This window comes from Nicotiana tabacum, chromosome 11 (assembly GCF_000715075.1).
Source record: "Nicotiana tabacum cultivar K326 chromosome 11, ASM71507v2, whole genome shotgun sequence".
NCBI classification, from domain to species: Eukaryota; Viridiplantae; Streptophyta; class Magnoliopsida; order Solanales; family Solanaceae; genus Nicotiana; species Nicotiana tabacum.
This window is the reverse complement of record NC_134090.1, coordinates 87,196,148-87,340,326: the sequence shown is the minus strand read 5'-3', so window position 1 is coordinate 87,340,326 and position 144,179 is coordinate 87,196,148. Positions and strand designations below refer to the sequence as shown.

The window sequence follows — 144,179 nt, the reverse complement described above, 5'->3', positions numbered from 1 at the left end:
ATGTTGGATGCTTTGTCGAATTAAGTGATAGAAGCTGGTGGATAAGAAATTCGCGGGTGCATGTCATGTGACCCGATTATAGCAACTGCGAATAATAAACCCCTTTTGAATAATTTGAGGCGTGCCATGCCAAATAAAATCCCAAAACCCATGGCCCTCACAAAACTTGCTAGCTTTTATAGAAAATTTAAGGTGTGCCATTCTTAAAATTTTCCGTGGCCCTCAGAAAGCTTGTTTTAAATTTGAAAATGTGTAGTTGCTTTAGGCACGCTATTTAAATTGCTTTCCTTATTTTTCAAATTCGGAAGTGCATTTCATGTGACCCGATTCCAATTCTTAAAATGTTGAATAAAATATGTTTAGGATTGCGGGTACATTTCATGTGGCGCGATCCAAAGACGTGTTTTAAACGACGTTTAATCTTCTTTAAAAATTGAATAAAAGCGGTTAAAAGTTAAAATTTGCACATAGGTTCATAATTGTTTAAAATCAAATAATTAAGCCGGATATAACAGTTGCGACCGTGCTAGAACCACGGAACTCGGAAATGCCTATCACCTTCTCCCGGGTTAACAGAATTCCTTACCCGGATTTCTGGTTCGCAGACTGTAATACAGAGTCAATCTTTTCCTCGATTCGTGATTCTAAACCGGTGACTTGGGACACCATAAATTATCCCAAGTGGTGACTCTGAATTTTTAATAAAATAATCCCGTTTCGATTGTCACTTTAAATTGAAAAAAAACTCCTTTATACCCTTTACAGGGGTGTAGGTAAAAAGGAGGTGTGACACTTCCAGCTGCTCCAAAAGCTTGGTTATCCATTCCTAGGCTCTTTTTTGCTAGTTGATTGATCATAGGCTAAAAACTCGTATTTTAGTCGTTGTAACAACACTTTAATTATTGCATTTTACAATGGTTTGAGCTTAAATAATAATTAATTGTACTAAATCCATGCTTTATGCCTTGCAGGAAGCGATTCTGACTTAAGAATTAGATTTGGGATGAATTTGATTAATTTGGGGCTTTGAAGTCTGAGTAAAAGCTAAATAAATCAAATCGGGATCGTGTTCGGGGGTCTCAAGCAAGCCCAGATAGAAAAATAAAAGAAAAAAATGAAGCAGCGCAGAAAATTGCATTGCTGTGCCGCGGGCACAACAGTGCAAATTCCAGCAAAAATTATTTTGCTCCGTTAAATTGTATTCTGCCTCTGACCAATCAATGTATGCGCCACACGAGGCATCACGCGGGGCGCTGCGGGTGTGTAAAAATCGCAAAACTATTCTATTTCGGTCTTAAAAGGGCATAATTGTCAAAATTCATTCTTACACGATTAAAAAGGGGTAAAGCAGCCATTATTGGGAGACCATACCCGATTTTAGGGAGAAAAAGAAGAGGAGATTCATCTTCAAGTATCCAAAAAAATCAAGAGGAACAACACTTTGGAGCAAGGATTAAAAGAGTTTTTCTAAACTTTCTTCTAGTATCTATTTATTTGAAGTTTAAGAGTTATATTGTTGATGTTTGTATGAATATGAGTGGCTAAAAACCCAAATATTCTGGGGTCATGGGTGTTAGATGATTATGTTGTTTGAAGCTTAAATTGATGGTCTTGAATTTATCGTTATGAGTTGTTTATTTGATTATGCTATTAATTATTTTACTGCGTAGCTAACAGTGAAATACTATTTATGAATCTTGAGTTAAACTTGAAAAAGGAAATTTTTGATTGCATATAGAATCAAATAGAACAAGATCTTGATCCTGGGCATCGGTAAAAGATTTGCGATTAAGATAGAAATATACTTAATTGCCTTGTTTGATTGAAAAATAGGAATTGTAAATGCATTTTAGTTAATATTAATGCCATAGAAATATAGGTATTAATTTAACTTAAATAGGTGCATAAGAATTCGACAGATTCTTATGGATATTATTAATCCTATAATCAATAATACAGATAATTCAATAAATCATTCTTAAGCTAAAAGCATAGCATGATCTCTAGCAAGCTCATGACCCTGGAATATCTCTTTTATTAATTATCAAAAGAAAATTGCATAAGTGGCGTAGTAAACTTTGCGTTGTATTATTGTTTGATTACTATTTAAATTGTAAATTGGTTATTTATGTATTTTGTGATGAATTAGCTTGAATTGATAATTGCTTGAGTTTACATCAGTCGATAAGTTGATCATAACTCCTCATGGGAATGATACTTTATTTATTACTATATTACTTGACGATCGCATACACTTGCGTGAGTGTTTTGGTCGCAACAAGTTTTTGGCGCTGCTGCTGGGGACTTAGAAATTAACTATTTTCTAGATCAGACTTCTATTCTTATCTTTACAAGTTTTTTTTCTTCTTTTTTTTTTGTAAATATTTTATTTTTATAACTATTTAATTTTTCTCTTAGTATGTTTCTAGTTCTCTCAGGATGACATATGGGGATAAAGTATACGGAGGTAAGGTTAATGATGAAGACGCTTTGTTGACGAAAGATTTTATGGACCGTATTTTTGGGCTAGTCATGGCCTCACCTCTTGGAGATCTGAATTTGAATATGGGAGTAAGGGTTGGTATTGGGACGGATATTCTCGATTAGGGGAATCTGCGGAACGACGTTGTTTACTAACAACGTTGATTAAAGATTGGTCTAAGTAGAGAGATGAGCTTGCACAAAAATTTGATAATTTTAGCTTGGTTGTGCATAACTTGGATTCAGATTTGAGTGCAAAGGTTGATGCGTGTAACACCCAACAATTTAATGATGAGTTGTAGGAAGCTGGAAAAACTCTTCTAGACCAAATTGAGGAGCAAAAACAAAAATACCAATCATTAGACCATATTTTTCTTGAGGATGGTAATGTTGAGAAGAGTGCTCTAGAGTCATGTGAGGGAGTAGATAACATTACTTTAGGATAATTGAGTGTCTGTATAAATGGGGATGTAAATAGTAGTAAAATTCATGAGTTAGGGTGCATTTGACCTCATTTCAATCATTTTTCCACATTGTGTTTAGATAGTAAGATAGTAATCGAGCCATCTGAGCCTATGGGGGAGTCAAAGAGTAAGGGTTAAAGTGCCTATATTCTTGAATTTGTTGTGCCAAAAAGCAAAAATTACATTTCTCATCTAAAGACCGAGAAGTACCGAGTGAAAAATTTATTACTTGGCCTGGTTATCTTTGTAGACCCACCAAATGAGCATAGCCACAGACTAGATACCCTGTTAGGGGTACAATTCATAAGTTCAAGGTGGAAGCAAAAAGTGGTTCACGCCGTGCCGCGACGTTAGATCAGGCGCTTGTTGGGAGGCAACCCAATGACTAACAGCACTAACATTTAATTGTAGTTTAGAAATATTAGATTTTAGAAGTTATGATGTCTTTAGTCAGGTACAAGAATGAATGATGTTGTAGTTGTGATGTCAGGTATATTTGTGTTGTTGATATGGTGAATTTCCTCATTTCAAGTTGAAATTTAAGGAATGTAAGACATGCTTACAATGTGTTTGTTAAAATGTCTAAGTGACATGAAATTGAGTAATGTTGCAAATTGAGAAACAAATTGCATTGTGAGATGTTATTTTTAATAACAACTATGATATTAGGCTACACCATAATTTTTCGCTTGCTAGATGTAAAATGATATGTAGTATTCATATTAATGTGCCTATGTAGTATATTTTGTATAATAATTTTGGATTTTGTAAAATAGACTAATTTCTTTTTATGCTTTTTTAAATATTTTCAGCCTAGTTTTTGAATTTTTATTCTATATACAATTGTAGTAATTATCTCCAATATTGTGTAGCTTGATAAGCATTATGTCATTCCATTTGAAGAACAGGGTAGTCTGAATCCCTGTTATACATTCTAAGTGTTAACATGATAATAACATAAATGTGGGGTATTGACTCCGCTTGCTTTTCAATTATTTTGTGTGTTTTAGCTAATATTAATCATGTTGTGTAGGTATAATGTCTCGGCGCCCAAGTAAAAGATCAAACACTGGCCCATCTGAGGTTGCATCTAGTAGCTGGCGGGGATGAGGATGTGAACTATGTTCCCTTAGATGACGAGGAATATCTGCGCATATTTGAAGATGAAGATGCTTAGGCCAATGGCCTTAGGGAATCTCTTTTCTGATCTATTTTGATTTTTTGCATTAGGGACAATGCAAGTTTTTAAGTGTAGGGAGAATTGCCCCTATTGTAATGTACTTACTTTTATATTTTTCGTATTTTTGGTTGTTTGATTTTATTTAGATTGTTAAATTTTTTTAGTTTGGTAGATTATTGTGACGACCCGGCTGGTCGTCTCATCAATTTACGCACCGATCCCCATTAACTATTTTTTCCAAGTTTATTTCTGCTATTTTGATTTGCCAGGATGTTTGGTTTTGAGTTTCAGAGAATTTTGGGACACTTAGTCCCTAAATGAGAGCTTAATTGTTGGAAAGTTGGCCGTAGTCGGAACAGTGTGAAGACTGCCTCGGAATGGAAATCTGATGGTTCTGTTAGCTCCGTTGGGAGATTTCGGGCATAGGGGCGTGTTCAGATTGTGTTTTGGAGGTCCGTAGCTAATTTAGGCTTGAAATGCCGAAAGTTGAATTTTTGAAGTTTCCGTCTCGATAGTGAGATTTTGATCCTAGGGTCGAAATGAAAATCCGGAAGTTAGAGTAGCTCAGTAGTGTCTAATGTGACGTGTGTGCAAAAGATTAGGTTATTCGGACGAGGTTTGATAGACTTTTTGATTGAAAGCGTATTTTTAGAGTTTTTGAAATTCTTAGGCTTGAATCCGATGAAAAAAATAGGTGTTTTGATGTTGTTTTGAGCATTCCGAAGGTTGGAACAAGTTTGAATGATGTTTTAGGATTAGTTGGCAGGGTTGGTTGAGGCCTCGGGGGCCTCGGGTGAGTTTCGGATGCTCAACGAGTTATTTTGGAACTTAGAGGAATTGCAGAAAATTGTAGCAGCCCAGTTCTGATTTCCTTCTTCGCATTCGCGAGTGGGGTCACTCGTTCGCGAAGAGGAGCTGGGGCTGGAGGAGGTTTAATGCTTCGCGTTCGCGAAGCTGAGAGGTCTTATACCTACGGGTTCACGATGGTATTCCCGCGTTCACGCAAGATGAGGAGATTGTGCACCGCGTTCGCGACTAGGGCATCGCGTTCGCGATGAAGGAAAGCTAGACCAAGCAAAGTTGCTTCGCGAAGAAGGAAATACCTGGTCAGAATATAGAATTTCAAAATCGAGGGTTTAGCCATTTTTATCAAAACTTAAGCTTGGGAGCTCGGATTTGAGCGAGATTTTGAGGAATTTTCAAAGATATCGATTAGATAACGATTCTTAACTCCTTTTTGCTTGTAACCCATTAATCCAAATATGAATTCATCATTTAATTTCAGATTGGAGATGAAAATTGGGGAAAAGTTGGAAGGCAGTTCTTAGACCTAGAATTTGACTTTTGATTGGGAATTTGACCTTAGATTTGGATAATTTTGGTATGCATGAACTCGGGAGAGTGTGAGGATTCTGAAAATATAAATTTTACCCGATTCCAAAACGTGGGCCCGAGGGGCGTTTGGTCATTTTACCTAATTTCGCGTATTAGCTTAGAATTTCTTTGAAGAATCAGTTACTTGAAGTGTTATTTACATTATGCAATTGAATTGAATAGATTTGGGCCATTTGGAGTCGAGTACTCATGGAAAAAGCGTGGTTTCGGGTTGATTTTGAGTCAGTTCGAGGCAAGTGGCATGTCTAACCTTGTGTGGAGGACCTTTCCCCTTAGGATTTGGTAATTGAAATGCCTTGTACGTGAGGTGACGAGTGTGTACTTGTGATAATTGTTGGAAATCCGGTTTTCATTAAGTAATTACTAGTATGCTTCCTTTCCTGTTTTTATTACTTGCACTATTAAGTCTGTTGTTAGCTTAGGAAAGCATGTCTAAGTGATTTAATTGCTTTATTTTCTCAAACTGCCTTACCTGAATTCTGTGCAGCATGCTAGGCTAGAATTACTTGTTGCTTTAATATAAAATTTGTCATTTCTGAATATTTTCCTGTTGCTGTTGTGTATTTACATTGGGACTATGGATGTGGGATTCCGGTAGATCCCCCTTGTCTGTTTATTTGGGACTACGGATGTGGGATTTCGGTAGATCCCCCTTGTCTGTTTATTTGGGAACGGATGTAGGATTCAGGTACATCCCCCTACACAGTTATATGGAACTATGGGACTGCACCCGGTAGATTCCCCCAGTACTGGGTATTTATATTTGGGACTACAGATTAGGATTCTGGTAGATCCCCGTGCACTGATAGTTGGACTACAGGACGGGATCCCGGGAGATCCACTAGATAGATGTAATTGGGACTACATGACGATATCCTGGAAGATACCCCGGTTGTTATCTTTGTGTTGAGTTGTATTTTCTTTCCGTGATTATTTTGCCTCTGTTCTAGTTGTTGTTTCTCTTTCTATTCTATGTTATTTCTTACTGTTGCACTTAATTATACTGCCTTGTTCTACATTGTTATACTTTGTATTGTATTTCACCTCAATAGAGCCCTGACCTTTCTCGTCACTACCCGACCGAAGTTAGGCTTGGCACTTACTGAGTATCGTTGTAGTGTACTCATGCCCCTTCTGCGCATGTTTTTCATGTGCAGATCCAGGTACTTTCACTCTGTCTTATCTTCCTTGAGGCGAGGTGCTTCTGTAGAGACTTCGAGGTATATCTACCGAGTCCGCAGACCGAAGGGTCCCTTTCTATCTTTCTGTAATAGTATAGCCCTTCAATTTCCCCTTTTGGTTAGACATTTCTGGAGTTAGAGCTTCTTATGTATCTTTTAACTTGTGATTCATGGGTTTCCGGGTCTTGGAAGTATGTATTGGTTTGAGAGTTAAATATTGTGTATGTCGAGCGACACTTTTAAACATTGTTTTATCACTCTTCATTATGTTTTAATTTGATTTTATTCCGCACTTTGGTTTATCTTCCTCAATTTAGGCTTACCTAGTCGTAGAGGACTAGGTGCCGTCACGATGGTTCACGAACGACGAACCGGGGTCTTGACAATTATAGTGTTTGTAGATAGTAAGTGGTACTAATTTCGATTTTTTTTCCGACGATGGATTTTCTTGAGGGAAATGAAGTCGAAATATATATATATATATATTTCCTTTTATTTCTGTTTAGTGTATGCTAGTTTTGGTTTAATTTAAAAATTTCCCCTTGGTTTTTCTTTATGTCGTGGTTCTTTTCCAAGGTGTATTTGAACCAGGTATAGTGTAATTTTTTTTAATTCAATTGAATAAAAAGTTCCTAACTTACAGAGTTAATCTCCTCAAATGCACATGTTTTAGAAGTGGTATGTACCTTATTTGTGATGCTCAACCTCAGTTCTTGATTCTAAAGTAAGTGCCTTAAATTGTGTATTTATAACTATGCTTAACTGCTTTGACTAGAGAGTCGAGAAAGATCCAAACTTGAGTGAGTGGTATGCCAATGTGTGAGAGAGGTTGCTAAAATATTCTAAACATAATATTTGATATCTCGAACTTGCCCTCAAGTGTTTTGCAATGCGAAATAGTAGCATTATTCAGTTTAGGAGATGATATAGGCATTTCTTTGTTGAACCAGTTTTATAATTGTTTCCACCTAGTTGTATATATCTAGTCAAACCTTTTGAGTCGTTAATCCTATTTCTTTGGCATTCACATTACAAACCTTACCAATTTATGTAAATATATCAGTTGTTTGAACCTCTATCTCTCATGAGCACTTAGTGTTGTTTTAATGTTGTTAAAGTTGAGAAGAGATTTGTTGGTTTGTGTAAACATACATACATACATACATACATACATACATACATACATACATACATACATACATATAGGAGATGAATTTTCATTAGTAACATTCCCTAACTTATGGTGCTTAAAGAGAATGGGGTTTGTTGTTATTATGTAAAACCTCAAAAAGGTTGGAGATGGTTTAACATAACAGTGATGCTGAAATTGTGAAATAAAATGGTGTATGTATGGAAGTGCTCAAAGAGCTGTAACTACTACATTCTATATTTATCACACCCTTCCTGCAGCTTGCATTACAACCAATTAAAGTCCTATTTGATCCTTGATTGAATAAGCTCAATTAGTAGAGTATTATACTATGGGCAAGCATATGGTATGTTATTTTGTTGCACATGAATTTCAATTATGAGAGTGAGTTAATTCTTCCTATTTTGAGTTCCTAAATATTCTTGAATATTACTTTGAGAGGAACTAGTCTATATTAGTTGTGGGAGGGCACATGATTTGTAAAAGCAAGGAAAAGTGTGTTAGAGTAAGTAAGCAAGTTATGAAAATGTTTGCCACTTGTGAGTCATGTCTTGAGGTTGAAATATGATAAATTGGTACTTAAGTGTCGGCATGTGTTGTTAGAGAAATTGTTTGATAAAAAGGTCGTCCTTATGTGAAGTGTATAATTGCTCGAGGACGAGCAATGGTTTAAGTGTGGGGTGTTGATCATAGGTTAAAAACTCGTGTTTTAGTCATTGTAACAACACTTTAATTATTGCATTTTACAAAGGTTTGAGCTTAAATAATAATGAATTATACTAAATTCATGTTTTATGCCTTGCAAGAAGCAATTCTGATTTAAGAATTAGATTTGGGATGAATTTGATCAATTTGGGGCTTTGAAGTCTGAGTAAAAGCTAAATAAATCAAGTTAGGATCGTGTTCGGGGGTCGCATAGCAAGCTCGGATAGAAAAACAAAAGAAAAAAATGAAGCAGCGCAGAAAATTACACTACCGTGCCACGGGGTGCGCCGCGTGGGGCACCGCGGCAGTGCAAATTCCAGCAAAAATTGTTCTGCTCCGTTAAATTGTATTTTGCCTCTGACCAATCCATGTACGCGCCGCACAGGAAGTCGCGTGGGGCGCCACGAGTGTGTAAAAATCGCAGAACTATTCTATTTCAGTCTTAAAAGGGCATATGTCACGACCCCAAATACCGGTCGTGATGGCGCCTATCACATTACTAGGCAAGCCAGACCAATTATAAACCACGACCCATTTTTCATTTTAAATAAATCATTTGCTAACACGGATTAATTACCAATTATCATAATAAGTGTGTAAAACAGCAAGTTAGATATGCGAAAGTCAACAAGGCATAAAAACTACACAGCACACACTGATCTGGTGTCACAAGTCTAGAGCCTCTAATACAAGTCTGAACAACCTACTACATAGATAGTCTAGGAATGCGGAAAAGTACTAATATAGAAGGGAGAAATCAGGGCTGCGGACATCATGCAGCTACCTCGAAATCCCCGGCAATTGCTGAACGACTGAAAAGCTCTCACTCGGCCTCTGGGGCACCTGGATTTGCACGCAAGGTGCAGGGAGTAATGTGAGTACTCCGACCCAGTGAGTAATAAAGATAAATAATGACTGAAACTAAGAAACCACGTGTACACATGGTATTCTATAATGAAGAAATTAAATAGGTAATTTGTAAGCAATAAACCAATGAAAAGTAAAATAAAGTACTTCTACAACAAGTAAACAGGTAATTGACAGACAGTTATGATAAAGTAAACACATAGAAGTTCGCCCCTCGGGCACAGTATCAACAATTTCTACCCCTCGGGCTCAATCTCACATCACAATGGGTATCCGCACTCACTGGGGTGTGTAGACTCCGGGATGGCCCCTTACGGCCCAAGCGCAATATCAAGTCATCTCATGGCATCAAATCTAGGCCCTCGGCCTCATATCAATCAAGCCACCTTGTGGCGTATATATGTATCTCAGGCTCTTAGCCTCATATCAGTATCAGTGTTCCTTATAATATAGGCCCTCGGCCTTACTCAGTCCAAAAAAATCATCACAAGCCCCTTGGGCTATAGTAAAACAGTGTTTTCAGCCCAAACATCATTTAAAATATCATTTAAGTCTTGAAAACTGAGAAAGAATGGTTGAATAGTAAAAACATTGGGAAAATATCATGACTGAGTTCAAGTAACAAGTCAAAACAGTGAGGAAATATCACTAAATAGCCCCGAAGGATTCAAATAGTTGGCACTAGGCCCAATTATGACATTCAGCCCAAATAATGATGACAACACATAGTTTACAATCAAATACGCGGTAAAATCATCAATCGGGACGGACCAAGTCACAATCTCCAATAGTATACGACCCCACGCTCATCATCAAGCGCGTGTCTCACCTCAATATAGCACTACGAAGTGCAAATCCGGGGTTTCAAACCCTCAGGACATCATTTACAATCATTACTCACCTTGAACCGGCTAACTCTCTAACTCGCGACGCATTTGCCCCTCGAATCGGCCTCCACGCGCGTCGAATCTAACCAAAATCAGAATGAATACGTCATAATATTCTAAGGGAATGAAGCCTTAGCGAAAATAATCGAAAAATACCAAAAATCCCGAAATTAGCAAAAACCCGAGCCCCGGGCCCACTTCTCGAAACTCAGAATTTTTCACATCATTAGATTCCTCGTCTCCTCACGAGGTCATACAAATCAAAAACATAAGAATCGGAGCTCAAATGACCCCTCAAATCCTCAATTTAAGCCCTCTTAAACTCAAGCCTTAAACCTCCATTTTTAGTCCTTCAATTCCTTAAATTTCAGTCCCAATCCATGAAATATTAACATAGAAGTATGTTTTAGGTCCAAAATCCTTATCTCAACGAAGTTCTCTTGAAATCTTCCTTCAAAATCGCCCAAAAGCTCTCAATCCGAAGTTAAAATGGTTAAACCCTTCCAAAATCGCGAAGAAAAAATATATATACATTCTGCCCAGGGGTTTTCGCGTCTGCGACCCTTCTACCGCTTCTGGTGTACCACATTTGCGGTCACAAGTCTGCTTCTACTGAATTCACTTAACCAGCCCAAATCCGCTCCTGCGATCGCCCTTTCGCATCTGCGATTCCACAGATGCGGCCCAAAACTCTGCTTCTGTGGTTCCTGACCCTCATCCCAAATCTCGCATCTGCGGCCTTCTCCCTCGCATGTGCGGCACCGCACCTGCGGTCCCCAAGCCACAAGTGCGAAAACACCAGAAGCAACAATTTTTCTGAAATCTCTTAAGTCCCAATTCTTCCCGTTAACCATCCGAAATCACCCCGAGGCCTCCGGGACCTCAACCAAAAGCACAAACATGACAATACCTTATTCAAACTTGTTCCAATCATCAAAACACCTCAAACAACATCAAATTACCCAAAACTCATCGAATTCAAGCCTAAGTTCCTAAAATCTCCGAAACACGCTTTTGATCAAAAACCCAACCAAACCACGTCCGAATGACCTGAAATTTTGCACACACATCCCAAATGACACAACGAAGTTACTGAAACTCTCGGAATTCCATTCCGAACCTTATACCAAAATCTCACCTATCAACCGGAAATCCCCATAATATCAACTTCGCCATTCAAGCCTAATTCTACTCCGAACCTCCAAAACCAATTCCGATCACGCTCCTAAGCCATAAATCACCTCTCTGAGCTAACCGAACCATCGGAACTCACATCCGAGCTCTCTAATACATAAGTCAACATACGGTTGACTTTTCCAACTTAAACCTTCTTAAAAGAGACTAAGTGTCTCATTTCTTATCAAATCCTCTCTGAACTCAAACTTATCAATCCGATCACATAAAACACGGATAAAGAAGCATAAAGAAGCAAAAATGGGGGAAACAAAGCGGTAACTCATGAGACGACTGGCCGGGTCGTCATATCCTCCCCAACTTAAACAAACGTTCGTCCTCGAACGAGTCAAGAAACATACCTGAAGCCTCAAATAGGTGAGGATATCTGCTCCGCATCTCCCGCTCAGTCTCCCAGGTAGCCTCCTCCACGGGCCAACCTCTCCACTGCACTTTCACTGAAGCTATATCCTTTGACCTCTACTTCTGAACCTGACGACCCAAAATAGCTACCGGCTACACATCAAAGGTCAAATCATCATCCAACTGAACCGTGCTGAAGTCCGAAACATGAGACGGATCTCCAATATACTTTCAGAGCATAAAAACAAGAAATACCGAATGCACACTCGACAAGCTAGGTGGAAAAGCAAGCTCATAAGCCACCTCCTAAATCCTCTGAAGCACCTCAAAAGGCCCAATGAACCGAGGACTAAATTTCCCTTTCCTCCCAAATCTCATAACACCCTTGATGGGTGAGACCTTCAACAGAACCTTCTCGCCAACCATGTAGGACACATCTCGAACCTTCCTATCAGCATAACTCTTTTGCCTTGACTTTGCAGTACGAAGCCTCTCCTGAATCACCTTCACCTTCTCCAAATCATCCTGTACCAAATCAATCCCCAATAGTCTAGCCTCGTCGGGCTCGAACCAACCAACTAGAGATCTACACCGCCTCACGTACAAAGCCTCATATGGAGCCATCTGAATACTCAACTGGTAGCTACTGTTATAAGCAAACTCTGCAAGCGGTAGAAACTCATCCCATGATCCTCCAAAATCGATGACACAAGCACGCAACATTTCCTCCAATATATGAATAGTACGCTCGGATTGCCCGTCCATCTGAGGATGAAAAGTTGTGCTCAACTCTACCTGAGTACCCAACTCTCTTTACACGACCCTCTAAAACTGCGAAGTAAACTGAGTACCTCTATCTGAAATGATGGAGACTAGGACACCATGCAAACGAATAATCTCTCGGATATAGATCCCTACCAACCGCTCTGAAGAATAGGTAGTACACATAGGAATGAAGTGCGCGGACTTGGTCAGCCGATCCACAATCACCCAAACAGCATCGAACTTCTTCAAAGTCCGTGGAAGTCCAACAACAGAGTCTATAGTGATCCTATCACACTTCCACTCAGGAATATCCATCTGATGAAGCAAGCCACCCAGTCTCTGATGCTCATATTTCACCTACTAAAAATTGAGACACCGAGCTACAAATTCCACAATATCTTTCTTCATTATTCTCCACCAATAGTGTTGCCTCAAATCCTGATACATCTTCGCGGCACCCGGATGAATGGAATACCGCGAGCTATGGGCCTCCTCCAGGATCAACTCCCGAAGCCCATCCACATATGGAACGCAAATCCGACCCTGCACCCTCAATACCCCATCATCACCAATGGTCACATCCCTGACATCATCATGTTGAACCCTGTCCTTAAGGACAAGCAAATGCGGATCATCATACTGGTGCTCTCTGATGCGATCATATAGGGAAGATCGAGAAACTACACAAGACAAAACCCGACTGGGCTCCGAAATATCTAATCTCACAAACCGATTGGCCAAGGTCTGAACATCAACTGCAAGAGGTCTCTCCCCAATTAGAATATATGCCAAACTCCCCATACTCAGTGCCCTCCGGCTCAAAGCATCGGCCACCACATTGGTCTTTCCCGGATGGTACAATATAGTGATATAGTAATCCTTAAGCAACTCCAACCATCTCCGCAGCCTCAAATTAAGATCATTTTGCTTGAATAAATGTTGAAGACTGCGATGATCAGTGAACATCTCACAAGATACACCATACAGGTAATGCCTCCAAATCTTTAATCCGTGAACTATGGTAGCCAACTCCAAATCATGAGCGGGGTAGTTCTTCTCATGGGGCTTCAACTGACGAAAAGCATAAGCAATAACTCTACCCTCCTACATCAATACACAACCAATCCCAACTCTTGAAGCATCACAATACACGGCATATGAACCTGAAGCTGATGGAAAAATCAATACTGGAGTTGTGGTCAAAGTTTTCTTGAGCTTCTGAAAGCTCTCCTCACACTCGTCCAACCATACAAATGGACCACCCTTCTAAGTCAACTTGGTCAAGGCGATGCGATAGATTAGAATCCCTGAACAAACCGGCGATAATAGCCTGCCAAACCAAGAAAGCTAAGAATCTCAGTGGCTGAGGACGGTCTAGGCCAACTCTGAACCACCTCTATCTTCTTCGGATCAACCTGAATACCCTCGCTGGACACCACGTGCCCTAAGAAAGCCACTGAACTGAGCCAAAACTCACACTCGGAGAATTTTGCATAAAGCTTTTCCTCCCTCAATCTCTGCAACACAACCCTCAAATGCTCTACGTGCTCCTCCTGACTACACGAATACACCAAAATATCATCAATAAAGACTATGACAAATGAATCGAGATAAGGCCGGAACACGTTGTTCATCAAATGCATGAATGCTGCTGGGGCATTGGTTAGCCCGAAATACATCACCAAGGAACTCATAATGACCATATCTGGTCCTGTAAGAAGCCTTAAGAATATCTGAATCCCTGATCTTCAACTGATGATAACCCGAACAGAGATCAATCTTGGAGAAAACTCTCGCTCCCTGAAGCTGGTCAAATAAATTATCAATGTGAGGCAAAGGATACTTGTTCTTAATTGTTACTTTGTTCAATTGCCTATAATCAATGCACATTCTCATTGTGCCATCCTTCTTCTTTACAAACAGAACTAGCGCACCCCAAGGTGACACACTAGGCCGAATGAACCCCTTATCTAGGAGTTCCTGAAGCTGATACTTCAATTCCTTCAACTCCGCTGGTGCCATACGATACGGCGGAATAGAAATGGGGTGCGTGCCCGGCACCAAGTCAATACCAAAACCAACATCACTGTCCGGCGGCATGCATGGCAGGTCTGCAATAAACACATCGAGAAAATCCCTCACAATTGGGATAGAATCAATACTGGGAGTCTCAGCTCCGACATCCCTCACAAACACTAGATATGAAAGGCAGCCCTTCCCAACCATACGCTAGGCCTTCAAGAAAGAGATCACTCTACTAGGAACATAATCAGTCACACCACACCACTCGATCTGCGGCACACCCGACATAGCCAAAGCGACTATCTTAGGATGACAGTCCAGAATAGCACGACACGGAGATAACCAATACATGCCCAAAATGACATCAAAATCCACTATGCTCAATAGCAATAGATCTACTTGGGTCTCCAGACCCCCAATAGTCACCACACATAACCGGTATACACGGTCTACAACAATAGTATTGCCCACCGGGGTAGATACATGAACAGGTAAAGCAAGAAACTACAGGGGCATATCCAAATAATGAGCAAAATACAAGGACATATAAGAAAAGGTGGAACTGGGATCAAATAATATAGAGGCATCTCTGTGGCAGACTGAAAAAATACCTGTAATGACAACATCTGAAGAAATAGCTTCTGGCATGCCTGGGATAGTATAAAAATGAGCCTGAACACCGCCTGATCGACCTCCCCCTCTGGAGCGACCCCTGGCTGCCTGACCTCCACCCCTAGCTGGCTGGGCGGATGATGAAGAAACTGGCGCTGAAGCCGAAGACTGACCCCTCTGCTACGACGAACTAGCAACCTGATGAGGACACTGCCTCCATATGTGGCCCATCTCGCCACACTCATAACAACTCCCAGGTACTGGAGAAGGGTACTGAAGGGAACCCCTCGCACCGGAGTGACTATCAGATACACTCGGTATAGAAGAACCCTGAGCTGATGGGGCACGAGAGGAACTCTGAGTTGGGAGGGCGCTGAGTGATGACTGGCCCTGCTGCGATCCATGATGACCATGACCTGAAGATGCTCCACGATAACCTGGGCGGGCGGGTTGAACAGGTCTGAATGAATGGCCTCTACCATGCTGAAACTGGCCTCTCGAAGGAGCACCACTATAACTGCCCAATCCTCGAGGCTTCTTGGCCTCCCTCTCCTCTCGCTCCTGACGGCAAACAATCTCAATCTCCCGGGCGATATCAACAACCTCCTCGAAGGTAGCACCCATCACTCTCTCTCTCTCTCTCTGGTCATACGAATACGGAGTTGATAACTAAGACCATCAACAAACCTCCTGATCCTCTCTCGATCTGTCGGAACCATCCAGATGGCATGACGAGCCAACTCAGAAAACCTTGACTCATATTGTGACACAGTCATATCCCCCTGTCGCAACCACTCAAACTGTCTACGCAGCTTCTCTCTGTAGGACTGCAGTACATACTTCTCCAGGAAGAGAATGGAGAACTGCTACCATGTAAGGGGCATTGTACCAACAGCCTATGCCTCTCATACACCTCCCACCAAGTGAAGGCAGCCCCAGAAAAGTGAAAGGTTCTAAATGCCACACCACTAGTCTCAAGAATCCCTGTTGTACGAAGCATCCGCTGGCACTTATCCAAGAAATCCTTGGCATCCTCGCCCTCTGCTCCGCTGAATGTCGGAGGCTAGAGTCTACCAAACCTCTCAAGTCGATGTTGTTCATTATCCGACATAGTTGGCACAACAAACTCCTGAGCTGGTGAAATCGGCTGGGCTGGAGGTACCCCCGACGTCTGAAGTCCCTATACTACCTGCTCAGGTGTGCGAGCGGCAGGAGTCTGATTGCCTTCCCCCGGCCTGTGAAGTAGCTACTGCTGTAGTGGCTAAAACTGCCTAAGTCAGGCCAGTGCAAACTGATAAGATCTGTGCCAAGGCCTTCTGAAGACCCGGAATCACGATGGGCACAGCTGGTGCCTGAAATGATGTTGCTGGAGCATCCATAGCTGGAGCATGATCCTAATCCAGGGCAGTAGGTGGGTCTACAAGTGCTGCCCTTGTTGCTCTGCCTCTGCCACAGCCACGACCATGTCCACGGCCTCTGGTGGCCTCCGCTGGTGGCACTGGTGGTCGTCCACCCCATCCGGTAGCTCGTGTACTCACCATCTATGAGAGAATAGAATAATGAAAGTTCAGTACTCGGATCAACAAGTTTGCACAATAATAATTTCAAGAATATAAAGTTTTTCCTAAAGGTTCTACAACCTCTCGAGGATAAATACAGATGTCTCTGTACCGATCCGCGAGACTCTACTAAACCAGCTTATGACTCGCGAGACCTATGTAACCTAGGCTCTGATACCAACTTGTCACGACCCCAAATATCGATCGTGATGGCACCTATCACATTACTAGGCAAGCCGGACCAATTATAAACCACGACCCATTTTTCATTTTAAATAAATCATTTGCTAACACGGTTTAATTACCAATTATCATAATAAGTGTGTAAAACAGCAAGTTAGATATGCGAAAGTCAACAAGACATAAAAACTACATAGCCCACACTAATCTGGTGTCACAAGTATAGAGCCTCTAATACAAGTCTGAACAGCCTACTACATAGATAGTCTAGGAATGCGGAAAAGTATTAAGATAGAAGGGAGAAATCAGGGCTGCGGACGACATGCAGCTACCTCGAAATCCCCGACAATTGTTGAATGACTAAAAAGCTCTCACTCGGCCTCTGGGCACCTAGATCTGCACGTAAGGTGCAGGGAGTATTGTGAGTACTCCGACCCATAGGGTATTCTATGACTGAAAGTAAGAAAACACGTGTACACAGGGTATTCTATAATAAAGCAATTAAATAGGTAATTTGTAAGCAGTAAACCAATGAAAAGTAAAATAAAGTACTTCTACAACAAATAAACTGGTAATTGACAGACATTTATGGTAAAGTAAACACATAGAAGTTCTCCCCTCGAGCACCGTATCAACAAATCCGCCCTCGTGCATCCCGATCCGTATATTTCGTCGACAACGCTCACTGGGGGTGTGCAGACTCTGGGAGGGGCCCCTTACGGCCCAAGCGCAATATCAAGCCATCTCGTGGCATCAAATCTAGGCCCTCGGACTCATATCAATCAAGCCACCTCGTGGCGTATATATGTATCTCAGGCTCTCGGCCTCATATCAGTATTAGTGTTCCTCACAATATAGGCCCTCGGCCTTACTCAGTCCAAAAAAATCTTCACAAGCCCATCAAGCTATAGTAAAACAGTGTTTTCAGCCCAAATATCATTTAAAATATCATTTAAGTTTTGAAAACTGAGAAAGAATGGTTGAATAGTAAAAACAGTGGGAAAATATCATGACTGAGTTCAAGTAACAAGTAAAAACAGTGAGGAAATATCACTAAATAGTCCCGAAGGGTTCAAATAGTTGGTACTAGGCCCAATTATGGCATTCAGCCCAAATAATGATGACAACACATAGTTTACAATCAAATACGCGGTAAAATCATCAATCGGGATGGACCAAGTCACAATCTCCAATAGTATACAACCTCACGCTCATCATCAAGCGCGTGTCTCACCTCAATATAGCATTACGATGTGCAAATCCGGGGTTTCAAACCCTCAGGACATCATTTACAATCATTACTCACCTCGAACCAGCTAACTCTCTAGCTCGCTATGCCTTTGCCCCCCGAATCGGCCTCCACGCGCGTCGAATCTAACCAAAATCAGAACGAATCTAACCAAAATCTAACTCAAGCCCTAAACCTCCATTTTTAGTCCTTTAATTACTTAAATTTCAGTCCCAATCCATGCAATATTACCATAGAAGTGTGTTTTAGGTCCAAAATCCTTATCTCAACGAAGTTCTCTTGAAATCTCCTTTCAAAATCGCCCAAAAGCTCTCAATCCGAAGTTAAAATGGTTAAACCCTGCAAAAATCGTGAAGAAAGAATATATATATATATACATTCTGCCTAGGGGTTTTTGCATCTGCGGCCCCTCCACCGCTTCTGCGGTACCGCATTTGCGGTCACAAGTCCGCTTCTCCGGAACTCATTTAACCAGCCCAAATCCGCTCCTGCGATTATCGCAGATGCGGCCCAAAACTCCGCTTCTGCGGTTCCTGACCCTCAGCCCAAATCTTGCATCTGTGGCCTTCTCCCTCGCATGTGCGCACCTGCAGTCCCCAAGCCGCAGGTGCGAAAACACCAGAAGTAGCAATTTTTCTGAAATCTCTTAAGTCCCAATTCATCCCGTTAACCATCCGAAATCACACCGAGGCCCCCGGGACCTCAACCAAAAGCACAAACATGACCCAATACCTTATTCAAACTTGTTCCAATCATCAAAACACCTCAAACAACATCAAATTACCCAAAACTCATCGAATTCAAGCCTAAGTTTCTAAAATCTTCCGAAACACGCTTTTGATCAGAAACCCAACCAAATCACGTCTGAATGACCTACAATTTTTCACATACATCCCAAATGACACAACGAAGCTACTGAAATTCTTGGAATTCCATTCCGACCCTTATATCAAAATCTCACCTATCAACCGAAAATCGCCAAAATATCAACTTCGCCAATTAAAGCCTAATTCTACTCCGAACCTCCAAAAACAATTCCGATCACGCTCCTAAGTCATAAATCACCTCCGAAGCTAACAAAACCATCGAAACTCACATCTGAGCTCTCTAATACATAAGTCAACATCCGATTGATTTTTCCAACTTAAACCTTCTTAAAAGAGACTAAGTGTCTCATTTCTTACCAAATCCTCTCCGAAATCAAACTGATCAATCCGATCATATAAAAGACAGATAACGAAGCATAAAGAAGTAGAAATGGGGAAAATGGAGCGGTAACTCATGAGACGACTGACCGGGTCGTCACAGCATAATTGTCAAAACCCATTCTTACACGATTAAAAAGGGGTAAAGTAACCATTATTGGGAGACCAGACCTGATTTTAGGGAGAAAAAGAAGAGGAGATTCATCTTCAAGTATCAAAAAGAATCAAGAGGAACAACACTTTGGAGCAAGGATTAAAAGAGTTTTTCTAAACTTTCTTCTAGTATCTATTTATTTGATGTTTAAGAGTAATATTGTTGATGTTTATATGAATATGAGTGGCTAAAAACCCAAATATTTTGGGGTCATGGGTGTTAGATGATTATGTTGTTTGAAGCTTAAATTGATGATCTTGAATTTATCGTTATGGGTAATTTATTTGATTCTGCTATTAATTATTTTACTGCGTAGCTAACAGTGAAATACTATTTATGAATCTTGAGTTAAACTTGAAAAAGAAAATGCTTGATTGCATATAGAATCAAATAGAACAAGATCTTGATCCTGGGCATCGGGTGAAAGATTCGCGATTAAGATAGAAATATACTTAATTGCCTTGTTTGGTTGAAAAATAGGAATTGTAAATGCATTTTAGTTAATATTAATGCCAAAGAAATATAGGTATTAATTTAACTTAAATAGGTGCATAAGAATTCGACGGATTCTTATGGATATTATTAATCCTATAATCAATAATCCAGATAATTCAATAAATCATTCTTAAGCTAAAAGCGTAACATGATCTCTAGCAAGCCCATGACCCTGAAATATCTCTTTTATTAATTTTCAAAAGAAAATTGCATCAGTGGCGTAGCAAACTTTGCGTTGTATTATTGTTTGATACTATATAAAATGTAAATTGGTTATTTATGTATTTTGTGATGAATTAGCTTGAATTGATAATTGTTTGAGTTTACATCAGTTGATAAGTTGATCATAACTCTTCGTGGGAACGATACTTTACTTATTAATATATTACTTGACGATCGTATACACTTGCGTGAGTGTTTTGGTCGCAACATTGATGAGAAATCCTATTCCCCTGCCTGAAAGTGTGCTGGAGGGTAACCCTCTGCTGGTGTATTAACGACCTGCAATCATTAACAATTTTGTTAAATAATTTGTTACCCACCTGTATTGCCTGAATTACCTCTGAGCAGTCCGTCTCTATTTCAAATGGGAAGAGTTTTCACTCCTTTGTTGTCCTTAGACCTTCTTGTAGAGCTTTCAATTCTGCTGCTAGTGAGCCATTTGCATGAGTTATTTTTGTAAAACCAACCACCCAACTACCATGTGTATTTCTGAAAACACCACCTAAACCACAATTTTTGTTATAGCTGTGGAAACTGGCATCAACATTAAGTTTGAACCAACCCTTGGAGGTTTGTGCCAATTAATTTTTATTAGTAATTTGGGAGAGTGTATAGAGATTTTTTCCGTAAGTAATTTAAATTCTATGGCCCTCTGCATGATTTGAGAACCACTAATCAGGTTGGTAGTGTTGTTGTGGTTATTATTGTTTCTATTAACCCAAATATGTCAAATGATAAAGGGAAAATAGGTATTCATTTAGAAAAGCATGATTAAGAGGATAGTTAAGGTCCTTTATTTAGGTAAGCCAGTGTTTACCATTTTGGTTAATGTGGTGGTGCCATTGAAGGTCGGCCCAAAATTTGTTGACGGCTTTGCATTCTAGGAAGATATGCTTGATAGATTCTCCAATAGGGCTTTTACAGATGGGACAGTTAGGGACAATGTTTAGTCCAATATGTGAAAGGTATTTTCTGCAAGGGATTCGATCATGAAGGCATTGCCATAGGAAATATTTTATTTTATTGGGACAGTCTAATTTCCAAATCCAGTCAAAATCTAAGTTGATGTTATTAGGTGATTCCAGAAGCGTATAACATGATTTGGTAGTAAATACCCCTTTAGTGGTGAGAGACCAAATAGGTAAATCAATTGAGGGGCCCCTGAGACGAATTTTTATTTTAGTGATATTTGCTAGAAGTCCCGGAGGAAGAGGAAGGGATAGTCTGTCCAAAATTCAATTGTAACCATCAAAGATATCTAATATTTTTGTTAATGTATCCCTAGCGGATGGGGGACTATTACATATTTTCTTAAATTATCAAAATTTGGGATCCAATTTGTCTCCCAGATGTTAAGATTCGATTGAAAGTGGGGGGACCAAATGATGCCCTTGGAGGAAATTTCCCAACCTTTCCAAATACTTTTCCAAACGAAGGAAGATCTATTCATTGAGGAACTACTACAATAGTAAGAGATGATAAGCTTGGCCCATGGAATTAATGCATTTGTAAGAAGTCTCCAACTTAGGCTAGCTAGAGTGCATAGATTTTGATTAGGAGCATTGTGGATGCCTAAACCACCATTTGATTTAGGTTGTCATATGGTAGACCAGTTGACTAGGTGAATTTTCCTTTTTTCTATTGAGCTACCCCATACGAAGTCCCTTTGGACTTTATCAATCTCTTTTAGGGTTTTTCTAGGAAGAAGGGTGTATTGCATGTAGTGGTTTGGGATGGAATTTAGGCACGATGTTGCAAGGGTTGTTCTTCCTGCCAAATTAAAGAATTTCATTTTCCATGAGGCAAGTTTAGTTCTCATCTTATCGATTAGGAATTGATAGTCCCTAGGTTTTGGGCTATGGTTTAAGATAGGGAAACTTAGGTAGGTGCCAGAACTATTACTTTTCTTAATTTTATCTCTTATAAGAGTATGGTTACAATTTTTAGAGAATAGTAATTTTGATTTTGTAATGTTGATGCATTGACCTGATAGAGAATAAAATTGGTCAAGACCATTTTTAATGTCTTGAAATGATTTATCATTTGCTCTAGCCATTAAAGTAAGGTCGTCTGTAAATAATAAATGAGAGATTTTTGGACATTTATATCCTAAGGATATAGGATCCCAATTCTTAATGTCCACTTGATGTTCTATATATCTTGTGAGTATTTCTAGGCAGAGGATAAAGATATATGGGGAGATGGGGTCTCCTTGTCTAATTCCTCTACTTGGCTGAAAAATATTTGTAACGGATCCATTGACTAAGATTGCTATATTACTAGTTGAGATGCAACTCAGTAATAATTTGGAAAATTTTGGTGGGAATTTAAACTATTCAAGGGTGTGGCGAACGAATGACCATTCTTAATGATTAAAAGCCTTTTCTAAGTCAATTTTAAGAATCATATAGACCTGCTTACCTTTCAATTTATTAAATTTAGAAATTAGCTCCTGAATGATGATAGCATTGTCAGATGCTCTTCTATTTTTTATGAAACTAGCCTGATATGGACTGATCAATTGATCTAGGAAAGGTTTAAGATGGTTGGCTAGAATCTTAGTGATTAGTTTGTAAATGGTATTGCATAAGCCAATAGGTCTGAAATTTTTAACGTTGTTGGCATTGTGGATTTTGGGAATGAGGCAAAGAAAAGTTTTGTTAATTTCCGGAGGGATTTCCTGATTGTTAAAAATGTCGTGACAAAGATTGAAAACTAATTGACTTATGTGATACCAATATTTTTGAAAAAAGAAAGGGTGCAAACCATCTGGACCAGGAGATTTAAATGGTTTGAACGAGAAGATAGCTCTTTTAATTTCATTGTCTAGAAGGGGGTATCTAGATTATCTAGGTTAATCTTGTTATAACTAAATTGGGGATTTAGGGGGTTAGCCCAGCTAGAATGTGTGTGAGAAGAAGTAAATGTAGAGGTAAAATAATTTTGAACATGATACATAATTTGTCTATGATCATTTATCGAATTACCAGCATCATCTTTGAAGAAATTAATTTTGTTTCTTCTTTTCCTATTGGTGGCTAAGATATGGAAGAATTTTGTATTTGTGTCTCCATCATTAAGCCACAGGATCCTAGACCTAAGTTTCCAATAATCTTCTTATATTTTTAGAATATCATTGAACTCATTTTTAAGGTCTAATTCTAAGTTTCGAAGAAAAGTGCTGGTAGTATAGCTATTGAAAGTTTGGATACCTTAGAGTCTAGCTAATAATTTTCTCTTCCTTCCCATAATGTTACCAAAGGTGCTGTCTTTCCAAGATTTTAACTTATCCACAAAATTAAGGCTAGCTTTGAAGTAATCACTATCATTCCAATTATTTTTTACAATTGTCTGGAACTCCGGGTGTTTACACCAAAAGGTTTCTAGTCTAAATGAAACTTTATGGAGAGACCTATTTCTTGGGATCAACTCTATAAGAATAGGGTTGTGGTCAGAGTGGATTATGGAGCTTTTAGGAAAGAGTTCAATCCATTCCTCATTTCCGAAAACTTTATCTAGTCTTTCTAATATAAGATCTTTCTTATTATGTCTGTTGTTTGTCCAAGTATATTTACTACCTTTGAAGCCTAGATCAAGCAAGTTACACTTATTGATTTTTGACCAAATTAATCTAGCTCTACTATCCTTAATAGGTTTGCCTCCAAATTTCTCACTAGTGGCTAAAATATCATTAAAGTCACCACCTACTAACCAAGGCCCTTTATAATAATTGCTAATATTTTCTAGAAGATCCTACATAATATTTTTATTAAGTACCAGCATATATAGAAGTAAAACACCAAGGTTTACGTATGAGAATTACATCTATTGTTGCATGAATCACTTGATTCCTACGAACTGCATTTTAAACGTTGATTACATCATCATTCCACTTCATTACCATGCCTTCTGACTGACCCTCTGATGGAATTTCAATTATTTCAGTGAATCCAAAATCATTAACCATGGCTGCATGGTTGCCCATCCTTGTTTCCAACAGTGTCACCATGCAAGGCCTATGTGTATCAATCATTTCCCTAAAGCTTCTCCGGAAATTTTCATTATGCCCTCCCTTTATATTCCATATTATGAAATTTGTAGGATGGTTCATTGATATATTAGATTTAGGGTTTAACATCTCTCCATTCTCCCTTAACCCTCCCAGTAGGACAGGATTTCTTCTCATCGAAGGTACTAGAATCATCGCCTTGTTGCCCACTGTTGGGTCATGTGGAGGGTGGATATCCATAGAGCACTTGTATTGGGCTAACGGGCAGCTGAGCACATGCCTCTTCTCTTGCCTCTCCGTGAAGAGAAATTTTTTTATTTCGTCTAGGTTTGAGAGTTCTAGGGTTGGCCCTAAGTGTAGGTTTAGCGGGACATTGTCCTCCTCCATTTCTGCCTCTACTGGATAGGGTAGGGGGTACTAGAGGGGGTGGAGGGGGGCTGGTATCTCTTGGTTCCCCTGGTTGATGTCCCAGGGGAGAAAGATGGGATTGAGATGAGTATACATCTCCCTGGGAAAGAAGGGAAGGTCCAACGGGGCATTTTGAGGATTTATGAGGTTGAACTGGGGTGGCATTCTCCATTGCTCCCTCATTACTTGAGCCATTTGAGGGTTCATTGATGGAGCCATTGGATGGATAATGTTGTTGAGCCAAACTTGATTGAGGTAGTTGTTCATGGCTAATCTCATTCACTTCATAATGAGTTGTGCTAGATATTGGGTATTGTGGAGGATCACAATAGCCTCTTGGCCGTTGATTGGAATTGTGAAGGATATTGCATGGCCCATGAGGCCTAGCTCCATCCAACTGGTAGGTTGGTAGTCTTGGGGTTGGGGTGGTTGTGCATAAATTATCTGGGGTTGTTCTTGAGGGTGAAGGGGGGAATATTTTCCATGTTGAGGGGTCTGTGTTGTGTAGGATTTGAATTAGATGATTCCTTCTTCGTAAGGATGAAGGAACTCTTGACATTTTTGGTGGGGTAAGAAGTATGTTTACCGTGAAAATGATAACAACAATTAAATTTATAAATGGGATTCTAAAAATACGTGATCTATTCCTAATCTAGTTGTTAGAGCAGTTGATGCTAAGAATGTGATGTATAATGATGAAAAGCGAGCTAAAACGAGACAGTAATCAAATCGAGGGGGCCTAATGCAAAGCTGGTCGACAGGGACCTCTGGGCCAAGGTTCGAGCCGAACTCGAGCTATGGGGGCAGTCGGGAATGGGATAACAGGCAGAGATATTATTGAGCGAGGCTCTATGTTACCAATATTGAGCAATGTAGTGTAGAACAAATAAGAGAATGATAAATGCTAAAGCGGCCTGGGGCCGGTGAGAATGAACAAGTTCAGAAGAGAAGAGAGAGAGAGAGAGAGAGAGAGAGAGATATTATTGCACTTGTGGAGAAATGGAGCAACATCAGCACTGTACAAAATGGTATGGGTTCCCCTTATATAGGCGAGGGGAATTTCTTAAAATACAAAATGCGTTAACCGTGAAGGTACAGAGACAGGATGGCTAGATGTGACATCTTGTAAATAGGCCTCAGATAGGCCGGCCTTGTCAGGTCAAGTCGCGTCACTTGGGAACTTCCCCCTCACTCGCTGCAGCCCGCTGCATTAGTCAGAATGCAATACCCTTTGAATCTGCTCTAGTCGAACCCCGAGGATGAGTCTCGACCTTGGCCTCGCGCTTCAAGGGGCATGACCGCAAGACGACTCTATGACGGGAAATTCGGGCCCTGTGATTCACCGTATACAAAGTATTAAATAAACTGGTAGTAGGCATGGGGTTTTGGGTAGAAGAAAGGGGTAGTCGATTGGTGGAAGAACCAATGATTGTTTCTTCCAAGTTTGTGTGTTTTGGGTGCTCTATGTCTTGATTTATAGGACACTTAATAGCTTCTTTTAGGTTTTCTAAGGGTGTGGCCATTTGGCTACCCTTTACTACATCCGATGTCATTTGGCCAACATGCATGGTGGAAGTAATCTTGCCATATCTTAAGGAAGGATCTTGTTGAGATCCTTCGGATAACACAATATTTTGGGTAGATTTTTGTTTAAGGGGTGAGTTTAGGGTAGTAGGGGTTGGATTATTAGAATGGTTAGAAATGTCCGTTATAGAGCCATTTTGCATGGCATTGTTAGTATCTATTTGGTTGGCATCATTTGGTGCACATCTGATTCACTCATACAAGTGTCAGTGCCTTCAAATGCCAAGTCATCATTTAATTGAGTAAATTTATTTTTACTAAGAAAATTTGTATTAGTCGTGGTAGTTTTTGGCAAAATCATTTGCTTATTGTCTATGTAGTGGTTTTTGTTTAGAGTATTGTTTTGTTCCTTAGCAATGATAGGCTAGATAGTAACTTTTGAGGGTTGATTAGAGGTGGGATGATCTTTAATTTTATATTGAAGCAATTGAGTGTCCAAGTATTTACCTATATTAGCATTGAAAAGTTTAACCAAAATACCTGGACCATGGCTGCTTTTAACCTGGTTGATGGTAGGTTGAGGAGGAAATCTTCTACCTTGATTTTTCTTTTTGTTGAATGAAACAACGATCCATTCCGCTTCATTATCTCCATTTGTAGCCGTAGGTTGATGAATTTGTCCTGCATGGAGAGGATCATTGCTTTGTTTCTTGATAAAACTGCACTGCCTTATTGTGTGACCAAAACGACCATAATTTTTGCAAAGAAAATCTTTCCCTTCGTAGTGAATACATTGCTTATGTTGTCCAACAAAAAGGTAGGGTTGGACTGGAATTTCCAGAGGAATTTCGACACAAATTCTTGCATATCGACCTCTGAGGGTCGTTGATGCACATATGTCAATTTTTAATAGGCGTCCTATTGCATTACCAATTTTTTCTAGGATTTTACCATCATAAAACTCTGTTGGCAATTGGGGAAGCCTAATCCATACAGCAGAGGTAGTTAATTTTTTATTTTTGGCCACAAAATTTGGTTTCCATCTAGAAATGGACAGGAAATGGTCATTTATAAACTATGGAAAGTGGATAGATTTATCCATGTTTTCCTTCTTCTTGAATTTGATAATATAATAGTTTTCTCCAAGATCAATAAGAGAGAATTCCTCCACTGGATTCCATAGATCTTGAATTTTCTTTTTTAAATAATGATGTAGCATACGTTTTCCTACTAATTTGATTATGATAGAGTATTTCCACGGTTCATAGATACGTTGTCTATCCTCCGTTGAAAGGAAAATTTTTATGACACCTTCCTTTTACCTTCTGGATCATGCACAATCTCTTTATCTTCCGTTGAGTTTGTGGTGTAGAGTATTTCCTCTTGTTCAATTGTAGGAGCAAAATCCATTGGGTTTGATTCCATCAATTTGTCCTTGAAGGATGTTGAATTTTCCAAATCATCAAGTGGTGGGTTGTGATGGATTATGTTGGGTGGTTTTAGGGGGATAGTGTTTTGGCTTGCAAAAGGTTGGGAGTTCATCCTAGAGAGAAACTAAGAGAGACACTACTACAAAAAAGACCTTTAACGGCAATACAAAACGGCTATTGCCGCTATATCTTTTACCATCCATTAGTGTTTTGCCGCTGATGCGGGGGTCGGCAAAGCCTTTAGCGGCATTTGTCGCAAAAGCTGGTAAAAGGTATGGTTTATTGCTGCTAAAAATTATTATCTTTAGTGGAAATTGTTTGCGGCAATTATAATGGCTACTAAATCCAATAAAAAACAACCAACTATACTTCTTTAGTAGCTATTTTTATAGCCGCTACATTTAAAATAATTGCCGCTAAACGTTCGTATCTTTAACGGCAATTGTTTGTGGCAATTATAATGGCTATTAAATCAAATCCAAACGGCTAATTATACTTCTTTACCATCCATTTTTATAGCCACTAAATTCAAAATAATTGCCGCTAAAAGTTCACGGCAATTGTTTATGGCAATTATAATGGCTACTAAATCCAATCCAAACGTCTAATTATACTTATTTACCCCCCATTTTTATAGCCACTAAATTCAAAATAATTGTCGCTAAAAAGTCCACATCTTTAACGGCAATTAGTTTGCCCTTTTAGCGTCCATTTTAATAGCTAATATGTTTGACTAAATTGCCGCTAAAAATTAATATCTTTAAAAGTCACTAGCGATAATATCAATAATTTGGTGACAATTAATAATAGTTACTAAATTTGTATAAAATATGACCCAAATAATAAAATATATTAATATTAATTCAAAAAAATGTAATATATCTCATTAAATCTTAACAATCAAAAGGAAGTACTAATCAAAAATATTAATATCACAGTAACTTAAAACATAAAAATATATTGTTTGGACTAAATTGCTAATGTCATCATAGTAATAATCCAGAATGATGGACTTCAAATGATTTTCGCAACTTTTCATCATTTTGAAATCTTCCAACCGCTAAATTGTCGAACATTAGACTGTATGACCTGAAATTATAAAATAATTGTGTGAAAGGACCTATTTAAAATTGCCCAATCATTACTAACAGGCATCATTTATTTCGACTGCCATTTAACAAACACTCATGTTTGCAAAGGACTCACACCTTCAGACCACATAACAGCATATCCTTTGGTCCATCTTTGAGGATTGGACATATACAGAAACAGGAATAAGCTACAACCATGAGTGTTGTACAGAAATAGGAATTCTTGATCTGAGAAACAGGAATAAACTGAGTAACTCTAAACATAGCCATAAAGATGAAGTGCTGAAACAGAAGACTAGTGTTATAGCTAACAGCGCATTTTCTTTTGCAGGAACAATTGAATTTTATTCTTTCTCATAGATTTCTAGTGCTGCAAGAAGGCTACAAACTCGACAAGTCACAAACTCCTACAAACAAACTGCTGATATAGTTTCCCATTGTAAATAAAAGAGAGATACAAGTTTCACAACCAAACAAAATGTTCCAGATTTTACGAATCAAAATTTGCTTTTAGGAATATTTCCAAATGTAAAATTTTAACCAAACAATTGGTTTCTTACTATAATGTGGCAACTGTCACTTGAGCTGAAAATACCATCACACACTATGATCAAAACTGAAACAGAAGTGATTAGCAAGCATTCAAATTACGACCTAAATTAATGAAGGCGTCGCGTACCACTGATATCTTACCTAACCAAGTAAGGAAAATAGCCGTTGTCCCCTCCTAATACCCCTACTTTCCACCGCAACAAACAAAGTGTAAGTTTTGCTATCAAGCCAGGATAATCTGAAGTAGTAAGATCTTTTGAGGTTTCCCTGTTTTCTTCATTGTTGATAGAACTCTTGTGTGTTCTGAGCTACTATTTCAGAGAACACTACCACTTTTGGTAAGAGTTTTAATTAGTTTTAAAAAGATAGAACATCATTTAGGCGCTGAAGGAAGTATTAAAGTGGTACCTACTGAACTTTTTTGTCACTAAGCTTAATTAGGCTATATACGCAAGTTTTAGTACTGAAGTGATTAGTACATAGAATAAAATTAAAAATAAAAAGGTAGGAAAACTACTCACTGAACGAGGCAGTACATTTTATTTGTTAAAAGTGAATAGTTACTTTAAACAGACTACATATCTTGTTAATTGATGAATTCAGTTTACTATTACTCTAGTTTAATTGCTATTAAGGTGTGTTGGAAGCACTTGTGCCAGTATATGTCTGGTGTGATGTTAAGTACTTTTCATGAAATATATTTTCCATATACTTGGTGGAGCATAAAAGCTGGTTGCATATGATAGTCGGAGAAGTGGATGGTGCAGCAATTGGAAAATACCTTTCTACTGACTGCAATTAGCACATTAACATTAGCAACGTGAGATTTTGCGATTTTAAGGGAATACGGTGCAAACTTTTTCCAAGAATATCATACGGATTTTTCCCTACTCCATGTATATTAAGGTTATCTCTTCTTTCTTTTGGCATAATCTATACGACACGAATGAAATGAGCAAATACACAAATTCCATAAATAAATCTATTCATAGAAGTATTAGAGATGTTTATTTTCTTGAATGCCCATATGTCTTATTATTCTATCATATGTTCATGGGTCTCAAAAATAAGTAAGTTGGTAAAGTTTATTTCATGATATTAACCAGATGTATAATGGTCTTATGAAGTACTAAGAGATTTTATTGACATATTTTCATGTGCATTTCATCCATCTACATATGCACATTGACCCATGACCAGATGGCATTATATACGCGTATATATATATATATATATATATATATATATATATATATATATATATATATATATATATATATATATATATATATATATATATATATGTATATGGGATATGGGAAAGGTTATGGTGTTATATACGCACCACCACCTGATCAGCTGGTATATGTTGATGATTTGCCCACAGTGACCGAGATGATATGATGGGATGCCCTCAGAGGCGTGATGATGTATCATGATATATATATATATATATATATATATATATATATATATATATATATATATATATATATATATATATATATATATATATATATATATATATATATATATATATATATATATATATATATATATATATATATATATATATATATATATATATATAACCACCTGATCAGCTGGTATACGTTGATAATTTTGCCCATAGTGGCTGAGATGATATGATGGGATGCCCTTAGAGGCTTGACGATATTATGTACGTACAGACCTATGCATTACATGACATATACACGCATACGCATGACCTTATAAATATTTCATGATTTACAGAGCTATCCAGATTTACAGGTTGGGTTCTTTACTCCATGTTTCTTCCATGTTCTTTATATACTGATTAACATGCCTTACATACTCAGTACATTATTCGTACTGATGTCCTTTTGTTGGGGACACTGCATTCATGCCTACAGGTATAGACAATCAGTTCGACGAGCCCTCATAGTAGACGAGGTCAGTATTCAGCGAAAGATCGCTAAGACTCCACCTCATTCAGAGTGCAGCCGTGTATATAAGTCATCGTGTTAGAGTTTTGCTACATACTTATGGGTAGGCCGGTACCCTGTCCCATTTTATATCAAATAATCTTAGAGGCTTTGTAGACACATGTTTATTATATACAGTATGTCAGAGGCATTGACGGCCCATATGTATTCATGTTTTATGAACGATGGTTCATTGATATAATATTTGTCCACTTACAATTGTACATTACGAGTTGTGGCTATGTTGGCCCATGATAGTTATAAAAGGAATGAATGAGTTACAGAGTGGTTCGCTTGGGTCAGTGACACCGGGTGCCAACCACGCCTCCCAAGGTTGGGGCGTGACAAAGTGGTATCAGAGCGGGTCGTGTCCTAGAAAGTCTACAAAGTCGTGCCTACTAGAGTCTCACTTATAGGTGTGTTGCGCGTCACATTTATAATTCAGAGGCTATAGGGCATTTAGGAAATGTTAACCTTCATTTTTTTCCAGATCGTGTCATAGAGCTGAGTCGTACGAAGTCAGTATGAAGCTTTCGCTAGATTTTGTATTCATTAGAGGTGCTATCACAACAAAGCTTTAAGGCGTAGATGTAATTTCTACCTTTGTGGAATGGAGGTTATGAACGCGACAGAAAATACAATGCGATACAGAAAGGTAAGTAAGTTAAAAATGAAGAATAATTTATAAAAGGTTGTGAATAGTCGAGACTTCATATATAGTTTGGATTTTAAGTTTACTTTACAAAGGAGATCCTAGTGAAAATTTCGCAAATCTATAAGAGTTAACATTCGAGGACGAATGTTCTAAAGGGGGAAGGATGTTACACCCCATAAGTTTAAAATCCTTGATACCATTATATATATGTTTGATGTGGTATTTTGAGTAGAGCATTTTCGTAAAATTTTTGAAAATATAATTTTAAATAGTTATTAATATTACTACTTCCTAAAATGCTTTAAATTGTACACATAATATGATATAGTTTATGAGATTTTCTTTATCGTAAAGATATGAATTATTTTCTTTCACAAAAAAAGAAGGATATCTTCTTTTTTTACCATTTTAAGAATTAAGTGTACGAAAATTTGTACTTGTTATATGAGATTAGGAAAATTATAAGTTGAGAAAATATATGTATTTTAATATGGATATTTTAATGAAATAATAGTGTATGTATTGATTTTATATTGTATCACATGACTATGATAGTAAAGTATATTATAGTAAGGTGTATAAAGTGTATTAAAAATAAGTATAATTTTGAGTAATTTGAGATAATTTTTAATTATATGGGTAATTAGTTAATTATCGGGTAACAGGTCATTAACTAGTTAATTAATAAGTTAGGGGATAAGATTAAACATCCCACCCCACGTGGCAGCCCCCTTACAAATTTAGATGACTCATTAGTCATTTCTTATAGGTGGCATATTAAAGAACAGTTCTATCTTCCTCCCTTTTTCTCCTTTCTTACTTACTATTTTCTTCATTCTTGATAGAAACTCTTGTGTGTTCTTAGCTACTATTTCAGAGAACACTCCCACTTTTGGTAACAGTTTTAATTAGTTTTAAAAAAATAGAACATAATTTAGGCGCTGAAGGAAGTATTAAAGTGGTACCTAGCTAGTGAACTCTTTTGTCACTAAGCTTAATTAGGTTATATACGCAAGTTTTAGTACTGAAGTGATTAGTACATAGAATAAAATTAAAAATAAAAAGGTAGGAAAACTACTCACTGAAAGAGGCAGTTCATTTAATTTGTTAAAAGTGAATAGTTACTTTAAACAGACTACGTATCTTGTTAATTGATGAATTCAGTTTACTATTACTCTAGTCTAATTGCTATTAAGGTGTATTGGAAGCACTTGTTCCAGTATATGTCTGGTGTGATGTTAAATACTTTTCATGAAATATATTTTCCATATACTTGGTGGAGCATAAAAGCTGGTTGCATATGATAGTAGGAGAAGGGGATGGTGCGGCATAGGGAAAATACCTTTCTACTGACTGCAATTAGCACATTAACATTAGCAACGTGAGATTTTGCGATTTTAAGGGTATACGGTGCAAAAATTTTCCAAGAATATCATACGGATTTTTCCTACTCCAGGTATATTAAGGTTATCCTTTCTTTCTTTTGGCATGATCTATACGACACGAATTATATGAGCAAATGCACAAATTTCATAAATAAATTTATTCATAGAAGTATTAGAGATGTCTATTTTCTTGAATTCCCATATGTCTTATTATTCTATCGTATGTTCATGGGTCTCAAAAATACGTAAGTTGGTAAAGTTTATTTCATAATATTAACCAGAGGCATAATGGTCTTATGACGTACTACGAGATTTTATAAACATATTTTCATGTGCATTTCATGCATCTACATATGCATATTGACCCATGACCAGATGGCGTTATATACACGTATATATATATATATATATATATATATATATATATATATATATATGGGATATGGGAAAGGTTATGGCGTTATATACGCACCACCACCTGATCAGCTGGTATATGTTGATGATTTTCCCACAGTGACCGAGATGATATGATGGGATTCCCTCAGAGGTGTGATAATGTTATGACACATGTACCTATGCACGACATGACATTCATATATATATATGTATATGGGATACGGTAAAAGGTTACGGCGTTATATACGCATCACCACCTGATCAGCTGGTATACGTTGATGATTTTGCCCACGGTGACTGAGATGATATGATGGGATGCCCTCAGAGGCTTGACGATATTATGTACGTATAGACCTATGCATTACATGACATATACACGTATACGCATGACCTTATAAATATTTCATGATTTACAAAGCTATCCAGATTTACAGGTTAAGTTCTTTACTCCATGTTTTTTCCATGTCCTTTATATATTGATTAACACGCCTTACAGACTCAATACATTATTCGCACTAACGTCCTTTTGTTGGGGATGTTGCATTCACGCCTGCAGGTATAGACAATCAGTTCGACGAGCCCTCATAGTAGACGAGGTCAGTATTCAACGAAGGATCGGTAAGACTCCACCTCATTCGGAGTGTAGCCGAGTATATAAGTCATCATGTTAGAGTTTTGCTACATACTTATGGGTAGGCCGGTACCCTGTCCTATTTTATGTCAAATAATCTTAGAGGCTTTGTAGACACAGATTTATTATGTACATGTATGTCAGAGGCCTTGACGGCCCATATGTATTCATGTTTTATGAACGATGGTTCATTGATATAATATTTGCCCACTTACAATTGTACATTACGAGTTGTGTCCATGTTGGCCCATGATAGTTATAAAGGAATGAATGAGTTACAGAATGGTTCGCTCGGGTCAGTGACACCGGGTGCCAGCTACGCCTCCCAAGGTTGGGGCGTGACACTTGTCCCCGTGTGTTTGGGACATTTTTTGGCTCTGGGCCATTTTGTGAACTTGATGTTGCCTCATCGAGGGCTTACGAGTTTGAAGCTCCAACCCGTAGGTCATATGGTTTCGAGTTGTTGATGCTAGTCCCGAGTGTTCGGGACATATTTTGGCTATGGGGCCATTTTTGCAAAAAATACCGAGCTTCCTTGAAACGCGAAATGCTTTGATGAAGGGGAAAGTGTTATTTGATTACTTGGTACAAGTATACACATTTTCGCTATTAAGGGTTCGGTTATTCTATACGGACACAGTTCGTTCGACCATTTGGCCCGGTACATTATTTTCCTATCGAGACCTCATTTAGCGCATCTTGGCTTTTTCGAGTAGGTGACCTTTCGGGGGGATGCCCCCCAATATTCAAGGTTGATTGCAAAAGAAACCTTGAATACTTGTTGAGTCTTCCTTATGTAGCATATAGATTTTGCCTCGTTAAAAACCTTGCCGGTAAAACCCTTCTTAGAATAAAAACCTGATCGAAGGAAAAGAGTACAACGCATGCTTTTGAAATTTAAGGCCTTTGAGCTTTTAGCAGTAATAGCGTTTGAGCATTGATACATTCCAATTGCTTGGAAGTTGTTCGCCTTCCATGGTGCCGATTTTGTAGGACCCTTTGCCAACTATCCCGAGGACGCGGTACGGTCCTTCCCAGTTCTGACCTAGCTTTACTTCATTAGTATTTCGAGTGTTCAAGGTAACCTTCCTTAGGACAAAGTCCCCGATTCCAAAATGTCGGAGATTTGTTCTCTTGTTGTAGTATCTTTCGATCCTCTGTTTTTGTGCGGCTATTCGGACCAGCGAGGCTTCTTGATTTTCATCCAATAGTTCGAGAGCAATAGCCATGGCCTCATTATTCGAGCTCTCGGTGATGTGTCGGACTATGGAGGTGGGTTCTCTGACCTCGACCGGTATCAAAGCCTCGGCGTCGTATACCAGAGAGAAAGGCATTTCCCCCGTGCTTGATTTTGGAGTTGTTCGATATGCCCAGAGCACTTCGTGAAATATTTCTCTCCATCTTCCCTTTACGCCTTCCAGTCTCTTCTTTAAGTTTTGAATAATGGTTTTGTTTGTGGACTCGGCTTGGCCGTTTGTACACGGGTGATAGGGTGTTGACAGGATCCTTTTAATCTTGTGATCCTCGAGAAACTGAGTCAATTTGCTTCCGATGAATTGCTTCCCGTTATCATATGTTATCTCAGAAGGAATTCCGAATCGGCATATGATGTGGTCCCAGATGAAATTAATGACTTCTTTTACCCTTATTTTTTTGAAGGCCTATGCTTCAACCCATTTCGAGAAGTAGTCAATAATAAATAAAATAAATCTAGTTTTACCTGGCGCCGTTGGTAGAGGTCTGACGATGTCCATCCCCTATTTCATGAATGACCATGGTGACAAAACTGAATGTAGTTGTTCACTAGATTGGTGGATCATTGGGGCGAATCTTTGGAATTTGTCACATTTGCGGACAAACTCTTTGGCATCCTTTTCTATGTTGTCCCAATAGTAGCCTGCCCTGATTATTTTTCGAATTAAGGTATCGGCATCGGAATGATTTCCGCAGGTGCCCTCGTGGATCTCTTAGAGCACATACTCAGTATCTCCCGGCCCCAGGCATACTGCTAGAGGGCCATCAAAGGTTCTTCTGTAAAGAGTTCTGCTTTTGTCGAGCGAGAATCGGGCTGCTTTGGTACGTAAGCCCTCCACTCTTTTGGGTTCGTGGGTAGCTTTCCGCTCTCCAAATAGTCGATATATTTATTTCTCCAATCCCATGTTAGGCTAGTGGAGTTGAACTCGGCGTGGCCTTCCTCGATCCTTGACTTGGACAGTTGAACAACAGATCCAGGGAGTATGCCATCTTCCTAGACGGACGATCCCAGGTTTGCGAGTGCATCGTCTTCGCTATTCTCCTCTCGGGGTATGTGGACCAGGGTCCATTCTTTGAAGCAGTGCAATGTGATTAGAATTTAGTCTAAGTATCTTTGCATCCTATCTTCCCGAACCTCGAAGCTCTCATTTACCTGATTTACCATCAGGAGGGAATCGCATTTCGCTTCGATGACCTCAGCTCTGAGGCCTTTGGCCAATTCGAAACCTGCAATCATAGCCTCATACTTAGATTTATTGTTAGTTAACCTTATGGTTTTTAAAGATTGTCTAATCACGCCGCCCGTAGGTGGCTTTAGGACTATGCCGAGCCCGGACCCTCTTACGCTCGAAGCACTGTCAGTGAACAAGGTCCATATCCCCGAGGATGTGCCTATTTTGTAGCAAAAGTTCCTTCTCGACCTCAAGTACGAGAGAGGGAGTGAAGTCGGCTACGAAGTCTGCCAAAATTTGAGACTTTATAGCCGTTTGAGGCTGATACTTGATATCGTATCCCTCGAGTTCGATAGCCCATTTGACCAACCTGCCCGATAATTCGGGTTTATGCAATATGCTTCGAAGGGGGTACGTTGTTAAAAGGCAAATATGATGACATTGAAAGTAAGGTTTCAATTTTTGAGATGCACTTATTAATGCAAGAGCTAGTTTTTCCAGATGCGGATACCTGGTTTCGGCGTCACCCAGGGTCCGACTTATATAATAAACAGGGAATCGCGTACCTTGTTCTTCTCAGACCAGCACGACACTTACCGCTATCTCGGATACGGCCAGGTACAAATACAATGTCTCGTCCTCTTTTGGGGTGTGGAGCAGATGTGGGCTCGTCAGGTATCGCTTCAACTCCTCCAAGGCGCGTTGGCACTCCGGAGTCCATTCGAAGCTATTTTCCTTTTTAAGAAAGGAGAAGAAATGATGACTTCTGTCCGATGATCTTAATATAAATCGGCCCAGGGTTGCTATCCGCCCGGTCAGCCATTGTAGACCTTTACGTTATTTACCACCGTGATTTCTTCGATGGCTTTGATTTTATCGGGGTTGATATCGATTCCTCTGTTCGATACCATGAAACCCAAGAATTTGCTCGATCCTACCCCGAAGGCGCACTTCTCGTGATTGATTTTCATGTTGTAACTTCTGAGGATGTCGAATGTTTCCTGCAAATGAGTCAAATGGTCCCCTGCGTACAGGGACTTAACTAGCATATCGCCAATATAAACTTCCATGGATTTTCTTATTTGATGTTCGAACATTTTATTAACTAGGCGCTGATATGTGGCCCCTACGTTTTTTAGCGCGAAGGGCATTACACTGTAGCAGTACGTACCGTACTTTGTGATAAACGAAGTCTTTTCTCTATCCTCGGGGTTCATCTGAATTTGATTATACCCCGAATAGGTGTCGAGGAAAGTAAGGGTTTCATGGCCGGCCATGGCATCGATCAATCGGTCGATGTTGGGCAGTGGGAATGAGTCCTTTGGGCTGCCCTATTTAGATCTTTATAATCTACGCATATTCTTAGTTTATTCCCCTTTTTAGCAACTACCACCACATTGGCCAGCCATTCGGGATATTTAACTTCCCTAATAGACCCTATTTTGAGGAGCTTTGTTACCTCGTCTTTGATGAATGCATGCTTTATCTCGGATTGGGGTCTCCTTTTTTGCTTCACCAGTTTGTATCTAGGGTCAACGCTTAGTCAATGGTGCCTATCTCCGGTGGGATCCCTGTCATGTCTAAATGAGACCAAGCAAAGCAATCGATGTTGTTAATAAGGAATTGGATTAGTTTTTTTCCTGAGTTCGGGGGTTAATCCCGTCCCTAGGTACACCTTCCGATCTGGGAGATGCTCGACCAATACGGCTTGCTCCAATTCTTCAATAGTCAAATTTGTTGCATCTGATTCTTCGGGGGCAATGAAAGTTCTGGGAGCGAGGAAGTCTTCTTTATCATCCTTGGGGGTTGGTCAGTTTTCCAGCTCTTCCGAGGTGGCGTGCACAGAATTCGGTACCTCTTCATGGACCACAAACATTTCCTTCGCCGCGTGTTGCTCTCCATACACTGTTTTATTCCATCCTTTGTCGGAAACTTCATCATCTGATGCAGGGTCAATGTTACCGCCTTCATATTATGTATCCACGGACTACCGAGCAATGCATTGTACCTTGTATCACCTTTAACAGAGTATCTTGAACTGTATCAGATATGTTAATATGGAGGGTGATCTCTCCTTCTGTTTCCTCGCTGGCAATATTGAAGCCGTTGAGGATTCGGGATGTAGGTATGACCTGATCGAGCAATCCGAGTTGTTCTACCACCGTCGATCTAATTACATTGGCCGAGCTACCTGGATTCACGAGTACACATTTAATTTGGATGTTATTTAAGAGAAACGAGATTACTAGCGCATAGTTGTGTGGATGAGACAGAGTTTCAAAATCTTTTTCGCTGAATGCGAGGATGTCCTCAGATGCCCAGCCCCAGGCTTGCCCTTGCGTTGTCGTAGAAACCTTTATCCGCTTGATCCCGGACCCCTGGGGAATGTCGGTCCCTCCGATAATCATATGAACTATGTGCCGAGATTTTCCTACTTCGCTTCCCCTGTTCATTTCTCTTTCTCCCCGGGCGATGTTCTTCCGAATGTCCAGTTGATTTTCTCGGCGTATACTCCTGTCAACGTGAGAAATTACGCCGATTCATTGAGAGTTGTGTGATACCACATCCACGGGAATTGGTCCTGGTGCATTCTCATGGTTTCGGGGTGATACACCAACACCTGGAACATCCACACCATTCTCTCCATGGTCTTCACGGTTGTTGTTTTCACGTGCATTTACTGAGTTAGATATTTTGACCTGAAATCAAAGATCTTAGACAAGAAAAAGCATGAAAGATAACTTGAGTTATGTAGTAAAACCAGCAACAAAATAATCACTATTATTTTTATCCCCACGGTGGGTGTCAAACTGTTTACCTTGAAAATGGTAATTACAATTAAATTTGATTGTGCGGTTCTAAAAATACGTGATCTATTTTTATGCTAGTTATTTAGGCAATAAATGTTAAGTAAGAGACTAGGAAACAAGATAAGAGCTTGTAGATAGTATAATGACCAAACTAGAGGGCTGAAAATCGGGGCCTCGAGCTGGCGTATACGGGCCTCGAGGTCGAATTGGATGCTCGGCTAGGAGCAATCGAGAGGGGATTAACAGTTATGATGGCTTTGATGGAAGCCTTTTATAATCAATAATGGGTAATAAATGAAGAACAATAAACAGAACACAATGAATATAAACAATAAATGCAAGTAATGAGATCAAGGGAATATATTAGAAAGCAGAGAGAATGTTCTTATGTATTCAATATTGAGCATCAGATCCTCCCAAAATGACAAGGGTCCTCTTTTATATATAAGGGGAAAACCCAACATAGTACAAACACATGTGTAATTATTACATAATGTAGCTGGTACAACCACTCAATCAACCTGGTGTAGACTGTCACTGTTTGCACAGGCGTTTGTCAGAAGATACAGCTCCTAGGGAACTTCCCGCTTATCGGCAATAAACGCTGGTCCATTGTGCCCCGATATCGGACGCGAAGACTCCCCGAAGGCATCGAACCCCGGGCTATCTTCCGGGGCTGTCACGACCCAAAATCCACTAAGGGTCGTGATGGGGCCAGACACTGCTGTCAAGCAAGTCAATCATAAATACTTAATTTAGGACTTGTTTTAATAATGTTGAAAACTATGATTTTTTCCTTCAATTGTACTAGTAAAGGATAACCGTTTCGAATTAAATAAAAATGTTTGAAATTAATACAAATACCCCATAATCATCCCAGAATCCGGTGTCACAAGTGCATGAGCATTTACTAGGGAATGACATAAAAATACAGTAACTGTCTGGAATAGAAGTGGACAGAAATGAAATAATACAATACAATATTCTGAAGGAGACTCTGCTGGCTGCGGGGCGTCTCGATAAATGCAGCTCACCTAAATCTCCGTATCAACCATGCCACTAAGCCACACATGGACCTGTGCAACAAAAATGCACAGCAAGTGTAGTATGGGTACGAAAACAACGTGTACCCAGTGTGTATCCCGTCTAATCTCGAAGAAGTAGAGACGAGAAGTCGACTTCGACACTTACTAGTGGTCCAATAGTAATATATTATAAAGCGAATAATCGGATTTATTAAAAATGGTAGCAAATTCAAGTAAGTCAAGAAACAAGTAAACATTTCTTTCTATATTAAGAAGTTTCCAAATTGATAATCTATTACTTATTAATTTATCTCAAGCCAGGGAGAGCAAATATCAACATCTATAAATCTCAAGGCAAGCAATACAAGCATGCGCAAATCATGTCGAGGTCGTACAGCCCGATCCAACAATATTTAAATTGTGCACTACCAGAGGGTCGAATGGCGCGAACTATAGATGCATCTATTTAATCTACCGAGGCGTTCGGCCCGTTCCACAGTATATAAACACATTCAAACAGTCAATCAAGAACTCATCAAGGAGCAAATTATCCAAGAAAAGGATATTTCTCTATTAAAGAAATCAAAAAACGATGACTAGCCTTTTAAAAATCATTTACATGTTCGATATGTTTTAAGCATTTTTAAATTAACAACAAGATTCCAAATATTGCACGTAAAGCATGCTTTTAGGGTCCTAAACTACCCGAACTTAAGCATAATAGTAGCTACGCACAGACTCTCATCACCTCGTGCGTATGTAGCCCCCACAAATAGAAGCACATATCTAATTAATTCACCTATGGGGAGAATTCCCTCTTACAAGGTTAAAAAGGAGGCTCACCTCGCTCCGAAGTCTATGTTCCGATTTAAAAACGCGCTCAAACCTCCAATTCGGAGCCGAACGATCCAAAACTATTCAAATGGGGTAAGAACTAGTCAATACATACTCAAAAGTTTATAATTTGATTATTAAACCAATTTTCCAACCCTAAATGCAAGGATTCCTAAAATTCACCCTCGGGCCTACGTGCCCGGATTCCGATAATTCTTGAAGAAAGTTGTTACCCATTCTTATTTTTATCAAAACCCTAGGATTTTCATCTAAACCCTTGATTTTCCCAAATTTTCACATGTTAATCTACCCATAATCTATGTATTTAACTCATGTTTGTGTAGAAATTACTTACCTCAAAGTGCTAGGTGAGAGCCCTCTTCCAAAAGCTCCAAAATCGCCCAAGAGATGAAAGGAAATGAGCTTAAAGGACTAAGTCTCGAAATTAATAGCTGTGCACATGCCTCAGATGTCGCATTTGCGACACCTGGTTCGCAAATGCGACGGTCGCAATTGCGACAAAACAATCGCAAATGCGAACATGGGCCTCCCCTGCCAAGGTCGCAAATGCGACCAACGAGTCGCAAATACGGACTCTGCTAAGGTCGCAAATGCGACCAAAACATTGCAAATGCGAACTCTGCCTCAGGCCAGGCTCCATCGCAAATGCGAACTATTTCTCGCATTTGCGAGACCTGCAACTGCTGCTAAGAACACCAAAAAATCTAGTGTGTTTCCAACCTCTCTCGCACGTCCGAAACTCACCCGAGGCCCTCGGGACCTTAACCAATTATACCAACATGTCCCAAAACATGATACGAACTCGCTCGAGGCCTCAAATCACATCAAACAACGTCGAAATCATGAATCTCACTCCAATTCAAGCTTAATAAACTTTAAAATTTCAAACTTCTACTTTCGTTGCTTAAACCTATCAAATTACGTCCGATTGACCTCAAATTTTGCACTCAAGTCATATTTGATATTACGGACCTACTCCAACTTCCGGAATCGAAGTATGACCCCGATATCGAAAAGTCCACTTCCGGTCAAACTTCTCAAAAACCATCAAATTTCTATCTTTAGCCAAATGACTCCAAAATGACCCACGGACCTCCGAATTCACTTCCGATCGCGCTCCCAACACCAGAATCACCATACGGAGCTATTCCCAAACTCGAAATCCCAAATGGATATCGATAACACTGAAATGCACTTCAACCCAAACTTCTGAAATTCTTCAAAAATGCTAACTTCCACAATAGGTGCCGAAATATACCCGGATCTTCCAAAACCCGATCCGGACATATGCCCAAGTCTAAAATCATCATACGAACCTACTGGAACCTTCGAATCTCGATTCCGAGGTCGTTTACTCAAAACTCCAATCTTAGTTAATTCTTTCAACTTAAAGCTTCCGAAATAAAATTCTCTTTCCAAATCAATTCCGAACTTCCCGAAATTCGATTCTGACCCCGCATACAAGTCATAATACCTAAAGTGAAGCTGCTCATGGCCTTAAACCGCAGAACGACGCGCTAGAGCTCAATGACTTGTCGATTGTAAAATTGGTCTTCCCGATTTTAGCCGTATACAAAAATACTGTATATAAGATGTATGCTTGACGAATTCTATAAAATAAAAAATTGTATGCAAGTCGTATATAAATTCTATGTGTTTGACCAGATATGTACATATTTTGTAAAAAAAAAAAAAAAAACTAGCTACATTTTGTAAATAGAAAAACCTAGCTGAAACGGGTAAATATTATCCTAATTGTGTATCTATAATAAATATTCACCGAAAGAAATGGAAAGAAGGAAAGAAAAGAAAATGAGGCCTAGGTGTGCTATTTCATTTTGTGAATGCCCTATTCAGTATATTTCTCCAAGAAAAAAGAAGAGCACATGATTTTCTTTCCGTGGTCATTATCCCCAAAATTAAGGTGTTACAATTAGAACTGCTAACAGTTTATTCAAATCAGCTACATAATTAGTGTAACATTGAAAGTTTTAGGACCTCTTGTGTGTTTTATGAGTCCTATTATAAATTAGGATTTCTTCAAAAGTTTATTATCTATGACAATATATCGTCCAATAGTTTATGTCTTTTCAATCTAGAGGGGATTTACATATATAATATATCTAGTTTTACGGTGACTATTGAAGTTATACTTATATTGCATAAAAATTTACAAGTTTACCTGCTTTAGGCTCAATTTCAGTTAGCGAATTTGAAGTTGAAATTCGCGTTTGAAGTTGCAAACTTAAGATGCACTTCAGATTGTTTTAGTCTAAATCATGCACTTAAGACTTTTTTTAGTCTGAAGTGCAAAAATTACGCCTAAGATGCACTTAAGACTTAATTGGCCAGTGCAACTAATTTTTTTATGCACTTGACTTTAGTCTAAACTCTGAAGTGCGAATTGCCCATAAATAAAAATTTCTTCGTTCCAGCACCCAAATCTATTTCAAATGAGCTCAAATTTGAAACATAACAACAAATCTAACAAACTCATTTTGCAACTAAGAGGAAGAAGAAGAAACCTCAAGCAGTAGCAAAGAGAGGAGCATCACATCAGCTCACTACTGTAAAATACCATAAATCGTCTTAAAATCTTCTCATAAACATCATGTAAATCCATTGTCACCTTTGCTTTCACAGCAACTAAGAAAAAGAAGAAAAAGAAGAAAAAGAAGGGAGGAGAAAATAGTCTGAAGTTACCTGTACTTTGAGTAATAATTAATTTTTTTTAAAAATTAATACAAGTTAAATGAGGGTGATCAAATAGCGCGCCCCGTGAAATTTTTACCAATCTCATTCCTCAACCATCTACAACCAAATGCCTTTTAGAATCCGAATGGGCTTTTCTTTTCCTTTCTTTTTTGTGATATGAAAAAGGAAATATGAACTCTTAGTAGCCACGCACTGTGTTTTTCAGTTTCCAAATAATAAGTTTGAAGGGTTGGGAGAAAATAAAAAGTTTAGAATTAATACTGCATGAACGAGAATAAGCTTTATGAATATGCAATTAAATCAGGCTTCTTTACAACCATTATTCATGGAAATATAGATACATTAAGCAAGAAGCAGCAAAGGGAAAAAACGCAAAAAAGATCTTTCACTCGTATACCTTATTTTTTTGTATTTGCATGCTTTTAATGCTTCTATCGAATTTGAGCAAATTATTCCAGCAGCTACGACCAACAAATGTCAGGAAGACCAATAAACAAATCAGTCTCCACCTCTGTATTCTGGACACTATGGCTACAGCTTGCCGTTTCTTTCTGTTGGGATATTCGTGTTAGGGGAGGTGGTGGTGCTTCTGGTTTCCGCCTTAGCCCACACTATCAACATGATGATAAGAATTGTCAACAAAACCAGTTCATACATAAACTTTATGAGTAATATTTTGGACACTGATGTTATTTAGAACTTTTACAAGATTAGATTAAGTTGATTTTGACAAGAAAATGGACCTTGGACTTAATAACTCCAAACTCTAGTTTATGAGGTTAGAATTACCTAAGACCATATAAGAAGTCCAATTTTCCTTCTCATAGCCAATATGGGACTCAATGGCCCTGTACGCTTAGGACTGAACATCTAGAGTGTGAACAAAATAAGATGGGGGTCAAACATCGAGTAAACAACAAAGTGAGAATTCTGATACCATGATAAGAAAATGAACTTTGGACCTAACTCTACCCTGAAAGTTAGCTCACGAGATGAGGATTGCCCAAAACCATATAAGAAGTCCAAATTTCCTTCCCACATCCGAATGGAACTCAACGGACTTACAACAACAGGTAATTTCTCATATCAAGATTGATATGGTAACCTAGAAAGCAGAGTAATTAACGACCTCTTCTAACTGGTATGGTATATAATTTTTTTTACTGTTAATGCATATAACTTAAACTCATATTTTAGACAGGCTTCAAACTTTAATTATTGGGTCTAAGATTGCTTTAGCATTAACATTAGTCGTATATAATTGCAGAGTTTACTCTCACATGTGGTTCTTGGAATTGAACATGCAGTTTCATAAACTGTAGAGCTTCATTGATCTAAACCCCTTTAAGTTAATTTAGTTTAGAAGAATAAACCAAAAAAAATGATACAAACATGGCCCCGACCACTTTGACAAGATATATTATTATTATTCGGCAGAGCAGATATATGGGAAACTTAATTAATTCACCTCTTCAGATAACCTTTCATTTTCTTCAAGCAATTGTTTTTCCTGCACAAGAGGAAACAAAAGGCTGCTAGTAGAGGGAACATTTAAATAAGTAGTACTAATTAATAAACACCCTGAAATGCGTTGAAGTTGTTTCATCATACCTTGGCTTTTAACCGTTCTATTTCGTCCTTCAATAATTGAGTCTAGAAAATGACCAATAAACAACTGGTTAATCAATGAAGGCAAATCACTTATACATTTTAGGAGTCACCAATTACCAAAGAGGAAGAAAAGGGAATCAACTCCTCTTTGCAGGACACATATTGGTTACACTATCCGCGTATATAATTTAAATTGGTATATTAATACCTTTCTTGCCCTGATATTCTTCAGGCTTTTTTCCAGCTGGCTGTCGATCTCTTGAAGTTCATTCATTGAACATGATCCAATACCTTGACCCATTAGCTTCCTAAGCATTTCAAATTCAAGATTGCACTGAATATGCTGAGAAATATAAAAGAGAGAGTATCACAATGAAGAATGCAGGGGGAAATGTAACTGCTAGCACAATACCTCTTAGAAACTTCAAGGATCTCGATCTTCTTTGCTATGTTTGCTGTTTCTTCCTTCAAGTGCTGCAAATCAAAATCAATTACTATGTAATAGCATGAGGAGAAAACATGGGGAAAATTTCCACGAGGTGAAAAAAAAAAGAATTGCTTATCTGATCCATCTTTACATCACAACTAACAACTTTATGTTCTTTGGGGTGATCATTTCATTTACTGATTGAATATAAACATATATATTACAAAATTATAAACACGTAATAATGGGGGATTGAATTGATCCATGTTTGAGTAATAAATGATGAAGTAAATGTATATTCATCTTTTGGGGGCAAAGTAGGGCATGTTATGTTGGAATAGTAGTGGAATAACAAAAATAATACTGCAATATTATATTATTGAAATCAAAATAGCAAAAATATATTTGGAGAATAGGGGCATGAGGCCTGACCTTCTCAGAATCTCAAAAATAATTGGCATTTCAAACTCGAGAACAAAAGAGACTATAGTGTAGTTTGTATAGGTGCTTTACAATGTACTTCTTATAGATATCCCTATCAGGAAGGTCTATCTACTGAGATCCTACTACAAAATCATCCTAGGGAGTTAGAAACTAATTTATTCTTGCTATTTATCTATGCAGTTTTTCTATCCACTCCAATTCTTTCCTATTTTGCTGCATGTGCATTCTCATCTCAACTCTGCAGAATCCCTCCTCCTTGATTTTCTGCCATACTTTCTCAGCCCATGGTACCTTGTTTTGCCATAGAGCTACATTCCTTGCCTTCCGTTTGCCATATATAACTGCTGCCATTATTGTTATCACAAAAGCTGTACATAGTTTCTCTTTAATTACTCTGCTCAGTCTTTTCCAGATCCCCTGTAGATCAAGCTATCTGAGTCGAATACCCAGCTAGTTAAGCATTGCTTCAATACATTTTCTGGAGGATTGACAGTTAAAGAATAGTGGTTGCAAGGATTTATCATCTGCACCACCAAGTAAGCATGTTCTATCTTGTCTTATACCATATTTGTTTAGTCTATCCAAAGTTGTATAAAGTTGTTGCAAGGATTCATCATCTGCACCACCAAGTAAGCATGTTCTATCTAGCCAGCATATAAAGTTGTGTTTTGGTAGGTTATTCTTGTTCCATACCCATCTTTCATAAGGCCATTGTTCTACCTTCCCTCGACTCTATTTATATCCTTTCTTTACTGTATATTTGTTTCTTTCCTGTAGCCACCCTTTCTGTATAAAACCAGGAGAATAATTATTCTTGATTGTACATATTTTCTTCAAGTGCCAAGCGCAGTCCTGAGGAGGTTGATATTGCCACCATTTTGCATCTTTTAAGTATATATGGTTTACCCATTGAACCCATAATGTATCACTCTTTTTGGCTATATTCCACAGATACTTGGCTAGAGCTGCATCATTCCAGGTTATGCATTCTGAGATGACAAGTCCTCCCTCTCTTTTTGGTCTACATACTATGTCCCATGCCACTAGTGGGGCCCTACTACTTATTGCTTTCGCATCCCACAGATAGTTCCTGCATATGCTAATAATGCTCCATTGTCTTCTTTGGTAGCATGAAGATAGACGCACAATAGGTGTGAAGGTGCATTAGTACTGCATTTATAAGCTGCACTTTCCTTGCATAGTATTGGTTCCTCAACCGCTACCCTTTGATTTTAATCAGCAACTTGTTCATTAACATTTCACAATCCACATCATTCAACTTCTTTGATGATACAGGCACCCCAGGTATATGAATGGTAATGCACCTCTTTGATAACCTGTTAACTCACATAAATTTGCTATCTCTAGCACATTCATGTTTGCACAATATACATTGGACTTGCTTACATTTACTGTTAGACCTGATGCCTTTGAAAAATTCTCAAACCCTCTAAGCATTAATAGCACAGCATGAAATTCTCCTTTACAAAATATTAAAACATCATCACCAAAGCATAAGTGGTTTAACTTCATCCCTTTACTTCTTGTATGATATGCAAACCCCTCATGTTTTGCTAAATAGGCTATAATTCTGGTGAAGTATTCCATGCACACCATAAGTAGGAGTTGTAAAATTGGGTCACTTTGCCTAAGTCCTCTCCTCCCATTAATATTGTCATATGTTCCTCCATTCAACGCAATATTATACGGGAGTGTGGATGCATGCCATTATCACATTATGAATTTCCTAGGAAAATTCATTGCATAGAGCATTTCTTCAACAAATTCCTATTCCACTGAGTCATAGGCTTTCTTTAAGTCGATCTTGATCAAACAAATTTTGATGAAGTTCTTTCTTACCTTACCAAGTCTTGGCACACCAATATATTCTGCTTAATTGTTCTTCCAGCCATAAACGCACTTTGATTGGGTGAAATAATGCTGGGCAGAACCGTCTTCAGTCTATTGCACAACATTTTGGAGATAGTTTAGATTGTATTGCAGCATGCAATGGGTCTATAGTCTCCAATTGTTGTCGCAATACTTCCTTTTGGTATGAGTGTGATCAGTGTACTATTTTAGGCGAAGAGCATTCTTCCTTCTTGAAAGAACTCCAACACTTCACATGTTACATCCTTCCCAACTATGTCCCAACTATCTTTAAAAAATTGACTCGCATAACCATCTGGTCCTGGTGCTTTATCTCTTGGAATATCCCATAAAGCTTTCTTGACCTCGTCACTTGAGAATTATGTTTCTAACATGTTTCTTTGATAAGCTGTTATCACCTTTCCTGCTTTAATTATGTTACTGGCCACATGCACCCTTTTGTATTGTGCAGTCCCCAGCAATGCTTTGTAGAATTCCTAAAATGCTTCTGCTACTTCCTTTGTTGAGGTCACTGTTGTTCCATGTATATTCTTCGCTGTAAAAACTATATTTATTGTTCTTCTTGCCTTTATCATGTTGTGGAAGAATTTGGTATTCTGGTCTCCATATTTTAACCATTGCACTTTACTTGTTTGCTTTAGGAATTCATCTCTAGCCTTCTTCCAATAGATACATTGTTTTGTCGGCATGACCTCCTAATTTATCAGCTTCTCATTTCTAGGATCCTGCTGCCTGACAGACCCATGGATTCTGCATTGCTTTATCTGCTTGCTTTTCTGCTTCTGTATCTTTGTTTAACTTCATGAATATTCTCTTTAGTCTGTTTATCTTCCCTACCAGCTTGTACATTTTTGTCCCATATATGTGTTTAGACCAGCTTTCACTCACCCTTGTCTTGAAGTCCTCAACTAGACTCCACATGTTATAGTATTGGAGGTTTGGAGACAGACTCTTGAGTCTAAGGGTTTCAAATTGAGCAGGTCTAAGGCAGAGTACCTAGAGTGCAAGTTTAGCGTTGAGTCGAGGGAAGTAGGCGGGGACGTGAGGCTTGGGTCACAGGTCATCCCCAAGAGAGATAGCTTCAAGTACCTTGGGTCGATCATTCAGGGAGACGGAGAGATCGACGAGGACGTCACTCACCGCATAGGGGCGGGCTGGATGAAATGGAGGCTTGCATCTGGAGTCTTGTGTGACAAGAAAGTGCCACCGATACTCAAAGGTAAGTTTTATAGAGTTGTGGTTAGACCGGCCATGTTGTATGGGGCAGAGTGTTGGCCGGTTAAGAACTCTCATATCCAGAGGATGAAAGTAGCAGAGATGCGGATGCTGAGGTGGATGTATGGGCACACTAGGATACACAAGATTAGGAATGAAGATATTAGGAAGAAGGTGGGTGTCGCCCCTATGGATGACAAGATACGGGAAGCGAGGCTCAGATGGTTTGGGCACGTGCAGAGGAGAAGCCTTGATGCACCAGTGAGGAGGTGTGAGCGGTTGGCCGTGGTGGGTACGAGAAGAGGTAGAGCGAGACCTAAGAAGTATTGGGGAGAAGTGATCAGGCAGGACATGGTACGACTGCAGATTTCCGAGGACATGGCCCTTGATAGGAAGGCCTGGAGATCAAGCATTAGGGTTGTACGATAGGGGTTGTAGAGCTTTCCTTACTTCATACCGGGGGTGAGGCGGGGTTGGATTAGGGTTGACCTTAGATGACTTGCAGTTTATGTTGAACCCACACTATTCTTGCTGTTTATCTTAGCCCCAGGCCTTAGACCCTGGTTACTGTTAGTGCATGTCATTCATCTTTTGGTTTTTATGCTTCTGTTACTATTATGGTTTCTACTGGAGTTACTAATGAATTCTCTTTTCTTGTTTGTTATTTCCGTCTTTCTGAGCCGAGGGTCTATCGGAAACAACCTCTCTGCCCTATCGAGACAAGGGTAAGGTCTGCGTACATATTACCTCCCCAGACCCCACTATGTAGGATTTTACTGGGTAGTTATTGTTGTTGTAATGATCAAACAGTCCCTCTTGCATATATGCACGTCAGAAGCAGGATGGCTACAAAATCAATCTTTTTTATCAATACCTTGTCGATTCTACTTATTACTCTATCGAGACCCTGTTGCTTGTTATTCCATTTTTATCAGAAGACTTCATATCAAATAAGTCACAGTAGTCTAGGGGTGTCAATGGATATTTGAAAACCGACTAAACCGACCGAACTGCACCAAACCGAACCGATTTTTAGGTTTCTTTCAAAAAACCCGTAGATTTTTATATAAATCTATAACTGTACCGATAATTAGGGTAGGTTTTTTATTTTATAAAAATAAACCGAAAAAATACCGAACCGTACAAAATAAATTTTATATGTGAAAAATATATTTATATAGTAAGTTTAAATATAATAAAGCATTAAATTTTTCTTTGGGTCTTGGAATTATGAAAACTATTACAAGCCAACAAGTAATTAAACTCAAAATACCTATTCCTAAAACCTATTATGCTACTTCTACTTAAACTAAGTTATTTCAAGTATTTGTATTAGCAAGACACAAAGTATTCTAGCAATTATGATTAGTATTGAATATGTTTCCTTTCATATAATTTAGATTTATCTTTTTGAATATTTAATCTTCTATTGACTTTATTCTTGGGTCCCAACTTGGTTAATATCTTTCCACTCGTGTGATTGATATTTTCTTTGCTTTTACTTGGATGCTTTTATGTTGCTGTAGAATAGTTGATGGATCTATACTCTAGTTATCTTTCATGTTTTTTTAATTCATCACCCTTTAAACGGTAAAAATATCTATAGACTTTTGCTAGGTCATATAAAAGAACATATGCTACTGCATTCTACGTCTACTAGTGAATTTTACATGACATTAAAAGAAATACCAAAAAATAATCGAACCGTACTGATACCGAAGAGAAACCGACGTGATTGGGATGGTTTCGAAAAGTTTAATTTTGGTTATACATAATAGAATAACCGAAAAAAGGGTATGGTATAAATTTTATAAAATAGTTGACCGAACCGAACCATTGATACCCCTACAGTAGGCCACAAGGTTTCTAAAGTCTCTGATTTCGGCAATTCTTCCTACTTTGTCCTCTTGATGTAGTAGAGAGTTGAAATTTCCCATCACAACCCAAGCACCTTGCATTTGTCCAGCTAACAGTTCAATGTCTCTCCACAATGTCTTTCTCAATGCGTGATCATTATATCCACACACCATTGCGATGTTGAATTTCTTCCTTGTTCTTAAATGAATAATCTCACTATGAATTAGTTGCTCAGTTACCATTCGCTACAAATAATTAAGGTTTCCACAATAGCCACACCCTTCGTGCTGGATGGGATGAATGATTGATAACATAAGTGTGAGGTCCATACTTCACCTACTACATTGAATAAAAGAAAAAGAAAAAGGAGTGATTGACGGGGAGAAAAACAAAACAGTGGGTGCCAATGGTTTGCAATTGCTAATTGCAATGAACTAATTTATCTAATTGGTTTCTTGGGCAGCAATGATAGCTATAAATAGCAGCCTCATTCTCTCAATTCAAACATACCAAATCGAAAGAAGCAACAGAGATTTAGAGAGAGTAATCCACAGATTGTAGTATGTGAGATAAATAGTGAGTGGGAGTAATATTGTAGTGAGGTGTTTAAAATAAAGAGTGTTACTTCTTTCGAAGTTGTAGTAGTCTCATGACACTACCAAGTTGTAATATTATAGTGGTATTATATTGTTCCGCTCAGGTATTGTAATTTACCCCGTTAAAATATTTGGTGTTGTTGTTACTCTCTTATGTCATTGTTATTTACCGTGAATATTATTCCTGGGCGGGATATATATTATTTTTTATCCCAACAACGTGGTATCAGAGCCATGACGAATAATAGTCCGCTGTCTTTTTAGTACCCCCGTCTGACAAAAGATAATTATGAGAAATGGTGTCTACGTATGAAAGCCAATCTTGGCTCCCAGGATGTGTGGGAAAGGGTAGATAGAGGGTATGCAAAACCCGATAATGAGGAAGCTCTGCCTCAAAATGAAAAAGAGGTCTTGGCAAAGACAAAGAAGAAGGATCAACAAGCCTTCATGCTCATCCACTAACGTTTGGATGATGCCATGTTTGAGAAGGTGGCAAATGCTACCACCTCAAAGGAAGCTTAGGAGATTTTACAAAATTCTCTTCAAGGAGTTGACAAGGTGAGGAAGGTAAAACTTCAAACTCTAAGGGCTGATTTTGAAGTTTTAAAAATGAAAGAATCTGAATGCGTTTCGGATTATTGTTCAAAAGTGAAGGCTGTTATAAATCAATTGAGACGATACGGGGAGGACATAGAAGATGTCCGTGTGGTAGAACAGATCCTTCGCACTTTAACACCTAAATTTGATTTTGTGGTGTGTGCTATTGAAGAGTCTAAAGATTTAGACTCAATGATGGTGGAGCAATTGGAGGGTTCTTTACAAGCCCGCGAAGAAAAAATCAAAAGGAGACAAGAAGTGCCACTAGAGAAACTTCTTAAAACTCAGGCATCCTTCAAGGATTATGGAGGTGAAAAGAGCTATCGAGGGAATGTACGGGGACGAGGCCGTGGCGGTCATGGACGAGGAAGAAGTAACAGTAACAACTTCAACAATGAAGCTAAAATCCACCAAATATTCAGAGGTCGTGGTCGTGGACAAAGAGGAGGAAGAGGGCGTGGCTACTACCAAGAAAATAATGGACAAAGGTATAACAAATCAAAAATTAAGTGTTATAATTGTCATAAATTTGGTCATTACTCTTGGGAATGTCGTAGCAATGTTAAGAAAAAAGCTAACCTTGTTGACGACAAGAAAGAAGAAGTTGAGTCAACGTTGTTGATAGCACTCAAGGAAGAAGACAGGGATGATTGCAGCTCGTTGTATTTGGACATTGGAGCAAGCAATCATATGTGTGGATGCAAAGAAAAGTTTGTGGAGATCAATAAAACGGTGAGAGGTAATGTTTCTTTTGGAGATACCTCAAATATTCAAATCGAAGGGATAGGTACAATTCTGATCTCCTGTAAAGATGGTAGTCACAAGCTAATTCAAGATGTTTATTATGTACCAAAATTAAAAAGTAATATTTTGAGTTTGGGCCAACTTCTTGAAAAGGAATATGATATCCACATGAAAAATATGCATCTTTGGCTTAGAGATTCAAGTGGAATTCTAATTGCTAAAGTGCATATGACAAAGAATAGATTATTTTCTCTGAATCTTAAAATAATTGATGCAAAGTGTTTGAAGGCTAATGTGCAAGATGAATCATGGTGTTGGCACATGCGATTTGGGCACTTGAATTTTGAAGCACTCAAATCAATGGGAGAAAAGAACATGGTGCATGGGATACTATCAATCAACCATCCCAATCAATTGTGTGAATCTTGTCGTCTTGGAAAACATGCGAGGAGTTTTCCAAAGGAGGCTATGTCAAGATCAACCAAGCCGCTCCAGCTTGTTCACACTGTTGTGTGTGGACCAATCAATCTACCTTCTTTTGGTAAAAGTAAATACTTTCTGCTTTTTATTGATGAATTTAGTAGAAAGACTTAGGTTTATTTCTTGCACCAAAAATCTGAAGCTTTTGCTGCTTTTAAAAATTTTCAAAGTACTTGTGGAGAAAGAAAGTGGCTATGAAATTAAAGCTCTGAGATCCGATAGAGGAGGCGAATGCACTTCAAACGAATTTAATGACTTCTGTCAATCTCATGAAATTCGTCGCCCTCTAACGGTACCTTATTCACCCCAACAAAATGGTGTTGTAGAGAGAAAGAATCGAACGATTCTTAACATGGCTAGACGTATGTTGAAAGCGAAAAGTATGCCCAAGGAATTTTGAGCTGAAGCTGTTTATTGTGCAGTGTATTTGAACAACAGGTCTCCAACAAAGAAATGTTAGAGATCAAACCCCTCAAGAAGCATGGAGTGGAAGAAAACCAAGTGTCAGCTTGAGAATCTTTGGGAGTATAGCCTATGCTCATGCGCCACATCAAGGGAGAGAAAAGCTTGACGATCGAAGTGTCAAGCATGTATTTGTTGGCTATGATACGAGTTCAAAAGGCTACAAATTATACAACCCAAGCAATGTCAAGGTGGTGGTAAGTCGCGATATTGAATTTGATGAAGAATTGGCATGGGATTGGGAAGCTCAAGAAAAAACTTCATATGATTTTCTTCCATAGTTTGGTGATGAAGAAGAACCAGAGACCGTGGAACCTGTGCAGGATATAACACCACCTCCTTCTCCAACCAATGTTGCATCTCCCTCTTCTTAAGAAAGTTCAAATGAACAGCCGCGACAAGGAGTATTCAAGAGCTCTATGAGGACACAGAAGAAGTTACTAATTTTGATTTTTTATGTTGTCTCTTTGCTGACAGTGAACCAATGAACTTTGATGAAGCTGTTACAAACAAAAAGTGGAGACAAGCCATGAATGAAGAGATTGAGTCAATAGAGAAGAACAACACTTTGAAGTTAACAACTCTTCCTAAGGGTCATCGAGCAATTGGAATGAAATGGGTATACACGACAAAGAAGAATGCTGATGGAGATGTGGAGAGATACAAGGCACGACTTGTGGCTAAAGGCTACAAGCAAAGGCAAGGCATTGACTATGAAGAAGTCTATGCACTTATTGCCCGCATGGAGATGATTCGTTGGTGATCTCTTTAGCGGTGTAAATGAAGTGGAAGATCTATCAACTAGATGTCAAGTCAGCCTTCTTGAATGGCTATCTTGAAGAAGAATTCTATGTTGAACAACCATTGGGTTTCGTGGTCAAAAACATGAAGATAAAGTGTTGAAGTTGAACAAAGCTTTATATGGATTGAAGCAAGCCCCGCGAGCATGGAATAGTTGCATCGACAAGTATTTTCAAGACAATGTGTTTACTCTTTGTCTCCATAAATATGCTCTTTACCTTAAAGTTCATAATAATGAAGATATCTTGCTTGTTTGTCTTTATGTTGATGATATTATTTTCATGGGTAATAACCCAAGTTTGTGTGAAGCTTTTAGGAAAGATATGTCTCGTGAGTTCGAGATGACGAACGTAGGGCTCATGTCATACTACTTGGGCCTAGAAGTGAAGCAGATGGAGGATGGAATTTTTATCTCTCAGAAAAGCTATACAAAAGATATATTGAAGAAGTTCAACATGCTAGATTGCAACCCCATGAACACGCTGATGGAGAGTGGGACAAAAATGTCCAAGTTTGATGAAGGAGAAAAAATGGACCCCATATTTTTCAAAAGTCTTGTGGGAAGTTTGAGGTACTTGACTTGTACCAGACCAGATATACTCTTTGCAGTTGGAGTAGTAAGCCGCTTCATCGAAGCTCTTACCTCCACTCATTTGAAAGTCACTAGAAGAATTCTTCGTTACCTAAAAGGTACGATTGACTTTGGGTTATTTTATTCTTCTTTTAATGATTTCAACCTTGTGGGATATTGTGATAGTGATTATGCGGGAGATATTGATTATAGAAAAAGTACAACTGGTTTTGTATTTTTCTTGGGTGATTCTGTTATTTCTTGGAGTTCAAAGAAACAGTCCATAGTTACTCTCTCGACTTGTGAAGCGGAATATATAGCAGCAACATCATGTACCTGTCATGCTATTTGTCTAAGAAGATTATTGAAGGAGCTCAATTTGCCATAAATTGAGGCTACAGAGATTTGTATTGATAATAAATCTGCACAGGCACTTACCAAGAATCTGGTGTATCACGATCGAAGCAAGCATATAGATACAAGGTATCATTTCATCAGAGAGTGCATTGCCAAGAAGGAAGTCGAGCTCAAATATGTGAAGTCTGATGATCAAGTTGCAGACATTTTTACAAAGCCTCTCAAGTTTGAAGATTTTCAGAGATTGAGAACAAGACTTGGACTGAAGAAGAAAAATCAAAATTAAGGGAGAGAGTTGTGGGGTCCATACCTCACCTACTATATTGAATAAAAGAAAAATAAAGAGGAGTGATTGACGGGGAGAAAAATAAAACTGTGGGCGCCAGTGGTTTGCAATTGCAAATTGCAATGAACCAATTTATCTGATTGGTTTCTTGGGCAGCAATGATGGCTATAAATAGCAGCCTCATTCTCTCAATTCAGACACACCAAATCGAGAGAAGCAACAAAGAGTTAGAGAGAGTAATCCACAGATTATAGTCTGTAAGATAAATAGTGAGTGTGAATAATATTGTAGTGAGGTGTTTAAAATAAAGAGTGTTACTTCTTTCGAAGTTGTAGTAGTCTCTTGACACTACCAAGTTGTAATATTATAGTGGTATTATATTGCTCCGCTCGGGTATTGTAATTTACCCCGTTAAAATATTTGGTGTCGTTGTTACTCTTTTGTGTCATTGTTATTTACCGTAAATATTATTCCTAGGCGGGATATATATTATTTTTTATCCCAACAATAAGGACACCTTGCGCAAAGAATAAGAGAGGCCTTAATTGCCTTAGCCCTCTTAATTATTTTCCAGGAGCCCAAATAATCAAACCTTCTGTTTGTGCATGAACATGTTCATTTCATGTTGTTTGGCTATTTTATTTAGGCCCCTAGAATTCCAGAAACCAAAGCTATCCATAAGGAGGGAGGGGATCGATCCCCCATCCATCCCTTCTGTGCTTCCTCAACTGTTTATTCCTTCCTGGTTACAATAAGTCATGCCCTTTCCTGCTTCCTTTGCACTTATCCCATTGTCCCCTCCTGCTAAAGCTGCATATGTATTTGACCTGTTGAGGATGTACTATCATGTTGTCTCTACCAGTGGTCTGACCTTGTTGAGTATGTACATTCATATTGTCTCCTGCTATGGTCAAGGTCTAAGTATCCTTAGGTTTTTCCTGTTGTGCATCACCTTGTTTTGGCCTTGATGTGCCCTTGCCACTTGCCGCTCCTCCATTCTTATTGGCTGGTTCACCGGTTCCTTCCCCTCTCTTTTCCTCATTTCATCATCAGTTTTATGTGTCGTCTCTTCTCTTACCTGCTTCCTGCACTCCTTCAATTCATGCCCAAAGCTCCCAAACTTAGAGCAAAATACTGGCTTCCATTCATATGAGACTTGTTGTTCAATGATCTTTCTTCACCCATACTCAAACAGGATTTTATTAGGATATTCCTGCTGTAGTGATACTTATATTAGCACTCTAGCATATTGCAGCCTCTCTTTCTCAGTCGTAGCTCTATCGGCTTTTAATGGTTTCCTTATCATTTCTGCTATTTTTGTTAATAATGTTTGTCCCGATACTTAATATCCAATCCAATTAATTGAACCCACATAAGTCTTTCATCAGTCACCTGTTTGTTGAACTCGATGTCTGGTCTCCATGGTTTCACCACAATTGGCTTCTTATCAAAAATCTTAATGCCTTCTTCTACATATTTTGTTCTGTTCTCAATCGTGTGGAATCTCACCATGAAAACTCTTCGATTGAAAAAAGGGCAGTCCGTTGCACTAAGCTCCTGCTATGTGCGGGGTCCGGGGAAGGGTCGGACCACAAGGGTCTATCATACGCACTCTTACCCAGTATTTCTGTAAGAGTCTATTTCCAGAATCCTCCCATATACTTTTGAAGTAACCTTCCATAACCGATTATGGGGGGTTTGACCCCATGCCATAACATATTACGGCTGATTTCCAATAGTCAATTTCATCATTAATGCCATCCATTGTAATTTGATGTTGTTTCCCGTATTCTGCTCCATTGCTAAGTTAAAACCCTATTTGATGGGGGTTTTGCCCTACCACCTCGGTCCATGACCCCTTCAGACCTGAGTTCTCCTTAGGGTTACAATTACCCATTGTTTTGTTCCCTTACGTCTGCTTCTTCGACCATGTCGGCCCCAGATTTCCTCCCTTTACCGCTGCTTCCAGACGTATTAGCTGCCTCAGATGGGTTTGATTCCATCACCGGCCGTTGGCTAAGATCCAACGGGAAAATCCCTTGCATTACATTAATATTCCTAAATTTATTCACATCACTTGAATTTGGTCCTTGCTTCTGCCCAATTTCGATGTTACTACTATTGAATTTGACAAAATGTTTGTCCCACATCGGTGGGAAAACAAAAGTTGGGGGGAAATTTCCCCTATAAAAGAAGGCTTAATGTTTAGGTTTTAAACACACCTCTCATTTGTCTTCTCATCTGTTTAAGGCATTTTTATCTTCTCTCTTTAGTATTATTTCACTTGTATTTTTGGAGTGGAATAAAATATTGGTTGTGTCCGAGGAGTAGGCAAAATTAGCCGAACCTCGTAAATTCTGGTGTTCCCTTTATTGTTGCTTTATTGTCTTATTTATTATTTGGTGGTTGTCATAATTTTTGGTATAGTAGTTGTGACTTATTCACACTATATACATTTGGCTTCCGCAACAATTGGTATCAGAGCCAAGGTACTGTCTAAGTATGCTCTGTGGTTGCAGCATAGTCTGATCTTCCACATCAGAAAAGATTTATCTTGGTAACTGAGTCAAGGTTCTGTCTGAGTATGCTCTGTGGTTGCAGCTTAGTCTGATCTTCTACATCAGAAAGGAAATAATCTTGATTTGTGTCGTCAGCTATTAAATAATATTTGTGTCAAATATGGGAGACAATAAAAAAGAAGAATCTACATCAAGTGTCAACAACACGTCATCATTGGCATCTTCTCTTATGACAAGAATTGTCTCAAATGCGAAATTTGCGGTAGAAATATTTGACGGGTTCGAACATTTTGGGATGTGGCAAGGCGAGGTTCTAGATGTCCTTTTTCAACAAGGGCTAGATCTGGCCATTGAAGAAAAGAAACCAGATGTTATTGGAGAAGAAGATTGGAGAATTATCAACCGTGTTGCTTGCGATACCATTCGATCCTACCTTGCTAGAGAGCAGAAATATTCATACACAAAGGAAACTTCTGCAAGTAAATTATGGAAAGCACTGGAGGATAAATTTTTGAAGAAAAACAGTCAAAATAAATTGTACATGAAGAAGAGACTGTTTCACTTCACCTATGTTCCTGGTACCACGATGAATGAACATATCACCAGTTTCAATAAGTTGGTCACAGATTTGCAAAATATGGATACAACTTATGATGATGGTGACTTGGCCTTGATGTTGTTGGCGTCACTTCCTGATGAGTACGAGCACCTTGAAACTACTCTACTCCATGGAAATGATGAAGTTTCTCTCAGAGAAGTTTGTTCAGCTTTGTACAGCTATGAACAAAGAAAGCGAAAAAAACAGAAGGGCGGAGAAGGAGAAGCACTATTTGTGAGGGTTCGTCCTCAAAATCAAACGAGGACAAAGAAGGGAAGATCCAAGTCAAGATCCAGACCCAGCAAAGATGAATGTGCCTTTTGTCGAGAAAAGGGCACTGGAAGAAAGACTGTCCGAAGTTGAAGAATAAGGCCAAACATAACAATGGAAAGGCCATTATGGATTCAAATATAGCTGATTGTGATGATTCAGACTTCTCATTAGTTACAACAGAGTCATCAACATCATCAGACATATGGTTGATGGACTCGGCTTGTAGCTATCATATGTGTCCCAACAGGGACTGGTTCGTGGATTTTCAAGAAGGAGAATATGGAATTATTCACACAGCGGATAACAGCCTTCTTACCTCATATGGGATTGGTTCAATACGATTAAGGAACCACGATGGAATGATCAGAACATTAACAGATGTTCGATATGTACCAGATTTGAAGAAGAATATCATCTCTGTGGGAGCCCTTGAATCAAAAGGGTTCAAAATCATTGCAGAAAATGGAGTGATGAGAGTATGCTCCGGTGCACTAGTGGTAATGAAGGCTAATAGGAAGAATAATAATATGTACCGCTATCGTGTCAGTACAGTTATTGGGACAGCGACAGTGACATCCAGTGACAACAAAGAGGCAGAAGCAACCAAGCTATGGCACATGCGCTTGGGACATGCTGGAGGAAAATCCTTGAAAACTCTATCAGATCAAGGATTGTTAAAAGGAGTCAAAGCTTGCAACTTGGAGTTTTGTGAGCATTGTGTTAAAGGGAAACAAACAAGGGTTAAATTTGGTATAGCGGTCCATAATACTAAAGGCATTTTGGATTATGTACACTCTGATGTTTGGGGTCCTTCCAAAACACCTTCATTGGATGGGAAGCACTATTTTGTAACCTTTGTTGATGATTTTTCCCGAAGAGTATGGGTGTATACAATGAAGAGCAAAGATGAAGTGTTGGGAATTTTTCTCAAATGGAAGACGATGGTGGAGAATCAAACAGGCAAGAGGATCAAGTGTATTCGCACAGACAATAGAGGTGAATACAAAAATGATCATTTCAATAAGGTCTGTGAAAATGATGGCATCGTCCGACACTTCACTGTTAGACATACACCACAACAGAATGGAGTGGCAGAACGAATGAACCGGACCTTGCTGGAGAAGGTACGGTGTATGTTGTCCAATGCTGGCTTGGGCAAAGAATTTTGGGCTGAGGCAGTTACATATGCATGCCACCTCATTAATCGCTTACCATCTGCTGCTATTGATGGCAAGACACCATTTGAAAAATGGTATGGAAAGTCTGCTGTAGATTATGACTCTTTGCACGTGTTTGGCTCAACTGCATATTATCATGTGACAGAGTCAAAATTGGATCCAAGGGCAAAGAAGGCTATTTTTATGGGAATTACTTCTGGAGTCAAAGGATATCGCTTATGGTGTCCTATGACAAAGAAAGTAATATTCAGCAGGGATGTTACCTTTGATGAATCTGTTATGGTAAATAAGGTAACAGAAGATACCAAACAAAATGAAGGTGCTTCTAAGCAGGTGGAGTTTGAGGGAAAATTTATTTTTCCTACACAAGAAGCAGAGGAGGAAACAAATGAAGATTATCCTCTAGAAGGAGAGCCAGTAGAGGAGATTCCAACTCAGGAACCTCAACAACAACTTGAATCAATAGCAACCAGCAGGCCAAAAATAACAATAACGAAACCTGTTCGTCTCATAAAGACGGTTGCTTGTGCAACCTCAATTGTAGCTGATGATGTTCCTACTACTTATAAAGACGTTGTCCAAAGTTCAGAAGAAGATAAGTAGAGGATTGCCATGAATGATGAAATACAGTCCCTTCATCATAATCATACATGGAGATTGGCCAATTTCCCGAAGGGAAAGAAAGCAATTGGGTGCAAATGGGTATTTGCAAAGAAAGAAGGATTTCTTAACCAATTAGATGTTCGCTACAAAGCAAGATTGGTGGCCAAAGGATATGCTCAAAAGGAGGGAATTGATTACAATGAAGTGTTTTCTCCAGTTGTAAAACATTCCTCCATTAGAATTATGTTGGCTTTAGTAGCACAATTGGATTTGGAACTATTTCAGATGGATGTAAAAACTGCGTTTTTACATGGAAACTTGGAGGAGGAAATCTACATGACTCAGCCAGAAGGATTCAAAGTTGCTGGAAAAGAAAATATGGTGTGCAAACTTGAAAAATCGTTGTACGGATTGAAACAATCTTCTAGACAATGGTACAAGCGATTTGATGAGTTTATGTTGCGGCAAGGGTACAAGAGAAGCAAATACGATCATTGTGTGTATTTGCACAAGCTTAAAGATGGTTCCTTTGTATATCTTCTCCTATATGTTGATGATATGTTGATAGCTTCCAAAAATTTGGAAGAAATTGATAAGTTGAAGATTCAACTGAAGAAGGAGTTCGAGATGAAGGATTTGGGTGAGGCAAAGAAAATTCTTGGCATGGAGATAATTAGAGATAGACGTTCAAAGAAACTCTGTTTATCTCAAAAGGAATATTTGAAGAGAGTACTTCAACGTTTTGGCATAGATGACAAGACTAAGCCAGTTAGTACTCCACTTGCTTCCCATTTTAAGCTAAGTACTACTATGTCGCCAATGGATGAAGTTGAACGAAAGTATATGTCAAAGGTACCATACGCAAATGCTGTTGGTAGCTTGATGTATGCAATGGTTTGCACAAGGCCTGACATTTCACAAGCTGTTGGAGTTATTAGCAGATATATGCACAATCCAGGGAAGGAGCATTGGCAAGTTGTGAAGTGGATTCTACGGTATATTCATAATACTGTAGATGTCGGGTTAGTTTTTGAGCAGGAAGACAATCAGTCTGTAGTTGGATATTGTGACTCAGATTTTGCGGGTGATCTGGACAAACGAAGATCAACTACTGGTTATGTGTTTACTTTTGCAAAGGCACCAGTTAGTTGGAAGTCTACTTTGCAGTCAACAGTTGCTTTGTCTACAACAGAGGCAGAGTATATGGCTATTACAGAGGCTGTGAAGGAGGCAATTTGGCTTCAAGGATTGCTAAAGGAGCTTGGTGTTGAACAAAAAGGTATCACAATTTTTTGTGATAGTCAAAGTGCTATTCAATTAGCGAAGAACCAAGTTTATCATGCAAGGACGAAGCACATTGATGTTCGATATCTTTTGTACGAGAAATCATAGAAGAAGGTGGAGTCACAATGAAGAAAATTCATACTACGGAGAATCCTGCTGATATGCTGACAAAGGTGGTGACTGCGATCAAGTTTCAACATTGTTTGGATTTGATCAACATTGTTGAACACTGAAGATTGAAGATGAAGACACAACCAAAATTTGTTACTGAGAGAAAATTGAAGATGTGGAATTTTGCCAAGGTGGAGATTTGTTGAATTTGACAAAATGTTTGTCCCACATCGGTGGGAAAACAAAAGTTGGGGGAAAATTTCCCCTATAAAAGAAGGCTTAATGTTTAGGTTTTAAACACACCTCTCATTTGCCTTCTCATCTGTTTAAGGCATTTGTATCTTCTCTCTTTAGTATTATTTCACTTGTATTTTTGGAGTGGAATAAAATATTGGTTGTGTCCGAGGAGTAAGCTAAATTAGCCGAACCTCGTAAATTCTGGTGTTCCCTTTATTGTTGCTTTATTGTCTTATTTATTATTTGGTGGTTGTCATAATTTTTGGTATAGTAGTTGTGACTTATTCACACTATATACATTTGGCTTCCGCAACAACTACTTACTTTACTGCTCCCTCCACCTCCGAACTTCGCCTTCCTAGTCATGTTCTACTGAAGCTGAGAGGATGGTTCTCTAGAGAGAGAAACGTTACTTGTTACAATGTATTGTTTAAGTGCTAGTTCTAAACTCCCAAAGGCAAAAATCGTAAATGTATTTCCATTTTGAATAATGACTTAAACACAAAACAATAGAAGTCCACAATCAAACATCCTCATTAATACTTTTGAAAATGAAGTGATGAGCATGATTGACTAGAGTAGGAGGAGAAGGAGAACAAGATGAAAGTGAAAGAGGATTCATGGGTGAGGGAGTTGGATTATGAGTATTGGAAGAAGTTGACATTGCTAGGTTAGGCTCTGCTACAGTGTATTACTGAAGTGCTAGTTAGCGCTAGTTCTAAACTGACAAAGCGAAAGATCGTACAATATATAATTTCATTTTGAACAATGACTTAAACACAAGACAATGGACGTCCATAATCAAACATCCTCATTCACACTTTTGAAATGGTATAGCAAGTACCCTGGAAGCAATTAATCATGTTAACCAGATTATTCATAAGAAATCTGACCTCCATGTGGTGCTCCATTTCAATGCTGTTATTGCTTATTAGCGGTTCTTTTGTATTTTCACGATATCTTTCAATGGTCTTCTGCATGCTGCTGAATTATTCCAAGAAGTTGAAGTAAATATTAAGACTTTATAGAGGTAAACACATTGCAAACAATGAAAGATATATTGAACTAGGTACCATGTTTAATTGCATCAGAAGATAAATGAACAAATTGTTGAAATCGAAATAACAGACGTCACCAAAATCTAAATGATAAAAAATATACAAAAAGAGGCACAATACTGTGATATGGTTTGATCAATTGGCTTATGTATGAGAAAAATACTACTTTAAACAAAAATTATCAAGAGAATAATCTCCAACTAAGCAAAATTATTTTAATAACTACATTGTGGACGCTATTCTATTGTTGGATTTTCAATTTATAGAAGTGCAAACCATTTCCTCCAAAAAAATAATTTGTCAAATATGGTAGTATTTTCCTTTTAGGAAAAGTGAAACTCAATTATGATACTCTTTTTCTTTCCTTCGAGAGAAAAGGTAAAATCGAATATGATAAGAAAATAATGACAAACCTAACAAAAATCTCCGTGGCTATATCCTTTACAATTAAACCTCTCTTAGATTCTTCTGTTGAGTTTTCGACGTGTGAGTTTGTATTTCTCCCTTGGATTGAATCTTGTAGATGAATGCTAATTTAATTGCTTTCAAGTTCCTTTACTTGTCATTAGCTGGTTGCATCAACCATTTGAACGATTATCCTTTCGTTTCTTCTCAATCTTGGGTTAAGGTTTGACCAGAACATCATGTTGGACTTTAAGCCATTGGGATTTAAAGTAGAAGAAGTGTGAATTGGAAATTGAGGGAAATAAAATGGAGGGAAAATGAAAAATTTGAAGAAGTGAACTTTTGTCTTGCACTTTGTCCCTCATTGGTGAGGGACAACCACATTTGTGTGCTTATATATAGAATCACTTCTTAAAGCTCTTAAAAGGAGTTGAAGAGAATGAACCCTCGCGCCGTCGTCGTCGTCGCTCGCTCGGCTCGACTTTGAATTTGGAAAATGATCGATAAGATTATTTTTTGGACAAGTCACTGCTGAAAATACGCCAGAATCTTGCTGAAGATTCAGAGAGCCTATCTGACCGCGGTTCTGCTGCGGTCGCGGTGGAACCGCGGCAGGCAGATTCAGAGAGCCCGGCAGAACCGTGGCAGACAACGTATTCTTCTGAAAAGGCACTTTTTCCAGACACCTCTTCTGATAATTGCCTATAAATTCTGAGGCAAGGCTCCATTTTCTACATACGAAAAATACTCCAGAACTTCTTTCTTTCTGAATACACTGCATCCTAATTCGCAGTTTCTCTCTCTCAAATTCGTAAGTGTGATTTTGCTCCGTTCTTTGAGTTCGTTGGGATCCTGCAGTTTGTATTGCCACTGTTGCAGGAAGGTTTATTCCGTTTTATTCTGGGACGATTTAATTCATTACCTTGACAACGTGTGAGGGGGTTAAAATACCTTAAGGACACACAAGAAAATTGTGGACTCGGAATATTTCTAATTCTTTATTGTGTTCTAGATTTCTTTATTCTTCTAACAGTTTTGTTTTCTGATTTTTGTTTTAACACAGTAACGCTCACAAGCTTAAGGAATTTTAAATTACTAACGTTTCTGTGTTGATTATTAAACTGTTTTCTATATACTTTGTTGGAGACTAAAGCCTTGTTGCTTTCTACTCCTATAATTGTTTCTGTCCGGTTTAAAGTACATAAAAACTTTGCCAGAATAATAAACGTACGGATTTGAAGTATATAAAAACTTCACCATTGTTACGTGTTGTATGTTTGGTTTGGTATTCAGTTTGAAGATATCAAAATTTCACTGATTTAACAAGTTCTGTATTGTTTTCAACTTTATAGAAATATGACGAATGAAACCAAACTAATGGAAGTGTTGCGGGAACGGGTGCTACTGTTACGAGTGTTGCTGCCTCGTCAAGCCGTTCTACTCCTGTTCATGCTATGGAACCGGCAGAAAAACCCGGAAAGTTTTCCGGTATTGACTTCAAACGCTAGCAAATGAAGATGCTCTTCTATCTTACTACGTTGAGTTTGCAACATTTCATCAAGGAGGATCCTCCGGTCATGGCTGAAAATACTCCGGATGATGAACGACTTGTTGTAACTGAAGCATGGAAACATTCTGATTTCTTGTGCAAAAACTACATATTGAGTTGTTTGGAAGATGGATTGTACAATGTCTATAGTGTCATGTAAACTTCAAAAGCATTATGTAATGCGTTTGAGAAGAAGTACAAGACTGAGGATGCCGGAGTTAAGAAGTTCGTGGCTGCAAGGTTTTTGGATTTCAAGATGATTGACACTAGGTCAGTCATAACTCAAGTCCATGAATTACAAGTCATTGTCTATGACCTCCTTGCTGAAGGTATGACCCGAATCAATAATTTTATTAATAAGATTTATCTTATTATTAATTATGAATTTGTTATTGAAGGTATGGTCATAAATGAGGCCTTTCAAGTCGCTGCTTTCATTAAGAAGTTACCTCCGTTGTGGAAGGATTTTAAGAACTATCTTAAACACAAGCGGAAGGAGATGACATTAGAAGATTTGATTGTTCGTTTGAGGATAGAAAAAGACAACAAAAATACTGAAAAGAAGTCACGTGGAAACTCGACAATAATGGGGGCAAACGTTGTTGAGGAGGTGCCACAAAATAAGAAGAGGAAGAAGGCTTCTGGACCAAAGAATTATCCAAGCAAGAAAAAGTTCAAGGGTAATTGCCACAACTGTGGAAAATCTGGGCATAAGGCCGTGGATTGTCGTGCGCCAAAGAATGTTAAGAAGAAAAAGAATCAAACTAACATGGTTAAAGATGAAATGGAGGACTTATGTGCCATGTTGTCTGAATGCAACTTGGTAGGAAATCCAAAAGAATGGTGGATAGATTCTGGAGCCACCCGCCATGTTTGTGCTAACAAGGAGTTATTTTCTTCTTATGCCCCCGCAGGACCCGACGAGACAATCTTCATGGGAAATTCATCTACGGCCAAAATTGAAGGAGTTGGCAAGGGTGACGTCGGGAAAAATAGTGACTCTAAACCAAGTCCTCCATGTTCCAGAAATTCGCAAGAATCTTGTGTCTACCTCACTTCTTGTCAAGAATGGATTCAAATGTATTTTTGTTTCTAATACTGTTGTACTTAGTAAGAACGATGTATATGTAGGAAAAAGTTACCTAAATAAGGGCCTTTTTAAGCTAAATGTAATAGTAGTTCCTATCAATAAAGTGAATGTTTCTTCTTACTTACTTGAGTCAAACACTTTATGGCATTCTCGTTTAGGTCACGTAAACTTCAAAACATTGCGGAAGATGATAAATCTAGAAGTATTGCCAAAATTTGATTGCGTTAATTCCAAATGCCAAATATGTGTGGAATCAAAGTATGCTAAGCATCCTTATAAGTCCGTTGAAAGGAATTCAAGTCCTTTAGACTTAATTCACACAGATATTTGCGACATGAAGTCAACACCATCTCGCGATGGGAAAAAGTATTTTATTACTTTTATTGACGATAGCACGAGATACTGCTATGTTTATTTACTTAATAGTAAAGATGAGGCAATTGATGCTTTCAAGCAATACAAGAGTGAAGTTGAAACGCAACTAAACAAAAAGATCAAAATGATAAGAAGTAATAGGGGTGGCGAATATGAATCTCCTTTTGAAGAAATTTGTTTGGAAAATGGCATTATTCACCAAACAACTGCCCCTTACTCCCCACAATCTAATGGAATTGCGGAGAGGAAGAATCGAACGTTGAATGAGATGATGAATGCATTACTAATAAGTTTTGGCTTACCACAAAACTTGTGGGGGGAAGCTATACTTACAGCTAACCGGATAATCAACCGTGTACCTCATAGTAAAACACAGTCCATTCCTTATGAAAAGTGGAAAGGAAGGAAGCCTAGCTTGAAATACTTCAAAGTGTGAGGGTGTTTAGCTAAGGTACAAGTTCCTAAACCTAAAAGGGTTAAGATAGATCCAAAAACGGTTGATTGTGTGTTTATTGGATATGTAACCAATAGCAAGGCATATCGTTTCTGGTTCATAAATCAGAAAATCCTGAGATTCACATTAATACGATAATAGAATCAGATAATGCTGAATTCTTTGAAACTATTTATCCATATAAAAAGGAAAGTGAAGTGACCTGCCAAAAGTCAAAACGACCTCGGGAGGAAATAACAGATGGTATGCCTAATGAATAAAATCCAAGAAGAAGTAAACGTCAAAGGATATCTACTTCATTCGGTCCAGATTTTCTGACTTTTCTGTTAGAAAATGAGCCTCGTACCTTCAAGGAAGCAATGTATTCCTCAGAAGCACAATATTGGAAAGAAGTTGTCAATAGTGAAATAGAATCCATATTGAGCAACCATACCTGAGAATTGGTTGATCTTCCTCCAGGTAACAAAACATTGGGTTCTAAATGGATTTTCAAGAAGAAAATGAAGGACGATGGTACTATTGACAAATACAAGGCAAGACTTGTTGTCAAAGGATTTAGACAATGAGAAGGTCTTGACTATTTTGACACATACTCGCCGGTAACAAGAATTAAATCCATTCGGATGCTAATAGCGTTAGCCGCCTAGTATGGTCTTCAAATCCATCAAATGGATGTAAAAACAGCATTCTTAAATGGTGATCTTGAGGAAGAAATTTACATGAACCAACCTGAAGGGTTTGTGGTTCCGGAAAAAGAAAAGAAGGTGTGTAGACTTGTCAAGTCCCTTTATAGACTATAACAAGCACCCAAGCAATGGCATGCGAAATTTGACCAAACAATGTTGTCAAATGGTTTTAAGATTAATGAATGTGATAAATGTGTTTACATTAAGAACGTTCCAAATCATATAGTCATTGTTTGCTTATATATTGATGATATGCTAATAATGAGCAAAGACATTGCCGACATTCAAGCTACTAAACGTATGCTTGCTAGTAAGTTTGATATGAAAGACTTAGGAGTTGCCGATGTAATTCTAGGAATTAAAATCCAGAGGACTCCTCAAGGTCTAGCTTTGTCTCAGTCACATTACGTGAAAATGGTACTGGAAAAATTCAAACACTTGGAATTTAGAAGTGCAAGAACTCCAATTGACTTAAACCATCATCTTATAAAGAATAAAGGTGAAAGTACGTCTCAATTGGAGTATGCTCGTGTGTTGGGAAGCTTAATGTACATCATGAACTGTACACGACCTGATATAGCTTGTGCAATAAGTAAACTTAGTCGATTCACAAGTAATCCCAACAAACATCATTGGGTGGCAATGAAACGAGTTCTGGGATACTTGGAGTATACCCAAGACTACGCTTTGCACTATAATAAATATCCTGCGGTTATCGATGGATATAGTGATGCAAATTAGATAACCGGCTCAACAGAAACAAAGTCCACAAGTAGATATATTTTTACTGTTGGTGGAGGAGCAGTATCTTAGAAATCTTCCAAACAGACATGTATCGCTCGTTCTACAATGGAATCAGAGTTTATAGCTTTGGATAAAGCCGGTGAAGAAGCTGAATGGCTTCGAAATTTCTTAGAAGACATTCCGTTCTGGCCAAAGCCTTTGGCTCCTATTTGCATACATTGTGATAATGAGGCTGCCATAGGACGGGCAGGGAGTGTTATGTACAACGGAAAGTCTCGTCATATACGACGAAGACATAACACTGTTAGACAACTACTTTCTAGTGAAATTATCACTATTGATTATGTAAGATCAAAGGAGAATGTGGCAGATCCGCTTACAAAAGGCTTAACTAGAAAGGGAGTTGAGAAATCATCTAAGGGAATGGGACTATGGCCGAGGACAAGTCAACATGGCGGTAACTCTACCTAGAATTTTGGATGTTCCGAGATCTAGGTTCAAGGAGCTCAAACAAAGTTGTGATTGACCGGTTCAACATTGTCAAAATAAAATCTTTGGTCCATTCTCGTGATGAAGACAATGTTCAGTAACAAGGATAGAACTTTACACGTTCTTTAATGATTACCAAAGTTTGATGAGGTATCTATCAAATAGTGTCAATCTAAAGGATTACACGTTTAGGAATCACCTACGTAAGTGTGAAGTGTAAGCCGCTTCAAGGAGAATTCTGTAAGGCCAATTCTCTATGCACTTATGAGACCAGGCGGTGTTCATGGCTAAAACGAACACAACAATGAGAACCAAAAGACGATTAAGGGTTGGTTGTGTTGCATATAGTTGTCTAGGTATACACTAAAGTTTGACGGTTCAAAGATATCAAATCTACCGATTGACCGAGTATATCCGACATATGTTCACTACAGAAAGTTCAAAGGGAAACCTACTTATCCAGATGCAATTAATCCTTACTTGCAAAATCACATAGCTTTCATCTATGATCTTTCTTGATACAGCCATTCCCATTCATGTGGGGGATTGTTGGACTTTAAGCCATTGGGCTTTAAAGTAGAAGAAGTGTGAATTGGAAATGGAGGGAAATAAAATGGAGTGAAAATGAAAAATTTGAAAAAGTGAACTTTTGTCTTGCACTTTGTCCCTCATTGGCGAGGGACAGCCACATTTGTGTGCTTATATATAGAATCACTTCTTAAAGCTCTTAAAAGGAGTTGAAGAGAATGAACCCTCGCGCTGTCGTCGTCGTCGCTCGCTCGGCTCGGCTTTGGCTTTGGCTTTGGATTTGGATTTGGATTTGTCAAATGATCGATAAGATTATTTTTTTAGAAAGTCACTGCTGAAAATATGCCAGAATCTTGCTGAAGATTCAGAGAGCCTATCTGACCGCGGTTCTGCCGCGGTCGCGGTGGAACCGCGGCAGGCAGATTTAGAGAGCCAGAACCGCGGCAGGCAGCGTATTCTTCTGAAAAGGCACTTTTTCCAGACACCTCTTCTGATAATTGCCTATAAATTCTGAGGCAAGGCTCCATTTTCTACATACGAAAAATACTCCAGAACTTCTTTCTTTCTGAATACACTGCATCCTAATTCGCAGTTTCTCTCTCTCAAATTCGTAAGTGTGATTTTGCTCCATTCTTTGAGTTCGTTGGGATCCTGCAGTTTGTATTGCCACTGTTGCAGGAAGGTTTATTCCGTTTTATCCTGGGAGGATTTAATTCATTACCTTGGCAACGTGTGAGAGGGTTAAAATTTCTTAAGGACACAAGAAAATTGAGGACTCGGAATATTTCTGATTCTTTATTGTTTTCTAGATTTCTTTATTCTTCTAACAGTTTTATTTTCTGATTTTTGTTTTAACACAGTAACGCTCACACATCATCTCCAGATGTTGCTGTTGTATACCACCTAAAGAAGAGAATATGCATCATACTTTTATGAATAGTAATATGGCAATTAAGACCTGAAAATATTTTGGGGCCCCTTTGGGGGTCAGTTGGAAAGATACTCATATTATTTTGATGTTGAACAAATGGTGGAGTTTTAAAGCCCAAAAATAGGATCCATCACGTCATTTTGAGAATAACTCCCGTGGTTATTTGTTGGGAGTTATGAAGGCTTAGTGCTCCTCTAAATATGGTATTAAGAGAATTTCTGGAAGTAGAATATTATTCCAGATTCAATATCATCTGAGATGGGTCATTGATAAGAATTGCAATGGGGTTAGCTGGAATATGCCTTGGAATGCTATTTGTGAGAAGCTGATGGTGATGACTCATTCAGTGAGATGCTTAATGGTGAAGTGGGAAAGACCAGCTACTCAAGAACTAAAACTAAACACTGATGGAAGCAGGCTTGCTAATGGTTCTACTGGTGCTAGAGGTATTATTCGAGATCACCAAGATAATTTAGTGATGGCGGTTGCAAAATCATTGGAGATGGGAAGTAATAATTGTGCTGAAGCTTCAGCAACCTTAATCGTGGTTAATGGTGCCACACACATGGCCTTGCTAATCTCATCCTGGAATGCAACTCCATGATAGTCATTGAAATGTTGAGAGGAACATTTAAGGTGCCTTGGCAGTTGCAGCCCATTATAGAAGAGATTAAACAGATAATATACTTGCAAAACATCAAAGTGCAACATTATTTTAGGGAAGGAAACCAAGTAGCACATGCCTTAGCTAAGTGGAGTAATAGAGGACAACATACTATTTTCTTCGGTCCATCTAAACTGCCTAAAGAAGCCTTTGGCCCATACATATTGGACAAGTTGAAGCTTTGAAGAACTCTTATAATGGGAGATGTTGGATGACATGTATATTTTGTCCCGATATATTTTTGCTAAAACCTTTTCCTATTTTCTCTTTCCTTTTAGGTTGTTGTAATTTGTAAACTCTTTTTTTTCTTTTTTGGTGTTCAATACAAGGGGGACGCCACCTAAGGCGTAATTATATTTAAAAAGAAAATGTTGGGTTAAGGTTATTGTGTGCTGAATATAAGGGATCAAGTTTTCCGTTACTTGATTTTCCTTTTTCACTCATCTAATTGGTATTATTATCCCATCTATCCTTAACATTGCTTTCATCATTTTCATAGGTGTTCTTGAGGGCCGAAGGATTTCTCATCGGAGCCCCGCTATTATTTGGTATATAAACATTGAATGATTGGATATATTCTTATAATTGGAACTATCAAAAACTACAAAAAGTTCAAAATTCAAAAACTCCAAAAACATATCCATCATTGTTAAAGTAGCTTCAGACCAAGTTTGCATCCAAAATTGAAATATATTGCTACTTTGTGATTGAAATTGAGTGAGTATTGTTTCATTGACCTTGTATTGTTCTCCCCTAACGATTTGGAAGATTGACTAAAATTGAGAATCACCATTATTGAACCCACTTGAAGAACTCTCGAACATGTGCGGAAAGAAATCTGGTATTCCAAAAGTGGTTTGAATCCGTTCTACTGATTAGGGATCGTTGTGAGTAGTTGAAATAGGTAAAATATCAAATTTAAGTTATTTGGAGTTAAACTGAATCGTTATACCTAAAAGGCACGTAGCTAAAACTTTCTGCTAAAGCCAAAACCGCCCCCACGGTTCGAAAGTGGTCTTAACGCTTTGAAACCATGCACCCTCCACCTATTTTCAGAAAGCAATTTTCTTGGTGGTTCTTGAACAGCCTAAGGAACATCCCTTTGAGGGGAAAAAGGCAAGAGTGGCAAGATTACTACAGTGTGGCTTAAAAGCTTCTAACCTTGAGAGTAAACACGAGGGTTAAGTGAATCATCTCTTGAGTGATATGCAAATGGGGGTGACTTGTGAGGACTAATTTACATTAACCAATTTACTTTACTTTCAAGCATGTGTTTTGCAGGTTCAATGAGATATAAGGTAGGTGTTGGTGGTTGTGATAACCCAAGAGGTAAATCTATGACTAAGAGTGAAAGATGGAGTTCATCTTGTGACTATTTCTAGTAGAAACTCTTATGGGTAGTACTATGATGAATATGAAAGGAGACCTAAAAGAAGTGGAAGAATGAAAATAAGAGGAGCATTTGTAAATTTGAAGTGAGCGATGAGAGTCATTGTGGTTGTATACTTGAAATAGAGAAAGATTTTTGTTCAAACTTCATTAATCAAGAAGATGCCCGAAGAGTGGAGGTGGAGCATGATGGTTTCTGTATACAAGAACAAGGGTGATATCCAAAATTGCAATAACTATCGGGGTATCAAGCTGCTTAGCCATACTATGAAAGTCTAGGAGAGAATGGTTGAGCTAAGGATGAGGAGGAGGATGTCTATTTCCGAGAACCAGTTTAGGTTTATGCCGGGGCATTCGGCTACAGAAGTCATTCACCTTATTAGGAGATTGATGGAGCAGTATTGGGAGAGAAAGAAGGACTTGCATATGGTGTTCATCGACTTAAAAAAGACATTCGATAAAGTTCCGAGGGGGGTTTTATGGAGATGTTTGGAGGCTAGAGGTGTACTTTTGCCTATGTTAGATTGATTAAGTACATGTATGATGGAGTAAAGACCCGAGTGAGGACGGTGGGTGGGGACTCGGACCATTTTCCGGTTATGATAGGGTTGCATCAGGGGTCAGTACTTAGCCCTTTTTTGCTCTAGCAATGGACGTACTGACGCGCCACATCCAAGGGGAGGTGCCGCGGTGAATTCTATTTGCAAATGATATTGTATTGATTGACGAGACTTGAGACGGTGTGAACACGCAATTAGAGGTATGGAGGCAGACCCTGGAATCTAAAGGTTTCAAGTTGAGTAGGACCAAGACAGAATACTTGAAGTGTAAGTTCAATGGCGAGACTCAAGGAGGGGAAGGAGATGTGAGGCTGGATTCACAGGTTATCCCTAGGAGAGAAAGTTTTAAGCATCTTGGTCGATTACTTAGGAGATGGAGAGATTAATGATGATGTCAAACATCGTATTGGGGAAGGATGAATGAAATGGAGACTCGCTTCCGGTGTTTTGTATGACAAAAAGGTACCACCAAAACTTAAGGGTAAGTTCTATAGAGTGGTGGTCATAAAACGATGTTGTATGGGGATGAGTGTTGGCCAGTCAAGGTCGCTCATGTGCAGAAGATGAAGGTAGCAGAGATGAAGATGTTGAGATGGATGTGCGGACACACCAGGTTAGATAGGATCAGAAATGAGGTTATTCGCGACAAGGTGGGTGTGGCCCCTATTAAGGACAAGATGCGGGAATTGCGGCTTAGGTGTTTTGGTCATGTGAGGAGGAGGAGCACAGACGCCCCGGTGAAGAGGTGTGAGAGGTTGACATTGGAGGGCCTACGGAGAGGTAGAGGTAGGCCAAAGAAGAGGTGAGGAGAGGTGATTAGGCAAGACATAGTGCGATTTCAGCTGACCGAGGATTTGACCCTTGATAGGAAGGTATAGAGTAGGTAGTCTAGAGTGTTTATAATAGTAGTATTGGCACGCAGTCTCGCTTTCTATTGGTAGTAGGTTTTTATGACTAACCATTGTTTTCTTTCATTATTGATCACCTTACTATCTTGTTATTTTTATTCTGCTTTTGTATGGCATTTTGTTACTATCTCTTCTTGTCTATATTTTCATTAATGTGGTGCTTATGCTTTCCTGAGCCGAGGGTCCATTGAAAACAACCTCTCTATCCTCACAAGATAGGGATCATAGGTTTCCTAAAAATACAAGAAAATAAATTCAAGACATAAATAATAAATCTTCCCTTGGCTTGAGTTCGCTTTATCAATATGAACAATGTGTCTCTGTCTTGTCCTCAGTCCTTGTTAGGGCTCTATTCATTGCCACATACATTAACCAAGTATGGACAATGTCTAAACTTGTTAAAAGACCCAATTTCTTCGGTTATAGCACCAATCCATTTATCTGCTCCTACATTCGAAATAACTTCTGGATAGTTATTATACTCAAGCACATCAACAGGGCAAAGCAAATCTCACAAGATTTGTATGTCCAAGAAGATCATATCAACTACACTTGCAGACTTTTGTGGTCGGCAGGGGCAGAGGTAGAGAGTCGAGTGCGGGTTCGGCCGAACCCAGTAGCTTTGGTTCGAACCATATATTTGTATTAAAAAGTTCATTGAATATATATAACTTATTATTTTAGAACCTAGTAACTTAAAACAATTAAAATCTCGAACCCATAAGCTTGAAATTTTAGCTCCGCCTCTGGTGGTCGGTTGATTACTCTCTTCCCTTGGCCTATTGCAATTCTATATTGTTGTTCTTCCGTAGGTGCATCAACGTTATTATTTTGATCAATATTTTGCACTTCATCCACTTCCTCTACTTTTGAACTACTGGTCTAAGCTAGTGGAGATTCAGTTTCTAGCTCTATGCGGTCACTGACACCATAATCTATTTATGCTATTGACTTCTTTCTTTGTCTGTCTAGTGAGGTAGATTCATTGAATGTCATGCCCCTGCTGATAATTAATCATGGAGTCTTCTGATCTACGCACCACAACCTATAACCTTTCACTCTAGTTGCATATACTCTATAAATATGCACCTCTTTGTCCTCAGCTCAAGTTTTTCATCTCACGCATGAGCATTTCAACCTAGTATCCTCAAATTTGAATAATCAACAGACGAACCAGACCATACCTCAAAAAGAGTTTTGGACTTAATAGCTATAAATGGAGATCTATTGACCAAGTGGCAAATTGTGTTGATTGCTTCATGCCAAAAATTCTTGCTAACACATGAATGTAAAAGCATGTTTCGGCCTTGTCACAAAGGGTATTGTTTATACGTTCAGCAACACTATTCTATAGTGGTGTTTCATGCAAGTGCAGTGTCTCATTATGCCCTTTGTACATCAAAAACCATTGAACTCTGAATTGCAAAATTTTAACCCATTATCAGTCCGAAGACGCTTAACTTTTCTTTCTGTCTATTTCTCAACCATCGTCTTTCATTTAACAAATATCGAAAATACGTCATTTTTTTATTTTCAAAAATACACTCAAACCATTTTAGAGTAATCATCAATCAAAGTCATAAAATATATGGTACTACTCTTGAAGGAAGCTTTGTCTAGATCCTACAAATATGAATGCATATAATCTAACTTGTGTTTGGTCATGTGTCCTGCCTTTTTGCTGAATTTTATCCTTGTCTATTTTCCAAATACACAATGCTCATAAAAATTCAAAACTTAATTTTTGTACCCATCGAGCAAATTTTGCTTGCTCAACAAAGGCAACCCCTTGTCACTCGTATGACCAAGTCGCAAGTGTCATAACTGAGACTAATTTAGATCACTCTTTCCAGAAGCTACAACAACTTCGCCTTCAACAAGAATGTAGTTTACCATTTATGAGAACCATGAAACCTTTACGCACTTTAAATGTGTCATTCTCGGAGTATAACTTAAACCCTTGATCATCGAAAGCTGAAACGAAATGAAATTCCTCTTCATCCGAGGAACATGCCAACATTCAATGTTTCTAATAATTCCATCGAACATTCTCAAATTGATATTACTAATATCCTCTAGCATTAATAAATTATCATCTCCCAAGTCGGCAGTCTCATTCATCTACTTGTAAGTTTCAAACTAATTCTTATGTAAACACATGCAAATTGTTGCACCAGAATCAAGAACTTAAGAATTTTTCCCATAACTAGAACTCATGGTGCAGTCTTCCCCTACATAGTCACTTTCATCAGAAGTGTTGCCGATCTCACCAATATTTACAGAATTATCTGCTTTCCGCCTACCTCTTTTCTCTTTTAACTTAAGACAATCTCTCCCTTAGTAAACTTGTTCCCCATGCTCATAGCAGTTCTGCTTTCTTGCTCTAGAATTTGATCTAGCGGCAAACTTTTTCTTGTTAAAGTCCTTTTGTTGTGTTCTTCCTCTAGTCACAAGACCCCCGCCCTTAATTCCGTTGTCTGGAAAGCTCTTTTTAAACTCTTTAGATTTTAATGCATTACTAACATCTTCTAGTGAAATGCTGTCTTTCTCATATAGTAACATATCAACAAAAGTATTATAAGATGGCGGTAAAGCTTGTGGCATTAAATATATCATAATATTTGTGTAGCTATAAGACTTTTATAATTAAACTTGTAAATTGAAACATATCACAATATTTGTGGCTATAGAATTATATTATCATTAAAAGTAAAATGGAAAGTTCAAGTTAAATTATTTCTAAACTTAAAAATATGTCATTCTTATCTAAATTTAAAAAAAAAGGCAGCCCGGTGCACTAAGTTCTTGTGGGGAAGGGCCGGACCACAAGGGTCTTTTCTAAATGGACTAATAAGAAAATAGTACCTTTGTTTTTTTGGGGGGAAGGGAGGGGAGTAACATATTTCCCATATAGATGTTTTAATATATTGATATTTGGAACACAAATTGAAAGAGAGTAGGAAAACCAAATTATTTCTTGCTTCTCAGTTTGAAATGAAAGATCCTAGATATGATTTTAGATATTAAAATTGTATGATCATCAAATGGTTTGATAAGGAAAAAAGTACCTTTTCTCAATTAGTCTTAATAATTTATTCATTCAACTAGTAATCTTTTTTCCTAAAAGGAATCAGCCCAATATAGACAATGATAGACATATCAAAGATTTACGTAGTTTTTGTGTGCTTGCTTCATGCACTAACACAATTGAATTTTAAAGTATCTTGGCATAATGGCTCTATCAAAGACAGATCCAATCAGAGTCTCTTAGTGTAAACCAAAGTAGGACCATTGGCCTATCGTGTGTTTCCTATTCAACTACATAGTAAACTATCTCTTATCAAACTACCAGTCAATCTTATAAGGAGGTTCGAACGTGAATAAGTTGGTTTGTCCTTGGCACTAAGCCTGCCTTTGGAAAGGATCCTAAAAAGCAAGACTTTTAGCCAAAAGTGCTCTTGTACTAGTGGAAATCTACTAGTACCTAGCTATTAAAGTCAAATTTACTTCAGTATCATCAGCAGACGCAGAAGAAATGAAAATTTTGATTTGCTGACTAGCATCGTGATGGAAGGGAAGTTACTGTGGAAGAAGGCAGTTGTTAAGCAAATGACAATTTTAATGATAAGCCTGCTCCTAAACCATTTAATTCTAGCATCAAATTATTGAAAAACTCTAATAACGTTATTGACTAGTTGGCTTACTCTCAAATGGTTGAAAGTCTTATATATGTCATGCATTGTAGCAAGCTAGATATTGGTTAAGCAGTAAAAACTTCAAGCAACTTTATTAGTAACCCTAGATCAGTTAAACATTAGAATGTCTTAATTCATTTTTATGGTACTTGAAGGGTATGATTAATGTTGACCTGCATTATTCTACATTGTCATTCGTAAAGACTGTAGTGATGTTACTTATAATTTTGATTTGGATGACGCTAACTCTACTACTACTTGTATTTTAACTTTGGTTGGAGCAGTAATCTTTGAAATCAAAGAAGTAGACATATATTACTACTCAATAATGGAACCCGAACTTATAGGTATGTCTTTTGCTAGAGACGAAGTAAACTAGCTTAGAAGTATGTTGATCGATATTCCTCAATAGAGTAAGCCAATGCCACATTTGACTATCTATTGTGATAACAAATGTGCTATATTTCGGGTTTCAGGTGATTGTTATAATGGCAAGTCAAGGCAAGTCGTCTCAAACACAATCACATGAGAAGAATATTGGAGGATGTCATAATCCTCGATCAAAAGGTGAAAGTCATATATTCAAGATGTTCTTGAATGCTACTTGTTGTATGAATTATTTAAATTCTTGGAGATAGTACTGGTACCATTCTTTTTTTTTAATCATGCACTATCACAAAAAAACGTCTTTACGTGTCCCTAAGCCTAAGCAAGTTTGATAAACGACCAAAAATGTATGTTTTTCGGTGTACTTTCATCTCACAACTTGTGTGGTTACATTAGGTTACATGAGTTTTTGTAGTGAATTATGCTCATTACGTCCATTCCTATGTATAGAAGCAAGTTGGACAAAATGTGAGCAAAAGAAGTTGATTCGGGACCAAAAGACAAAAGAAGGACTTTAATCGTTCACTCCCGCATGCACACAAGAGAGTGAACGAGCTATTGAGGAAAAGCTTGGGAAAAAAACAACGAAGTATAGCAAAAAGGCATGGAAGTGCACGAGAGACCTAGGAGAGAAAAAAGAGAAGAACTTTGCTCGTTCACTCTCGTGTGCGCACGAGAGAGTAAACGAGTTAACCTAAAAAGGTTGTTTCGAAGTGGGCTTGTATTCTTTTACCCCATGATAACCCTATCCATATAAATAGTCTTTAAACTCACTTTTGTGAGGGGAGGACGTGACTTGTAAAGGAAAAACATGACTTTTGAAGGGGAGAAGACGCTGGGAACATTCTTGGAGGAGAAAATTATCGAGTTCTTCATTCATTCATCTTTTATTTGTAATTTGTTTATGCAGAGTACTTGGAAAATTAATGCTACGAACATGAATGGACAAGCACTCTAGTTTCTAGGGTTGTGGATGACATGATTATTAACGTTTATTAATTACATTTCTGTTAATTCTGATTATTATCTTGTGGCTGTTTCTTTAATTCTAGTTTTAACTTGTGAATTGTTGTAGCTTCCAATTCACCCTACTATCTATGTTATGCTTGGGAAAGCCATATTTAGATTAGAGTAGAATTAAAGAGAGCTTGTTTCTGAACCCGTGGCCCGGGAAAATATTTCGTGGTTAGGATAAAAATATATCTAACGGTCTTTCTCAGTTGAATACCGTATTATATTCGTTCATGATAGACTCAGTACCATAGTAATATAGGATTGATATATTGTGGACATGTGAGTAGTATTGTGGGAACATATTATTTATATAAACGATCTGGTTAATTAGCAATCATAGATAATCTAGATTAACAAGATTGATTATTGAACTTAATAGGATTGATAAACCAATCACAACCCTAGAATCTCCGTCTCCTCTGAATTAAAACCTCAGCATACACATTTGCATTCTTGTTAAATTAGTTGTTACTTGGTTAATTTCTGCAATAGTAGATTAATAGAAAAACATCACTCTTGATTACCTTGGACAATTAATTGGTTTTAGTTTACTTAATTAGCGATTGATCTAAGTCTCTGTGGGTTCGACATCCGACTTTCGAGTCACTTTATTACTTGACGGCCACGTATACTTGCGTGTGTGTTTGGTTGCAACAAGTTTTTGAAGCCATTGTCGGGGTCTTAGTTATTGATTGTCTATTTAAGTTAAGCTTTTATTCGTTATTTGTTCAAGTTTTACTTTTTAGTTTGCTTTATTTGTGATAATGCAGGCTCTTCTCTTGAATGCGGTAGAGTAGAAGTGCAAACAATCTCCTTCCTCTTGATCCTGAAATCGAATGAACACTTCATAGAGTGAGGAGGGAAGCCGAAGCTATAACTGGAATAGAAAGAGTGTTGGACATCATAGTTCAACCACAACCAATAGAGATGGCAGGTCATGAAGAGCGTCCGGTGATAGAAGGGGCAAGGCCCAATCTTGCTAATATGACTCAGGCTCTTGTGAAGCTTGATATCACGGTCACTTTAAACTCAAAAAGTACATGGTGCAACTGATTTTGTCCACCAGGCAGTATGTGGGTCTATCTCATGAAGATCCGCAGAGGCATATTCAGAACTTCCTGGAAATTATGCACACTTATAATTATCCGAACGTTTCCAAGGACTACGTCAGGCTGACACTGTTCCTTTTTTATTGATGGGGGAAGCTAAGGAATGGATGCAAAAGGCGGCTGCAAACTCAAGCAACACTTGGGATGATCTAGCAAGGAAATTCTTAATCAAGTTTTTTCCCACTAAGAAGACAAAGTCGCTGAGGAGCCAGATTCTTGGGTTTCAACAACGAGATGGCGAGACTCTTCGTCAAGCTTGGGAAAGATACAAGAAGCTACTCAAAGACTGCCCACATCATTGTCAGACTGATGAGGTGTTGGGTCATACTTTCGTTGATGGGTTGTACGAGGCATCAAAGGTGAATCTTGACTCAGCATGTGGGGGTAGTTGCATGGCAAGACCATATAGTGAGATCCAGATCCTGATAAACAATTCATTTCTAATGACAATAATTGTCAAAGAGATGGGGAACCACGAAAAGCACTTAAACAAAAGGCAGTAGGTGTGATTGAGCTTGATGATTTCTCAGCCATGAGGGAAGATGTAGCGAGATTAGCAAATTAGATGAATAAAATAGCAATGCACCAAGCACAACAGATACAACATGTGCAACAGATTTCTACTTGTTGCGAGCTATGTGGTGAAGGTCACACAAGTGATATATGCCCCGTGAATCCTGAATCCATCAATTATATTGGGCAACAAGCTATAGGGCCGATGAATCAAAATGCTCAATATGGTAACACATACAGTCCGAACTGGAGGATTCATCCTAACTTCTCTTAGGGTGGAAATCAGAATAACAAGCCTCAAGCTAACTATAATCAGCCACCTAAACCCCCACAACAAGTAGAAGAGAGTTTGACTGACATAATGAAAAAGCTCTTGATAGACAATCAGAAAGTTATAGCTGAGAATCAACAAGTTGCGCACAGAGTTCAGAAATTTAGAGAGGAAGTTTGGGAAAATGGCTAACACTCAGAATATTAGACCTGCTGGAGCTCTCCCTAGTGATATTGAGCATAATCCTAAGGCTCAAGTCAATGCGGTTAACTTGAGAAATGGAAGGGTATTAGAAGAAGTTCCAAAGAAAAGAAGTATAAAGCTAGTTATGAAGGAGAATTAGTTCCTAAGCCAGTTGAGGAGAATGAGAAAGAGAATAAAGGATCAGAGCTAGTAATTATGGCAAGGCCACCACCTCCGTTTCCACAAAGACTGCAAAATCAAAAAGATGACACTAAGTATAAGAAATTCTTAGATATTTTGAGCCAAGTGCGTGTGAATTTTCCTTTGGTGGAAATTTTGCAGGAAATGCTTAAGTATGTAAGGTATCTTAGAGATATTGTGGCAAACAAGCGAAGACATATAGAGTTTGAAACAGTTGCACTTACTGAAGAGTATAGTGCTAGAGTTTAGAGTAAGCTTCCTCCTAAGTTGAAGGATCCTGGGTGTTTCACAATTCCTCTGTCTCTTGGAAAAGAAGAAGTTGGTAGAGCCCTATGTAATTTAGGGGCTAATATAAATTTGATGACATCCTCTTTGTTCAAGCAACTCAGATTAGGGGTGCTTAGACCTATTACAATCATTTTACAGTTGCTAAATAGGTCACTAATTATGCCAAAAGAAATTATTGAGGATGTGTTAGTTCGAGTGAGAAAGTTTATTCTTCCTGCTGATTTTATTATTCTTGGTTACTAGGCATATGAGGAAGTTCCCATTATTTTGGGACAACCATTCTTAGCTACAGGTGGAGCGATTATTGATGTTAGGGAAGAGAAGTTGAAGATGAGAGTTGACGATAAGGAAATCACTTTTAATGTGTACAAGGCACTTAAGCTCCCTAAGCACTATGAGGACTTGTACATGATTACTGTGGTAGAACTGAAAGGGATAGAGTAGAGTCCTTATGTGAATTGTAGTGATTCGGATGGAACAACTGAGTTAGATGAGATGGTGTTGCAAGTTGAGTGTGTAAGGATGATTGAGAAAAGAGCCAGAGATGAAATAGGAGACCTTCGGAGAACGGGTAAAAAGGCTAGACTTCATGGGAGAAAGAAGAAGAGAAAGCACCCAGCCTGAGAAGAGTAGCAGAGTCATGCCGCGACGTTAAATCAGGTGCTTGTTGGGAGGCGACCCATCTTTACTCCTTTCTTTTATTTTTATTTTTATTATATTATTTTTGTAGTGTCTGTTTTTATTTTGTAGGATTATAAGCATAGGAAGCAAAACCATTAGAAGAGTGCAAAAGTGATCTAGATGGTGAGAACTAAGTGTGAGATACCGGCACAAAGGACCATCAGTGGGAGAAGTCTGAGTACCCCATGAGCCGCTATTGCTTCGGCCTTTGGCCTTTAGGGAGTCTCTTGTCCACCCTCGTTTGTATTTTGCTTTATTTGTGCATTGGGGACACTGCACTCTTTTAAGTTTGGGGTGGGATAATTTTTCTAGATAATTAGTAGTAATGTGTTAGAAAAATGTTAACTTCTTAGAAATATCAAATAAAAAATTGAAAAAGTAGAAAAATTGGACTTCTCCCTACGATAGATTTCATTCGACAGGTTTCTTAAGGGATTAAAGTCCAATAAATAAAATTTTTTATAGGTAGTGTAATAATTCCCCCTTAGTTTTTCTTTGTCCCGCGATTCTTTTCCAAGGGTTTTGTTTGAACCAGGTGTAGTTAGTTTTATTTTTTTAGGAATAGGAGCCATTGTGCTGTGATTGGAATTGAGAAAATATCTCTTGATTTTGTTATGCCTTAAGAATAGTGAGTACTTTGGTTGTGATGCTTAGGCTCAGGTTTTGACTTTTATATAAGAACCTTAAATTGTATGATTTTAACTTTGCTTAATTGCTTTGACTAGAGTGTCTTGATGATTTCAATCCTGAATGAGTTATGTGCCATGTGTGTGTGAGGTTTGTGTGTCATTCTATTTGTTGCATTTAATATCTAGAACTTGCCCCGTGTATTTGCAAAGCAAAATAGCAGTTTTGTTCAGTCTTGGAAGTGATATAGACGTTTCATTATTGAGCCAGATATATATATTTTACCCGTCTAATTGTTACGTATCATGGTTAATCCTTTGAGTCTGTAATCCTATTTTTTTGGCGTTAACCACATTACAAGCCTTACCCATTTTTTTTGAATTAACCATCTATTTCATCCTTTTCACCTCTCATGAGCACTTGAATTTTAATGAACTTTTTAAAAGTTAAAGTGTGGGGTGCTAGTTTGGCTTTTGAGTGGAACCAATGAAATAAGGAGAAATGTGCACTATTTTGAAAAAGTAAGAGCCACTTGAATTGAAAAAAAAAGTAGTTCTATTGTGTGAAAACTATTCCTTGATAGTTGGTGACTCTTGATATAATTGTGCTTAAAGAAGTATGGAGTTAATTTACATTAATGTGAAGGTGGAGCTATGGTTTGACATAAGTGTGTGATTTTAAATGTTAAAATGTATGCATTAAAGTGCTTAGGGAGGTGTAGTCATTCATATATCTAAATGTATCCTACCCGTCCCGCAGCCTACAATACAACCAAATAGAGTTCTAATTGATCCTTGACAGAATGATCTCGATTAGTAAAGTAGTACATTATGGGCAAGCCTATGGTTCATCTTTTGTAGGATATGAATGTTGTTTCTGAGAGTGAGTGAATTCATTCTATATTGAGTTCCTAATTGTTCTTGAATTTTATGTGTGTGGAATTACTCTCTTTTGTGGTGTGAGGGCACTTGATTCATGAAGGAAAGGTAATGTCGATGACCTCTATATTATTTAGAGTAAGTGAGCGGGTTGTAAAAAATGCATGGTGCTTGTGAGTCAAATTTTGAGGTGAGGATGTTACACTATTGTGCTTAGCCTATTTTAAATATTCTTGGTGTGATGAGTTATGAGAGTGGTTTAAAAAGGTTGTGTTGTTGTAAAGTGTAGAAAGTTGCTCGAGGATGAGCAAGAGTTTAAGTGTGGGGTGTTGATAAACGGCCAAAAATGCATATTTTTTGTTACAACCCATATCCACACGCGTTAGTTCATGCCATATATTAGTTAACATAAATTCAAGAAGGAATTACATTTGAGATGATAAGAAGTTAATCCTATTGGTCTTAAGTGATACAAGGGTGTATAAGGGTGATTAACAAGTATTAGAAGTTAAACGAATCAAGGATGTTGTAACTCGTATTTTCAGGTAAACCTAGAGGTTCTTAATACACTCAAGGTCATGTATTAAAGTGTTTGAATCATATAGTATCTGTATCATAAGTCCTGAAGTCAAACGAGTTATGAAACAAAAGTCGACAAACGTTGTCGCAACTTAGGTTCATAATTTTACTTAAACATTAGATTAAATGTTTCTAAGTTTTTCTCCTAATTTACAAGGAATTACGGGGTGCTCTACCTACCAAATTAAAGATCTACGAGTCTAGTTTCCAACGCATTAAACCATTTGTCAATAAGATCTCGGAGTATAGATATATTTATATTTTCGCAAGCCTGCGCAGATTGGTAGATGACAAGTAGGTGCATCACCTACTTGCCAAAATGATAGGACAAAATTAAAAGCCCTAAGTCGGCCAAGAGAGGAATTTTAAGGGGTTATGAACTCAGTTATTTCATCCATTTTTCAGACCCTCAAAACCAAAGTTAACCCCTGCAACTCCTCCCCAAAAATCCCACACAAACCCTAATCGATTTTCCCTCTCTTTCAAGTTCTATTTGAAGGTAAAACCTAGAGTTTGAAGAACCAAGGGAAGGGCTGAGTTATCCAACAAGTAAGGTAAGTTACTGTCATCTTTCATACATTTTTCTCTGCTGTGAATTCATGGTAAGTCGTTCTATACATGTAAGAACTCACGGGACGGTGATCGGAAGCCGTGAGTTCGAGTTATTCACTTGTAGCGGACTGTTTTGTGGATGGTTTTGTGTTGCTATTGGGCTGCATGTTTTACTACTATTTTGTGGAGTTTTGGAGGTGGAAGGGTGTGTAGGAACACCATATATATGTAGGGTTGTGGGCTGATAGTGATTCGTAACATTTCTGGGTCGTTTGACACGACTACAGTGGTCGTCGTATGTATGATGTAATTAGGTTGTGCGTGGACTGTTTTGGGAGGCTCAATATGTTTATTATTGATGTTGTTTGGACTGTTTGGTGATTGTTTTGAATGGTGTGAAGTCATATATATAGGGGAGGTGCTGTCCGTTTCAACGTAAAATAGGTTGTGGTCGATACATAATAGTTATGACGCTTAAATGATAACGATAGTATCGTTTCTCTTATTGTAGACTAAGGAGTTGTGACAATTGCATAGCTTGTGATTGGGGAAGTATATACAAGGTATGTGAGGCTATCCCTTTTCTTCTTTTGCACGACTCCGATTGTACATAATGTAATGAACGAGCTTCCAAAGATACTCTACTCTTAGAAGCTAGCAGTACTTACATTGCTTTCCCTCTTATGGAACGATTGATGTTAATGTTGCTTCTCTTATTCTTATGTTATCAATGTTGCTGGTACTTCCTGATTCTTATAAGGTTCGTAATGAAGAGTTGGTCCTAATAACGTGTACAGAGGATACCGACCTTATGTCACTCCGAAAGGTTTAGAATGTGATTCCATGAGTCGAGCATGCATTATATATATGTATCTATTTTACTCTACCAAGCCACGCTATAGTCGGCCGGGTACGACACCTATTGTGAAACCACTGATCAGTTGGGTTTTACCGAGCTCCACGTGGTCGGGTACGATTCTACCGAGCCTTATGACGGTCGGGTACGTTTTTACCAAGCCTATTATGGCTGGGCACGATATATGATGATGATGCCCACAGAGGCATATGTTTTAAAAGTTTATGTATACATACATATGTATCATGCATTTCATGTCAGTAGCCCTCAGAGGTACTCAGATGTTCCAGGTTGTATATTCTCTATCCCTGCTTACATTACTGATCATATTTATGGTTCCCTGCCTTACATACTCAGTACTTTATTTGTACTGACGTCCTTTTATTTGTGGACGCTGCATGTCGTGCTGTAGGCAGGTGCAGCTCCCCCACCACAGTAGGTTGTCCAGTTCAGTAGTGATTGGCGAGATCCCTTCTCTGGACTTGTCGTGGTCTTGGTATACATTTTTGTTATAGACATTATGGGTATGTCGGGGCCCTGTTCCGGCTATGTTGCAGCACTTATGGTCATTTATAGGCTCATAGACAAGTGTCGACTCATGTATAGTTTGGTATGCCTTGTCGGCTGGTTTTTGTTGTATAGTCTTTCATGGTAGCGTGGTAGCTCGTACCTTATATGTAGTTTCTTGATTGTCTGGTCATCCCCTGCTATGTATGTTCATGCCATCATATTTTATTGTTGGTTGTCCATGATCCAGGTCTACCATTTATATTGATCTCGTCAACCCTAAAAGATAATAAAAAAAAGGTTAGATAAAATGTACGTTGGTGCTCGGCAAGTATGGTCGGGTGCTAGTCATGGCCCTCCAGTTTGGGTCGTGACAAACTTGGTATCAGAGCAAATCTGTCCTAGGGATTGTCTATGAGCTGTGTCTAGTATATTCTTGATTATGGATGTGTAGCGCGCCACATTTATAATCAGGAGGCTACATGACATCTAGGGTTGTTACCTTCTTCCTGAATCTAGATCGTGCGTAGAGTTGAGTCGTAAGTGTTGTCTCTAATATTCACCTTGTTTTCTTTCAGTGATGCCTTCGACTAGGAAGCAAACAATTAGTAGACGGCTTGATACAGCTACGGGAGAGGGTACCAGTCTGGTGCCCCAAGCCAGAGCAGGCCAAAGTGAGGCTCAGAGTGAGATGTCGTCTCATACCTCAGCTACCCCGTCTCCTCCAAAGGATATTAGGAGGCACCCAGCACCTCCAGTTCCTCCGTCTGGCATTACAGACCAGGATATGCGGAGTGATTTGCAGTTATTGACTAGCTTGGTAGCTGCTCAGGCTCAGAGGCAGAATACAGGTGCTGCTGAGAAACCAGTTAGTATGAGAGTTCGTGATTTTATTAATTTAGACCCTCCAGTGTTTACCAAATCAGAACCCAAGGAGGACCCGCAGACGTTTATTGACCAGGTTCATCGTACACTTCGGGTTATGCATGTTAGTGATACAGAGGCAGTAGAGTTGGCTTTGTATCGGCTACGGGATTTAGCGGTTCTCTGGTATGATAGTTGGGAGAGATCCAGGGGTTCGAACGCTCCTCCAGCTGTGTGGAAGGAATTTTCTGAGGCCTTTCTTCGTCACTACTTGCCAGTTGAGATACGACAAGCTAGAGCTGATAAGTTCTTGAACCTTAGACAAGGTAATATGAGTGTGCGAGAGTACAATATGTAGTTCGATTCTTTAGCAAGGTATGCTCCCCATATGGTGGTCGAGATGAGTGATAGGGTGCATTTGTTCGTGAACGGATTGGGACAACATCTGATAAATGAGTGCACGACAGCCTTCTTGGTGGAGGGCATGGATATTTCCCGTATTTAGGGTTATGCCCAGACCCTAGAGGATCGTAAGCGCCAACAGAGGGCAGATAGGGAGCAGGATAGGGGCCAACATAAGAGGGCGAGATTTGAAAGGCATTCTAATGACTTCAGAGGCAGTGTCAGGCCCCAGTCTTTGAGGAGTTCGACGCCACCTGTAGCTAGTGCTCCCCCACAGTTTTAGAGGCCTCAATATGATCGATTTACCCATTCTGGTCCAGGTCAGAGTTCGTAGGCATCAGGCTCACAACATCACAGGGATACTAGTTAGACGAGACCCACAACACCACGTTGTGATCAGTGCGGCAAGGCCCACTTTGGATTGTGCCGTCAAGGTTCTGATGCATGTTATTCTTATGGACAGCCTGGCCATATGATGCGGGATTGTCCTAACAGGGGAGGTGATGGTATGGCTCAGCCGACTGGATATGTGTCTGCTTCTTCCTCATCAGTTCGACCTCCAGCACGGGGTTTTCAGCGGTCGACAGGTCGTGGTAGAGGTAGAGGTGTAGTGCCGAGTTTGAGGGGTGGTCAAAATCGAACCTATGCTCTAGTAGGTCGACAGGATCTCGAGTCGTCTCCAGATGTTGTTACAGGTATATTATCTGTGTTTTCTTATGATGTATATGTGCTGATTGATCCGGGATCTACATTATCATATGTTACACCCTTTGTGGCTAATAAGTTTGGCATTGAACCTGAATTGATAAGTAAACCCCTTGCGGTATCTACTCCGATAGGAGATTCTGTGATTGCTAGAAGGGTATATAGAGGTTGCATTGTGATGATTTGTAGTCGTCAAACCTCGACAAATTTATTTGAGTTAGAAATAGTTGATTTTGATGTGATAATAGGAATGGACTGGTTGGCCTCATGCTATGCAAATGTTGACTGCCGTACTAAGATGGTTAGGTTTCAATTTCCTGGTGAACCCATCATTGAATGGAAAGGGAATATTGCTACACCAAAAGGTAGGTTTATTTCCTATCTTAAGGCAAGGAAAATGATCTCAAAAAGTTACATTTATCATTTCGTTCGCGTTAGGGATGCGGAGGCGAAACCGCCTACTTTACAATCAATCCCCGTGGTCAACGAATTCCCAGATGTTTTCCCAGATGAACTCCCAGGCCTTTCTCCTGAAAGGGAGATTGAGTTTAGCATTGATGTGTTGCCTGACACTTAACCGATCTCTATCCCTCCATACAGAATGGCCCCGGCAGAGTTACGAGAGTTGAAGGTGCAGTTGAAGGACTTGCTGGATAAGGGCTTCATTAGACCTAGCACTTCACCTTGGGGTGCACCAGTCCTATTCGTGCGGAAGAAAGACAGGTCGTTACGGATGTGTATCGACTATCGACAGTTGAATAAGTCTACTATAAAGAACAAGTATCCACTTCTAAGAATTGATGACCTATTTGACCAACTCAGGGTGTCAAGTATTTCTCCAAGATTGATTTACGTTCAGGGTATCATCAGGTGAGGGTTAAGGAGAAGGATATTCCAAAGACGGCTTTCCGGACAAGATACGGGCACTTTGAGTTCTTGGTGATGTCGTTCGGGCTAACAAATGCCCCAGCAGCTTTTATGGATCTCATGAATACTATATTTAGGCCCTATCTTGATGTGTTCGTGATTGTATTCATTGATGACATTCTAGTATATTCTCGTTCGGAGGCGGAACATGCGGGCCACTTGCGGATAGTATTACAGATGCTTCAGGATCGTAAGTTATATGCTAAGCTCTCCAAATGTGAATTTTGGCTGAACTCAGTAGCGTTCCTTGGCCATGTGATATCTGACGAGGGTATTAGTGTCGACACTCAGAAGATCGATGCAGTAAAAAATTAGCCAAGACCTACAACACCATCAGAAGTCCGCAGCTTCCTAGGGCTAGCAGGATATTATAGGCGGTTTGTGGAAGGGTTTTCCTCTATATCATCACCATTGACTAAGTTAACACAGAAAGATACCAAGTTCCAGTGGTCTGACACTTGTGAACGTAGTTTTCAGGAGCTGAAGAATCGATTGACATCCGCACCAGTGCTCACTCTCCCTGAAGGAACAGAAGGTTATGTGGTATATTGTGATGCCTCAGGTATAGGTTTGGGGTGCGTATTGATGCAGCGTGGGAAGGTGGTTGCTTATGCATCAAGACAATTGAAGAAGCATGAAAAGAATTATCCAACCCATGATTTGGAATTGGCTACAGTAATATATGCTTTGAAGATATGGCGGCACTACTTATACGGCGTCCATGTTGACATCTACACAGATCACAAGAGTTTACAATACATCTTCAAGCAGAAAGAGTTGAATTTGAGGCAGCGTAGGTGGCTTGAATTATTGAAAGACTACGACGTCGAGATATTGTATCATCCCGGTAAAGCCAATGTTGTGGCAGACGCTCTCAGCCGTAAATCAATGGGAAGCTTAGTACATATTGAGGCGGGTAGATGGGGGTTGACTAAAGAGCTCCATCAGCTAGCCAATATGAGAATCAGATTGTTAGACTCTGATGACGGAGGTGTTACTGTACAGAATACATCAGAATCATCTTTGGTAGCCGAGGTAAAAGCACGGCAATATGAAGATCCTATCTTAGTACGATTAAGAGAGAGCATTCAGCAGTGTAAAAGTATGGCTTTTGAGATCGGAAGAGATGGGGCACTGAGATACCAGGGCCGATTATGTGTGCCTAATGTGGCAGGGTTGCGAGAGAAGATTATGAATGAGATTCATCAATCCCGATATTCCATCCATCCCGGCTCGACAAAGATGTATCATGATGTCAAGGAGCAGTATTGATGGGATAACATGAAGAAGTCTATTGCAGAATTTGTAGCCCAGTGTCCCAATTGTCAACAAGTAAAGATAGAACATCAGAAACCCGGTGGATTGCTTCAGAATATAGAGATTCCGACCTGGAAATGGGAGGTGATTAATATGGACTTCATTATTGGATTACCTCGCTCTTATCATAAGTTTGACTCCATCTGGGTGATAATTGATCGACTTACAAAATGTGCCCATTTTCTGCCAGTTAAGACAACTTACACGGCTGAAGATTATGCGAAGTTGTACATCAAGGAGATTGTTAGGCTTCATGGTGTGCCGGTATCTATTATATCAGAATGAGGAGCTCAATTTACAGCTAACTTTTGGAGGTCTTCTCAGAAGGGTTTAGGCACACAAGTGAATCTTAGCACTGCATTTCATCCGCAGACTGACGGACAGGCTGAACGTACCATTCAGACACTGGAAGATATGCTACGAGCATGTGTTCTAGATTTTAAGGGAAATTGGGATGACCATCTTCCACTCATAGAATTCGCCTACAATAATAGCTACCATTCCAGTATTAAAATAGTTAGAGTAGGGCACTATACGGGAGAAGATGTAGATCACCAGTTGGATGGTTCGAAGTCGGTGAAACAGAATTATATGGGCCAGATTTGATTCACCAAGCTATTAAGAAGGTGAAAGTGATACAGGAGCGATTGAGGACGGCACAAAGCAGGCAAAAATCTTATTCTGATGTCCGACGTCGTGATCTGGAGTTTGAGGTTGGTGATTGGGTTTTCCTGAGGATCTCACCAATGAAGGGTATTATGCGTTTTGGGAAGAAAGGTAAGCTGAGTCCAAGGTATATCGGGCCGTATAAAATTCTTCGACGGATTGGACAGGTTGCTTATGAGTTAGAATTGTCATCCGAATTGGAATTTGTCCACCCGGTATTCCATGTATCTATGTTGAGAAAATGTATTGGAGACCCTTCTCGAGTCGTCCCTATCAAAGATGTACAAGTTACAGAGGACCTATCATATGAAGAAGTGCCAGTGGCTATATTGGATCGACAAGTCCGCAAGCTGAGAACAAAAGATGTAGCTTCCATCAAAGTATTGTGGAGGAACAAGAATATGGAAGAAATAACATGGGAAGCAGAAGAGGAGATGAAGTCTAAATACCCGTACCTATTCCATAATGAAGATAACAAGGATGCTGGTGGAACACATAATACATTGGAAGGTGAAATGGCTCTATGAGGTAAGCAATAACTTGAGAAAACTCTTCCTTAATACAAAATGGCGATATGCAGATAATCTACATGTCCATAATGCTTTGCATACTCTTGTAAGGCCTCGGGTGTGTTTCGGATGCCCAACGTGTCATTTTGGAAGATTTTTGCCGTTTTGAACATAAATGTAATGATCTAAAGGTTCATTTTTAGTTCTAGAGATCCAAATTTGATTTCGAGACTTCCAGAATTTAAATCATTAATTATAGGACTGATCTGGAAATTTTGGTTTAATTTCATCAAGTCGCGATTGGGTTTTTGACGTGAAATGTGAGTTAATTGTTTAACGAGCGAAATGGGTATTGAACTGGGCAAACGAGATCCGAATTGAGTTTCGATTGAATGGTTGTGTTTGTATTATAATTTGTGACTCATAGGAACAAGAATCGTCTAATTCAGAGTTCATATGATGGAGTTAGAGCCATTTTAGAGAAAAATGGTTGTGCTGCAAATTTCTTAAAAGCTGCTGTATTTTCTCCAGTAGTGAACAGTACCCGCGCGTGCACAGTAACCGCGCGGGTGAACAGTGCACAGTGACCTCACGCACATGAACAGTTCCCCTGCGTGAACAGTACCGAAAATTTCTGGACAGATTTAATGTCCAGCAGTCCGAGTTTGGTCATTTTTTTAGACTTCCAAGCTTGGATTTTGGGCGATTTTTAGCAAGAAATCTTGGGAAATCTTGAGGTAAGTCACTTGTGATTATTTCTACTCTATAATATTGAATTATCATCGAATAATCCGACTAGATTATATGTTTTTGAGGAGTAAATTGAAGATTTAGGCCTAGGGATTTGAAAATAAGATTTGAAGATTTGAGGGGTCATATGAACTCCGATTTTGGTAAATTTTATATGTACGGACTCGTGGAAAGACGAGGAATCCGGTGATGTAACTTTCGTAATTTTTTGAGAAGTGGGCCCGGGGCTCGGGTTTTCGAATTTCGTGAATTTCGATATTTTTCGAGTCTTTTTGATTGGGTTATATTCCCTTAGCCTATTGTAATGTATTCGTTGTGGTTTTAACCAGATTCGACCCGGGAAGAGGTAAATTTGAGAGGCAAGGGCATAGCGGAGTAGACATTGGACCGTCTTGAGGTGAGTAATGATTTTAAATGATGCACTGAGGGTTTGAAACCCCGGATTGCACAACATACTGCTATGTTGAGATGAGACACGCATTGTATGACGAGCGCGAGGTCATTTACTATTGTGGATTGTGACTTGGTCCATCCCAGTTGATATTTTTACCGCGTAATTGATAAAGATTTATTGTTTTTCACTATGATTGGGCTTATTGCCATATTTGGGCTTCGTGCCAATTATCTGAAATCTTTTGTGAATTTACATCACTATTTTCTTCACGAATTGAAATATTATTTGAACTCAGTCCAATTGAATTATATTATTTTGTGAACTCAGCTACATTTATACTCAACTTGAGATTTAATGATATTTATAATGCTGTTGAGCTGAGCACTATTGTTTTACTGATGCCCAAGAGGCTTATGATTATTTTCTGGACTGATTGAGGCTGAGGGCCATACGTGAGGATATGTTGAGTGATGTGAGGAGGCTTTCAGGCCTCGTCTGTGATGTGTGAAGGCTTTTAGGCCTATTGATATTGCGCTTGGGCTGTAAGAGCCCCTCCGGAGTCTGTACACACCCCCAGTGAGCGCAGGATACCCAGGTGAGTTGGGAGTGGGCCCGAGAGGCCGTTGCTTGTGTGTGGTGAGTTGGGAGTGAGCCCGAGGGGCTGATGTTGTGTGCTGGTGAGTTGGGAGTGAGCCCGAGAGGCTGATACTATACTGAGATTTACATATTGAGCCCGAGGGGCAAGCTTTTGATTTATCCTTACTGTGGAAATTATTTGTCTTTACTGTTTTAAAAGAAGAATTATCTGATACTCACTATTTTACTGTATAACTGATTTTACTGCTTGGGATAGCGCTATATTGTGCCGTTATGAGATTTCATGTTTTCAGTCGTTATTTATTTTTATTACTCACTAGATCGGAGTACTCACATTACTCCATGCACCATGTGTGCAGATACAGGCAGAGCTGAGTTCGCTCCTGAGCGCTGATTCTTTCCAGACCAGGCGGTGACTAGGAGTAACGAGGTAGTTGTTGACGTCTGCAGCCCCGTTTTCTCCCTTATCTTTGTTATTTATGATAATTCCAGACTTTGTAAAATATTAGTAAACTCTGTAGTAGCTCATGACTTGTGACACCCCGATTTCGGGCTGAGTTGGGAGGGTTTTCCTTGTTCTATCACGTTTATTTCGCATTTAAGATTATATTGCCCATGATTTAGACTTATTCCTGCTAAGTAATTATAAAGAGATGTACTGTTTTGTTGATTGGCTAGCCTTGTCCTCACGAGAGGCGCCATCACGACCGGGTTGGGATTTTGGGTCGTGACAGATCCCTTCTCCGGACTTGCCGTGGTCTTGGTATGCATTTTTGTTATAGACATTATGGGTATGTCGGGGCCCTGTTCCAGCTATGTTGCAGCACTTATGTTCATTTAGAGGCTCATAGACAAGTGTCGACTCATGTATAGTTTGGTATGCCTTGTCGGCTGGTTTTTGTTGTATAGTCGTTCATGGTAACGTGGTAGCTCGTACCTTATATGTAGTTTCTTGATTGTCTGGTCATTCCTTGCTATGTATGTTCATGCCATCATATTTTATTGCTGGTTGTCCATGATCCAGGTCTACCATTTATATTGATCTCTTCAACCCTAAAAGATAATAAAAAAAGGTTAGATAAAATGTACGTTGGTGCTCGGCAAGTATGGTCGGGTGCTAGTGATGGCCCTCCAGTTTGGGTCGTGACATTTTTCGGTGTACTTTCATCTCATAACTTGTGTGGTTACGTTAGGTTACATGAGTTTTTGTAGTGAATTATGCTCATTACGTGCATTCTTATGTGTAGGAGCAAGTTGACAAAATGTGAGCAAAAGAAGTTGATTCGGGATCAAAAGACAAAAAAAGGTTTTTGCTCGTTTATTCTCACGTGCACACAAGAGAGTGAACGAGCAATTGAGGAAAAGCTTGGAAAAAAATAGCGAAGTATAGCAAAAAGACATAGAAGTGCACGAGAGACCTAGGAGAGAAAGAAAAAGAGAAGAACTTTGCTCGTTCACTCTCTTGTGCTCACGAGAGAGTGAACGAGCTAATCTAAAAAGGCTATTTCGAAGTGGGCTTGTTTTATTTCATCCCATGCTAACCCTATCACATATAAATTATCTTTAAACTCACTTTTGTGAGGGAGGACGTGACTTGTGAAGGAAAAACGTGACTTTTGAAGGGGATAAGACGTTGGTAACATTCTTGGAGAAGAAAATGATTCATTCCTTCATCTTTTTTTTGTAATTTGTTTATACAAAATACTTAAAAAATTACTGCTATGAACATGAGTGGCTAAGCATTCTAGTTTCTAGGGTTGTGGTTGATATGATTATTAACATTTATTAATTACATCTTTGTTAATTCAGATTATCATCTTGTGGTTGTTTCTTTAATTCTAGTTTTAACTTGTGAATTGTTGTAACTACCAATTCACCCTACTATCTATGCTATGCTTGAAAAAGCTATATTTAGATTAGAGTAGAATTAAAGAGAGCTTGTTTCTAAACCCTTGGCTTGGAGAAAGATTTCGTGGTTAGGATAGAAATATACCTAACAGTCTTTCTCAATTGAATACCATATTATATTTGTTCATGATAGACCCAATATCATAGGAATACCTGATTGATATATTGTGGACAGACGAGTAGTATTGTGGGAACATGTTATTCATATAAACGTTCCGATTAATTAACAACCATAGATAATCTAGATTAACAAGTGTGATTATTGAATTTAATAGGATTGATAAACCAACCACTACCCCAGAATCTTCACCTTCTCTGAATTAAAACCTCAGCTTACACATTTGCATTCTTGTTAAATTAGTTGTTACTTGGTTAATTTCTTCAATAGTAGATTAATAGAAAAATATCACTCCTGATTACCTTGGACAATTAATTGATTTTAGTTTACTTAATAGCAATTGATCTACATTTCTGTGGGTTAGACATCCGACTTTCGAGTTACTTTATTATTTGACGGCCACGTATACTTAAGCGTGTGTTTGGTTGCAACAAAGTTTCCTTCGATTTTATTATTGTTGTTACTGCCATCATTATTTTAATACCGTTGTCAAAGGCATTTTTTACAAACATTATTAGTGCTCTTGTTATCGTTGTTGTTACTCATGTATCTTAATATTATTGAAGCCATAACTAATTTGCGGCTGATCCTATGGCAACTTCGCTTATTTAAACCTCAACTCACACTAATACAAAAAGTAACTCCTATACAAGTAATTAGCTTATGTAATCAATTTTGGCTTGGTTAAAACCTGAACTAAGATATTTTATATACATAGCGTGGTTCGCTGTACATTATTAACCTATATATATACACACACTTTAGTCCAAGAATTATTGTGGAATATATTCTGTCCCAAAGTACAAACAACCTCAGCATTCAGTTGAAAATAAGCATCCGTTTGAGCATAGATTTTGGGTATATTTTTTCAAAAAGGAAAAATTTAAAACATTGTTTATTTATGGAGCATGATTAGTTTTTGAAAAAAAAAATTAATTTTTTTAAGTTCCCAAAAACCGATTTAGGATAGGTTTTGGATGAATTTTTCTCTTCTACTTAATTAATTTTTTCAAAGTTGAAGTGTTTAGCCAAGCTTTTGGAAGAACAAAAAGTACTTTTGAAGAGAAGCAGAAACAGTTTTGGAAAAGCAGAAAAAAAATATTTTTTTCAAAAACACAAAAAAACACTTTTGAGAAAAATATATTTAGAAGCACTTTTTAAAAGCTTGACAAAACACTAATTGCTGATCAAAAGTATTTTTTAAATTAATTAGTCAAACACTGCTTTTCACCAAAAAAACTTTTGAAAAAAGCGTTTTTGAGAATAAACACTTTTAAGAAATAAGCCGATCATTTTAGAAATTTGACCAATCAGACTATAAGAAATGATACCTAGGACGACCCTCCCCCGCTCCACTTTCCTCAACAAAGGAACTTTTGGAAAAAAAATGTATTCCATGTCATTATAAGACTTTACTTTAGATGGAAAACAAATGTGTTCCATGTGTTATAAGACTTCAACAATAGATTGAAAATAAATGTGTTCCATGTGGTACAAGAAAAAGATCACGGATAACCCAAATACGTATAAAAGTTAGCTCACAAGGTAAGCACTACCTCAAAGACTATAAGGAGAAAATAATTCATTCCCTCCACTAATTTTGGACACTCTAACACTCTGCCACTCCGAGCTGGATATTTGAGCATGAACGTCATATATAAAATGAGGATATATTCAACATTGAGTAAACCGAGAATAACTCTAGCTCATATGTCATGTAGTTAAAGAAAAAGGACTTTGGACCTAATTCATTGACGTGAAGATTTCTCAAAGCACGAGAAAACAGCCCATTGGCTCCACCAACGTGGGAAACTCAGGCAAACAGAAACTACATAAAATGGTACAAAGCGCTAGCCCATGTGACATTGCTGCAGCCTAAAATTTCTCATAGGTCTGCTCATGTCCTTATCTAAATCCTATATCACTCGGATAAAATCTCCTTAATTCACATCATATAAGCAAAGATTATAAAGACTGCCACTACATGGCTGTAACTCTCTTTAGTTCCGCGAAATAAGGTGTACCAGAAAACAGAAAGACTAACACAACTCAACAGCGTTATTCATGAGTGCGTGGAAGATAAGAAATGACTGGACGAGAAAATGTACAGCACACTGACGAAGAAAACAAGTTACACTAATAGAATAGTACTGGTATCAATATGGGTCTTTTATAGGGATGCAGTTTTTGAGAAAGTGAGTTTTCTTGCTATAGCAATAAGTTTTCTGGAAAAATCCCAAGTACACGAACCCCATGCTTCCTTACTTCATCAAACTGCAGCGGAATTACTAACCAAGTACTAGAGGTTCTTTCTAAAAATGATTATTAATTTCTTGATAACGAGATCCTAGATATATAAAAGTTTTAAAAAATTATACAATCAGATCTCGGATGAGGAAATCTATTAAGAAAGTAGAAACATGCATACCTGGAGCTTGAGAATTCGTAGAGTCTTCCTTTTTGTGAGAAAATGATGACAGCAACTTCAGCATCACAAAGAACTGAGAGCTCATAAGCTTTCTTCATAATTCCATTTCTACGTTTCGAAAAAGTCACTTGCCGGCTCGTCGCATTCTCAATTCTCTTCATTTGTACCTTCCCTCTCACCATTTTCCTGCACATTAATATTTTCGTTACAACTACTGTAATAAATAAATTCTAGAAACAAATATCATGACTATCAGTATAATATAATTATCCTACCAAAGATTAGCAAGAAACTGAGATAGCTTGTTAGTATTAAGCTTGGGGATTGAACAAGATCTTGAACAAGCTGACAGTTGAATATCGAACTAAAGAAGAAATAGTAAGAGCCCAAAACCCTAAAAATATCTAAATCAAAAACTGAAGCTTTTAGCTGACCTTACAGAAGAAGAATAAAGCCAGAAAAATTGAAAAACCCTAGCTTTGAGAGTAGAATAACATTTACCTTGAAAAGATTGAAGCATAAGAAATTTAACCCAAAAGCAAAATAAGCCCAAGAAAGGGATTTTGCTGGAAAATGGGAATAGGATGAAAAAGAATATATAAGCAACTGGATTCGAAGAAGAAAAAGCACTAATAGACAGACAATGACATGAAATTTGGGTTATTCGTCGTTGATGCATCAATCTCTTTATTTTGAGACCAGAGAGAGTCCATTATTTCCTAATTCATCGTATTTCTCTTATTCCCTTCGTCCTTCACTATCTGTCTTAGCCACAGAAAAGGAAAAGCACAAAAAAGTAAACATAAGAAAGTCCCATCCGAGCAAAAGCACTCATTGTTACCTTGTTTTGGAAAATATAAAAAATAGACATTAATCATACAGAAACGGTAATCTTTGAAGTCATAAATGGGAGTACCAATTATTTAATACTGCAAAAAAAAAAGGTTCTAACTTCTAGACGGAACGAAAAAGAAGAAGTCCGGGTTGGGGAAAGGGTCGGACTATAAAGGTCTATCGTACCCAACCTTATCCTGTATTTCTGCAACATGTTGTTTCCACGAAATCAAAATGAAAGTTTTTTGTTCATTTAAGTTATACTTCTGTAAACGAATTTATACTATCAATGTAATTTAATCAAATATAAATGGTTTATTTATTTATTTTTTTGGTTAATATACCACATTTGACATGAAAATTACCCGTCGTGATTGATCAATTTAATCTTATATACTAATACTTATTACTACGTCTTTATTCCAAACAAGCTAGAGGTCGCTATATTAATTACGTTACTCCATTTATACTAGTCTTATGCCAATTCAATTTAACCGGGTAATACAAGAAAAATTACAATATCACCATAAATATTATTGGGGTGTTAAATTAAAAAAAAGGGTTTATGTATAATTAGTGTAACATCTAAACCAAATAGGAGTATGAATAGGGTGGGTTTTAGAAGTGATTAATTTTTAGGGTGGGAATGGCTTATTGATGTGAACGCGTCAACATCATCGTACCACGATCTGATGTATCAACAAATAATGGATTGACACGCATAATATCTATTTATGTTTGGCACTTAGGGCCAATGAGAGCAAAGTCTGTCACGTTGCTGCCTTTAACTTCGTTTGGTGCGTCCATTCACTTTTGTGCTAAAACTATCCTTTAGTAAACTATACTATGTTGTGCAGTTGTGCTTTATATCCTACAACGCAATATTCCAACCTTGTTCCATAGTGTAATCGATAATGGTGGATTGTTGGTGGGCGATACGGTATTTTTCTTTTACTAGTATGATTTTTCTCTGTTTGGTTTAGAGATCTCCATATCTTGTCTGATTACATGTATCATAATGGGTGAAAAATGCATATTTTGAGTATATTTGCATATTATTTCTTACGTGACTTGTAAGATAACATATGGTTTTTAAAGTGAAAATCTACTCATTACGTGTTTTTTATGTGTGGAAATGAACTTGTGTGGAAAAGAATCAAATTGGAGAAAAAATGGCTATAAAAGAGTTGGAGAGAAAAGTCTTGGACAACGAAGCGGGGTTCTCTTTGCCAGACCAAGACCAGAGCAGAAAAAAACAGCAATTGGGAGTGGTCTGGGGTGCGCGCCTAGACGCGCCTCCAGTTTCTCCAATCCGAAATAGGAGAAGTCAAATCCACCCCAATTCAACCGTACTTCATATAAATATGATAGCTAGCCACTTTTTGAAGGAGAAAAGACTTTGGGGGTCAGGAAAGAATACGCTTGGAGTTGTTAGTATTAAGCTAAATTGTTACCAAATTTAGAAAGGGTTCATTCTTTTTGGAACGGACCAAAAAGGAAATAGGTTCACATAAACTGGAACAGAGGGAGTAGTATTGTATTTTTACATACTAACATGAGTAGCTAATTTCTTATCTAGGGTTTCGATGGAACCTTTTGGAGGATGAGTTTTTGTAACGTTTTTAAGTAATTGAGTCTTTGAATTTCTCGACTTGTTTAACTACATGCTTATTCAGTTGATAGAATGGTCATCAATTGACTTTGCCTATTTATTAAGATTGCTTGGAAAATATAACGATCTGGCCGGTCTTTTTGAGTATTTTAGCCCCGGTCCCCTAATTTACGCTTCCTCTATATTATATTATGGTTACGTGACTTGTCAGGTTGTTTGATTTTGGCTTCGGGTGAGTTCTGGAGTGAAATGGGACACATAGTCCCTAAGTTTGAAGTTTAAGTTGTAGGAGTTGACCATAGTTTGACTTGCATAAAAATGACTCTGGAATGGAGTTTGATAGTTCCAATAGCTCCATATGGTGATTTTGATCTTAGGAGTGTGTCCGGATGTTGATTTGGAGGTCTGTAGTTCATTTCAGCATGAATTGGTAAAAGTTGAAAAATGAAAGATTTTTAAAAGTTTGATTGGGAGTTGACTTTATTAATATCGGGGTTGGAATTTGATTTTAGAAGTTTGAATAGGCCTGTAATGTCATTTATGACTTCTGTGCAAAATTTGAAGTCAATCGGAGTTGTTTTAGTATGAATCCGCATATACACTCGTCACCTTGCATCTACGTGGCTCCTATCATAAATCAAGTAGCAATCATGATACATATGGGAAAAATTTCCTCTTAAAAGGATAGACAAGATATTTATCTCCACCCGGCAACCTCAAATCAAGCAAAAATTACCTAACCATCGAAATTCAACTCCAAATGACCCAAATCTAGTAAAAAATATCTCAATAATATCAAATAAATCCATAGAAAATAATCTCAAACAATAAGGATTCGATCTTTACACGAATTCCCAAAAATCAATAAAATCAACCCCGGCTCAAACAGTTAAAACCCGAGTCAAGGGGTAGATACCAACTACTCATAATTCCACAAGTCCAAATACGTAATTAGATTTCAAAACCAAGTCCAAATTGACTTTCAAATCCCAAATTTATACTATCTTAAGTTATAGACAAAACCTCCAAATTTTTCTTTAGAAATTTATATTTTAGGTGTAAAAATTCATGGGTAATTAAGATATAAAGTCAAATCTAAGTAGAAAATAATTACCCTCAAAGTAGTGATGAAAATCTCCTAAAACATCGACTCTTAACGAGCTCCAAAACTCAAAATAATAAAAAATAAACTAACCCTTCGAAATATATGAAACTGCCATTCCTCTTCTGTGGACAAAATGCCGCTTCTGCAAAGTCGCTTTTGTGACCCAGCTCTTGCATCTTCGAGCTTCACTTATAGATCCACCCATTGCATTTGCGGAGAAAATGCCGCTTCTGTGGTTCCACATGCGCGAAAACAAAATATGCTTTCGTGCTCTCTCGTGAGCCAGCCAAATCTCGCGTATGCACAACAAAAACCGCTTATGCAAAATCACAGGATGCAACCTAAACCTTGCTTTTGCAGCCTTGCACCTGTGCAAAAGTACCGGAGGTACGATACACCGACACCAGAACTGGCAACCTTCACCAAAATGATTCAAAACTCATCCAAAATATACCGGAGCCCCCTGGGCTCCATCAAACCACACAAACAAGTTCCAATACCTTATCTGAGCATGTCTGAATGCTCAAACTACCACGACTAACATAAATCATGAATCGACGATCAAAACATATGTTAAGCTTTTCTTAAGTTCATTAACTTCCAAACATCAAACCAAGCGTCTGATTCAAGCCTAGTTAATCCAAATTATATCTAAATTTTATATACAAGTCCCAAATGATAAGCGAAACCTATTACAACTTTTGAAATCAAAATTTGAATCTGATATCATCAAAGTCAACCCCCGATCAAACTTAAGAACTCTCTAAACCTCCAGATTGTCAACTTTCGACAAATAGTGCCAAAACATCCTATGAACCTCCAAATTTAAATTCGGACATACACAGGGGTCCAAAACCAACACACAAACCTATTGGAACCCTCAAATTACCAATCCGAGGCCGTTTACACAAAAGTCAAATCTTGGTCAACTCTTACAACTTAAGCCTCCAAAATAAGACTAAGTTTCTCGAATCCCTCTCAATCCTTTCCGTAACTAAGCCAACCACCCCCACGAGTCACAAAATAACAAGCACATATACTAGAAGCATCAAATATGAAAATAGGGCTCAAATACGCAAATCGACCGACCAGTCATTACAAATATGATATATAAGTATACCAACATGATATATAGTCACCACAACATTTTAGGCCTTTAACCACACCTGAAAACTGTGGCTTAAACTATCAGAAAGTATGGCCTTTGACCAAAGGCAACACTTTCGGATCTAAGGTAACGTTTTTTGAGGAGTGGCCTAAATGAGCGTAACCTTTGCCCTAAGAGCACTCTTTATAAGTGTTGCTTTAGAAGCCACACTTGAAAAACGTGGCCTAACAATTAATAAGGCCACGCTTGTAGTACCCTCTATGGTAACACTTTTCGATACTATAGCAACACATGAAAAACGTGGCATTTGTAATTACTCTTTAAGTCACGCTTGAAAGTGTTGCTTTTGCTATATTTCAACAACAAATTTTCCAATTCCTATTGCCACACATTTGAGGTGTGGCAATTGTGTCTAAGTTATGAAGTAATTTGTTTTATATATATTTATATAAGCCATATGTTTGCGTTCAATAAAATACATTTTTATATATATCTCATAATCACGTCCGAAGATCACAAGCATTCAGTTATGTAAAAAATAACAAAAGAATAATTCCAATTCATATACTTGCAATGAACTTCAAAAAAAGATTAAATCTTGCATAAACAACGAAGCAAATTATTTCAAGGTTCATTCTTGTAACTTTACAAAATCAAATGTATTAATGTATCAAGAATTACAAAAATCGTAATTGTCCAATGTCTTCATCGTTAAATTCCAATAGATCAAAGAGTTTTCTGGCACCATTTTTAATTGTCTACCAGAATATTCCTACAAAATAAAATTAGTAATTAGATAGAAATACATAGTATGCAAGTACAAACTCAGAGCAATGTGGTAGAGTTTGCCCCTTGGGGACTCGGAACAATTTTTCAACCTATTTATTAAATTAATACTGATCTATTTTCATATAGTTGCACCAATATTTATTAGTTAACGAGTCTATATAATAATGTTATCTACTATTTCATGAAAAAGTAAAATAATAATAATTATTTTAAATACAAATTTTATCCAGAATTTTCTCAATTTCTTCGAGTACTTAAATAATAAAATTGTAATTTAAAAAAACATTGTAGAATTTGAATAGACTTGAATGTATGAATATGCTGTGTATTACATGTTCATAAAATGATATCATTAACATGCTTTTTTGTGTATGTCATATTTTCCAAGTAATATTTTCTAATGAAAAATTATATTTATTAATATTCTCCACGCGATCCACGAGTACAAATACTAATAAGTAAGAAAACAGCTCGACAAAAATTGATAGACCAACTATTATAGATATGTATTAGCTTTCATAAAAGAATATTTGGAGGTCATTACTCATTAGCACTTAACAGTTAAACAAAATCTCATCACACATGAAAGAAAGCAATTTAAATAGGAAAACATTGTCGTCAAGCGGAAAAAGAAAAAAAAAAAAAAAAAAGAACAAGAACAAAGCTTTGGTAGAAAAATATAGAGAAAGGAAGATGTGACTCAATTGACCCCAAGTGAAGACATGAAACCAACTACTCCTATTTGTTTTGAGATGAATGTTTCCATATCGTATTGCATTATTTGCATACGGCCAGAAAGCATTGACATTCAAGTTTAACAAAACTAATGAGTTACAACTACCCTTTTATTAAATTTGTCCAAGTCCTCATAAATCAAGAAAACATACACAAAATCGATAATCCAACATTTTCTTCCCCAATACAAATTAACTATAAACATCTTTTATTTCCTTCCACCAGCAAGTCTCTCTTTCAAAATCTTCTGCCCCATGTACCTGCATCACATTAATACAAATCATCATCACCTATGAGTAGACTATACAGAAACATGATCAAGATTTGTTAAACTTAACTTACCTTCCAAGCATCATGACAGTGGCTTGAGGATTAGTGCCAGGGGAGTATATAAAAGTGGATCCATCAATAACTCTCAATCCATCAACCCCAAAAACTCTATAATTTCTATCAACCACTTTTCCAACTTGACAACCTCCATGATAATGCCATATGGTCATTACTGTGTCTATACAAAATTGTTCTAAAGAAACAGAGGCACTCAAATGTCTTGGCCTCAAGTTAAGTGGAAAAGTCAACATTGTATCCATTAAAGATTGTGCTGAAGTAAAAGGGTATCTGAATTTGGAGAAAAATGTTGATTCTATGACTTCTGCTATTGCTTTCATGCCTTGTACACATCTTTGTAAGTCTCTTGGATCTTTGAAATAGTTGAAAGTTACTTTTGGATTTTCATTTGGGTCTTTGCTTTTAAGTTCAAGAAAACCTGTTGAATATGGTCCTGCTACTTTTTCTAGGATGAGACCAGCTTGCATTGGGGTGTGTAGAAGGTGTGGGTTGATACCAGGTATGCCTTTGGGGAAGTGCAATTCTGAAGGTATTTTCAATGGGTCCATGGTCTGCACCAAATGAAAAAAAAAAAAAATTACAATATTTCACCGATGACCATTATAAATTACACTATCAAAGATTGTATAGCTTAAATCCCTCTAGTTACTGCAATACAAGTACAGTCAACCTCTCTATAACAGTATCTCTATATAACAATACTTCACTATAAAAGTCAAGTTTTTCCGGAATCAATTTTTATGTTATGTTATGATATATGTTCTCTATAACAACACTTCACTATAATATCCAAAAATATTCGGAACAAACGAGGCTGATATAGAGAGGTTCGAATATCTCCTATTCTCTTTTTTCTAGTCAATCCCTTAAAATGTTAGCTAGTCAGAATTTACTAGTGGAACTGCTTGCATAGTTATTTTGAAAGAATTGTCTTGCTTCTCAAATTCTTCTTTATTATGAAAATGAGCTATTTTGATCTCACCTGATTAGCTATATTTTTAAAATCATGGGCGATCCTTCGCATCCAATCCAATTCCAAAGGCCCACTGGCAGCTTCAATGTAACTTTTGAAGCCAGTAATACCAACCACTTGAATAAGAGAAACTTCAACAGGGTGAGGAGACGGAACAAAGACAGCATTCATTGGGTTATCTGACATACCCATACCAACCATGGGCTGATCCACCAAAATATAAATCCCATGGGCCTTCAATTGCTTTGCCGGCCCAATACCACTCAACATTAACATTTGTGGGCTTCCCAATGCTCCAGCGCTCAAAATGACCTCGTTTTTGGATCCCTCCTTCAGGTACGCCATGTGGCTATTACCTTTTGAATCTTGAAACCGAACTCCATAAGCTCTTGGCTTCCTTCCTCCTGCTTCATTTCATTTTCAGTAAAATAAATGACAGTGTTAGTATTAGGAAAATGTATATATTTTTCTATATATTAACGCATAATATATAGAAAACATACTTAGTACATATTTTTTGTATATGGATATAATTATTTTTGGTCGCTCGACCAAGTAATTTGCCCGTTAGTATTCCGTCTGTTTTAAAAAAAAATGTCATACTTCTCTTTTTTAGTTTGCCCCCAAAAAATATTATATATTTCTTATTTAGAAAAAAAATTAACTTAATATTTTTAGTGAGATGATTCATAGTTATAGATATATTTATGACTTGTTTTAAACCATAAGTTTTAAATACTTTCTTTTCTTTTTTAAACTCGTCAGTCAAAAACTACAAAAAAGAACAGATAGTGGACAATGTGAATGATTACTAGATTTTTGTCGGTACCATTTGACTTTAAGACTTGATAGTATGACTTATGGTACTTTTTATTTGATTTCAAAATATACAAATCTCATTTTTAGAAATTAAGAAATCGATGTATGAATAAACGAGACAATCATGAAAACAAAATAATCCCATCCTCGTACTCTAAATCTTGTAATTTTATTTGTATATACTCATTTTGTAAAAATTAGGAGTTGTGAATCTTGAGAGAGAAAAAATAAAAAAAGAAAAAGGAAACGAAAAAGAGAAATGAAAAAATTTAAGCAGTTACCTTCTTTTTTGAACAAGATCTGTTGCACGGTTGCATACAAATAAACAGTAATTTTGGTAGGATCAGCATACTCTAATAAATCAGCAGCGGTATGTCTATGACCTTGTGGATCAAAAATGGTACCACCAACTTTAGTTCCAAACAAATGTTCATACGTAAAACCATTATATGGTTTCACCCCTACTTCCACAAGACCATTTCTCACTGCCGATTGCCACTGCTTTATCTGAGGTTGAAACGCCACTTTCTTTTCAACCCATTCATACGCTTCATTCACTAACTTTTGATCCCATCCCATTTTCTTAACGTAGCCTTTGCTTGCCCGTGAAAAGAACCCGGCATTAACGGCCGAGCCGCCGCCTAAGACACGGCCACGGTGGTTGAATACACCGTCCGTAGATATGAAGAGTTGTGCGGGCGATGAAGGAGAAGTGTCTGCTAAATTGTTGGCAAAACCAGTAATGTTTGTGATGTTTGGGTTACCATAAGGCAAGCCACCTCTTTCCAATAACAAAACATTGGAACGTTGTGAGAGAGTTGCTGCTAATGCACAGCCAGAAGTTCCTCCTCCTATAACGATATAATCGAAGAATACCACCTCTGGTGCTGATGTAGCGTCCTTTGCGAATGTGGAATATGGGGCTGCATGCATAGAAACCAAACTACTTTTACCACCTTCATTTTTATCAAATATGTTTACAAAGAGCTTAATTTCTATACAGTTTACTAACGTGTCACCTAAAAAGAGAACTAAATGCAGTTTCTCACAAAAAGTGGAATTAGTAACCTAAAAAAATAAGATAAAACATGCTAAAGCATGTTAGAATTAATGCACTAATACACCAATAATGTAAAAAATTCTCTTTACGCGAAAATCAAAACATGCTTTTTCATTACTCATCATTAATTCGATCTTTTCAATAGATCTTGCAAGACAGGAGAAAATGGAAGAAAAAAGAAGAATTAATCACGGCAACTTTAATTTAGAGCATGAATAGATACATATATACCTTTCTCAGAAAAACAAGGAACGGTGAGAATGAGAATTGCAAGAAGAGAAGAAAAAATGGAGAGGCTCCAATTACTTGAGCTATCCATCTTCTGTTTCAAAATTTATTTGGTTGTGAGAATTAACAAATGTCACAGAACAATACACTGAAACAAATGTTCTTTTTATAGAGAGATCATTGAAAGGAACGATTATAGAGGCAAAACATTCTGAGAGGTGCAAAGAATTCTGGGCCAGGCTAACAGAGAATTATAGTTCAACAAGTCAGATGGTGCACTAATCCATGTAAAAGATAAGCAAGTCGGTGGTTGAAGACCGATGAAAACTCAAAGCTTCATCATTTACTTTAAAAGAGCCTGTTTCTCTAACTCTCACCTGCCCAAAAGAAGCATCATTAAATACTTCTTACCTCTAATTGACGGCAAGTTAATGTAAAGGAAATTAAACTATCACAACATTTAAAAAAGATAAAATACTGTTTACAAGTACCATTAACTAGTTGGTTCAGAATTTCCAGAAATTCACGACACTACAAGAAAATCAAGAATTTTCACCTGAAATTTTTTGTCGGAAATTTCCGACGGAATCCGTTGGAATTGTAAAAAAAATATCACCTACATATTTTCACTACTAGAACTCCGGAAAAAAGCGACCAAACTTTAGCGACCAAAGTTGATCGCTAAATTGGCGAAAATAATAAAATAATTATTTGATATAGATTAGCGACAAGGTTGGTCGCTAATTTCGTCAAAAATATTGACCGGACTGGTCAGACTTGCTTGGTCAAAGGTATACTCAGATTAGCGACCAACGTTGGTCGCTACAGGGGACCCACTTATAAAATTATAATAATTATAATATTATTTAAAAAAATTATAAAATATAAATAAATATAATTTAAAATTAGCGACCAAAGTTGGTCGCCAATTAAGGGGTAAGCAGATAGCGACCAACTTTGGTCGCCAAAAATGGGACCCAGTTATAAAATTTTAATAATTATATTTTTATTTAAAAAATTATAAAATATAAAAAAATATAATTCAAATTTAGCGAAATTTTGGTCGCTTAAAAAAATAGAGACCAACTTTGGTCGCTAATCTGGGACCCAGTTCTAATGTTTAACAATTATATTATTATTTTAAATATTATATAAAATATAAATAAATCTGATTTAAATTTAGCGACCAACTTTGGTCGCTAATTTAAATTTATGTATATTTAGCGACCAAAGTTGGTCTCTTTTCAGGTCAACAATGGTCAAAATTAAAAATCACTTTTGTATATATATATATATATATATATATATATATATATATAAATATATATATAAAAGCTATATTCGATATAATATTAGCTAATGCACTAATACTTAGTGCATAGTATAGTATAGTATATATATACTAAGTGTATTATATATACTAAGTGTATTATATAATACACTATACTATATATATAGTATAGTTTATTATACATCAAGGTATATTCGATATATATAGTATAATATAGTATATAGTATATAAGCTCTCTCTCTCTCTCTCTCTCTCTCTCTTATATATATATATATGAAGTGCTCGGAACACAGGGACGGGTTCTTTTAGGTATTGATACACTTGTAAATTGATTTATCGACTTATAACCCACTCATATGCATATATATATATATATATATATATATATATACATAAATATATATATAAAAGCTATATTCGATATAATATTAGCTAATGCACTAATACTTAGTGCATAGTATAGTATAGTATATATATACTAAGTGTATTATATAGTTTTGAGCTCTAGCGCGTCGTTCAGCAGTTGGAAGTTATGAACAGTTTCATTTCAGGTATATTGACTTGTACGTATGGTCAGAGTTGAATTTCGGGAAATTCGGAGTCAAATTGGAAAGAAACTTTTCATTGCGGCAACCTTAAGTTGAAGAAAAAGGCTAAGATTGGAATTTTGAGTAAACGACCTCGGAATTGGGATCTGAAAGTTTCAGCATGTTCGTATGATGATTTCGGACTTGAGCGTATGTCCGAATTTGGTTTTGGATAACCCGTGAGCATTCGGCGTATATTGTGGAAGTTAGTATTTTAGAAGAATTGCATAAATTTGGGTTGAAAGGCATTTCAGTGTTATAGATATCCGTTTGGGATTCCGAGTCTGGGAATAGCTCCGTATGGTGATTCTGTATTTGGGAGCGCGATCGGAAGTGAATTCGGATGTCCGGAGGTCATTTTGAAGTCATTTGGCTAAATATAGAAATTTGAAGGTTTTTGAGAAAATACGACCGGAAGTGAAAATTTTGATATCGGGGTCGGAATGCGGTTCCGAAAGATGGGGCAAGTCCGTAATGTCGAATGTGACTTGTGTGCAAAATTTGAAGTCATTCCGGAATGATTTTGGTAAGGTTTGAGACACTTAGTCTCTTTTAAGGAAGCTTAAGTTGGAAAAGTCAACGTTATGTGTTAGAGCACTCGAAATGCGAATGGTTCGGATAGTTTTGTTAGGTGATTTGGGACTTAGGAGTGTGTCCGGAATATTTTTGTGATGACCGGTGTAGAATTAAGCTTGAATTGGCAAAGTTAGTATTTTGGCGAATTCCGGTTGATAGGTGAGATTTTGATCCGAGGGTCGAAATGGAATTCCGAGAGTTGTTGTAGCTTCGTTATGTCATTTTGGACTTGTCTGCAAAATTTGAGGTCATTCGGACTAGTTTTGACGTGTTTCAGCATCAGATGTAAAAGTTAGAAGTTTCAAAGTTCATAGGCTTGAATCTGAGGTGAATTTAGTATTTTTGCGTTGTTTTTGGTGATTCGAAGGAACAACTAAGTTTGTGTCATATTATGGGACTTGTTAGTATACTTTGTTGGGATCCCATGAGGCTCGGATAAGTTTTGGAAGAGTTTTTGGAAGATTTTTACCGTTTTAAGCATAAGCATGTAATGATCTAAAGGTTCATTTTTAGTTTTAGAGATCCAAATTTGATTTCGAGACTTCCAGAATTTAAATCATGAATTATAGGACTGATCTGGAAATTTTGGTTTAATTTCATCAAGTCGCGATTGGGTTTTTGACGTGAAATGTGAGTTAATTATTTAACGAGCGAAATGGGTATTGAACTGGGCAAACGAGTTCCGAATTGAGTTTCGATTGAAGGGTTCTGTTCGTATTATTATTTGTAACTCATAGGAACATGAATCGTCTAATTCCGAGTTCGTATGATGGAGTTAGAGCCATTTTAGTAAAAAATGGCTATGCTGCAAATTTCTTAAAAGCTGCTGTATTTTCTGCAGCAGTGAACAGTACCCGCGCGGGTGAACAGTGAATAGTGCACTCACGCGCATGAACAGTGCCCCCGCGTGAACAGTACCGAAATTTCTGGATAGATTTAATGTCCAGCAGTCTGAGTTTGGTCATTTTTTTTTTTGACTTCCAAGCTCGAATTTTGGGCGATTTTTAGCAAGAAATCTTGGGAAATCTTAAGGTAAGTCACTTGTAATTATTTCTACTCCATAATATTGAATTATCATCGAATAATCCGACTAGATTACATGTTTTTGATGAGTAAATTGAAGATTTAGGCCTAGGGATTTGAAAATAAGATTTGAAGATTTGAGGGGTCATTTGAACTTCGATTTTGGTAAATTTTATATGTATGGACTCGTGGCGAGACGAGGAATCCGATGATGTGACTTTTGTAATTTTTCGAGAAGTGGGACCGGGGCTCGGGTTTTGCGAATTTCGTGAATTTCGATATTTTTCGAGTCTTTTCGATTGGGTTATATTCCCTTAGCCTATTGTAATATATTTGTTATGGTTTTGACCAGATTCGACGCGCGAAGAGGTAAATTCGAGAGGCAAGGGCATAGCAGAGTAGACGTTGGACCGTCTTGAGGTGAGTAATGATTTTAAATGATGCACTGAGGGTTTGAAACCCCGGATTGCACAACATACTGCTATGTTGAGATGAGACACGCGTTGTATGACGAGCGCGGGGTCATTTACTATTGGGGATTGTGACTTGGTCCATCCCAGTTGATATTTTTACCGCGTAATTAATAAAGATTTATTGTTTTTCACTATGATTGGGCTTATTGCCATATTTGGGCTTCGTGCCAATTATCTGAAATCTTTTGTGAATTTACATCACTATTTTCCTCACGAATTGAAATATTATTTGAACTCAGTCCAATTGAATTATATTATTTTGTGAACTCAGCTACATTTATACTCAACTCGAGATTTAATGATATTTATAATGTTGTTGAGCTGAGCACTATTGTTTTATTGATGCCCAAGAGTCTTATGATTATTTTCTGGACTGATTGAGGCCGAGGGCCATACGTGAGGATATGTTGAGTGATGTGAGGAGGCTTTCAGGCCTCGAGTGTTATATGAGGAGGCTTTCAGGCCTCGTGTGTGATGTGTGAAGGCTTTCAGGCCTATTGATATTGCGCTTGGGCTGTAGGAGCCCCTCCGGAGTCTGTACACACCCCCAGTGAGCGCAGGGTACCCAGGTGAGTTGGGAGTGGGCCCGAGAGGCCGTTGCTTGTGTGTGGTGAGTTGGGAGTGAGCCCGGGGGGCTGATGTTGTGTGCTGGTGAGTTGGGAGAGAGCCCGAGGGGCTGATACTATACTGAGATTTACATATTGAGCCCGAGGGGCAAGCTTTTGATTTATCCTTACTGTGGAAATTATTTGTCTTTACTGTTTTAAAAGAAGAATTATCTGATACTCACTATTTTTACTGTATAACTGATTTTACTGCTTGGGATAGCGCTATATTGTGCCGTTATGAGATTTCATATTTTCAGTCGTTATTTATTTTTATTACTCACTGGGTCGGAGTACTCACATTACTCCCTTCACCATGTGTGCAGATACAGGCAGAGCTGAGTTCGTTCCTGAGCGCTGATTCTTTCCAGACCAGACGGTGACTAAGAGTAACGAGGTAGCTGTTGACGTCCGCAACCCCGTTTTCTCCCTTATCTTTGTTATTTATGATAATTCCAGACTTTGTAAAATATTAGTAAGCTCTGTAGTAGCTCATGACTTGTGACACCCCGATTTCGGGCTGAGTTGGGAGGGTTTTCCTTGTTCTATCACGTTTATTTCGCATTTAAGATTATATTGCCCATGATTTAGACTTATTCCTGCTAAGTAATTATAAAGAGATGTATTGTTTTGTTGATTGGCTGGCCTTGTCCTCTCGAGAGGCGCCATCACGACCGGGTTGGGATTTTGGGTCGTAACATATATATATACTAAGTGTATTATATATACTAAGTGTATTATATAATACACTATACTATATATATATAGTATAGTTTATTATACATCAAGGTATATTCGATATATATAGTATAATATAGTATATAGTATATAAGCTCTCTCTCTCTCTCTCTCTCTCTCTCTCTCTCTCTATATATATATATATATATATATATATATATATATATATATATATATATATATATATATATATATAAGAACATGAAGCGCTCGGAACACAGGGACAAGTTCTTTTAGGTATTGATACACTTGTAAATTGATTTATCGACTTATAACCCACTCATATGCATATATATATATATAAGCTATATTCGATATAATATTAGCTAATGCACTAATACTTAGTGCATAGTATAGTATAGTATATATATACTAAGTGTATTATATATACTAAGTGTATTATATAATACACTATACTATATATATAGTATAGTGTATTATATATCAAGGTATATTCGATATATATAGTATAATATAGTATATAGTATATAAGCTATATATATATATCTCTCATATATATATATATATATATATATATATATATATATATATATATATATATATAAGCTATATTCGATATAATATTAGCTAATGCACTAATACTTAGTGCATAGTATAGTATAGTATATATATACTAAGTGTATTATATAATACACTATACTATATATATAGTATAGTTTATTATACATCAAGGTATATTCGATATATATAGTATAATATAGTATATAGTATATAAGCTCTCTCTCTCTCTCTCTCTCTCTCTCTCTCTCTCTCTCTCTCTCGAACATGAAGCGCTCGGAACATAGGGACGGGTTCTTTTAGGTATTGATACACTTGTAAATTGATTTATCGACTTATAACCCACTCATATGCATATATATATATATATATAAAAGCTATATTCGATATAATATTAGCTAATGTACTAATACTTAGTATTAACAATGAATTAAAATGTCTCAACTTATATCAATTAATATATGTATATATATATATATAGAGCTTATATACTATATATATATATATATATATATATATAAATTAATATATATATATAAGCTATATTCGATATAATATTAGCTAATGCACTAATACTTAGTGCATAGTATAGTATAGTATATATATACTAAGTGTATTATATATACTAAGTGTATAGTATAGTGTATTATATAATACACTATACTATATATATAGTATAGTGTATTATATATCAAGGTATATTCGATATATATAGTATAATATAGTATATAGTATATAAGATATATATATATATATATATATATATATATATAAGAACATGAAGCGCTCGGAACACAGGGACAGGTTCTTTTAGGTATTGATATACTTGTAAATTGATTCATCGACTTATAACCTACTCATATATATATATACATAATTTTAAATTGAATTAAAAGTAATTTAATTTTTTTTAGAAACAGCGACCAACTTTGGTCGCTGTTTTGGTCAAACGCTCAAAAAATAGCGACCAACTTTGTTCGTTATTTTGGTCAAAAAGTCAAAACTTATTTAGCTACCAAATTAGCGACCAAAGTTGGTTGCTATTTTTAATTCCAGTGTCAAAACCGGGTTTCCCCTCCCATTCTTTCAAAAAAATTCCCCAAAATCTCTCTTTTCTATCTCACACTCAAGCCCCCCCCCTCCGACTCCCAGCAGCAGTGACGCCACCCATGCCACCGACGACCACCGACGGCAGCAGCTCCACCGCCGGCGACCTCCATTCCCAAGGTAGGTTTCTCTCTCCTTTCTTTGTTTTTTTCGAAATACACTGATTTTGTTTAATTTCTCCATGTTAGGGTTCAAAGTTATATATTATTTGTTCAACCATGTTAGGGTTCAAAGTTAATTTCTCCATGTTAGGATTCAAAGTTAGCTCAACCATGTTAGTGTTCAAAGTTATAAATTATTTGCAATTTTTAGGGTTCTTATTAATACATTTAGTCCAAAATATTTTGTTGTACCTACTAATTTGGGGAAGAAATTGTTTGAAGAGAAGAAACCCTAAGAGTTGCACCTTTAGGATTATGTATTGGAGTTTTAGTTTATAAATTGAAATTTTAGGATATGACTTGAACTTTTGTGGATATGAGTTGAACCTTTATGATATGAATTGAAATTTTGGTTTATGTATTGGAATTTTAGATTATAAATTGAAATTTTAGGATATGACTTGAACTTTTGTGGATATGAGTTGAACCTTTAGGATATGAATTGAAATTTTGGTTTATGTATTGGAATTTTAGTAATTTTAGGATATGACTTGAACTTTTGTGGATATGAGTTAAACCTTTAGGATATGAATTGAAATTTTGGTTTATGTATTGGAATTTTAGTTTATAAATTGAAATTTTAGGATTTGACTTGAACTTTTGTGGATATGAGTTGAACCATTAGGATATGAATTGAAATTTTGGTTTATGTATTGGAATTTTAGTTTATAAATTGGAATTTTAGGATTTGACTTGAACTTTTGTGGATATGAGTTGAACCTTTAGGATATGAATTGAGATTTTGGTTTATGTATTTGAATTTTAGTTTATAAATTGAAATTTTAGGATTTGACTTGAACTTTTGTGGATATGAGTTGAATCTTTAGAATATGATTTAAAATTTTGGTTTATGTATTGGGATTTTAGTTTATAAATTGAAATTTTAGGATTTGACTTGAACTTTTGTGAATATGAGTTGAACCTTTAGAATATGATTTAAAATTTTGATTTATGTATTGGAATTTTAGTTTATAAATTGAAATTTTAGGATATGACTTGAAATTTTGTGGATATGAGTTGAACCTTTAGGATATGAATTGAAATTTGGTTTATGTATTGGAATTTTAGTTTATAAATTGAAATTTTAGGATTTGACTAGAACTTTTGTGGATATGAGTTGAACCTTTAGGATATGAATTGAGATTTTGGTTTATGTATTGGAATTTTAGGATATGACTTGAACTTTTGTGGATATGAGTTGAACCTTTAGGATATGAATTGAAATTTTGGTTTATCTATTGGAATTTTAGTTTATAAATTGAATTTTAGGATTTGAATTGAACTTTTGTGGATATGAGTTGAACCTTTAGGATATGAATTGGAATTTGGTTTATGTATTGGAATTTTAGTTTATAAATTAAAATTTTAGGATTTGACTTGAACTTTTGTGGATATGAGTTGAACCTTTAGGATATGAATTGAAATTTTGGTTTATGTATTGGAATTTCTGTTTATAAATTAAAATTTTAGGATATGACTTGAACTTTTGTGGATATGAGTTGAACCTTTAGGATATGAATTGAAATTTTGGTTTATGTATTGGAATTTTAGTTTATAAATTAAAATTTTAGGATTTGACTTGAACTTTTGTGGATATGAATTTAAATTTTAGTTTATGTATTTGAATTTAGTTTATAAATTGAAATTTTAGGATATGACTTGAACTTTTGTGGATATGAGTTAAACCTTTAGGATATGAATTGAAATTTTGGTTTATGTATTGGAATTTTAATTTATAAATTAAAATTTTAGGATATGACTTGAACTTTCGTGGATATGAGTTGAGCCTTTAGGATATGAATTGAAATTTTGGTTATGTATTAGAATTTTAGTTTATAAATTGAAATTTTAGGATTTTACTTGAACTTTTGTGGATATGAGTTGAACCTTTAAGATATGAATTGAAATTTTGGTTTATGTATTGGAATTGTAATTTATAAATTGAAATTTTAGAATATGACTTGAACTTTTGTGGATATGAGTTGAACCTTTAGGATATGAATTAAAATTTTGATTTATGTATTGGAATTTTAGTTTATAAATTGAAATTTTAGGATTTGACTTGAACTTTTGTGGATATGAGTTGAACCTTTAGGATATGAATTGAAATTTTGGTTTATGTATTGGAATTTTAGTTTATAAATTTTAATTTTAGGATTTGACTTGAACTTTTGTGGATATGAGTTGAACCTTTAGGATATGATTTGAAATTTTGGTTTATGTATTGGAATTTAAGTTTATAAATTGAAATTTTAGGATTTGACTTGAACTTTTGTGGATATGAGTTGAACCTTTAGGATATGAATTGAAATTTTGGTTTATGTATTGGAATTTTAATTTATAAATTGAAATTTTAGGATATGACTTGAACTTTTGTGGATATGAGTTGAACCTTTAGGATATGAATTGAAATTTTGGTTTATGTATTGGAATTTTAGTTTATAAATTGATATTTTAGGATTTGACTTGAACTTTTGTGGATATGAGTTGAACCTTTAGGTTATGAATTGAAATTTTGGTTTATGTATTTGAATTTTAGTTTATAAATTGAAATTTTAGGATTTGACTTGAACTTTTGTGGATATGAGTTGAATCTTTAGAATATGATTTAAAATTTTGGTTTATGTATTGGGATTTTAGTTTATAAATTGAAATTTTAGGATTTGACTTGAACTTTTGTGAATATGAGTTGAACCTTTAGAATATGATTTAAAATTTTGATTTATGTATTGGAATTTTAGTTTATAAATTGAAATTTTAGGATATGACTTGAAATTTTGTGGATATGAGTTGAACCTTTAGGATATGAATTGAAATTTTGGTTTATGTATTGGAATTTTAGTTTATAAATTGAAATTTTAGGATTTGACTTGAACTTTTGTGGATATGAGTTGAACCTTTAGGATATGAATTGAAATTTTGGTTTATGTATTGGAATTTTAGTTTATAAATTGAAATTTTAGGATTTGACTTGAACTTTTGTGGATATGAGTTGAACCTTTAGGATATGAATTGAAATTTTGGTTTATGTATTGAAATTTTAGTTTATAAATTGAAATTTTAGGATTTGACTTGAACTTTTGTGGATATGAGTTGAACCTTTAGGATATGAATTGAAATTTTGGTTTATGTATTGGAATTTTAGTTTATAAATTGAAATTTTAGGATTTTACTTGAACTTTTGTGGATATGAGTTGAACTTTTAGGATATGAATTGAAATTTGGTTTGTGTATTGGAATTTTAGTATATAAATTTAAATTTTAGGATTTGACTTGAAACTTTTTGGATATGAGTTGAACCTTTAGGATATGAATTGAAATTTTGGTTTGTGTATTGGAATTTTTGTTTATAAATTAAAATTTTTGGATATGACTTGAACTTTTGTGGATATGAATTGAAATTTGGTTTATGTATTGGAATTTTAGTTTATAAATTAAAATTTTAGGATTTAACTTGAACTTTTGCGGATATGAGTTGAACCTTTAGGATATGAATTAAAATTTTGGTTTATGTATTGGAATTTTAGTTTATAAATTCAAATTTTAGGATTTGACTTGAACTTTTGTGGATATGAGTTGAACCTTTAGGATATGAATTGAAATTTTGGTTTATGTATAGGAATTTTAGTTTATAAATTGAAATTTTAGGATTTGGCTTGAACTTTTGTGGATATGAGTTGAACCTTTAGGATATGAATTGAAATTTTGGTTTATGTTTTGGAATTTTAGTTTATAAATTGAAATTTTAGGATTTGACTTGAACTTTTGTGGATATGAGTTGAATCTTTAGGATATGAATTGAAATTTTGGTTTATGTATTGGAATTTTAGTTTATAAATTGAAATTTTAGGATATGACTTGAACTTTTGTGGATATGAATTGAACCTTTAGGATATGAATTGAAATTTTGGTTTATGTATTGGAATTGTAGTTTATAAATTAAAATTTTAGGAAATGACTTGAACTTTTGTGGATATGAGTTGAACCTTTAGGATATGAATTGAAATTTTAGTTTATGTATTGGAATTTTAGTTTATAAATGAAAATTTTAGGATATGACTTGAACATTTGTGGATATGAGTTGAACCTTTAGGATATGAATTGAAATTTTGGTTTGTGTATTGGAATTTTAGTTTATAAATTGAAATTTTAGGATATGACTTGAACTTTTGTGAATATGAGTTGATCCTTTGGGATATGACTTGAAATTTCTGTTTATGTATTGGGATTTTAGTTTATAAATTTAAATTTTAGGATATGACTTGAACTTTTGTGGATATGAGTTGAACCGTTAGGATATGAATTGAACCTTTAGGATATGAATTGAAATTTTGGTTTATGTATTGGAATTTTAGATTGTGGGAGGATTTTGTAGAAGGGGTTGATGACTTTATTAGACATGTAATGGAACTTCCACCAAGAATAACTAAGACACGGTAACCGGTAGAGTGTGCCTTTAATTGTTCTTCTCATTAGCGACAATGATAATGAGAAGGCAATGGCATGTGTATCAAATAGTGATGTTGTAGGTAGGAATTTAACATTTCCTAAGTAGATAAAAGAGGTTATAGAGGAATTCTCTACTTCATTTTCCAAGAGGAAAAGAAGTTTAATTGAGAGTGACAAGGTTGTTGGTGATGGAATGTTTTACCGTTGGTCGTGGAAGTTCCCATAAAATGGGGATCATAAGACTCTATGATGACAAAGACGAAAGGAAGTTTTATTCTCAACTTTCTTCCAAGTCTGATACGTAAAAGCTTAATGAAATAGGTGATATTTATTCGGATTCAGACAATGATTTGAGTGACAAAAGTATGGAAATGCTAATAAAAAGAATTAAAGGTAAAATATTTTTCTTGGAAGAGTAGGATGCTTCACGTTCATGCAGAGTTAAGCATCCTTCTCTACCAAGAAAAACGTTTTACCTTTAATTCTTTTTATTAGCATTTCCATACTTTTGTCAGTCAAATCATTGTCTGAATCCGAAGAAATATCATCAATCCCATTAAGCTTGTACGGATCAGTCTTGGAAGAAAGTTGAGAATAAAATTTCCTTTCGTCTTTGTCATCATAGAGTCTTATGATCCCTGTTTTATGGGAACTACCACGACCAACGGAAAACATTCCATCACCATGTCACGACCCCAACCCCGGTCATGATGGCGCCCAACACTCTGCTAGGCAAGCCCGACCATTCAACAACATTATCCCAAATTCTTATTCAGATTATAGATAAATATCACAGAGAATTTACTAAGTCATTTCATTCAAGTGTATAATTAATAATAAAATCTGCGGAAGTTCAAATAAAATACCACACCATAGCCCAACAGAATCCGGTGTCACGAATATGAGCCTCTAATACAGAATAGCCACCTATTACAAGTCTGTCTAGGAAAAATATGGAATAAAAGATAGAGATAGAGGGGAGAGATCAAAGCTGCGAACGCCATGCAAATACTCCCGGATACTGCCTGCTCAGCTAAACAATTCCTCACTTAGCCTGTGGTGTACCTGGATCTGCACGCAAGGTGCAGGGAGTAATGTGAGTACTCCGACCCAGTGAGTAATAAACATAAATAAAGGCTGAGAATAAGAAATCATGGAAAAATACAAAGTAAACTATAACTGGCAGTTTAGAACAACAAATAGTGAAGCAACAAGTCAATTAAGTCAGAGTACCAAATACTGAGACAAGTATAACAAATAAAAATAAATGCATGAGTGCAATTCAATGCATATGATGGTACACTCTAGTACCCACTACGGCGTGCAGCCCGAGCCATCCATTTATTTATCGTTGACGGCGCTCACTGGGGGTGTGTGCAGACTCTGGAGGGGCTCCTATAGCCCAAGCGCAATATCAAGCCATCTCGTGGCATCAAATCTAGGCCCTAGGCCTCATATCAATCTCAGTATAATCAACCAGGCTCTCGGCCTCAATATCAATGTACTCTACCAGGCTCTCGGCCTCAATATCAATTTAATACTGCTGCGGTGCGCAGCCTGATCCATGCTCAGTCCAGAAACCATCATAAGCCCCTTGGGCATTTGTACAACAGTAGTTCTCAGCCTGAAATATCATTTAGAAATATCATTTAAGTTTTTAAATCTTAGAAAGATGGCTGAGTTTGCAAAACAGTATTTAAAACCTTGGACTGAGGTCAAATGATATGCAAAATATGCGAAAGCAGTGATATCAACCCTTGAAGGATTCAAATAATTGGCAAGAAGCCCAAATGTAACAATTAAATTTAAGTAAGAATGATTCTCAATTTAGTTCAAGTAGAAAACACGGTACAAACATCTCTCGGGACGGACCAAGTCACAATCCCCAATGGTGGTCTACCCCATGCCCATTATCCTGCGTGCAAGTCACCTCAATATAGCGTTATGATGTGAAATTCTGGGGTTTCAAACCCTCAAGACATTATTTACAATCATTTCTCACCTCAAGACGGTCAAAGTCTAGCTCGCTATGCCCTTGCCTCTCAAATTACCCTCCTCGTGCGACGAATCTGCCTAAAATCACAACGAATATGTCGCATTATGCTAAAGAGACAATACCCAATCGAAAGCAATCGAAAAATATCAAAATTCACGAATTTGATAAAACCCGAGCCCCGGGCCCACGTCTCGAAAAATCAGAAAATTAACATCACCGGATTCCTTGTCTCGCCACGAGTCTATACATACCAAGAACTCCCAAATCCGAGTTCAAATGACCCATCAAATCCTAATTGTTTGGTTTCAAAATTCAAGCCCTAGTTCTTGATTTGTAGGCTTATATTTCATGAATCTCTAGGTGGAATTCACAATAAAAACGAGTTCTAAGTCCAAGAAACTTACCTCAAGTCGTTCCCCCTTGAATCCCTCTTTAATCTCCACCAAGAAGCTCTCAAAATGATCAACCATGGAGGAAAAACGACCCAAAATCGCGGATGATTTGTTTTGTAAACTCAATTTTTTTGGAAGTACTGTTCACCCGCGCGATTACTGTTCACCCGCGGTTACTGTTCACGATGCTAAAAAAAATACAGCAACGGCCAAAGAAATTGCAGCACTTTTCTTTTTTTACTAAGATGGCTCTAACTCCATCATACGAACTCGGAATTCGATAATTCTTGTTCCTATGAGTCACACATAATGATCCGAACATAGTCCTTCAATCAACACCCAATTCGGAGCTCGTTTGCTCAGTGCGATATCCATTTCACTTGTTAAACAATTAACTCATATTTCGTGTCAAAACTCAATCGTGACTTGATGAAATTAGACTAAACTTTCCAGATCACTCCTATAATTCATTATTTAAATTCTGAAAATCTCAAAATAAAATTTCGATCTCTAGAACTAAAAATGGACCTTTGGACCATTACATGCTTATGCTCAAATGACAAAAATCTTCCAAAAACTCTTCCAAAACTTATCCGAGCCTCATGGGACTCCGGCCAAACATGCCAACATAATTCATAACATTATTCAAACCTCTTCCAATCATCAAAACACCTCAAACAATATCAAATTACCCAAAACTCATCGAATTCAAGCCTAATTTTCTTAAAACTTCCAAAATACACTTTCGATCAAAAACCCGACCAAACCATGTCCGAATGACCTGAAATTTTGCACACACATCCCAAATCACCTAACAAAGCTAAAACAACTCTCGAAATTCCATTCTGACTCTCGGATCAAAATCTCACCTATCAACCGGAATTCGCCAAAATACTAACTTCGCCAATTCAAGCCTAATTCTACACCGGACCTCCAAAATTACTTCCGATCATACTCTTAAGTCACAAATCATCCCCCGAAGCTAACCGAATCATCGGGATTCAAATCCGAGCCCTCTAACACATAAGTCAACGTCCGGTTGACTTTTCCAAAACAAACCTTCCTTAAAGAGACTAAGTGTCTCCTTTCCTACTAAAACCAATCCAAATCAACTCGTTCACACCCAACACTGATAATGAAGCATAAAGAAATAGGAAATGGGGAAAATGGGGCGGTAACTCACGAGACGACGGGTCGGGTCGTCATACACCATCAACCTTGTCACTCTCAATTAAACTTCTTTTCCTCTTGGAAAATGAAGTAGAGAATTCCTCTATAACCTCTTTTATCTACTTAGAAAATGTTAAATTTCTACCTACACCATCACTATTTGAAACACATGCCAATGCCTTCTCATCATCATTGTTGCTAATGAGAACAACAATTAATCAAAGACACACCGTGTCAGGTACTGTATCCAAGTTATTCTCTGTATCCAAGTTCATCCCGAGTAATAGTACCACGAGGATAATCACCAAAGCCACCAGACAGCTTTATGATACCAATGAAGCAAGATAAGCTATTCAATGAAACTCGTATTGTAAAAAAGAAGAAAGAGACTGATTCAGAAAGGTGGGTCGAGGGTCGAGCCTCGACTATACATGTAAGTTTTTTACTTTTCATTAAGTATTTTGATTTACTTTTATATAAATTTTGAAATACTAATTCAATATAATTTTTCTTATAGGTTCGCTTCACAGCTGATGTGGGGGAATTCATAGCAGTCAGCCACCTAATGAGTCAGGCAAGACAATCTAGCTTTCGGACGAGGATGCTGAAAGAACACTCCTTGAGTACTTTATATACTTTGAACTAGACAATAGAACCAGTTTTCGAATGCGATTGTAATAAGCGTTAACTTAGTTTTGTTAGCTTAATGTGTTAGTTCTATTGAACTTTATACTTTGTTGCTTTTAATTGTTGTTGTTGTTGGCATAAAATGCATATTTAAGATTTTTGGTAAGCTGGCAGGTGATGTAACTGCCAAAACAGGCCGTTTCTGCCAAAAATATACCAAGAAAAGCGACCAACTTTGGTCTCTAGTTGGTCGCTTTTCACTTAAAAAAACAATTTTTTGGGCAATAACGACCAACATTGGTCGCTACTTAACCCAGATTTCTCAAAAAAGCGACCAACTTTGGTCGCAATTCCATTAAAAAAATAATTTCTAAAAATATTGCGACCAAAGTTGGTCGCTTATAATTTTTAAAAAATTAATTCTTGCAGTTGACGACCAATTTTGGCCATTTATTTTAGAATTGTTTTATAAAAATTAATAATAAAGAGACCAACTTTGGTCTCTATTTTCCAGATTTTTAAAATATAATATTTTTTCAGATCAAAGTTGGTTGCTTTTTTATGATTAATAATAAATAAAAAAACCTAATTTATATTTGGAGACCAACGTTGGTCGCTACTTTCTTTATAGGAATATTTGGTCCTTTTACCTTAGAGACTAAAGTTGGTCGCTAATTAACGACCAACTTTGGTCCCTAAGGTAAAGGGACCAACTTAATATTGACCAACCCATTTTGGTCGCTATTTGGTTGCCTTTTGGCCAATAAGCGACCAAGTTTGGTCGCTTTTTTCTGAATTTCTAGTAGTGTTTTTAAAAAGATTCGACCACATTTCCGACCAAGTCGATCGTAATTTTTGGTGGAAAATTTTGTTTGACATGTTTGACTTCAATTCTGACCGATTTGGTCAGTACTTTTTAAAAAATTAAAATTAAAATTAAAATTCCGACCGAATCTGTCGGAATTATTTTTTAAAAGCCCTACCCAACCCCCTCCCCAATAACAGAACCTCTCTTTTCTTCCTTCTTCTCTCATCCCCCTCCTCTCTCCCTCTCATCATTCTCCCCCAATTTAAATGTATTTTCGCTCTCTCTCTCTCTCTCTCTCTTTTCCTCCTCCCTTCTCCCTCTCCTTCCTCCTCCCTTTTCTCCTTAATTTATTAACTTTTTTACCCGTTTTGCAGTAGTGGTGCTGCGGCGGTGGCAACGGCTCAGTTGACTTCTCCGACATTTTTTCCGTCGAGGTAAGTAGTTCGTCGACATATATATCTTGTTTTCATTGTTAAATTTGTAGTAATATTCTATATATGAACATCCTAGCTAGTTGAAGTAGGTATGATTAAAATTTTAGGGATCATACTTTTCTAATGATACATAATAAAAAATGAAAAGAGAGAAAAATATGTTGAATTACATATCATAAATTTTGGGTTAAACAAGAATATGTTAAGAAATCCTAAATCTAATTTTTGAATTTGTTAAGAATTTGTTGAATTAGTGTTTGATTAACTAATTTATTTTCGAAATAAAAAAGGTGACATGTTGGCATAAAGTAATTAGGAAAACAACGATAGGAAAGAAGGAAACCGAACTTTCACCTTTACTTCCAACGGTAATTATATTAACTAGTTATAGTGTAAAGCTTTAGTGTAAAGTTTGTTGTACTAGGTTCATTGTTGCTTGTTAGTTTTATTATTAGAATGATATTAAATTTAAATTTTTTCAATTTCAACATTAAGATTAATTTGTAAATTTGAGAAATCATTAGTTAATTTGGATTAAATGAACATTTAAGAAGCTATTTAAATTAATTTAATTATTATAGTTAAAGACTTATATTATTTAGAATAAGGATTAATGTGAGAAATTATTAGTTAATTTGGATTATATGAACATTTCGAGTGTTAAAAAATATTAATTTAAAAAATAGAATATATCAATTAAAGTGCTTTGACATAATGATATATATATACCAAAAATGAACCTTTGAAAGAATATAACTTTGTAACCAGTTTAAATAAATCAAATTATTTTAAATATCTCATTTCTAGATTTCTATTTGTGTAGATGGAATTTGTGAATCATAGATGGATTGTAACGACCAGACCGGTCGTTTTGAGTTTTTGCACTTCGCTCTGTTATTTGAGGGTATGAGTAGCTCCATATGATGTATTATGACGTATGTGAATCTTAGGTTTTGGTTTTCAGGTTATTCGGAAGAATGATTCTCAGCTAGAAGCTTTAAATCTAAAAGTTTTGACCAAGTTTTGACTTTTTAGTATTTGACCTCGGATTGGATTTCTGATGGTTTCGTTAGCTCTGTTGGGTGATTTTGGACTTAGGAGCGCGTCCGGATTTTGGTTTGGAGATCTGTAGTAGAATTTGACTTGAAATGGAGAAAGTTGGAAATTTTGGAAGTTTGACCGGGAGTGGACTTTTTGATATCGGGGTCGGATTCTGATTCTGGAAGTTGGAATAGGTCCGTAATGTCAAATGTGACTTGTGTACAAAATTTGAGGTGACGTGATTTGATAGGTTTCGACATCTGTTATGGAAGTTAAAGTTTCAAAGTTCGATAATTTTGAATTAAGGTGTGATTTTGTCATTTTGATGTTGTTAATTATGTTTTGAGGCCTCGAGTAGGTCCGGATTATATTATTGGACTTGTTGGTATATTTGGACGAGGTCTTGGGAGGCTCGGGCATGTTTCAAATTGATTTCGGGCTATTTTCCTTCATTGTTGCATTGCTGGTCTGTAGAATTTCGGGGTTCTTAATTGCGATCGCGGAGTATAGATCGCGATCGCGTAGGGTTGTCTGATGGTTGAGTAGGATTGCTCATCGCGTTCGCTAGTCCAGAGCAGTGTTCGCGGAGGTTGAGGCAATTGTTCACTGCATTCGCGTCTGTGGTGATGCGTTCACGTAAGAGGAATTTCAGCTGGTGAGCAATTGTTCTATGCAAACGCGTGGTATTGTCCGCGTTCGCGAAGTGTAATGCCTGGGCAGATTATAAAGTACTCTATTTCGAGGGTTTCGACCATTTTTGCATTTTTGGAACTATAGAGCTCGGATTGAGGCGACTATTGCAGCAATTTTCACCATATGAATTGGGATAAGTATTCTTTACTCGGTTTTGGTTATATTCCATGAATCTATCTTTAATTTTAGCTTTTGGTTGATGAATTTTAAAGAAGGAATTGGGGGTTTAATTTTGGCCTAAAGTTTCACAATATGAATTTTTGAATTTTGAACACTGATTTGGAGCCGGATTTCAGTGAAACTAGTATGGTTGGACTCGTAATCGAATGGGTTGTTTGATTTTGTGAGTTTTGTCGAGTTTCAGGTTGTGGGCTCGGGTGTAATTTTTGGCCAAATTTGGGATTTGATGTAGAATTCGATCTTTATCGGATGTAATTGCTTCCTTGGGCTTTATCTGATGTATTTGAGTTGCTTTTGGCATGTTTTGAGCCGTTCGGAGGTCTCTACGCGCGTGATGGCATTCTTGGAGCATCGCTTGGCTTGCTCGGTGCAGGAATTGGCATGTTTAAGATAAGTAACTCTTCTAAACTTAGTACTGAGGGTATGAAACTCCGAATTATATGTTATGTGATCGGTGTTGAGGTGACACACATGCTAGGTGACGGGCGTGTGGGCGTGCACCCTATGAGTTGTGACTCTGTTGTTTCCAGGGCACTGTTTAGTGTCCCACTTTGTTGATATTTGTGTTTTTCACCATGTGATAAAGTAATTGAGCTATACATCATGCTAGATATTATGTTTAGGCTTTATGCCAATATTATGGGACCCCTAGCGGTCGTTTCTTGCTGCCATCTCATTGATTTGTTGATATTTCGTACTCAATCACATTCATGTATTCATGTCATATCTCAGTCTAAGTTGTTACTTATTGATATATCATATCATTATTTCGGGTCAGTTTTCATGACATTGTGAGTCTGTGGGTGAGACTGGAGAGGTTGATGACTGAGTGAGGCCGAGAGCCTGATTATGAGTGATAGCTGTAGGATCGTGCTGCACGCCGCAACATGTTTTATTGATTTATGCCATGATTGACTTGTTATAGCGCTTGGGCTGAAGGAGCCCCTCCGGAGTCTATACACCCACAGTGAGCGCGGATGGTATTATTGAGGGATGGATTTCCCTAGGAAACGGATTTATCCAAAATATTTGATATCTGGAGATGGATTTCTCGATAGGTTTGGATTTGCCCTTTTTCTCGGTACTGAGTGACTTATAGTCAGTGTTGTGTATGTTCCGGGATGGATTTCCCTGGGTTGCATGGGCCATATACAGTACCGAGTGGTTGAGCATTTATATATTATTGAGGGATAGATTTCCCTGGACATGGATTTGTCTGAAGTACTTGACACCTGGAGATGAATTTCTCCACAGGGTTGGATTGCCCTTTTTCCTCGGTACTGGGTATGGCTGTCCAACGGGATGGGACGAGACAAAATTAAGGGACGGGACGGGACGTGACAACATTTAGGTAGGACGGTGGTGGGACGAGACGAAACAGAACGAGACAAACAGGACGAAACAGTCGGCCCATCCCGTCCCGCTAACAAACAGGATGGGACGGGACGATACAAGTTCGCGGGCCTTAAGTGCAGTTTTAAAAAAAAACGTTTAGTTTTTTGATAATGACTAAGTTTTTAAAGTTTGCAACAACTAGTTTTTTGACTTATTTAATAAACTTAAATGTTAAAAAGAAATTACAAAACTAAGTAAAGAATTATAAAATATTAAAACAAAAGACTTGTACTGAAATATTCTAGTTATTATAATAGAGTTATAATTTATTTAATATAATTTCAAGATATTAAGTAACTGAGACAACTCATAAAAAAATCAACGCTTAGAGCCTTTTATTTTATTAATAGAACTTTCAAATCTCACATACAAATATAATTCTTTTGAAGAGCATCTAATCTACGCAGCCATCTTCTTGGAAGGGTTCTGTTTGAACTAGGCCTCTTAGTAGCCAATTATAAATTATCATACTAATATTTGCAAGCTCTTATAGCTTCTTTGTAACTTATCAATAATTTCTCTCGGACATTGTTCTGGAATTGATACTGTTGATGTTCCATGAGCTCCATGCCATCATTGCTCCTAGTGCTAAGTATCTCATTGTATTCTTCTTCTACCCTAGTGATTAGGAGATGGAACGAGTGCACCGTGATTAAATATTGAAACTTGAAGAAATTGCCCAAAATATTGCTCCAAATACTTGACGAATTAATTTGAAGCTTGAAAGTTGCTCCAAAAATATTCCTAAATACTTGAAAGTTATCACTTGATAGTTGATAGTAAGAAAATTAAAAGACTAATATAAATAGAATATAAGAGATTTGAGAGAGGATGATTGATTTTTTGTGGGAAAAATGAAGAAGGATGAGAGGTATTTATAGTAGAAAATAGGGCCAAAGTGTAATTTGATAAACTTAGGGATTATATTTAAAGTTGGGGGTGGGGGAGGGGGTGGAGGCCATTTTTGGCCATTGGGAACGACTATTTTTGCAATTGAATCCATTACCCAACGACAAGAAATAAAAAAAATATTTTACGCGGGGCAGGCGGGACGGACGGGACGAAACGGGATGGAACAAACGGGAAGAAATGGCCGTCCCGTCCCATCCCGTGTCCCATTTAACATTGGCCCATCCCGTTTAAAATGAAGTGGGAAGGTATGGGACGGGAAGCGGGATGGGACGGGACGGCCCGTACCATTAGATAGTCATAGTACTGGGTGACTTATAGTCAGTGTTGTATATATTCTGGGATGAATTTTCCTGGGCCGTATAGGCCATATATAGTACCAAGTGGTTGAATATGATGAGTGAAAAGTGTGATACAGTAAGGTTGAGTACTCTGAGAGTGTGAGTACATGATTAATCTATGAGATATATGACATTGGCATGCATACATGCATAGAGACACATTTTCCTCATGTTGTACGGTATCACGTCATTCATGACTTTTTATACACATTGATATATGGACATAGGGTGGTGTTTCACACTTGTTATTTAGGAAGGAAACAAAATGTTTTTATTTATTGTGAAAATGATTTTTTTTCCAGGAAATTACAGTTTTTCAAACTATCTCATAATTTTCGATAAAGGATTTGAGTTTTCACTGATATTCTTGAAAAGTGGAACTATTTTCGGAAAACTATGCAAAAGCTGAATATTTTACCTATGTCACGACCCAATTTTGTAACCCGGTCGTGATGGCGCCTCTCGTGAAGACAAGGCCAGCCAACTAACCCAAATTGTATCTTTAACAATTATTAAACATAAATGAATAAATAAATACAGCTTAACGACAATAATAACCAGTGTTTAAAGCCCAACATAACCCGACCGGGGTGTCACAAGTCACGAGCATCTAAAGAAATCCTGAACACAACTACAGGGCCAATAATATACAAAATTAAATTATGAAATTCTAAAGACAATGTCCGGTGCCGCGAACGCTGGCGGTAACCTTGCTCAGCTACAATAGTAATACCTTCAATGAGCTAATATCCCGCTACCGGGTGATCAATACCTGCAGCTGCACGCGAGGTGCAGGGAGTAAAGTGAGTACTCCGACCCAGTGAGTAATAAAAGTAACTACAGTCCGAAGATAAGAAAATCCAGTAAATACACAAAGTAAGCTAAAATCCAAATATACAGCAACATATGGAACTGAGCAGCTAAACAACAGTATAAATACAAATACATGAATGTAATGCAATGCATATGATGGTACATTCCAGTACCCACTGCGGCGTGCAGCCCGAGCCATCCATATTTATTTATCGTCGACGGCGCTCACTGGGGGTGTGTACAGACTCCGGAGGGGCTCCTACAACCCAAGCGCAATATCTTGGTCAGTCATTGTTACCTGACCGGTTAGCCCATTGTTACCTGACCAATTTACATCATACAGTGCCATTGTTACCACCGTTTCAAGTATATCATACAGTGCCATTGTTACCACTGTTTCAAGTATATCATACAGTGTCATTGTTACCACTGTTTCAAGTCACTTTATAATCAGTCCAAAAAAATAATATAATAAGCCCCTTGGGCATTTACAAAATAGAAGTTTCCAGCCCGAAATACATTTAAAATGTCATTTGAGTTTTCAACACTTAGAATTACGGCTAAGTTTGCAAAACAGTAATTAAAACCTTGGACTGAAATTAAATGATATTAATCCCCGAAGGATTCTACAAGTCGGCACAAGGCCCCCAAACGTGGCATTAAGCCCAAATATCATCAATACATGTGCGTATCAGTCGCCAACATATTATAAGTATCAATACAATGTGCGAATCAGTCGCCAATATACTATAATTATCACTCGGGATGGACCAAGTCACAATCCCCAATCATATACGACCCCGCACCTGCCATGGGATGCGTGTCACGCCTCAATATAGCATTACTATGTGAAAGTCCGGGGTTTCAAACCCTCAGAACAACAGTTGCATCAATTACTCACCTCGAACCGGCTACTTCTTTAGCTCGCGATGCCTTTGCCCCTCAAATTGGCCTCCACGTGCGTCAAATCTGCCCAAATTTGCAACGAATATGTCGCATTATGCTAAAGGGACAATACCCAATCGAAAGCAATCGAAAAATATCGAAATTCACGAAACTTGCAAAACCCGAGCCCCCGGCCCACTTCTCAAAATCCAGAAGTTTTTACATTAAAATGTTCCTTATAGCGCCACGAGTCTATACATACCAAATTCACAAGAATCAGAGTCCATTTGACCCCTCAAATCCCAAATTTAGAATTTCAATTTCAAGCCCTATTTTCTTACAATTTGGCTATATTTTCATGAATTTCAAGGATGATTGCACAATATAATCATGTATTTAGTTCATAGGACTTACCTCCAATCACTTTCCGTCAAAACCCCTTCAATTCCCATCCAAAAGCTCTCAAGGTTGCTAAAAAATGGTGGAAAAATGGGTTGGGTTCGCGGATGAAATGTTAATATTTCGGAAGTACTATTCACGGGTCACTATTCACGACCCTGTTCACGGGTCACTGTTCACCCGTCACTGTTCACGGGTCACTATTCACGACATTGTTCACTGTTCACCCGCGGTTACTGTTCACTGTTGCAGAAAATACAGCAGCTTTTTATGAAATTTGCAGCACAGCCATTTTTCACTTAAATGGCTCTAACTCCATCATACGAAGTCGGAATTAGACGATTCTTATTCCTATGAGTCACAAATAATAATACGAACACAACCCTTCAATCGAAACTCAATTCGGAGCTCGTTTGCCTAGTTCAATACCCATTTCGCTCGTTAAACAATTAACTCACATTTCACGTCAAAAACCCGATCGCGACTTGATGAAATTAAACCAAAATTTTCAGATCAGTCCTATAATTCATGATTTAAATTCTGGAAGTCTCGAAATCAAATTTGGATCTCTAGAACTAAAAATGAACCTTTAGATCATTACATTTATGCTCAAAACGACAAAAATCTTCCAAAAATGACCCGTTGGGCATCCGAAACACACCCGAGGCCAGTGGGACCTCAACCAATCATGCCCACATAATTCATAACATCATTAAGACCTGCTCCAATCATCAAAACACCTCAAACAATATCAAATTATCCAAAACTCATCGAATTCAAGCCTAAGTTTCCAAAAAATTCCGAACATACACTTTCGATCAAAAACCCGACCAAACGATGTCCGAATAACCTGAAATTTTGTAAACACATCACAAATGACATAACAAAGCTACATAAACTCTCGGAATTCCATTCCGACTCCCGGATCAAAATTTCACCTATCAACCCGAATTCGCCAAAATACTAACTTTGCCAATTCAAGCTTAATTCTACCCCGGTCATCACAAAAATATTCCGGACACACTCCTAAGTCCCAAATCACCTAACGAAGCTATCCGAACCATAAAATTTGCATTTCGAGCCCTCTAACACATAAGTCAATATCCGGTTGACTTTTCCAACTTATGCTTCCTTAAGAGAGACTAAGTGTCTCAAACCTTACCAAAACTAGTCCGAATGACTTCAAATTTTGCACACAAGTCACATTCGATATTACGGACTTGCACCAACTTTCAGAATCGCATTCCGACCCCGATATCAAAATTTTCACTTCCGGTCGAATTTTCTCAAAAACCTTCAAATTCCTATATTTAGCCAAATGACTTCAAAATGACCTCCGGACATCCGAATTCACTTCCGATTGCGCTCCCAACTCCAAAATCACCATACAGAGCTATTCCCTGACTCGGAATCCCAAACGGACATCTATAACTCTGAAATGCCTTCCAACCCAAGTTTATGAAATTCTTCTAAAATACTAAATTCCACAATATACGCCGAAATGCTCACGGGTTATCCAAAACCAAATTCGGACATACGCCCAAGTCCGAAATTATCATTTGAATATGCTGGAACTTTCAGATCCCAATTCCGAGGTCGTTTACTCAAAATTCCAATCTTAGCCATTTTCTTCAATTTAAGGTTGCTGCAATGAAAAGTTTCTTTCCAATTTGACTCCGAATTTCTTGAAATTCAATTCTGACCATACGTACAAGTCAATATACCTAAAATGAAGCTGTTCATGACTTCCAACTGCTGAACGACACGCTAGAGCTTAAAACGACCGGTCGGGTCGTTAAATTCTCCCCCACTTAAATAGACGTTCGTCCTCGAACGTTCCAAGAACTGCTCTTAAGTTATCTGAAATCACCCGACCTATATTCCAGTTCGTCATTGCTTTCAACTTGAGATTAGGTTTGTTATTTTTTGAGTACATGGGGTTGGTTGTACTCATACTGCACTTCCTGCACATTGCATGTAGATCCCGAATGTCGATGTTTCTGTGTTCGATGGTTGCTGGATTTGAAGGCGTACCTGCGTTCCTACTGTAGCTGCCTCTTGTTCACGGTAGCCTTAGATTATAAAATTTTGTTTATGTACTTTTCAAACAAAAGATGTATTTTCTTCATATCAACTTTGTAAACTCTATTCTTAGAAGCTTATGATTTGTGCTACCAAACCTTGGGAAATGTAATAGATCCAGATAATTTAGTTTGTTTAATTGACTTATTAGAAATCTTGAAATTGGATAGTTATTAGTTGGCTTACCTAGCGAGTTGGGTTAGGTGCCATCACGACTAGTGGATTTTGGGTCGTGACATTGATATATAATAGAAATCATCCTAATCGTGCAGGGCTAAGGGATGAATTTATTGAAGGGGTTGCTGAATTTATTGCTAAGGCTTAACACTTGATGATTTTCTTATTGGAGGAAGGATTAGGTGCCCTTGTGTGAAATGTAAGTGAGTTAAGTTATTGAAAATAGACGAAGTTAAAGTTCATCTCTACAAGAAAGGGTTTGTAGAAAATTATTATATATGGACTGTTCATGGGGAGAATCATGCTAGTTTAGATGATGTTAACTTTTATAATTCTTTTGGTGGTGAGGGTAGCCCTATTGTGGAGCATAATGTTGAAAATTCTCAATCCAGATAATGGCATTAATGACCCATTTTTACGTGATATAGCTTGGGGACCTGACCGCAGATCCAGAATGATATCTAAATACTTGGTCAATGGGTACAATCTTCATATAGAAGCATGGTCTAATGAAAAGAAAACCAACAATAGTGGGGTGTGGGTGAAAGGCGATGGAGATGTTGAAGATATGATAAAAGAAATTCGTGATTTCAAGCAAAAGTTGGACTCCCAATTTGGAACATTTGTTAAGATGCAAAAATTCATGAGAAAACATGGGCATGATCTATCTGACGATCAGGATGAACAAACTGAATCAGATGTGTAGTAGCTTAGGTGTAGTGTTTTGGTTGATATGTAGACTTGATTGTGATAGACAACTTTATGCTTTATTTTTAAACTTGAATATGGGCTACTATTTGGATATTTTTATGCCCAAAATTATTAGATTTAATAGTTGGTATTGTTGGTTTAGATTGTGTCAATGGTTGATATTATTGGTTTAGGTTGTATTAATGGTTGGTATTGTTGGTTTAGATTGTGTTAATCGTTGGTACTACTGGTTTAGATGTTATATTTGTTGATTGGTTGTCGGCATTATTATATTGTAATAGTTTGACAGGTGGTGTATCTCAAAATTGAGTAGAATTCTGCCTATTTTTGTAAGGACCCAACCGATCGTTTTGAGCACTTGCACTTCGCTCGCCCGTTCTCGGACATGACTAGCCCCGTATGATGTATTAGGACTTACATAAATTGTCGGTTTGATTTTCAGGATAATCAGAATAGATTTGGAAGAATAATTCTCAACTTGAAGCTTTAAATTTGAAAGGTTTGACCAAGTTTTGACTTTTCAGTATTCGATCTTTGATTTGGATTTTTATGATATGGCTAGCTTCGTTAGGTGATTTTGGACTTGGGAGCACATACAGAATGTGATTTGGAGTTCCGTGGTAGATTTAGGCTTGAATTCGCAAAATTGGAAATTTGGTATTTTCCAGTCGGTAGTGGAAATTTTGATATAGAAGTCGGAATGGAATTTCGGAAACTCGAGTAGGCCCGTTGTGTCATTTGGGACGTGTGTGCAAAATTTCAGGTCATTTGGAGATTATTTGATAGGTTTCGGCATCGTTTGTGGAATTTGAAAGTTTATAAGTTCTTAGGCTTGAATCCGAGGTTGATTTGGTGTTTTGATGATGTTTTGAGTGATTCGAAGGCTCAAATAAGTTTGAATGATGTTATGAGATGTGTTGGGATATTTGGTTAAAGTCCTGGAGGCCTCGAGTGAGTTTTGGGTGGTTAACGGATCATTTTAGACTTTGGAAAGATAGCAGATTTACTGGTATTTTTGTTGCAGAAATTTGTTCTTCGCATTCGCGAAGATTGAGCCGCATTCGCGAAGGTTGGAGTTGATTTGCATCGCGATATCGATAGGGAACTCGCATTCACGTAGAAGGGTGAAGCATGCTTGGCATCAGGCCCTAAAGCATCGCATTCGCGGCCAGATGAACGCGTTCGCGTAGGCTAAGCTAGGCAAAGCATCGTGTTCGCAAGGTGGAATTCGCCTTCGCAAAAGAGGAATTTGAGAAGTGGATTTTCTTGTGCTTCGTGAGCGTGAGGCTGTGACCGCGTTCGAAGAAGGGCGCACCTGGGCAGAGTTATAAGATTCAAAAATCGAGGGTTTTGGTCCATAATCTCAAAATTCATTAGAGAGCTCGGGAGAAGAAAATTTGGAGAGTTGATTTTGAGAATTTGGATGACCATTTGATGTCGGGTTTTGGTGAATTTTATATGGGTAGACTCGCAAGCGAATTGGCTTTCTAGTTTTGTGATTTTTATCGAATTTCGAGACGTGGGCCCGGGGGCTGGGTTTGAGCAAATTCGAGATTTTTGGTCTAAATTGATAATTTTATTATGGGTTTCATTCCTTTAGCATATATTGATGATAATATACTGATTTTGGTTAGAGTTGGAGCATTTGGAGGCCGAATCGAGAGGCAAGGGCATCGCAAGCTAGAGTTTGGCTTGGTTTGAGGTAAGTAACGATTCCAAACTTGGTTCTGAGGGTTCAAAATCCCAAACTATGTGTTCTAAGATTACTATTGAGGTGACACAAATGACAAGTGATGGGCGTCTGGGCGTGCACCGTGAGAATTGCGGCCTGAATCATTCCATGGCATCGCTTAGTGGATCTTTCATGCTGATATCTGTGTTGTGATAATGTGATTAAGTTAATAAGTTGTAAATCATGCTAATTATCATGTTAAGGCTTCACACCGATATTGTTGAGACCCGAGAGGTGTCACGACCCGGATTTTCCACCCTCGGGAGTCGTGATGGCACCTACTAATGTGATCTAGGCAAGCCAATCCTTAACTGCTTACTTCATTAACAATTTCTTCTTTTGACAATTATCAGTGACAACATGAAAGCAACGGAATTTAAATAATTATGCGGAAGACTTAAATTAAAGAATACGAAACAATAATGCGAGAATCAACATATGCCTTTACCCAAGAACTGGTGTCACATTACTCACGAACTTCTAAGAGTATTAAATAAAACCGTTTGAAAGGAAAATATAAGCTGTTTGTCTCAAAATACAGGAGATAACAGACTGGAATAAATGATAGAGGAGACGCCGGGCCTGCGGACGCCTGCAAGGCTACCTCGGTGTCTCACTGGACTGAAGGCTGACTCCCACGCTAATACTGCTGTCCAAGACCTGGATCTGTGCAAAAGAGCACAGAGTATAGTATCAGCACAACCGACCCCATGTGCTGGTAAGTGTCCAGCCTAACCTCGGCGAAGTAGTGACGAGTCTAGGACCAGACTCCAAATAAACCTATGCAGTTCATATATATATATATATATATATATATATATATATATATATATATATATATATATAGCAGGAAAGAGATACAGAAATAACCAGTCAATGTGGGAGGGGGAAACATGTTGTAGAGAGATAACAGTTTCAAATAGAAATCCTCAATAACAGAAAGAAGCAGCAAAGCCAGAATATCAACAAGAATCAAAAGTTAGCAATTTGCACGACATCACCCTTCGTGCTTTTACTCTCATTCTCACCAAAACAATACACGACATCACCCTTCGTGCTTTACTCTCTTCCTCACTCAAACAACAATCACAAGGAAAATAGGGTAAGAGAATCTATATCCTCGAAGTAAATCAAATAACAACAAGTAATGAAAGAAACAACATGACTCAGATATCAACAAGGAATCAGAAATCAACAAATGCACGGCATCACCCTTCGTGCTTTTACTCTCGTCCTCACCAAAACAATCATATAATAAAAATTATGCACGGCATCACCCTTCGTGCTTTTACTCTGTTTCCTTACCATATAATCAATAAAATCGGCACGGAATGGTACATCGTGCGGCATGGCATCACCCTTCGTGCTTTACACTCTTTCCTCACAATAGCAAACAATGCACGACATCACCCTTCGTGCTTTAACACTCTTCCTCACCCAAACAACAATCACAAACAAAAGGGCAAGGGAGTAGACAAATAATGGTAGGAATCCCGACAAAGGAATACAATTAAGTAGCTAAGTCCCGGCAATGGAACAATATCAATATTCTCAGCATCCCGGCAAGGGAGATAATCAATAAGGCAACAAACATCCCGGCAAGGGAGAAATTTAATAATTCTTCCTCTTTCTTTCACTTGCACTTCTTATCTCACTTTACCACCTAAGCCAACACTCCATAGCGGTTCAATCATCTCGTATACTTTCACAATTCGTATTATAACTCGAGCCAACACTCCTCGAAGTGCAGGGATCAAAATTTCTTTCACATGCTTGTTACAATATATAGAAAATCATCATTAAGGCATGGAAGATACAACAAAATCAGAATATCCGCAATATAAAGACTCACGGTCATGCTAGACACCAATGTATAGATACTCGTCACCATGCCTATACTTCGTACTCGACAATTAGCACGTAGCAAATAAGACTCAACTCCTAATCCCTCAAGCTAAGGTTAGACCAAACACTTACCTCGAAGCTTTGAACACCACTCAAGCCTCAATTATAGCTTTACCCCTTGATTCCACCACCAATCCGCTCGAATCTAGTCACAAGTTACTTAATTACATCAATAAGTGCTAAATGAATCAACTTTCCCAAAGTTTTACTCAAAAAGTCAAAATCACCCCCGGGCCCACGTGGTCGAAACCCGAGGTTCAGACCAAAACCCGTTTACCCTTTCCACCACAAATCCAAATGTATAATTTGTTTTGAAATCGGACCCCAAATTGAGGTCCAAATCCCCAATTTTAGAAAAAACAACCTAGGTTCTATCCAAAACACCCATTTTCCCCCATGAAAATCTTTGATTTTAAGTTGAAATCATGTTAAAAGATGTTAAGGAGTGAAGAAAATGAGTTAGAAATCACTTACCAATCATTTTGGAGAAGAAAAGTTGTTTAGAAAATCACCTCTTATGTTTTGAGGTTTTGAAAAGTGTAAAAATAACTGAAATTCACGTGAATTTATACCCCTATGAAGCCCCCACCGCGGACCGCGCTAAGCCGACCGCGGCCGCGCTGGCGCCTCCTGAAGACCTGCGGATCTTTGCCCTTCGCGAATCGCGCAAAGCTGACCGCTGCCACACAACACCCATCGTGGACCGCGCAAAGGCGACCGCGGCCGCGCTGGCCCCTCCGCGGCCACACGCGATTCCTCGCGGGCCGCGCTAAAGGGTTTAGAGGCCTGCAATATTTTCCTGAACCTGCAACATCTGATCTTTTATGCCTACATCATCCTGGAACCCACTTGGAACTCACCCGAGCCCTCGAAGCTCTAACCCAAGTATGCACACTACCTCAAAAACACTCTATGAACATATTCGTGTGGTCAAATCATCAATATAACATCATGAACATCGAATTAAGCCTCAAGATCAATGAAATTTCTTAGATTTCCCTTTAAACATCAATTTCCCAATTTGGGTCCGGATCACGTCAAACGACGTCCGTTTTTTAACAAAACTTTACATGAGTGATTCAAAACATATAAAAGACTTGTACCGGGCACCAGAACCAAAATATGGGCCCGATACCATAGTCTTCTAACCAAATTTCATTTCCAATTTCCTTAATTATTTCAAGAAAATAATTTCACTCAAAAATTCATTTCTCGGGCTTGGGACCTCGGAATCCGATTCCGGGCATACGCCCAAGTCCCACATTTTCCTACGGACCCTCCGAGACCGTCAAATCACGGGTCTGGGTCCGTTTACCCAAAATGTTGACCGAAGTCAATTTTTTTTATTCATTTTAGTATCCAAACTTAGGATTTTTCACAGAATTTCATATATAAGCTTTCCGACTACGCACCCGGACTACGCATGCAAATCAAGGAAACCCTAAATAAGGTTTTCAAGGCCTCGGAGACACGAGATTCAATTAGCAACAGGTAAGGGGTCATCACATTCTCCACCTCTAAAACAACCTTTCATCCTCGAACGGGCAAAAGAAAGAAGTACCTGAGTCGGGAAATAGATGAGGATAACGGCTCCATGTGTCGGACTCGGACTCCCAAGTCGATGCCTCAGGGGGCTGACCTTTCCACCGAACATGAACAGAGGGGAAATTCTTGGATCTCAATTGACAAACCTGCTGGTCTAGAATAGCTATCGGCTCCTCTTCATAGGACAAGTCCTTGTCCAACTGGACAGTACTGAAATCTAACACGTGGGATGGATCGCCGTGATATTTCCGGAGCATAGACACATGAAAAACTGGATGCATGGCTGATAAGCTAGGCGGTAATGCAAGTCTATAAGCCACCTCTCCCACTCGGTCAAGAATCTCAAATGGACCAATAAACCTAGGGCTAAGCTTGCCCTTCTTCCCAAATCTCATCACGCCTTTCATAGGTGACACTCGGAGAAATAGTCGCTCACCAATCATGAAAACCACGTCTCGAACCTTGCAATCTGCATAGCTCTTTTGCCTGGACTGAGCTGTACAAAGCCTATCCTGAATGGTCCTGACCTTGTCCAAGGCCTCCTGAACCAGATTCGTACCTAACAACCGAGCCTCTCCCAGCTCAAACCATCCAATTGGAGATCGACACTGCCTATCGTATAAAGCCTCGTAAGGAGCCATCTGGATACTCGACTGGTAGCTATTGTTGTAGGCAAACTCTGATAAAGGCAAAAATTGATCCCACGAACCTCCAAAGTCAATAACACAAGCCCAGAGCATATCCTCCAATATTTGAATAGTCCGCTTGGACTGTCCATCTGTCTGAGGATGAAATGTTGTACTCAACTCAACCTGGGTGCCTAACTCTCGCTGAACTGCTCTCCAGAAACGCGAGGTGAACTGCATACCTCGGTCCGAAATGATAGATACCGGCACATCATGAAGGCGAACAATCTCCCGGATATAGATCTCAACTAACCTCTCAGACGAATAGGAGACTGCCACAAGAATGAAATGCGCTGACTTGGTCAGCCTATCAACAATGACCCAAACTGTGTCGAACTTCCACCGAGTTAGCGGAAGCCCAACAACGAAATCCATAGTGATCCGCTCCCATTTCTACTCGGGAAGCTCAATCCTCTAAAATAAACCACCAGGCCTCTGATGCTCGTACTTAACCTGCTGATAATTCAAACACCGTGCCACATATATGTCACACCTCCTTTTTCACATCACCCCCGGAAGGGTATAACGTAGTTTTTCCAATTTAAGTGACAATCGACACGGGATTATTTTATTTAAAATTCAGAGTTGCCACTTGAGATAATTTTATGATGTCCATAGTCACCGGTTCAAAATCCTGAATCGGGGAAAAGATTGACTCTGTATTACAGTCCGCGAACACAGAAATCCGGGTAAGGAATTCTGTTAACCCGGGAGAAGGTGTTAGGCACTCCCAAGTTCTGTGGTTCTAGCACGGTCGCTCAACTGTTATATTTGGCTTAATTATCTGATTTTAACACATGTTTTGGCCTATGGTTCAATTTTAACTTTAACCACTTTTATTCATTTTTAAGAAGATTGCAATGTTATTAAAACACGTCTCGAACCACGTCACATAAATGGACCCGTGGTCTTCGACATATTTTAACATTGTTGAGATTTGGATTTGGGTCACATAAATGCGCACCTAAATTTAGGAAAGTAGATTATTACAACAACGCGCCTAGAGCAACTACACGTTTGCAACTTTGCGAGGGCCATAAAAATTTGTTAAATGGTGCGCCTCGAATTCGAGGGATCAAATAAGATTAATTAAACGAGGGCCAGGGATTATAAATCGTCTAATATGGTTCGCCTCAAATTTATTTTAAGACAAACTAGTAAAAGAAATGAAGGGACTAATTGATTGTTTGCAACTGCGTAGAAATCGACAGATGGGCTGTATCGAGTAACCAATCACCTGAAATTTGCACTTACGCCAAAGCCTAAATAAGTGAAAGAACTGCATTTGTATGAAGCGAAACAAATCCACAGAGGTAAAACAATCTATTACAAACATATTCGGCTTTAGGCTCAAATGTGCCCAAATTGATAGTAGCCAAGTAGTCCATGGCATGGCATACGCGCCTGAAATGAGGCTTTTAGCACTTGGACCAACACCAAGCCCAACGTTCGAAACCATACAATGATGCTCAACCCCTTAACATGCAAACACAATCATAAAACACGCTACTAGATTGACATTTTGTTTGTGCATTTTTAAAACTAATTAAGTCCTAAATAGTCTAACCCAGCATTCTGAGGTTCGATTCTGGGTTTAAACGTATTCAACATGCCATCCAAAATAAATCAATGCATGTTTTTACCCTTTTTAAGCAGCCTGAACCATTTCCTTTTCTACTAACAGGATTATGCGTACGCTGTCACACCTCCTTTTTCCGCACCCGAGGGGGTGCAAGGGAGTTTTTTCCAATTAAAGGACAATCGAAAGGGGATTCATTTATTTATTTCAGAGTCGCCACTTGGGAGATTTAGGGTGTCCCAAGTCACCAATTTTAATCCCGAATCGAGGAAAAGAATGACTCCATATTACAGTCTGCGTACCAGAAATCTAGGTAAGGAATTCTGTTAACTCGGGAGAAGGTGTTAGGCATTCCCGAGTTCTGTGGTTCTAGCACGGTCGCTCAACTGTTATATTCGGCTTGATCATCTGATTTTATACAAATGTGAACTTATGTGCCAATTTTATCTTTTAACCGCTTTTATCATTCAATGTTATTTTTATAGGACTTGCAACGTCGTGAAAACATATCTCGAACCACGTTACATCAATGCACCCGTGGTTATTGACATATTTCGACTCAGTTGAGATTTGGATTTGGGCCACATAAATGTGCACCCGAATTTAGGGAGATATCATTATTAAAGTCGCGCCTAAAGCAACTAGCGCATTATTATTTTTGGGGTAGGGCCGTGAAATTTGCTAAACGGCCCGTCCCGGAATCTAAGTATTTAATACGTATATTTTGTGAGGGCCCCGCAATTTGTCCCTTTTATTTGGCGAGGCTCGCCTCATTTTATTATTATTATTTTTTAAAAGAATTTACAACGTTATGGAAATGCGTCTCAGACCACGTCACAATTAGACTTGGATTTGGGTCACATAAATGTGCATCCGAGTTAAGAAGGTAACATTATTAAATACGCGCTTAAAGCAACTAGCGTATTGTTATTTTGGGAAGGGCAATGAAATTCGCTAAGCGGCCTGTTCCGAATTCTAAGAATTTTAATAGGGTTCCTATTATTCCTAACTTTGCTAACGTATTGTTATTGTTATTAAACCCAACTTCCATTACTAACAAATGAGAAATAAGGTTTAAACGCTAGTAGTCATGATTTTTTTTCATTCAGACGTTCACGTACCCATTACAATGAGAATACATAATATATGCGAGCACATATGTTCGCAACAAATCACCGGATGTCAAATTGTTCCCTTAATAAACACAAATATATGCATAGAAGTAGACATTCTCGTACAAAAAACTTAAGTTCACAATATGTTCTCACATTTACTTTAAGCATATGCAGTAACTAATCATAAGACGAACATTTTTAACAAAAGCGACGAAAATTGCATTGTTGACATTCATCTTAAACCATAATATGCGAATCGAACGCAATGAAACAAAGGACGAAGAACACTAACCTTCGAACCTTGACAATCCTAGAACGACAAACAGTGCCTCCTACGGG

At 37.7% G+C, this 144,179-nt stretch overlaps 2 protein-coding genes and 1 non-coding gene across 8 annotated transcripts; all 3 read right to left on the bottom strand.

Annotated features, from left to right (window-relative positions):
• Positions 1–44,455: 44,455 nt before the first annotated feature.
• Positions 44,456–99,934, bottom strand: LOC107818587 (MADS-box protein AGL42-like). 5 transcript variants are annotated; one of them, XM_075225271.1, is made up of 9 exons: positions 99,587–99,931; positions 99,361–99,449; positions 99,086–99,271; positions 64,223–64,313; positions 46,212–46,273; positions 46,008–46,107; positions 45,800–45,841; positions 45,657–45,698; positions 44,456–44,799 (listed from the first exon to the last, which is right to left on the bottom strand). In XM_075225271.1, the coding sequence occupies exons 3-9, from the start codon at positions 99,265–99,267 to the stop codon at positions 44,650–44,652; spliced, it is 669 nt and encodes a 222-aa protein (XP_075081372.1). In that variant the 5' UTR covers positions 99,268–99,271; positions 99,361–99,449; positions 99,587–99,931; the 3' UTR covers positions 44,456–44,649. The 5 variants fall into 5 exon arrangements, with proteins under 5 accessions (XP_075081372.1, XP_075081375.1, XP_075081373.1 ...); XM_075225274.1 differs by having other exon boundaries at positions 64,223–64,310; positions 99,587–99,730; XM_075225273.1 differs by lacking the exon at positions 99,361–99,449 and adding an exon at positions 44,978–45,058 and having other exon boundaries at positions 44,672–44,799; positions 99,587–99,934.
• Positions 81,562–81,668, bottom strand: LOC142166669 (small nucleolar RNA R71). Its single transcript, XR_012697072.1, has one exon. It is a non-coding gene; the product is annotated as a small nucleolar RNA R71 (small nucleolar RNA).
• A 5,361-nt stretch (positions 99,935–105,295) lies between the features above and the next one.
• Positions 105,296–109,041, bottom strand: LOC107807670 (protein HOTHEAD-like). 2 transcript variants are annotated; one of them, XM_016632094.2, is made up of 5 exons: positions 108,700–109,041; positions 107,690–108,331; positions 106,599–106,996; positions 105,611–106,167; positions 105,296–105,528 (listed from the first exon to the last, which is right to left on the bottom strand). In XM_016632094.2, the coding sequence occupies exons 1-5, from the start codon at positions 108,785–108,787 to the stop codon at positions 105,477–105,479; spliced, it is 1,737 nt and encodes a 578-aa protein (XP_016487580.2). In that variant the 5' UTR covers positions 108,788–109,041; the 3' UTR covers positions 105,296–105,476. The 2 variants fall into 2 exon arrangements, with proteins under 2 accessions (XP_016487580.2, XP_016487581.2); XM_016632095.2 differs by having other exon boundaries at positions 106,599–106,993.
• Positions 109,042–144,179: the final 35,138 nt, after the last annotated feature.

Bases quoted from the DNA above. Each gene is read 5' to 3' on its own strand.
- LOC107818587 (XM_075225271.1), bottom strand. From the start codon at position 99,267: ATGGTGAGAGGGAAGGTACAAATGAAGAGAATTGAGAATGCGACGAGC. The intron at 64,314-99,085 runs GTATGCATGTTT...GGAATAATTCAG, and splicing joins TACGAATTCTCAAGCTCCAG to CAGCATGCAGAAGACCATTG. The intron at 46,274-64,222 runs GTCAGATTTCTT...TTTGATTTGCAG, and splicing joins AAATGGAGCACCACATGGAG to CACTTGAAGGAAGAAACAGC.
- LOC107807670 (XM_016632094.2), bottom strand. From the start codon at position 108,787: ATGGATAGCTCAAGTAATTGGAGCCTCTCCATTTTTTCTTCTCTTCTT. The intron at 108,332-108,699 runs GTATATATGTAT...CTATGCATGCAG, and splicing joins TCCTTGTTTTTCTGAGAAAG to CCCCATATTCCACATTCGCA. The intron at 105,529-105,610 runs GTAAGTTAAGTT...AATGTGATGCAG, and splicing joins ACTGTCATGATGCTTGGAAG to GTACATGGGGCAGAAGATTT.